The following is a 144179-nucleotide window of genomic DNA, read 5'->3' on the forward strand; positions in this document are numbered from 1 at the left end:
TTATAATTTTATATTTATAGAACCAAATATTGTCATACATATCTGTGACAGCATCACCTCCTCATATCTATATATATAATTGTCTAAGGGTTTTTCTGTCTGTCTGTCCTGGAAATCCCGCGTCTCTGATTGGTCGAGGCCGCCAGGCCTCGACCAATCAGCGACGGGCACAGCATGGCGACGATGATGTCATAAAGGTTGCCTCGACCAATCCGCGACGGGCACAGTCTGCCGCGAATTCGCCTCGACCAATCAGCGACGGGCACAGTATCGACGTAGATGTCATAATGGTTGCCATGGCGACGATGATGTCATAAAGGTTGCCTCGACCAATCAGCACAGTCTGTCGCGAATTCTGGAATCATCATTGTCCATATACTACGGGGACATGCATATTCTAGAATACCCGATGCGTTAGAATCGGGCCACAATCTAGTTTTCATATAATTCTCTATCATCAATACCAATAAGCAAATAAAAACAAAATGATCGCCATTTTTTTATATATATAGATATATATATTTATATATACACAGCCGGTCATATATTTTCATAGACGCAGGAAAATGAGTTACAAACTTTTGATGTTACCGCACAAGACCTTCCAAGAGCAGCAAACAGACACGTACAAAATGCTAGAAAAGAAGGGTCTCCCCTGCACAAAGCATGCGCCCACAGAGCCCACAGGGAGGAGGGTCCCCACAGTGTCACCGGAGCTCCACAAGTCCTTGTACAGTCCTGAGGCTGCACAAATGTCACAGAATCCATAACATACCCCATGTTCCTCACAATCTGGTTCCTGGATTCTGTGGTGCAGAGGGAACCCCAGATTTGCGAGCAGTTCCAGGAGATGACTGGGACAAGCCGTGCTGCCACTGTTCCTAACCCAGTTTCCACCACCAACACAAAATCAGGCTGGAGGTGGCATCAGTTGGAGGTGACATAAAATGGGGTGCAACACATGCAGACAACAGATTTAAGGCCCTCCACTGAATCAGCACGGTGCCCAAGGGCAAGAATCATGCAAAATAGACCAAACAGGCAATTAATTGTGTGTATGTAAATAAAATAACATGAAAAAAGGAAATTCCCCCCAAAAATGGTGAAAAGAATAAAAGTTACTGAAAAGAGAAATCAAGATGTCTGGAAATAATAATCCAAAATGATTGAATTAAGCATATGGAAGAGAGATGTAATGCTTTCATGAGTAATGCCCTTTTGTTAGTCCATGATTCTCTGAAAGTTATACCATAATTCAGAATAAAGGAGAGACTGGAAAAGTGAGAGAGTGGCAGTTTGATTTTAAGTCAGGGTTGGTCCTCTTCATCTTCATCTAGTGACACCACACCAGAAGACACCACATCAGAGCCCTTCCTACGCAAAGCGAGCACACCAGACCCTCCACCCAGTGTAGGGAAAGAAATAAGCTCATCTTCACTTGGACTTAAACAGGACTCGGAGAAGGACATGGAATATGAAGAGTCCTCACATTCCAGATCTTGGAGACGATCATATGGACCTAGACCTGATTGTGGTTTTGTGAGTAAAGACTCTTCAACCATCAGAGTTGGAGATCCCAAAAGCAGCTGTTCCTCATCTAAGCTGCAGAGACTGGAACAAAGAGTTTGAGGAGACAGGGTGCGCGAGGAGTCACTGTCACAGCAACACACACGAGAAGACACCAAATCCTTCTGCACTGGGCTCAGAAAATCTACACAAATAGAAAAAGAAAAACGAATTACATTTAGGGCTTGCTCACACCACAGTATTAATCGAACAAGTGATGTCTGATTATTTATTGGATAGCACTTGTACCAATGATAGTCAATGAGGCAGTGCTGATGGATGTTTTTTTTTACTGTCAGAATCTGTCTGTGAAAGAACTGTAGAATAATGTGATTTCAGTCCAAAAATGGGTGGGTGCGAGAAAAAAAAAAAAAATTGGATGCCATTCAGAGTCACAGTACGCCATCCGATTTTTACAGATACATCACGATTCTGGATGAATAGGAAACTGTAAATGGTCCTGTAAAAAATTAATAGCTGCTGAATAAAAAACGGATTGCATATAGACAGCACAAGGATGACAAATGAGAGAAAAATTGTAATACTTTTCTGGATGAAAATAGTACTGATTTTTCATACTGTCATGTGACCCTAGCCCTAACAACGTTTAGGCATTCTAGATTAAAGATGATCTGACAACTGGACATTTTCCTTCACTGAAAACGCAACACACTTTTGAGGTGTAATGAAAAACATTTTTTACCCTTTTAAAGGGAATCTGTCACCAGGTTTTTGCCACCTAATTTGAGAGCAACATGAGACTCTGATTCCAGCGATGTGTCACTTACTGGGCTGCTTGCTGTAATTTTGATAAAATCTAATAAACCTGCTGCCATGTTGTCCTCAATATTTATAAGCTCTTAATAACCCCACCCCCCAATAGATTGGCAGCTTTCTGTTTATACACAGTGTAAACAGGAAGCAGCGAATCAGTGGTGTGGGCGGGGATATAAAGAGCTCAGCAACCAGAGAAATGGGAGATCTGCAGCAGATAAAATAGTGATTTTATCAAAACTGCAGCAAGCAGCCTAGTAAGCGACCCAGTGATGGATTTAGAATTTTTTACCAGGACATGCCCATTTGACCAAGACCATCGATAGGATTCTCCTGGAAATGCCAATCAGTGAGTGAAGTGTGACACATTTCTCTAGTTGCATTTCAACCTCCAGTAGAAGTGGCTACTTTTAAGGCCCCCATACACATTAGATAAATGTTGGCAGAAACTCCCAATATCGACAGGTTCGGCTGATGGCCTAATGTTACACAAGTCTAACTTTGGACTGCTGAACATATTGATCTCACTGAGATAAGTCTCTGGCCGACATGTCAGTTGGAGGCTTTCCAGAGCAAAGTACTGCAGTGCGCAGGTGCCGGGCCTCTCTGCCCTTTCCCGGTGCCTGCGCACTGCAGTACTTTGCTCTGCCCTCAACAGGGCAAACAAAGTACGCCTGCGCTGGAGCCGCAGCGTGAAGACCAGAAGAGGACGTCATCTGATGAAGATGGGAGGCGAGGGACCTGGACCAACAGCGGGAATGCCCCTGGGTGAGTATAATCCAACATCTTTTTCTCATCTTTTAGGATACATCGGGGGCTTATCTACAGCATTACAGAGTGCTGTAGATAAGCCCCTGATGCCGGTGGGCTTAGCTCACCCGCGATTTTGGGGGTGACAGGTTCCCTTTAAGCCACATTTCTTTCCACTAAGCAATTCCCTTGAAAAGTAAATTCCAAAAAATGACTAAGGTCTCATTCACACATTCAAGTTTCAATTGTACGTGAAAAAACGGTAGCTATGTCATCAGTGTTGTGCATTAGTGTGTCCATTTTTACCATCTGTGTGTCATCAGTGTTTTTCACGGATGGATAAATAAATTACAAAGTATCTTGTATCCTCTGCAATACTAAACACGGACAGCAAACAGATGTGTTTTTCACTGACCCATAGGCCACGTTCCCACATTCAGTATTTGGTCAGTATTTGAAAGCCAAAACCTGGAGAGGGAGTAAAATAAATAAGTGGTGATGTGTTTCTATTCTACTTTTGTTCACTCAGTGACTTTTTCTCACGGTGATGAGGTCACCACAGTTCAGCCCGGCTGGCAACGCAGCCTCAGTGACCTGCGGTAACCTTGATGAGGTCACTGCAGCTCACTGATGTGGCGCTCGCAGCAGCTCATTCATCAATGGTTCTCAGCCTAGACGGTCGCATCTTGACACTGTCCAGGTTAAAAAACATGGATTTCTGTGTGGGACAGAATGTTGGACACGTGAGGGATATTGTGTTATTTTTATTTTTGCTTTATAACAGGAGATGTCGGCTTCAATGGAATGGATGTTACGTGAGTATAACGGTGTTTGTCATTTTTAAATAAAAATGTGAAAGTATGTTTTGTTTTGATTTCAAATAAAGGACTTTAGGCCATGTTCACACAGTGCGTTTTTTACCGCGGAACCGCGGCGGTTTTGCCGCTGCGGTTCCGCAGCTGTTTTCCATGCAGGGTACAGTACACTGTACCCTATGGAAAACAGGACACACTGTGCACATGGTCCGGAAATTGTTAAAAAAAAGACGCGCTGAATAGCTCCCGGAAAAAAGAAGGAGCATGTCAATTCTTTTTCCGGAGCCGCAGCGGTTCTGCACCCATAGACCTCCATTGTGAGGTCCAAACCGCAGTAAAACCCGCAGATCAAAAATATATCTGCGGGTTTTACTGCGATTTGATGTGCAGAACCGCTGCAGCAGGAAGTGCGGGGAGCGGGCGGAAGTGCGTGGGCGGAGTGTGGCTGCCCCCCCCGTGTTCCGATCCCGCCCCCCCGTGCTCCGATGCCCCCCCCAGTGCTCCGATGCCCCCCCCCAGTGCTCCGATGCCCCCCCCGTGCCCTAATCTCCCCCCCTTATACTCACCCGGCGTCCCGGTGTCCGTCCGGCCGTCTTCTCCCTGGGCGCCGCCATCTTGCAAAATGGCGGGCGCATGCGCAGTGCGCCCGCCGAATCTGCCGGCCGGCAGATTCGTTCCAAAGTGCATTTTGATCACTGAGATATAACCTATCTCAGTGATCAAAATAAAAAAATAGTAAATGACACCCCCCCCCCTTTGTCACCCCCATAGGTAGGGACAATAAAAAAAATAAAGAATTTTTTTTTTTTTTTTTTCACTAAGGTTAGAATAGGGGTAGGGGTAGGGTTAGGGGTAGGGTTAGGGTTAGGGGTAGGGTTAGGGGTAGGGTTAGGGTTAGGGTTAGGGGTAGGGTTAGGGTTAGGGTTAGGGGTAGGGTTAGGGGTAGGGTTAGGGGTAGGGGTAGGGTTAGGGTATTTTCAGCCATTTTAACCCTAAAAAAATTCCTAGAAAACACACAGACTCTGGCTAGAAAACTGCATCAAAAAAACGCATCAAAAAACGCATCAAAAAACGCATCAAAAACGGACCAAAAAAGGACCAAAAAAAGGACCTGCGTTTTCTGCCAAGAGCTGCAGTTTTTTAAAAAACAGTCAGGAAAAAAAAAGGATGGAAATCCTGAACGTGTGAACATACCCTTATTCTGGCTGTGTGTTTATTTACAATACAACTATAGGATTAGTAATGGATAGGTGTCTTATAGATGCCTCTCCATTACTAAGCCGTGGGCTTGATGTCACCAGACAATACAAAGGTGACATAAACCCCACAAATATGAACTCCACTTGCCACCGCTACAGGGCAAGAGGGAAGAGTCGGGCAAAGCGTCATCAATGGTGTATCTAATTGATGTGCCTTTTCTAGGTGGCTGCGGGCTGCTATGCGGGCTGCTATTTTTAGGCTAGGGTGGAGGGTCAATATCCATAGCCTCTTACAAGCCTGAATACCAGCCCCCAGCTATCTGTTTTAACAATGCTGGTTGTAAAAAATGGGGGGACATTGTATGTGAATAAATATTAAATTATTTATTTAAATAATTTTAAAAAAACAGAGTGGGGACCCCTCTCGTCTTGATAACCAGCCTTGCTAAAGCTGACAGCTGAGGGTTACAGCCCGCAGTTGTCAGTTTTGCCTTGCTGGTTATCAAAAATACAGGGAAACTTATTTATTTATAGCGCAAGTGGTGGGTGATGAATACTTCCATCAGCTGCCACCTGCTCTCACTGTTATCAGTTGAATATAACTCAACATTCTCCCCTGCTCATGCTGATCACCGGCAGAGCAAGGGAAAAATGATGAGAGCGGTCTTCAGCACCCGGCGCTGGGGAACAGTGCTAACTGTAACGCGCTGCTTCACACAAATCTCCGGTACTGGTTTTTCTGGTACCGGAAATATAAGGACGTGTGAAAAAGGCCTAACTTGAAGGAGTTGGAGAAGTTTTGCTATGAGGATTTGGTAAAAATCTCAGTGCAAAAATGTGGAAAGCTCAGAGAGACTTATCCAAAGCAACTTGCAGCTGTAATTGCAGCAAAAGGAGGCTCTACAAAGTACTGACTTTAGAGGGGTGAATAGTTATGTGTACTGAAGTTTTCCATTATTTTGTCCTATTTGTTGTTTGCTTCATAATAAAAAGAAAACAAATGTTCACAGTTATAGGCATGTTCTTTACATGAACTGATGCAAACCCTCAACAAAAAAACACTGAAGCTCCAGGTTGTGAGGTAGCAAAACATGAAAAATGCCAAAGGGTGAATACTTTTCCAAGTCACTGTATGCTTAAATGCAGAAACAGTGAAAAATTAAGCACACCCTACCACAGGAATTAATAAGAAAAGTAGCAGCCAGGTGCTGTCAATCAATGAATTCATTGTTCAACAATTAATTTGATCTTGATGGTGCAATGGATGCTTAGTTACCTTTATATCATTATATATGTTTGTTATTTAATACATAATTAATTCTACTTTTGTTCTCACTTTTCTTTTGCTGGAGACCTTTAGCTCTATTGATCTTTATTGATTAGGAGTTTTCTTGAACTGTACCAATGAAAATTTATAAAAAGTCACAATTTGAACAATAAAATGTGGCATTGTTTGACACATTGCATTGAAGTTTGACACATTGGTCTCAGGCTCTTATACCACATTGCAAAGTCTACTACCAAGCTAAAGTGTGGCATTTGATAAGTATGGAGTGGTGAAGTTTAAGTGAGTACGTGTATGAAAAAATATGCTACAAATTTCACCATTTTTGGTCAAAGTGATTCATTGTATATGAAGAAAAAAAAATAGTTTCCTAATCAACTAAGTAAGGAACTGCCAAAAGGAAACTTAGTCATAACTTGTCAATCAGCATTGAGATTTGTAATTAGTAGCCCAGTACCTCTGATCTACTTCATACATAGCCTCTTTCAACCAAATAATTCTGAAAAGAATTTTGTTTAGGATCTCCATTATTCCTAATATGTGCACATAAAAGCCCAGACTGACCTGCAGGCTGAGAATGTTCCATAGAAGGAGGCAGATCCTCATCATAGGAATCATCTGTGGAATCTTCACCATCAACTGATGACCACGCTCGGAGTTTGGCTTCTGCTATAGCAAACTGCTCAGCTACTCCTGGTAGTTTTTGGAAAAATAGAGGAATAATAATAATAATAATAATAATAGTAATAAGAAGGAAGAAGGAAGAGGAAGAAGGGAAACCAGAAGAGCAAAGAGAACAAGCATAGGACAGTATAGACAGCAGCGGAACATGGTTCAAAAAGACAGTATCAAGACAGCAGAATTCAAACGCAAAGCATGAAGGAGCAGAAGGAAAATTGCATGGCCGAAAGTGTAAAAAAAGGGACATAAAATTAATGTTGTATTCAGGCCGTAAAAAAAGAAGAAAGGATATTGAGAGAGTGAAAGAAGAATGAGATAAGAGCAGCAAAAGGGAAGAAAATTTAGGAGCGGGAAAAGGCAACACAAAAAACAATGGCAAGCCAGGAAAGAAAGCACAGGGATGGAAAGGAGAGTGAGTGAGTAATCCTTCATACAGTATTCTATTAATTGCTGTAGAATCTCTCTCACCTGCAGCAAACCTTGCCTCCTGTTCTCCCTCACTTAGATGTGAGTAAGAGTTAAAGTGAGTCTCCAGAGCGGCAGGATTGTCACTGGGTTTGCTCCAGCCCTTCCACTCAATTAGATGCGCCACACGTCCCTGAGCCATGGCGGTAGGCTTGGTCACATGATCCTTCACCACCTGTGAGATTCCTGGTACATGGAGAAAAGGTACAGGTGTCTCAGTGTAATAATAGGAGTATATATCCCAATGATTGTTTACCGCCATTTATACTCATGTGTACTTACATCTATGTAATTGGGTGCCCTTCCATGTACCTATCTAATTCAGCCAAAACATGTGAATTACCCTGGCAACAGTTACACTACCTCTACTATTACATGTTTAGGCTTTCATGGTCTTGGTAAAGACCCACCAGATCTAGTAGCTACATATTGGGAGTTAAAACTTTTTGGAATTTGTCTTCAGCAACCAAAATCAACAGGAGGAGAGCTTAACTAAATTAAATGGAGAAGAATTCTGGCAAATTTATCAATACGGAGCTATTCCTCATGCAGTACAACCTAAGACTAGATAATCTAAAAATGAGACAGATTTGCAATAGTCATTCATGCCATTGGATAAATATGAAGTATTTTAAGCCTGTCTAGCATAAGTTTACACCACCTTTTAGTTGGGTTACTCTGCTCCAGAAATGTGTGCCACCATACTAATGTCGGTTTTTTGTGCATGGTGTTACACTTTATGCCACAACCCTGTTCTGAGAAGTCATACCCATTTTAGCTAGGTAAAGCCCCCTTAACAGACAATGTGATAAAAAAAAGTCTAAAAACACATCATGAATTTGGTGCAAGTCAAAAAAAGACAAAGTTTTGTGAAAATTGCAGCAGAATTCTGGTGCCTGACTCCTACAAAGCTGTGTAATGAAAAAAAATATATCTTAAAGTTGCAATCAAGGGCAGGGAATGCTGGTGATATGGGAATGCAGGGGATTCAAGTTTCTTGTTCTGGAATCCATGAAAAACTGGGGTTTCTGGGGGTATGCTTCCTGGTACATAGTCTACTGGATCTGGTAAGAGAGTAAATTTCCACTAAGTACAGCAGAATTTTGCACAGACTTCTAATATTTTGTGCTAGAAAGTTTATTTTAAAAACTTCCAAAAGTCCCCACCATCCAACATTCGGATATATCCCTACTGATATAAAAATATGCAGCTTGCGGAACTCACGACTTATGGCTTAACGCTCAAACAGCTAACCTTCACTTCCAGATTAGGGCAATTAATCTTTGATGTATGAAGATGTCTGCAGAATGAACAAATGCATTTTCTAGGCAGACAGAGATTCCAAAACATACAATGTCAACTATTTTTGTATTTTTGTTAGATACACAATTCATTGACCAGTTCAGCGAATGCCTCTCTATATAAAGTATTGTGCTTTCTCATATATATTATATACACTTGTAAATGTGTTCTACCTGTACTGTGAATGTCACAGCTTTGTTGTAATCTTACCGCAATGTTATAACTTTCAAAAGCAAAAATAAAAAACATTAAAAAAAGGATTCTGGCGCATTTAACTTGATAAATCTGCTCCCTCGGTGTAGATGCCTTGCACCACAATTATTAATAGTTTTTGGTACTTTTTTGTCCCTTATGAGTCAAAACTATGTAAACATTTTGGAACAAAATTATTGGCCCAAAAAGTCAACCAATAGGTGGTGTAAAGATGGGAGAAACTGATCATCAGACATGATCCACTACGATAAATTTGGCCATTTTAATACAGTTTAGTCTAAGTTTATGTAGGCTATAAATTAGATGGGATAAGTAAATCTATGCCACTGATTTTCTATTTTTCATTCCCTCCCAGGTACATAACTAACATAGTAATCCAAGACTGAGATCAAGTTTGGTAATGAGGGAGTTGTGTCAATAAACTGACTTTTCTGCAGTTATGTTCCAAGCTCTTCAGCTCACAATGTCTGATCACTGACTGGACACAAAATATAACCACTTCAAAGGAAACTAAGTATTTCACCCTAAGAAATGACATTTGATTTAGTCTTTTTCTCCATTGTACTTAAATAGCATAATGAAGAACAATCTGAAGGGGAGAAAAAGCAAAAAAATAAAGTCAGGAAACTGTGGGAGTAAGACCATACAGTCAAGGAACTGGGCCAATTGTCCAACTATTGAATCATGCCCTTAGCAAAAATCAAACATTGAAAAATGGGGTAAGACATGCATCATTATACATAAAAAATAACAAAAATCACAGACCTGCAAGAAAATAAACTGTTAATGAACTCACCGTGCAGAGAGGAGCGAGCAAGGGCTGTGATTTCGTGAATAGTGAGGGCTCGTCGAGACTTGGGTAACATTTCACCAGTGTCTTCAACATGTAACTATCACAAAAGAAACATGTTATATAGTAACTGACATCCAGCTTGTATCCTGCCCTAAACAAGAGACAATACGACTATCCAGCTGCTTAACACAAAAGTCCTACACAACCAGGCACTAATAGTGATGTGCGCAGCATTGCGGTCATTGCTTACAGGTAGTGCATGACTTTCCAGGTTCACTGCCATAGCGATATAATAGAGTGAATGGGTAACACTAGGGCATTCGTGATGCAACAGAAGAGAATTGTTATTTCTCCACTTCGCCCAGTCACAAGGGCAGAGATTCCTGAAGTCTGTGCACTTCTACATGGAAAAACACAGCATCCAAGTTCTGCCATGTGACACATCCTTAACAAATGCAGCTTTTAAAAAATAAAAAGCGCTTACAGCTGAAAGGCGGACACTTTGTTCAGGCTGCGAGCATTGTTTCTAGGGAAGTCATAATAAAGTGCATAAGACTACAGTCTCTATTCATTAGTGCTCGATTATGTGTCACATTTAAAGTGCAAAAAAACAATACAGCAATCAATCTGTTGCCTCGTAAGCAAAGCAAGCAAGAGCATAACGGCATTTCGTCAGCTTATCTGAAATTCTGGGAAATAAAAAAGTTTCATGTTCTAAAACTATTTTAGGGTAAAAATGTTATTTTCCACATATACTGTAGAATAAAGAATATATCAGTAACAAAGGTCTAATTTAGAAATGTAATGCACAACAGTGTCTACACAGGTCGGTTTATAACGTAGCAGATGTGGCAGCACTTCTCATTCTGCGCAGGTGGATGAATGAAGGATGATCGAATATAAGACACTTTAGCTTGTCCATAATGGTGCTGAAACCAACTGCTCAAACATATCTTTAAAGGGGTATTTACATCTCAAACGTTTATGTCATATCCAACGGGACCTCCATCTATCCCCGATAATTTGTTAGCGTTATATAAAAATAAAGATTATTATTATTATTATTATTATTATAGTCAATGAAGAAGTGGTTGGAATTCCTATTAATGTGTATGGGAATTTCAGCCAGATCTCCACCAACAGCCGTACACAAGAGGGCCTGGTCTCGAGATACATGAGAGTCTCATTGCCGGAACACACATCTACTATACATTTGTGGACTATACATTCTGTGTATAGGCTATAAAAGTATGAGATGGGAAGCCCCCAGATATAGGTCTTGAAAATAAAAGACCATTTTAGAATTCCAATTAAACCACAGTGGAAAGTACAAAAGTAGAATGTAATAGATGCACAGCTAATAAACTAATATTGCAGGGGAAAGAGTCTATTCCTGAGTACTAGTGTCTATGTTCAATGACCATCTAATGTGTATTAAGGAGTTGCAAATGTTCCCCTATAACAGATTCTAGAGAAAGAACAATGAGGTTACCATCCGAGGGAAGCAAACCGATCTTTTCCTATGGTGTAATCCTACTTACATTCTAGTTTCTTCCACTTTTATTATTTTCATCCTTTGATTCTTAGTAATGGATCAGTTAAAAACAGATGAAGTCTGAAGTACTGTAGTCTGTCTCCTACTCATTTTATACAAATGCCCACAGACTTTCATGACAGACAAAACGGATGAGAATAGGACTCACACTGAGGACCCACTCTGAGTGTCATGACATGGATCTGTTTTTAACACTATTGGTTATCTTACTAAAAACACAATTATTTTCAACTTATTACAACAGCCTCTGTCTATCCACAACATATAGGATGTGCACATGTACCGTATGCTATTGACACTAATGAGCCGAAAGGAGTGCTGCTACCTAACTTAGAGTGTCTGTGAGGGTGCAGTCAGATTGCTGTATAATTCGGAACGAGATCGGAACGCAGTGCATATGTTGGTAGATGGCTCTCCTGACCCGAGCGTGAACGCTTCATTTATTTCTATGCAGCAGATCCTCAGGCTCCTTATCACAAGACTGGCTTTATTTGTAAAACACGTTGTCTTCATCAGACAACTTTAACCCCTTTACCCCCAAGGGTGGTTTGCACGTTAATGACCAGGCCAATTTTTACAATTCTGACCACTGTCCCTTTATGAGGTTATAACTCCGAAACGCTTCAACGGATCCTGGTGATTCTGACATTGTTTTCTCGTGACATATTGTACTTCATGATAGTGGTAAAATTTCTTTGATAGTACCTGCGTTTATTTGTGAAAAAAACGGAAATTTGGCGAAAATTTTGAAAATTTCGCAATTTTCAAACTTTGAATTTTTATGCAATTAAATCACAGAGATATGTCACACAAAATACTTAATAAGTAACATTTCCCACATGTCTCCTTTACATCAGCATAATTTTGGAACCAATTTTTTTTTTTGTTAGGGAGTTATAAGGGTTAAAAGTTGACCAGCAATTTCTCATTTTTACAAAACCATTTTTTTTTAGGGACCACGTCTCATTTGAAGTCATTTTGAGGGGTCTATATGATAGAAAATGCCCAAGTGTGACACCATTCTAAAAACTGCACCCCTCAAGGTGCTCAAAACCACATTCAAGAAGTTTATTAACCCTTCAGGTGTTTAATAGGAATTTTTGGAATGTTTAAATAAAAATGAACATTTAACTTTTTTACACAAAAAATTTACTTCAGCTCCAATTTGTTTTATTTTACCAAGGGTAACAGGAGAAATTGGACCCAAAAAGTTGTTGTCCAATTTGTCCTGAGTACGCTGATACCCCATATGTGGCAGTAAACCACTGTTTGGGCGCATGGGAGAGCTCGGAAGGGAAGGAGCGCTATTTGACTTTTCAATGCAAAATTGACAGGAATTGAGATGGGACGCCATGTTGCGTTTGGAGAGCCACTGATGTGCCTAAACATTGAAACCCCCCACAAGTGACACCATTTTGGCAAGTAGACCCCCTAAGGAACTTATCTGGATGTGTGGTGAGCACTTTGACCCACCAAGTGCTTCACAGAAGTTTATAATGCAGAACCGTAAAAATAAAAAATCATATTTTTTCACAAAAATTATATTTTTGCCCCCAATTTTTTATTTTTCCAAGGGTAAGAGAAGAAATTGGACCTCAAAAGTTGTTGTCCAATTTGTCCTGAGTACGCTGATACCCCATATGTGGCAGTAAACCACTGTTTGGGCGCATGGGAGAGCTCGGAAGGGAAGGAGCGCAGTTTGACTTTTCAATGCAAAATTGACAGGAATTGAGATGGGACGCCATGTTGCGTTTGGAGAGCCACTGATGTGCCTAAACATTGAAACCCCCCACAAGTGACACCATTTTGGAAAGTAGACCCCCTAAGGAACTTATCTGGATGTGTGGTGAGCACTTTGACCCACCAAGGGCTTCACAGAAGTTTATAATGCAGAGCCATAAAAATAAAACAAAATTTTTTTCCCACAAAAATTATTTTTTAGCCCCCAGTTTTGTATTTTCCCTAGGGTAACAGGAGAAATTGGACCCCAAAAGTTGTTGTCCAATTTGTCCTGAGTACGCTGATACCCCATATGTGGGGGGGAACCACCGTTTGGGCGCATGGGAGGGTTCGGAAGGGAAGGAGCGCCATTTGGAATGCAGACTTAGATGGAATGGTCTGCAGGCGTCACATTGCGTTTGCAGAGCCCCTAATGTACCTAAACAGTAGAAACCCCCCACAAGTGACACCATTTTGGAAAGTAGACCCCCTAAGGAACTCATCTTGATGTGTTGTGAGAGCTTTGAACCCCCAAGTATTTCACTACAGTTTATAACGCAGAGCCATGCAAATAAAAAATATTTTTTTTTCCACAAAAATTATATTTTAGCCCCCAGTTTAGTATTTTTCCAAGGTTAGCAGGAGAAATTGGACCCTAAATGTTGTTGTCCAATTTGTCCTGAGTACGCTGATACCCGATATGTGGGGGGGAACCACCGTTTGGGCGCATGGGAGGGCTCGGAAGGGAAGGAGCATCATTTGGAATGCAGACTTAGATGGATTGGTCTGCAGGCGTCACATTGCGTTTGCAGAGCCCCTAATGTACCTAAATAGTAGAAACCCCCCACAAGTGACCCCATATTGGAAACTAGACCCCTCAATGAACTTATCTAGATGTGTTGTGAGAACTTTGAACCCCCAAGTGTTTCACTACAGTTTATAACGCAGAGCCGTGAAAATAAAAAATCTTTTTGTTTTCCCACAAAAATTATTTTTTAGCCCCCAGTTTTGTATTTTCCCAAGGGTAACAGGAGAAATTGGTCCACAAAAGTTGTTGTCCAATTTGTCCTGAGTACGCTGATACCCCATATGTTGGGGTAAACCCCTGTTTGGGCACACAGGAGAGCTCGGAAGGGAAGGAGCACTGTTTTACTTTTTCAACGCAGAATTGGCTGGAATTGAGATCGGACGCCATGTCGTGTTTGGAGAGCCCCTGATGTGCCGAAACAGTGGAAACCCCCCAATTATAACTGAAACCCTAATCTAAACACACCCCTAACCCTAATTCCAACGGTAACCCTAACCACACCTCTAACCCTGACACACCCCTAACCCTAATCCCAACCCTATTCCCAACTGTAAATGTAATCTAAACCCTAACCCTAACTTTAGCCCCAACCCTAACCCTAACCCTAGCCCTAACCCTAGCCCTAACCCTAACCCTAGCCCTAACCCTAGCCCTAACCCTAACCCTAGCCCTAACCCTAGCCCTAGCCCTAACCCTAACCCTAGCCCTAGCCCTAACCCTAGCCCTAACCCTAGCCCTAACCCTAGCCCTAACCCTAGCCCTAATGGGAAAATGGAAATAAATACATTTTTTTTTATTTTTCCCTAACTAAGGGGGTGATGAAGGGGGGTTTGATTTACTTTTATAGCGAGTTTTTTAGCGGATACTTATGATTGGCAGCCGTCACACACTGAAAGACCCTTTTTATTGCAAAAAATATTTTTTGCAATACCACATTTTGAGAGCTATAATTTTTCCATATTTTGGTCCACAGAGTCATGTGAGGTCTTGTTTTTTGCGGGACGAGTTGACGTTTTTATTGAAAACATTTTTGGGCACGTGACTTTTTTTATCGCTTTTTATTCCGATTTTTGTGAGGAAGAATGACCAAAAGCCAGCTATTCATGAATTTCTATTGGGGGAGGCGTTTATACCGTTCCGCGTTTGGTAAAATTGATAAATCAGTTTTATTCTTCGGGTCAGTACGATTACAGCGATACCTCATTTATATCTTTTTTTATGGTTTGGTGCTTTTATACGATAAAAACTATTTTACAGAAAAAATAATTATTTTTGCATCGCTTTATTCTCAGGACTATAACTTTTTATTTTTTTGCTGATGATGCTGTATGGCGGCTCTTTTTTTGCGGGACAATATGACGCTTTCAGCGGTACCATGGTTATTTATATCTGTCCTTTTGATCGCGTGTTATTCCACTTTTTGTTCGGCGGTATGATAATAAAGCGTTGTTTTTTGCCTCGTTTTTTTTTTTTTTTTCTTACGGTGTTTACTGAAGGGGTTAACTAGTGGGACAGTTTTATAGGTCGGGTCGTTACGGACGCGGCGATACTAAATATGTGTACTTTTATTGGTTTTTTTTTTTTTTTTAGATGAAGAAATGTATTTATGGGAATAATATATTTTTTTTTTTTTCATTATTTTGGAATATTTTTTTTAATTTTTTTTACACATTTGGAAAATTTTTTTTTTACTTTTTTACTTTGTCCCAGGGGGGGACATCACAGATCAGTGATCTGACAGTTTGCACAGCACTCTGTCAGATCACTGATCTGACATGCAGCGCTGCAGCCTTCACAGTGCCTGCTCTAAGCAGGCTCTGTGAAGCCACCTCCCTCCCTGCAGGACCCGGATCCGCGGCCATCTTGGATCCGGGGCTCGAGCAGGGAGGGAGGTGAGGAGACCCTCGCAGCAACGCGATCACATCGCGTTGCTGCGGGGGGCTCAGGGAAGCCCGCAGGGAGCCCCCTCCCTGCGCGGTGCTTCCCTGCACCGCCGGCACATCGCGATCATCTTTGATCGCGGTGTGCCAGGGGTTAATGTGCCGGGGGCGGTCCATGACCGCTCCTGGCACATAGTGCCGGATGTCAGCTGCGATAAGCAGCTGACACCCGGCCGCGATCGGCCGCGCTCCCCCCGTGAGCGCGGCCGATCGGCTATGACGTACTATCCCGTCCAGGGTCAGATAAGCCCAGGGCACCTCGACGGGATAGTACGTCTAAGGTCACAGAGGGGTTAAGAGTTTTCAGTTGATCTTATAAAAATATAGTTTGTGTCAAAAGTCATTGCTATAGACTACTGCTTGATATGGGCTCAGACAGACTGACAGGTGCATCCATCAGGCAGGAGCATCCATCAGACAGGTATATACATCCGACAGGTGCATCCGTCAGACAGGTGCATCCATCAGACAGGTGCATCCATCAGACAGGTGCATCCATCAGACAGGTGCATCCATCAGACAGGGGTATCCATCAGATGCATCAATCAGACAGGTATATCCATCAGACAGGTGTATCCATCAGACAGGTGTATCCATCAGACAGGTGCATCCATCAGACAGGTGCATCCATCAGACAGGTGCATCCATCAGACAGGTGCATCCATCAGACAGGTGCATCCATCAGACAGGTGCATCCATCAGACAGGTATATCCATCAGACAGGTGTATCCATCAGACAGGTGTATCCATCAGACAGGTGTATCCATCAGACAGGTGCATCCATCAGACATGAGCATCCATCAGACATGAGCATCCATCAGACAGATATACAGTGCCTACAAGTAGTATTCAACCTTCTGCAGATTTAGCACGTTTACACATTTGGAATTAACTTGGCATTGTGACATTTGGACTGTAGATCAGCCTGGAAGTGTGAAATGCACTGCAGCAAAAAATAATGTTATTTCTTTGTTTATTTTTTTTTTTAAATTGTGAAAAGTCTTTTCAGAGGGTCATTTATTATTCAACCCCTCAACCCACCAGAATTCTGTTTGGTTCCCCTAAAGTATTAAGAAGTAGTTCAGGCACAAAGAACAATGAGCTTCACATGTTTGGATTAATTATCTCTTTTTCCAGCCTTTTCTGACTATTTAAGACCCTCCCCAAACTTGTGAACAGCACTCATACATGGTCAACATGGGAAAGACAAAGGAGCATTCCAAGGCCATCAGAGACAAGATCGTGGAGGGTCACAAGGCTGGCAAGGGGTACAAAACCCTTTCCAAGGAGTTGGGCCTACCTGTCTCCACTGTTGGGAGCATCATCCGGAAGTGGAAGGCTTATGGAACTACTGTTAGCCTTCCACGGCCTGGACAGCCTTTGAAAGTTTCCTCCCGTGCCGAGGCCAGGCTTGTCCGAAGAGTCAAGGCTAACCCAAGGACAACAAGGAAGGAGTTCCGGGAAGATCTCATGGCAGTGGGGACATTGGTTTCAGTCAATACCATAAGTAACGTACTCCACCGCAATGGTCTCCGTTCCAGACGAGCCCGTAAGGTTCATTTACTTTCAAAGCGTCATGTCAAGGCTCGTCTACAGTTTGCTCATGATCACTTGGAGGACTCTGAGACTGACTGGTTCAAGGTTCTCTGGTCTGATGAGACCAAGATCGAGATCTTTGGTGCCAACCACACACGTGACGTTTGGAGACTGGATGGCACTGCATACGACCCCAAGAATACCATCACTACAGTCAAGCATGGTGGTGGCAGCATCATGCTGTGGGGCTGTTTCTCAGTCAAGGGGCCTGGCCATCTGGTCCGCATCCATGGGAAGATGGATAGCACGGCCTACCTGGAGATTTTGGGCAAGAACCTCCGCTCCTCCATCAAGGATCTTAAGATGGGTCGTCATTTCATCTTCCAACAAGACAACGACCCAAAGCACACAGCCAAGAAAACCAAGGCCTGGTTCAAGAGGCAAACAATTAAGGTGTTGCAGTGGCCTAGTCAGTCTCCTGACCTTAACCCAATTGAAAACTTGTGGAAGGAGCTCAAGATTAAAGTCCACATGAGACACCCAAAGAACCTAGATAACTTGGAGAAGATCTGCATGGATGAGTGGGCCAAGATAACTCCAGAGACCTGTGCCGGCCTGATCAGGTCTTATAAAAGACGATTATTAGCTGTAATTGCAAACAAAGGTTATTCCACAAAATATTAAACCTAGGGGTTGAATAATAATTGACCCACACTTTTATGTTTAAAATTTATAAAAATTTAACTGAGCAACAAAACTGTTTGGTTTGTAAGATTTATGCATCTGTTAATAAATCCTGCTCTTGTTTGAAGGCTCTAACTTATTTGCATCTTATTAAACCTGCTAAATCTGCAGGGGGTTGAATACTACTTGTAGGCATTGTATACATCAACAGGAATATCCATCAGACAGGTGCATCCATCAGACAGGTGCATCCATCAGACAGGTGCATCCTTCAGACAGGTATATCCATCAGACAGGTGCATCCATCAGACAGGTGCATCCATCAGACAGGTGTATCCATCAAACAGGTGTATCCATGAGACAGGTGCATCCATCAGACAGGTGCATCCTGCTAGGGCTGGCGGAACGCAGCGAGTATATTTAGATATAATTATTGGTGCGTTCGCAGCCCGGGGTCCACCGTGCAGGAGACCAACCTGCTGCTAGCAAACGGCAGCACAATATGACGGTATAAGCGAACTCTGTTACTTCTCAGAGTCGCACAGAAGGGAAAACGCTGTGCCCTGTTAGCGTCACAGGGGAACTCAGCTGCCTAACAGAGCAAAAGCAATCAGTGGTCAGGGAGTAGCAAGCACACAAACACCTCCTCTCCGGTGGATCCGGAATTATAATGGCTTTACGCCAGACCTGAGTTCACCATACAAAACTCCTCACCGGAGGTGCCGGTATTCTAGTGGCTTATTTCAGCCGGACCCTGACCACAAGCAGACAAGACCACTGAATAGCAAAACCTCATGACATAAGCTGATCCTAGCGCATGGCCGTGCGACCATGCAAACCTTTTATAGCTGCAGCAACTTCAGGACCTTCCTAGAGGACCAATGGGAGCTGCCACAGTACCTGAGCAACTTCAGGACCTTCCTAGAGGACCAATGGGAGCTGCTGCAGTACCCGAGCATGTGACCCCTGTCCTCCAATGAGAGGTCTTACCTTGGGCATGCTCAGAAGAGGAAAATCAGGACTTAGTCCCAGAGATGTCTGCTCGCCGCTGACCAGTACTGGCTACAATGGCTGAGCCTGGAAAGGCAGCAGTAACCATGCACATAGTATCAGGCTGAGACCGACGTCTCTGCTGAGCAGGCTCCACTGCGGCTGGAGAAGAATGGGAGACCGCAGCGAAGATGGTTTGATGGAGACGTTTATTCTCAGCGAGGAAAGGCAAGTGTATGACCTGGTGTAAGAGAGATGCCGTAAAGTGGCTACCAGGTATACATAAAATTGGCCATTTTTATGCGCTAGATGCTCTCATTTTTCATATTTCTAGTGCAGTAATGCAGTTCAATTTTCGTGTTTCATGTTTGCATGTTTTAGCGCTGCAGTGTGCTGCCTTATTTACTTGACTATATACGAGTTGGTGACTCTAGGTTCAGCACCTGTTCACACTTAGTCTATGTTTGGATGTGACGGTCAGTTTTTTAAAATGTATTCTTTAGCCTTCTGATCGAGCACTCCGCCTCCTAGCCACAGGTGTTTTAATTACAGCAGGTCCAATACCCCTCCACAGAGAGAGAATTTTAGTCTAAGAAGAGGTTTCACAGGTACCCATTCAGATGGAGACATTTATTATCAGCAAGGAAAGGCAAGTGTAGGACCTGGTATAAGAGAGATGCCGTAAAGTGGCTACCAGGTACACATAAAATTGGCCATTTTTATGCGCTGAACACTCATTTTTCATATTTCTAGTGCAGTAATGCAGTTCAATTTTCGTGTTTCATGTTTGCATGTTTTAGCGCTGCAGTGTGCTGCCTTATTTACTTGACTATATACGAGTTGGTGACTCTAGGTTCAGCACCTGTTCACACTTAGTCTATGTTTGGATGTGACGGTCAGTTTTTTAAAATGTATTCTTTAGCCTTCTGATCGAGCACTCCGCCTCCTAGCCACAGGTGTTTTAATTACAGCAGGTCCAATACCCCTCCACAGAGAGAGAATTTTAGTCTAAGAAGAGGTTTCACAGGTACCCATTCAGATGGAGACATTTATTATCAGCAAGGAAAGGCAAGTGTAGGACCTGGTATAAGAGAGATGCCGTAAAGTGGCTACCAGGTACACATAAAATTGGCCATTTTTATGCGCTGAACACTCATTTTTCATATTTCTAGTGCAGTAAAGCAGTTCAATTTTCGTGTTTCATGTTTGCATGTTTTAGCGCTGCAGTGTGCTGCCTTATTTACTTGACTATATACCAGCAGGCTCCCAAGACCTGTCTTCGTGGGCCATAACCCTTCCAGTCCACCAATAAAATTTCTTGACACGTACCACCTTGCACCCCAAAATAACGTTCACCCCGTAATCGTCCGTAGACGAACCCGATGTCCCGGCAGATGACTCGGAAAACCGAGACATGTAAACGGGTTCAAGAGGGACACATGAAAGGTGTCAGTGATACCTAGGTGTGGAGGAAGGGCCAGACGATAGACCACAGGGTTAACCTGTTCGAGGACCTTGAAGGGTCCGAAGTAGCGAGGTGCAAACTTAGTGGACTCAACTCGCAGCCTGATGTTACGGGTGGAGTGCCACACTAAGTCACCAGGAGAAAAGGTCAGAGCAGGGCGCCGATGTGTATTGGCGGAGGACCTCATTCTCTCCTTGGAGGCCCGGATGGCATCCTGAGTGTGGTTCCAAATGTCCCGTGCCTCCACAGCCCAGTCTGCCACCCTGGAGTCGGCGGAAGACACGGGCATAGGCACAGGAACCCGCGGATGCTGACTGTAGTTATGAAGGAATGGAGTCTGCCCAGTGGAGTCGGTTACGGTGTTGTTCAGCGCAAACACCGCCCATGGTAGCAAAGATGCCCAGTCATCCTGCCTGGCTGAAACAAAATGTCGCAGATATGTGACCAAGGTCTGGTTGGCCCTCTCCACCAACCCATTCGTCTCGGGATGGTATGCTGAAGAGAGATTCAACTCGATGCTGAGTAGATGACAAAGCTCTCTCCAGAACCGAGACGCAAACTGAGGACCCAGGTCACTGACAATTTTGTCCGGCATGCCGTGTAGGCGGAAAATGTGTATTATATACAACGCTGCCAAGGTCCGAGCAGAAGGTAGCCATGGAAGTGGCACCAAGTGCACCATTGTAGAAAAATGGTCGGTGATTACCCAAATGATGGTGCAGCCACAGGACTTGGGTAAGCCCACCACAAAGTCCATCCCAACCATCTCCCAGGGCCTGTCTGCCACCGGCAGGGGATAAAATAACCCAGCTGGCGGTTGTCGAGGAGACTTATTTTTGGCGCAGGAGACACACGCCCGAATATAGTCTCCGACGTCACAGGCCATATGCGGCCACCAGTACGTCCTCGCCAGAAGATCAGATGTCATTTGGATCCCAAAGTGTCCACCCACCCTGGACAAGTAAGCCCAAGAGAGAACCTCTGGTCGCAAATTTGATGGCACGAAGGTCTTGCCTGGGGGCACAGACTCTAGCAAAACTGGAGCCACGGTCCTCATGCTCTCAGAAGGGACAATAAGCCGAGGTTCCTCCTCTGCTGATGACACTACGGAGCGGGAGAGAGCGTCGGCACGAATGTCCTTCTCCCCGGAGAGAAAATGGAGGGTGGAATGGAACCGGGAGAAGAACAGGGACCATCTGGCCTGGCGAGAATTTAGCCGCTGGGCAGTCTGAATATAGACCAAGTTCTTGAGGTCGGTGTAAACTTGGAAGGGAAAGCGAACCCCTCCAGGGAGGTGTCTCCACTCCAAGAAGGCCAACTTCATAGCTAGCAACTCCCTGTCCCCGATGGAATAATTCCTCTCCGCCGGTGTGAAGGTCTTGAGAGAAAAAGCAGCAAGGATGCTTCTGACCTTGAGCATCCTTTTGGAATAGGACAGCTCCAGCACTGACAGATGAGGCATCCACCTCCATTATGAATTGTTTGTTTATCTACATCGGGGCGATGTAGAATGGGAGCGCTAGCAAAGTGGGACTTAATAGAGAGGAAGGCCTTGGAGACCTCCTCCGACCACAATTTGGGATTTGCTCCCTTTTTGGTGAGGGCAACCAAAGGAGCTACCAAATTTGAGAAGTGGGGAATGAACTGGCGATAGTAATTAATGAACCCCATAAAGCGCTGCACCGCTTTGAGAGAATGGGTTCCTGCCAGTCCATCACAGCCTGTAGCTTGACGGGATCCATAGCCAATCCTTGGGCCGAGATATAGCCCAGGAAAGGCAAAGACTCCTGCTCAAACACACACTTCTCCAACTTGGCATAGAGGGAATTTGCCCGTAGGAGGTCGAAGACTTTGCAAACATCTCTCCGGAGGGAGTCTATATCTGGAGAGTAGATGAGAATATCATCCAGGTAGACTACAGCCGAGGTGGAGAGCATATCCAGGAAGATATCTTTCACAAAGTCTTGGAAAACAGCTGGGGCATTACAGAGCCCAAAGGGCATCACCAGATATTCATAGTGCCCATCCCTGGTGTTAAAAGCCATCTTCCATTCGTCCCCCTCACGGATGCAAATCAGGTTGTAAGCACCCCGCAGCTCTAGTTTAGTAAACACCCATGCTCCCTGAAGTCTATCAAAAAGCTCAGATATCAGGGGCAATGGGTACTTGTTCTTAACGGTGATGGCGTTAAGACCCCTGTAATCTATGCATGGATGTAATTCTCCGTTCTTCATCTGCACGAAGAAGAACCCAGCCCCTGCAGGTGACACTGACTTCCTAATGAATCCCCTTGCTAGATTCTCCTGGATGTACTAAGACATTGCCTCCATCTCTGGGAGAGACAACGGGCAGACTCGAACCCGGGGAGGCTCAACACCAGGCAAGAGGTCAATAGGACAGTCATAGGGGCGGTGAGGCGGAAGGGTCTCTGCAGCCCTTTTGGAGAACACGTCCACATAGGGCCAAGGAGAGATCTGCGGGTACCTCAGTAGTAGCAACCAGAACGCATTCCCTCTGACATCTACCCCCACAAGATTCACTCCATCCCAAAATCCTGCCTGTGGACCACTCAATATGAGGAGAGTGGTACCGTAGCCAAGGTATCCCTAACAGGACCTCATCAATTCCCTCAGGAATGATGAGCAGAGGTATTATCTCCTGATGAGATGGCGACATGGATAGAGTAAATGGGATGGTCTGGTGTGTAATCTGTGAGGGCAGTGTCGACCCATTCACCACTCGTACGGTCACTGGTTGGGTGAGCATCACCAGGGGTATTGCGTGTCGTTGGGCGAAGGCAGAAGACATAAAATTGCCCTCCGCCCCGGGATCCACGCAAAGCTCTACCGAATGAGTGGATGGGCCAATGGTAATTGTCCCCTTAAAAGGACAATTTAGAGGCAAAAGTCGCCGTGTCTAGTGTACCTCCACCTACTACCACTAGACACTGACGTTTCCCCGACCGCTTGGGACATCTGGTGGCAAGTTGTCCTGACTGCCGTCAAACATGACAGACCCTAAGTGCAAGAGCGGTCCGAGACCCGCTCGTGACACCTCCAAGGCCTCATGTGACTCGGGCGCCTGGACCGGAGATTCCAAAGGTTTGGCGAAGGTGGGAGCCAGACGAAACCTCTGCCTACACTGGGCTCGCTCTAACCTCCGCTCATTAAAACGGAGGTCAATACGAGTAGACACAGCTAATAGCTCCTCGTGTGGCGGGAATCTCCCTAGTGGCCAGAGCGTCCTTAACATGGTCAGCCAGCCCTCTCCAAAATATAGGAATGAGGGCTTTATCCGACCACTCCAGCTCACATGCTAAGGTGCGGAAGTGGACGGCAAAATGGCTGACCAAGGACGAGCCCTGAGTCAATGCCAACAGTTGGAGCTCCATATCAAGGGTGACTCGAGGTCCTAAGAAGACCTGTTTCAGAGTGCTCAGAAACAGCGGAGCACTCTGCACCACATGATCGCCATGCTCCCACAGCGGCGTAGCCCACTCCAACGCCCTGTCCGACAGGAGAGGCACAATGAATCCCACCTTTGCCCGCTCTGTAGGGAAACGTGCAGCCAGGAGCTCGAGGTGTATAGAGCACTGGCTCACGAAACCCACACAAGTTTTGCCATCAACAGAAAATTTTTCTGGCAGCGGGAGGCGAGATAGAGTCGGAGTAGGGTTGGCAGTGGACAAAGTTGCTGCTGCCACGCTAGCAGCCTGAACAGCTACTGCGGTAATATCCACAGCTGAGCTTGTGCGCTCGAGAGCCGCCAACCTGCCCTCCAGCTGCTGGATGTACCGCAAAGATAGCTGTTTGTCCGCCATTGCTAGCCAGACCTTGGCACTAAGATTATGTTAGGACTGGCGGAAAGCACCGAGTATATTTAGATATAATTATTGGTGCGTTCGCAGCCCGGGGTCCACCGTGCAGGAGACGAACCTGCTGCTAGCAAATGGCTGCACAATATGGTGGTATAAGCGAACTCTGTTACTTCTCAAAGTCGCACAGAAGGGAAAACGCTGTGCCCCGTTAACGTCACAGGGGAACACAGCTGCCTAACAGAGCAAAAGCAATCAGTGGTCAGGAAGTAGCAAGCACACAAACATCTCCTCTCCGGTGGAGCCGGAATTCTAATGGCTTTACGCCAGCCCTGAATTCACCATACAAAACTCCTCACCGGAGGTGCCGGTATTCTAGTGGCTTATTTCAGCCGGACCCTGACCACAAGCAGAGAAGACCACTGAATAGCAAAAGCTAATGACATAAGCTGATCCTAGTGCATGGCCGTGCGGCCATGCAAACCTTTTATAGCTGCAGCAACTTCAGGACCTTCCTAGAGGACCAATGGGAGCTGCCACAGTACCTGAGCAACTTCAGGACCTTCCTAGAGGACCAATAGGAGCTGCTGCAGTACTTGAGCATGTGACCCCTGACCTTCAATGAGAGGTCTTACCTTGGGCATGCTCAGAAGGGGAAAATCAGGACTTAGTCCCAGAGACGTCTGCTCACCGCTGACCAGTACTGGCTACAATGGCTGAGCCTGGAAAAGCAGCAGTAACCAGCCACACAGTATCAGGCTGAGCCAGACGCTGAGACCGACGTCTCTGCTGAGCAGGCTCCACTGCGGCTGGAGAAGAATGGGAGACCTCAGCGGAGATGGTTCGAGACTCTCCCTGTGCAGAGACGGGAACTCGACCCCTAACACATCCATCAGACAGGTGTATCCATCAGACAGGTATACATACTCATCCAGTTATTGATATATTCGTAATGCATGCTCAGTAACACCTCTACACAGCACACTAGCAGGAATATTGACTTTACCCATTGACTGCTGCTGTCCTTACATACAATAAACAATCCTTGTTGTGTCCTCTGAGTTACCAATGATGTTTTTACCTCTACAATTCGTCTGAAATGCTTTGTGTTTTTGTTGGTAGTTCGCTACAGTGAATTATACATTTATTGTAAGAAAATATAATGATCAGCCATATTAGCAAAAACTCCAGTTTAATAGAGTGAAATTCCCTCCTTAAGCCAACAAAACGTGGATGACCCCTTAAGTCATGGACTTCTCTAGGTGGTACACCTTCAAATTGTTTGTCACTTTCATAAAACTTTTGCGGAATGATGTTTGCCATTGTAGTTGTAGGGGTTTACTTGGTCCGCAACAATATTTAGGTGGATAGTTGTAATGTCCACATAAATGCTATGATCCCAAATTGTCAAGCATAAGAATGCCCACACTGCCTATGGCAGATATCCTTATTTGCATAATTCTTACTGGCACCATCTCTTACGCAAAGAACTTGCACCCGGATAACCACATGATGACCAGGTCATCTTTTTCCATTGCTCCAGTCCAGATTTGATATCCACCTGCCCACTGTAAGTGGTTTTTGTGGTGGAGAGGTGTAGACAGGTCTACGCATTCCATGAATAGACCAAGACTGGAAGCCTATGGTCTGTACAGGTATAAATCACCTTGAGCGCCCATGACCTGTCATTGTTTCTCCATTTGCACTTTCTGAACTACCTTTGGTCAGTAGAAACAACAAGACCTTCTGTTTTAGAGATGATCTGTCCCGCTTGTTTAGCCACCACAATTTTGCTCTTGTCAAGGTTGGATGATCCTTGCCCATTATCCTGCTTCCATCTCGTCAACTTCACTTGCTGCCAAATATATGCCAACCCTTGACTGCTGCCAGTGTCACTTGTCAGTGATTTTAATGATATGGCAAATTAGTGTATATACGGTAGGTACTTATTTATTACTTAGGGAAACGCAGAAGGATAAATAAATGTAATTAGTAGGAAGAACACATTATATACAGACAATTGCATTGTTTTCATCCTTACCCTGAAACACTGCAGGCATAGACTGAATGTCTCCATTACAAGACAAGTCCGTTTACTACATAACAATGCAGAATTTAGTAAATCTTAGCTACTATTAAATCTAATGGACATGTAATGTAATAAGAAAATGCAAATATCCCTCATGATTTCAGTTTATAACATATAAACTATTTACGTACATCACTTCTAAACAAAAGAGGCATCATAGAAACTAGTCACTGTGGTGGGATGGAGGGGGGGGGGGGGGAAGACAAAAACAATGGCACAGACATAGAAAAAAGCACGTCAAATACTGGTTATGGAGCCCAGTGCACATACCACTACCCCAGAATTGCCCAAACTTTTGGCTGTTCCTTCGCTCTGCTGCAGATCTTCCCAACTCAACACACAGGCGTTGCTCTGTTAGGGAGAGAGAGGAATGCATATAGTGCTCTGCAATGCAATGTGCCAGGGAGACAATTCATGCAGTGCAAAAAGGGGGAGCACAACATGCGCTGCACTTTCCATCACATACAGTCTCAGAACAGGTGGTGCTTACTCCAATCTCCCCCTCCTGCCACCTACTCATTGAGCGCCAACATCAACAAGGTGAATTTCTATGGAAACCTCAGCATGGAGAGAATCTCCCAGGATACAAAGAACACGTCAGGTGGGGGGGTGAGAGAAAAATAAGGGGGAGATCAAGCAAAGAGAGGAGGAGGAGGAGATTGAAAGAGCAGATAGACTTGTCCCAAATCAACAGGTGCGTTGTACCAGAAATTATATTCTTTACTAAAACACAAACAGCCAAAAAGTAGGCAACAAGCAACGAAAAACAGCGTCCATGGGCGACCGGCCTCCGTCACAAAGAACACTTCATGGTCCCCACGAAGCACGCTAGAAGGCCGTCACCCACAGGACAGCTAGCAGATGTGCCAGTCATTCTTCAATTGAGAGCTTGCAGTTACTTTGGAAGTCAACATCCCATTTTCTTTATTGTCTGATAAGCCTTATGGCAGCAGGACACAAGGCCGCGCACCAAAGTCCGACAGAGATGCATCGGAATCTCTCAGTACCTCATCATAGAACTACTACTCCCAATATACTCTGTAAACGCATGCCCAAACACAGAGGGAAATTTAGGTTTGAAAAAACTCCAGTTCTATGTGACTACATGCAATGCCATAGAGGTGTAGCAACAAAACATCAGGTCGCACTTGGACCAATGTTCGTCTATGAGGTAGATTCGCCTCGGCCTGAGGGTAAAAAAAAACCCCTGCATGTCAGAGTTTGATCAGATTATTGGGATTGCATTCGGACATGCAAGTCAATGAGTTAGTGGAAAACATCGGACTGCACTCTGATGACATCTGAGTGCAGTATGATGTTCATGGATGACAGAATGGAGAAGATGGGAGAAATTTCTTTCTCCATCTTCTCCTCATCCGAGAGAATTGGATCACACTCTGGCCCTGTAGCTTAGTCTACACAACTTATGGTACTGGTAACTACTAAGGAGATTAGATACTTAGAGCGTTTCCAGTATTTGACACTGCAGCAGCATTATGAACTCGAGCCTGGGAACTTTTCAGAATATTTTCCCAGGCTTGAGTTCATATGAGGACATCCAGCAGAGGGTGCATCATCGCGACTGAAGGTAAATACAGGTCATTGACCTACATTCCATTCATTCCCCATGGGTTTACAGGCAGGAGCACAGCTGCATTAGCAGAGCTTCTGCTTGTAAAATTAGTTAACCCCTTCAGATGGATTTACAGCGTGGGACGAGACTGATCATCGGAAGGCATGGAATATGGTTGTTTGTTTTTTTTACATGTATGTAAACCATGTCTCATATCATGTCGGGTTTGGGAAGGAGATAGCAAAAGCCGGCAATTGAATTACCGGCTTTAAAGCTATCTAGCGCTGTATGAAATAATATATATACATATATGTGTCTCACTGACACATATATACAGTATATACCCCTATACTATGTGTAGACATTTATTATAGCTATTCTATTCTAACCTGTCAGTGTGATTTTACTGTACACCGCACTGAATTGCCGGCTTTTCGCTAGAACACCGATGCGTATTTCTCGCAAGTCACACAGTTGGTCCATGTGTAATCCGTATTTTTCTGGCCCCCATAGACTTTCATTTGCATATTTTTTGCGCAATAAGGTGACAAACGCAGCATGCTGCGATTTTCTACGGCCGTAGACCGTATAATACGGATCAGTAAAATACGGCTGATAGGAGCTGGGGCATAGAGAAGCATTGTACCGTATGCAATCCGTATTTTCAGCACCTCTCTTACGTCCGTAAAACACGCTAGTGTGAGGCCGGCCTTAGGATCACCTTTGATTGCTTCCTTTACTCCTAGTTGTCATTTCACAATTGCCATACAGTATGTAGTGTTCCCTCTCTGGAAATGAAGTTGTTAACACAAAAATACTACTGAGGATCTCCATGGCTAATAACAACTGTAAGGGCAAAGACAAACGTAGTCGGAGTGCAGCACTTTTTTGTAAGGTATCTTATATCCCCAGAAGCGTTTCCTGAAGCAGTTTTCAAGGCCTTTTCCTACGCTATTTTGCAGCTTTTGACTTCACAGTGTCAAGTATGTAGCGGATGCCATGAGGAAGACGCTTAAAGGAACTGACTTGGCACTTCTTCTTCAAGACAAGGTTTAAAAAAAAAAAAATCTTAAAAAAACTTGTAAAAAAACAGCAACAGAGTGGGAAGAGTATTCAAGGAGCATTTGAAGCTGTTTTGGGGACAATGTTTCAGGGGATCTGTTAAAAAAAAACTGTGTGTGTACCGAGCATTTCTTCTTCATGTGAAAGAAACCTACTGAAAGCTGAAAAAAGTTCACAAAATACTGCAGGCAGAATGACACATGCATGCTGAACCCCAGAATTATAATGCATGGTAACCAAAGAAAAGCTGCGCAATCCTGCAAACCCATGCAAATTTCCATTCCATTCCCATATTTGCGTACTTTTTTAGGTTCAAGAAAAAAAAATAGGCTACTGACCCAATAATGTTTGTAGTAGGCAGGTTAGAATTTCTACTAAGGTCACCAGGTTCCTGAGGAATGATTCACATATTGACCAATCTAACTAGATTTGGCTAGAATGACATAGTTGGAATTAACTAATCGTCGATATATTATCTCATTTTTAACATTTACGTAATAACAAAGCATTTCACAAGTTCAAGGGGCAGGGAGAACCTGTGCTCGATAGTTTTGTGTTTGCTTTCTGTTGGTGCCGATGATGGCACTTACTGCCAGGAAAATATGAATTCATCTGGCTCCTGAAATGAGCTCATAGCTCTTAATGTGGCCATAATTTTGTCCATCTCTGTTGCGATCCTTCTTCTACCCAACCAGGTCTCTCTCTAGCCTCCGAGCTTTAGCCGCATGACTTCAAGCCCAATTATACTGAACACATTAGCGGTTTTTGCGCCTGTCGAATGCTTGTCATAGCCATTACTTACGTACGTAGACAGGAACCAAATGATCATGTTTGACTGTCACAAAGTAAGTAGGCCTTCACATGAGGACCGCGGCTCAAGGGAACACTATTTGTAGGCCCCTATCTAGATCGTGATGCTAATAAGGTGAGTTAAACATGTCACTGCTGCTACAAAGCATTGCAGCATTAGCAGTGATAACGTGAATCATGGAGGCGACATTGTCACTTGTAACATGGCAGTAACCCCTACATGACTTAAACATGCTTGCTCATGCAGAAAATTGCTGGGATTACAGGTGCAGGAATCGTCAGTGCATTGTAACAGTGTGCAGAGGGCATGTGTCACAGCAAGGCAAACCATGTGTCACCTCTAGGAACTCCTGGCTCTCCGATGGGACTTGGAGCTTAAACCTTCGCACAAGGTACGGTCTTTTCTGATGATAAAAAGCAGTACTGCACCTCCCCTCACGCCACTCCACTTGCAGAGCCTCCACTGGATGGGAACACGCAGGAATTAGTGAGGACAAGCACATATAACAACAACCATGGGGCAGGGAGAAGCCCCCCAACCACAGAACCTGGTGCTGGTGGTACTGGCATGCAGGCGGTTAGGTGTGCAGTGAATGGCGGGTACACTATTGACCGGTAGCAAAGCAGGGTCTTTTTCAGAAGAGAGATATTAAATAGAACAGATAGAAGGGTTAAAGGACATACAGGCACCGGTTGTGTCAGACATGTATACAGTCATTCTAGAAAAATTCATCAACTGGCGGTTCCTTGGGAATGATCGTAAGGAATGTCCAGTGGAGTGATACACGTGATAATCTCCAAGCCGGTTCTTGGGTAGTCAGACAGAAGGGTATAGTTGTAATCCAGCAGGAACAAAGTTAAAAACATTAATTACAACCTCATTACCAGAGGTAGAAAGTAAGTCACTGGAAACATGTCCTGCGCGTTTCAAATCTGCCAGGGTTCTTAGTCATAACCAACCATGATTAAGGACCCCGATAGCTTCAAAACGCGCAGCACATGATTCCAGTGACTGCGGCTTCCTACCTATGCTTTAATGAAGCTGTGATAAAGCAGAGTTACATCGTTTTCCCTGTGGGTTCTGGATCACATTTGTTCTCCTGTGTCCGACTCTGACTTATGTAGCTAGAGAGCCTGGCGAAATATACAGCAAGAGATGGATGACTGAGATGCCTCCTTGTCTCTAATGCCACTGTTACCGAACTCCTCAATGGGGTTCATAGTGAATATTTGGATTTGACAAGATGCAACTTTTGAAAAATGTGATTAATATGAAATGAAGACAGAGAAATGAAATTGCAGATGCACAAAGTTAAAGGGATATTCCCATCTTCAAAGATCCTATCCCAATATGTAGTAGGTTTAATAATAATAATAATGTTAGCAAATACCTACAATTAGAAATGTAGTATAGTTCTGATTCGCTATGTCGCTTACCTCAAGCAGGACATTGCAGTAGCCTAGGTATCTATGGATATGACCACTAGTAACTCACTGTCACTATATGAGTGGTTGTAACCATGGTTACCTTAGCTATTGCAATGCCCTGCACATGAGGTAAGTGACATAGCTAATCATGAGAACTATAGTACATTTCTAATTGGAGGTTTTTGCTAATATTATTATTACACCTAGTACATATTGGGAAAGGATCTTGGAGATGGGAATACCCTAATTCAATATAAACTCTTGGCAGCAACTGTAAAGTGCAATTGAGTACCATTAGACAACAGCGTAAGATGTGCTTGTAATATCAACTACTTTAAGTACTGTAAAACTTATAACCATAACACAAAGCGAGTAATGGGGCAATCAGTACAGCCTCTTCTTGGCTGAAGGAGAAAAAAATAAGAACTACTGCAAAAGAAAATCAACCAAACTAAATCCCTTCAATTTTCTCTAAAATGAGGTTTACAAAGACCCTTCCTAACTGTACACATGAGAATTATCTTCACAATTTTTTGTGTTATTATTCTCTTTAAATACTTGAAAATAAGCCAAGTAACACGCCAATGAATCATTTTCTGAACAGTAAATTGCTATTTTGTTGGCCACACTGTCTACTTCTAATAGAAATGTGCTGACATGGCAATATTTGATGTCTGCTGACTAGATAAGATGGCAATGAACAAATACTCAACTCTGCAATGTCCTATGCAAAGTCAACACCAAAACTACAGAGGACGGCGTGTGCATGAAGAAGGAAAAGAGGTTGTAAAAATAAAAGGGCAAAACCTATAAATGTATATAAAGGGTGCAAAACAAAACAGTGTCCAGTACTAAATGACCCAATCCCACAATCTCTAGGTGCCAAACAATAGACAGCTGCATGAAACCAAGCCCTTGTCTCTCGAAAAACCTGGTGATGCGGCCAGTCCATGTCATAAATGAACCCTTTTCTACTTCTGATGCCAGTCAGCCAACGCTATCAGTACTATCATGTCGCTCGGAGCAGGTCGGCTTACCTTCTGGCAGGATTACATGGTCCGGTAGGTGGGTATATTACACCAGACCAGTCTCGATACATTTGAAGACACACATTTTCTGCATTAATTTGCTACACTGCTTTTTTTTTCCTGTTATAAAGTAAATTTTTCTCTTGCTCCGATTTCTTGAAGCTCACTTTCACATCACTCCAATAATTAAAAATAAAAAACAAAATACACATTTCCCCAGGTACTTCTTCAGTTTTGAGCTTTTCTACTGCTAAATAAACAACTTTTCAGATTTGGATCAAGGTTTGGAGAAAATCATTACCTGACTGTAAAACGTCTTTGCCTAGCTTCTTCCATAATGCCACCCAGCCAGGGCCAGCTCCAGGTTTTTGAGGGCCCCGGGTGAAAGAGTCTCAGTGGGCCCCCCTTTAACACATACCACGATTCATGTTTGCATATAACACAGCCATGTAGTATATAACACAGCCCACGTAGTATATAACACAGCCCACATAGCATATAACACAGCCATGTAGTATATGACACAGCAACGTAGTATATAGCACAGCCCACGTAGCATATAACAGCCCATATAGCATATAGCATAGCCATATATTATATAACACAGCCCACATAGTATATAACACAGCCCACGTAGTATATAGAACAGCCATGAAGTATATAGCACAGCCCACGTAGCATATAACAGCCCACGTAATGTATAACACGGCCCCGATAGTACATAGAACAGCCATATAACAGCCCATATAGTATATAGCACAGCCACATAGTATATAGCACAGCCCACGCAGTATATAGAACAGCCATGTAGTATATAGCACAGCCCACGTAGTATAGAACACAGACATGTAGTATACAGCACAGCCCCCCTCCCCCAAGAATGGCCCCATAGTCCAGTACTCACTGTTATAGTTAAAAAAAAACAAAAAAAAAAAAAAACACTGCTCACCTCTCAACGTGCCCACGCTGCTCCCTGCTCCGGTCTCGGCGGCTGCCACTGCACTGCCTGACACACAGCGAGTGCGCGATGACGTCATCGCGCACCTGCAGCGGCAGTGTCAGAGGCAGAGTGGGGAATGATGGAAGAGGGAGCGTCAGGTGACGCTCTCTCCACCATCATTTGCTTTGAACTTTACCTGCAGACGCCGGTATAGTTCAATGCGGCGGCGGGACCCCCTGCCTCACAGAGGCCCCATATCAGCTGCGTGATGTGCCACTAGCTGAGGGCCCATGGGGGAGCGGGGGCCCTAGGCAGCTGCCTGCCCCTAACGCCAGCCCTGAATGGGCCCCCCTGTCTTGCCAGGGCCTCGGCACTTGCCCGGGTACGCTGGGTGCTGACGCCGGCCCTGCACCCAGCCTTACATGAGTGCATGTTTTATGCTGTGTTACTTTAAGGTGCTGGTATTTTATCTCATTTTTATCAGATTTTTCTCTATGATGCCGTCAGGTCTTTTCAGGGGAAATTGTAAGCTTGGATTTCAGGTCAAGGACTGCTCAGGTATGTCCCTAAACCTTTCACAAAACAGGTTGCTATGCCTCGCACAATGAGGCATAAATGCACACCTTACACTACGGCACAGCGGGAGATAACTATAGCAGCTGCTGCAGAACCACACCATTTATAAAACAGTCACCATGATGTGGTTTCCATAGAAGCAGTTCCAAGAGCATAATTAATTGATCTACAGTCTCAGCTACTATTGTTTACCGCGACTGCCAACCTTTATAGAAGCCATTAAATGATATAATTGTTTTAAAGCGGATTTGTCAGCTCAGTAGGCTGCCCCTTACATAGGGCAGCATGTCCTGCTGACAGATCTGCTTTAACAGCCTGACAATATACAGCTAAGAAATGAGTTATCATTTCATGATGATAATTAAAAGCTATCATTTTCCATATTTTATACCAGGGTGGATTTGATTTAAATCTAACTGATTTAAATCACGATTTAAATCACGATTTAAATCACTAGTCAGTAAGGCTTGATTTAAATCAGTGATTTAAATCAAAGTTTCTACCTAACTGAATTTGACTCTGCAGAGGTCCCAGCCTCTTCTTCATGGCAAAAATGTTACAACATGAACAGAGTTGAGAAAAAGACCTTAATCCTATTGTTCTACAAACCTATGAATACAGAATCAACCCCTTCAGTGCCAAGTCCAAGAAGTTAGACAATATGTTTGATTGTTTGGAGTGGAATAGATCTGCACAACACAAGAAGAATGTGAATCTAAGTGTGAGGAGGAGGAAGGGCAAGCAGACAAGAAAATGAAAGTGAAACTTTGAGCACAATACTGCAGCATAGCCACAGACAGACAAGTCTGGATCTGTTTGTGTGTACAATCTGAGGTTTATTACATTCTTTCCTTATAATGGCAGCAGGCCGTAAAAGAGACCCAGTTTGGGAATATTTTAATGAAGCTCCTTCGCCTATCGGTAAGGCAGGCATGCGTGCAAAATGCAAACGATGCAACAAAGAGATGCAAGGCCTGGTGGCGCGAATGAGGCAACATCATGAGAAATGCGGTGATGAAGATGAGTCCTCTTCATCACCGCACTTCTCATGATGTAGAACATCTCATGATGTAGAACATCTCATGATGTAGGTTTGTAGAACAATAGGATTAAGGTCTTTTTCTCAACTCTGTTCATGTTGTAACATTTTTGCCGTGAAGAAGAGGCTAGGACCTCTGCGGAGTCAAATTCAGTTTTGAGAACTGTGTAAGTAAAGCGAGCGTCTGTGATAATATAGGAGAGAAACTGCCCACTAATCCTACAGAAACCTCTGGAAGAGCATGGCATTGTGAATGTTACACATATACAGCCTTTATTCTACTGAGTTAAACAACTCAGCTTTATCTCATGATGGAAGAACCTTTGGATGGTAAAATATTTTCCTCAAAAAGCAGTTTATTGAAAAAAATCCGATTTAAATAAAAAAATCCGATTTAAATAAAAAAAATCCGATTTAAATCAAAAAAATCCGATTTAAAATTAAAAAAAAAAAAAAACATTGATTTTTATCCACCCTGTTTTATACCCATCTGAACAACTAGGACAAATAAGTCTAAGATCACTAAGCATGGCCTCTAGCATTCATATCCAGGTTTAGAAAACAAAAATGAACTTTTTATCCTATTATTTAGTGTTAAAGTGAATCTGCCAGTAGGGTCAAGCTGTCTATATGGGCCTGTATGTCATAGGAAGCTGAATAAAATTATATATTGATATTTACAATCCGATGGGCCTGACATTGATCTGCACGAGAATCTGCGTCCAGAGATTATGTTACATGAAGGGGGGAGTTACCACTGTGAGACGTGTATGTAACACAAAACAGTAGAACTGAATTTTATCTCCTTACAAACATTCTTTGCAGCGCTCTGAGCTCTGCTGTACTGTAACAATATTCCAACCCGGTCTGCCTGTGAGATGGAAGCTGACCGGAACCTGCAGATGTGTCAGGTATAGTCACACGCAGCTCTGCAGTGAGATCAGGAGAGCAGGGAGCGGCCATTACTCATCACACTGGTAACCAGTACACATCACACTGGTAACTGTGTTGTGAATTCTGTGGCAGAGCTCCCTCCTGTGGTCACAAGTGGTACTTCGGCTTATTCTCTCTGTGAGCTTCTGTTGGTGGAGGGAAGTGGTACTGCGGCTTCTGAGTTTCCTCCCTCAGGTGATCTGGTGAGGTCGTTAGGTGCTTCTCTACTTAACTCCACCTAATGCTTTGATCCTGGCTTCCTGTCAATGTTCCAGTGTTGGACTTGCTTTTCCCTGGATCATTCCTGTGGCCTGCTGCTCTGCATAGCTAAGTTCTTCTTTGCTATTTGTTTGCTATTTTTTCTGTCCAGCTTGTCTAATTTGTTGCTGGAAGCTCTGGGACGCAAAGGGTGTACCTCCGTGCCGTTAGTTCGGTACGGAGGGTCTTTTTGCCCCCTTTGCGTGGTTTTCTTTAGGGTTTTGTGTAGACCGCAAAGTTACCTTTTCTATCCTCGATCTGTTAAGAAAGTCGGGCCTCACTTTGCTGAATCTATTTCATCTCTACGTTCGTCTTTTCTTCTTAACCCACAGTCATTATATGTGGGGGGCTGCCTTTTCCTTTGGGGTATTTCTCTGAGGCAAGGTAGGCTTATTTTCTATCTTCAGGCTAGTTAGTTTCTCAGGCTGTGCCGAGTTGCATAGGCAGAGTTAGGCGCAATCCACGGCTGCCTCTAGTGTTGTTTGGAGAGGATTAGGGATTGCGGTCTGCAGAGTTCCCACGTCTCAGAGCTCGTTCTATGATTTTGGGTTATTGTCAGATCACTGTATGTGCTCTGACCGCTATGTCCATTGTAGTACTGAATTGCCTTTCATAACATAACTGCCCTTCATGTAAAATAAGCTCTGGAGGCAGAATCTTATGCAGATCAGGGTCCTGAACAGCTCAATTACATAATAAAAAACATGGATTTCTCTAGAATAAGACTTTGAATTGCAGATATAAAGATATAATTTCATTCAGCTTCCTATGGCCTACATGCCCATATAGATGGCTTAGGAAGGTTGATTCTACTGACAGATTTCCTTTATTCAATGTTTCGTGTACATTTATTGTGAAACGGAGTTGTTCAAAAGTTGAGTTTTACTTAAAGAGTATCTATTACCAGATTTCACACTATAAATGCCATACATTATTTAATAGATCTATCTACTTAATGAAACTGATGTACTTGATTTGAAAATTCATGTCAGTATAGTTTTTTAAAAACCCTCCATTTTTATATGACCGTGGACTCCTAAAATGCTCATTTTAACATCAGGATTACACAGTCGTTGTAACATGGATCTTCAAATTACGTACACCAACATCAGGTTTAAGAATTTTTTAGTAAGGTATGTACTTTGTATTGTGAAATCTGGACAAATCTGCTTTAAAATATTTTGGACCATCAACAAGATTTATCACCTATTCATAGTGATACCACCACTGTGATGCACAGTGATCAAAAGAACTTGAGTCTTGTGCTGTAACCATGTGAATGTAGCAGTGGTCACACACGCATAATAATAATAATCTTTATTTTTATATAGGGCTAACATATTCCGCAGCTCTTTACAGTTTGCACACATCATCGCTGTCCCTGATGGGGCTCACAATCCAAATTCCTTATCAGTATGTGTTTGAAATGTGGGAGGAAACCAGAGAACCCGGAGGAAACCCACGCAAGGCTGCAGTGCTAACCACTGAGCCACCGTGCTGCCCTACTACTGCTCCATTTACTGTCAATGGTATTAATAAAGAATGCTATACTAGTGAAGAATTTTATGTGACCTTAATTAGGCACATACACAGCCCCATCCTGAAATATATTACTCCTATATATTACTTCTCCCAGCCTTCCAAATACAGCCTCATCCTACACTATATCACTCCTCTCAGCCCTCTATACACATCACCATCCTGCAATATATCACTCCTCTCAGCCCTCTATACACATCTACATCCTGCAATATATCACTCCTCTCAGCCCTCTATACACAGCCCATTCTGAAGTATATCTCTGCATTTAGCGTCTGTAAACAGAGACAGCTACTTGCAGTAGGTTGCTTCCTTTGGTTACCAACACAAGGGCACATCACTGCTTCCTGGGATGAGCTCCACCCCTTTCCATGACATCATCTCTTACAGGAGCAGATCAGCTCCCAACGTGTCACAGAGCACAGAAGATATGCTTTTTTGCCGTCAGTCACAATCCGTTGGCTCAACGAATCGACGGATCCGTTGCAGATTGTGAAAAACTGATGAGACAGATTCGTTTTTCGACGGATCCGACTAGCGGATCTGGCTAATTTGATCGCAGCATGCTCAGTTAAAATAAACAGAATCCGTCGCCGGATTCCATCATTTTGTCAGATCCGGCGCCATAGGCTTCCATTCTAGCAAACAGCGTACGGCGATGGATCCGTGACTGTCTGTTTTTTTTCAACGTAGATAAAAAACGTTACTATGTCAGTCATCTCCAGCCACCAGACAATTTTCAGCGGATCCGGAAAACGACGGATGAAACGCGAGTCCATCCGTCGCAAATACAAGTCTATGAGAAAAAAATGGATCCGGCGGCATCAGTGTACAACGAGTGTACATTATTACAAGACTACATTGTGATTTTGGGAATAACCCATTAAAGGAGTTATGCCATATTGGCACGTGACCATTGCAGCCAATCAGTAGCCTCAATGTTCATGTGCTATACTAAAAGCATCCCTACTTAGCCAGTGTTTGGCTGCAACATTGATACTAACAATGATTGTTTTGATTTTTATATAACATATATTTTTAACTTTTTATTTAATATGTGTATATTAGCACATTTTTTTCACCTTTTTTTCTGGTCCCACTAGGGTACTTGAGCTTGTGATGTATTTGCCCTACATAATCTTCTTAAAGAAGTTGATTAGAAAAATTCTAATATATCAAAAAAGTCATATTAATCTTAAAGGGTTATACGGTAAAAAAAAAAAGTTACCACCTAACAATGTTGATCGTGGGGGTGCAACCAATTTTCAGAATTGAGAACGGTTATCCCTATTAGAATGCAGTGGCAGTGTACATGCTTGAAGACTGCTCCTTTTATCCCCTATGAGTCTGCTGAGCACTACATTTGGCTTCTTTTCACAGAACCATGGAGAATAAATGAAGTGAAGTTTGGGTGTCCAACCTGGTGTGCCATTTTGTAAATGTTATTAAAGTTCCCCTTTGGGACCTTTGGACACCCACCGAGCAGAAACCTATCTATCCAGTGGATAGACTTGTTTTTACTGGACCACTGCTTTGAGGATCCCATGCTGCTTGGCTTCTGATGCTTCTTGGTCCTCCTGCTTGTTTCTGAACTTACTCCTCAAGGGATGAACTGCTGGATCCAAAACCAACCTTTACGGTAGTAGCCTGACTGTATTTTAAAGCTCTCTCATAGAGCGAGCTTAGCTCCTATTTATTCTTGCAGGCACCCTCTGCTGTAAATAAATGGTGCCTAGGGGTTATTCACATAAAGTATATGCTGTAAGTTAATGCACACAGACACTATATCCTTATCCATGCTTTGCATCACTATACAGGACATCTTCCGGATCCCATATTCTCCTAAAACTGGATGTATACTGCGAAGATGTAAACTATAAAGCATATACATTCACGTACCAGCAGCCTGCATTAGTCGCACTACCTGGCCCCAGCTCCTCCTGTTGTGTTTCATACCAGCAGGAGGGAGCATGCTGTCACCTACTAGCCACAAAAAAATTGTATCCTCCAAAAAAGACAATATATTTATTTTTTAGCAGTGGGCCTCCCTGACCTTCCCGGCCACTGTGCAGCCATCATAGAAATACACCTGTCAAAAAAATTCTAAAAGTTTACTTGAACCTCTGGAATTTAATGAGCCAATAGTTTTGAATATATGTGATTAACGACTAATCTAACATGACTAATTCAAGGGTATATTTCCAATAATCCTAAATGCGCAAATAAGGGATGCCGAGAGATCTAAGCTGTTAAGTCTATATTTTTTTAATGTAGCTCTGGATTTTAAAGGGAATCTGTCAGTAGGATCACCCATCTATATGTCTATATGGGCACATAGAACATCGAAAATTGAATGAAATGACATTTTGATATCTCCAATCCAATGTATTATTCCAAAGAAATCAGTGTTTTCCTTAATAGTGTTGTCAGTCACTTTCATTTAACATTAGCTCTGGAGGCAGATTCTCGGGGGGCATCTACGTCCTGCCCAAAGCGCATTTATATATTAAGAAAAACCTGGATTTCTTTGGAATAAGACATCAGATCACAGATATCAATATATCATTTTATTCAACTTTCTATGACCTGCATGTCCACATAGACAGCTTAGGAGGGCTGGTCACAGTCACAGATTTCTATAAGTAAAGGCTGTAAACTAGGACTAGTTCAGTATAAATAAAGCAAAGTTACTTATTATTATTTATTTTATTTATTTAGTACTAGATGGTGGCCCGATTCAAACGCATCAGGTATTCTAGAATATGCATGTCCACGTAGTATATTGCCCAGTCACGTACTATATTGCCCAGCTACGTAGTATATTGCCCAGTGACGTAGTATATTGCCCAGCCACGTAGTATATTGCCCAGCCACGTAGTATATTGCCCAGCCACATAGTATATTGCCCAGTTACGTAGTATATTGCCCAGCAACGTAGTATATTGCCCAGCCAAGTAGTATATTGCCCAGCCAAGTAGTATATTGCCCAGCCACGTAGTATATTGCCCAGCCACATAGTATATTGCCCAGCCACATAGTATATTGCCAAGCCAAGTAGTATATTGCCCAGCCACATAGTATATTGCCCAGCCACGTAGTATATTGCCTAGTCACGTAGTATATTGCCCAGCCACGTAGTATATTGCCCAGTTATGTAGTATATTGCCCAGTGACGTAGTATACAGCACAGAGCCACATAGTATATTGCCCAGCCACGTAGTATATTGGCCAGTCACTTAGTTTATTGCCCACCTATGTAGTATATTGCCCAGCTACATATGTCACAGGTTAAAAAATAAACATATACTCACCTTCCGAGGGAGCCCTTGTAGTCATGTCGCCTGTGTGCGGTGCACTCGGCAGCTTCCGGTCCCAGGGTTGGTAGCGCAGGACCCGTGATGACGTCGCGGTCACATGACCGTGACGTCATGGCAGGTCCTTCTCGCGCAGGACCTGTGATGAGGTCACGGACACATGACCGTGACGTCATGGCAGGTCCTTGTCGCATATCATCCTTGCCCCCGGAACGTGCCGCCTGCATGGAGTGGTTACCGGAGCGTCGCGAGGAGCGGGAAAGGCGGCGGAAGGTGAGTATATAATCATTTTTTATTTTTTTTATTACTTTTAACATTAGATCCTTTTACTATTGACGCTGCATAGGCAGCATCAATAGTAAAAACTTGGTCACACAGGGTTAATAGCGGCGGTAACGGAGTGAGTTACCCGCAGCATAAGGTGGTCCGTTACCGCTGGCATTAACCCTGTGTGAGCGGTGACTGCGGGGAGTATGGAGCGGGCGCCGGACACTGACTGCAGGGGAGTAGGGAGGGACTAATCGGACTGTGGCTGTCGCTGATTGGTCGCGGCAGCCATGACATGCAGCTGGCGAGACCAATCAGCGACTTGGATTCCATGACAGACAGAGGCCGCAACCAATGAATAAGGCCATGTTCACACAGTGCGTTTTTTACTGCGGAACCGCCACGATTTTGCCGCTGCGGCTCCGCAGCTGTTTTCCATGCAGGGTACAGTACACTGTACCCTATGGAAAACAGGAACCACTGTGCACATGATGCGGGAATCGGGAAAAAAAGCCGCGCTGAATAGCCGCGGTAAAAAAGAAGTACCATGTCACTTCTTTTTGCAAAACTGCAGCGGTTCTGCACCCATTGACCTCCATTGTGAGGTCAAACCCGCAGTAAAACCCACAGATGAAAAATATATCTGCGGGTTTTACTGCGGCTTGTGGTGCAGAACCGCTGCAGTGTGGCTGCCCCCCGTGCCCCAATCCCACCCCCCCATGCTCCGATGCCACCCCCCCGTGCTCCGACGCCCCCCCGTGCCCTCATCTCCCCCCCTTATACTTACCCGGCCTCCCGGTGTCCGTCCGGCCATCTTCTCCCTGGGCGCCGCCATCTTGCAAAATGGCGGGCGCATGCGCAGTGCGCCCGCCGAATCTGCCGGACGGCAGATTCGTTCCAAAGTGCATTTTGATCACTGAGATATAACCTCAGTGATCAAAATAAAAAAAATAGTAAATGACACCCCCCCCCCCCCCTTTGTCACCCCCATAGGTAGGGACAATAAAAAAATTAAGAATTTTTTTTTTTTCCACTAAGGTTAGAATAGGGTTAGGGTTAGGGGTAGGGTTAGGGGTAGGGGTAGGGTTAGGGGTAGGGTATTTTCAGCCATTTTAACCCTAAAAAACGTCCTAGAAAACACACAGACTCTGCATAGAAAACTGCATAAAAAAACGCACCAAAAAAGCATCAAAAAAAGGACCTGCGTTTTCTGCCAAGAGCTGCGGTTTTTAGTCCTGAAAAAAAAAGGAGGGAAATCAGGAACGTGTGAACATACCCTATCTGTGACAGAAAGAAGGACAGACAGGGAGAAAGAAGGAAGTGACCCTTCCGCAATCATCTCATTGTGCAAACTGTATACAAACAAACCATAATTCTTTGTCTGCATACATGTTGCATATTCTTGGGAAGCACATTTTGGGGATGTGCTGTTGACCAAAGATGATTTTTAAAAACCTGTATTAGAGATACAATCAGCCAACACAGCAGCGTCTATTTAATCACTGGCAAACTTACACAGAGCAAAGATCGAGAATACATGTTCATCACCCTGTGTAAAAAGGACAAATATACTGCCAGAGTATTGCAGATTAAGGTGTCTATAAACACTTGTAAACATAAAAATACTATCCAAGCCTGCTAAATTGCCCATGATAAGCAGATGGCCCATGTGTATGGAGACTTCCCAAAACAGTTTTTTCCCCTCTTCACATCAACATTTGGCTGGTAGATCTTTTACGGTGGAGTAGACCAACAGTAATTCAATAACTATCCTGATTTATTGAAGCCATTTTAAGAGTTTCTTACCACAATGTGCATAGGAATACAATAATGAACATATTTTATCTTTGGCATCAGCACTAAGTCACAAACATATGAAAAGTTATTAATAATAATAACAACAGAATATCGAATAATTAAGCTGGAACTTATCTGGACCTTCTGATGTTGGAATAAAGGAATTTTACTGAACTTACTTTATCAAGTACAGCCATGCTTGGGAATTACTGTACAAAATAATTAACAAAAGTATGCTTACTCAGCCTGTGGGGAATTGTAATCCTTCATGGTATGGCTCAGCAACAAAGCCAAATAATATTAATCTTCATTGAAGAAAGCATTGTACACATACACCTCTTAGATATGCCTGTAAACTATTAAGAGAAATACAGTCTTTGAAACTATTCAATAAATTATTACATTGCTCATAAATTTACAGATCAGTTGACAGCCAACTACGACTCTTATTCTGTGGAGAAACTATAACTTTCAGCATGCCGTAAAAAAAAAAAAAAAACTCACAATGCTAAAAGAGTGCCAGGCAACATTACACCTGTTAACACACTTAGTATTCTGACATATTAAATTGATGGTCTACCCTACCCTCCAGTAACCCCACCAATCATCAGAACCAAGGCGCTAACTTTACACTAGTATCGGACTCCGCGATGTCCATGTTACGCTATGTTCACATTTGCGTTGTTGGGCGCAGCGTCGTTGACGTATACCGACGCATGCGTCATGCGCCCCTATCTTTAACATGGGGGTCGCATGGGAATGCGCCGGTATGCACTGTATAGCGTTATCTGACGCATGCGTCATTTGGGCGCAACAGTCAGGGTGCAGCCGACGCTACATGATGCAGTTTTTCGGCGTCATATTTCAGGTAAAAGTTGAACGCATGCGTCACAAAACGCTGCGTTGTGTATGCGTTTTGCGCTGCGTCGACGACGCTGCGCCCAACAACGCAAATGTGAACATAGCATTACTTGACTGTACTTGGTACTGCAGCCCAGAGAATGGCTGAGTTACAGTACTAAACACAAAAAATGTAGAAAATATGTATCCGTCACTCATCCCGAGGTTCAATAAAAAGTTGCCATTTATTAGATTCATTAAAAATCAACAGTGCAAAAATATATTTAAAAAAACACTCATGTAGACTAACATGCTTCAAACCCAGGTCCATGGGTTGTTAATCACAAGTCTTAACGTTCTGTAGTGTTGATTTTTAATGAAACTAATAAATGGTAATTTTTGATTGAACCTTGGAATGAATGCTGGATACACCTTTTCTATATTCCTTGGGACCGGCGGCCTGCGTCACTCCGTGCATCACCTGGCTCATTAGACCATGGACTTTGCCTTGTAGAGGAGATAGCTGAAAATGCTTCTTTTCCCTATGTTTACAGGACTAGAAATAATGACTACTCCAGTCACTGCAGTGAAAGGGTCGTATTACTACTGCTTTTTCGTTCTATTGATAGGTATAATGATTGGGTTGTCAGCTAGTGAGTCCATCACAGATCATATATTATTGGCTATTGTAAGGATAGACTTGTAATGTAGTATACAGAAAAAGACCTTTAATCATTTGTGCGTAGGTAGTGTGCGTAGGATAAGGAATGCTAAATTGACACAACCTTATTGGATAGCTCCTACTGGACCTGTCTTGCAGCATCTCTGGACAAGGAGGTATAAATTTGTTAGGAATCTATGAACAATTTTTACAGGGAAATTAAAGCCACTTAGACAACAGCTGTAGTCAGGTTACCAGTGCTGCAGTCACATTAGCAGCGGTGCAGGGTCTGTCTTCCCAGCTGCAGTCACAGTAGCAGTGGTGCAGGGTCTGTCTTCCCAGCTGCAGTCACATTAGCAGTGGTGCAGGGTCTGTCTCCCCAGCTGCAGTCACAGTAGCAGCGGTGCAGAGTCTGTCTTCCCAGCTGCAGTCACAGTACCAGTGGTGCAGGGTCTGTCTTCCCAGCTGCAGTCACAGTAGCAGTGGTGCAGGGTCTGTCTTCCCAGCTGCAGTCACAGTAGCAGTGGTGCAGGGTCTGTCTTCCCAGCTGCAGTCACAGTAGCAGTGGTGCAGGGTCTGTCTTCCCAGCTGCAGTCACAGTAGCAGTGGTGCAGAGTCTGTCTTCCCAGCTGCAGTCACAGTAGCAGTGGTGCAGGGTCTGTCTTCCCAGCTGCAGTCACAGTAGCAGTGGTGCAGGGTCTGCCTTCCCAGCTGCAGTCACAGTAGCAGTGGTGCAGGGTCTGTCTTCCCAGCTGCAGTCACAGTAGCAGTGGTGCAGGGTCTGTCTTCCCAGCTGCAGTCACAATAGCAGTGGTGCAGGGTCTGTCTTCCCAGCTGCAGTCACAGTAGTGCAGGGTCTGTCTTCCCAGCGGCAGTCACAGTAGCAGTGGTGCAGGGTCTGTCTTCCCAGCTGCAGTCACAGTAGCAGTGGTGCAGGGTCTGTCTTCCCAGCTGCAGTCACAGTAGCAGTGGTGCAGGGTCTGTCTTCCCAGCTGCAGTCACAGTAGCAGTGGTGCAAGGTCTGTCTTCCCAGCTGCAGTCACAGTAGCAGTGGTGCAGGGTCTGTCTTCCCAGCTGCAGTCACAATAGTAGTGGTGCAGTGTCTGTCTTCCCAGCTGCAGTCACAGTAGCAGTGGTGCAGGGTCTGTCTTCCCAGCGGCAGTCACAGTAGTAGTGCTGCAGGGTCTGCCTTCCCAGCTGCAGTCACAATAGTAGTGGTGCAGTGTCTGTCTTCCCCGCTGCAGTCACATTAGCAGTGGTGCAGGGTCCTTCTCCCAAGCTGCAGTCACATTAGCAGTGGTGCAGGGTCCTTCTCCCAAGCTGCAGTCACATTAGCAGTGGTGCACGGTATTTCTCAGCAGGTGCAGTCACATTAGCAGTAGTGTAGGGTCCATGTCCCCAACCGCAATCACATTAGCTGCAGTCAAAAGTCTCACTCCCAGCTGTAGTCACATTAACAGTGGTACAGGGTCCATCTCCCCAACTGCAGTCACATTAGCAGTGGTGCAGGGTCTGTCTCCCCAGTTGCTGTCACATTAGCTGTGGTGCAGGGTCCACCTCCCAAGCTGCAGTCACATTAGCAGTGGTGCAGGGTCTGTCTCAGTAGCTGTAGTCACGTTAGCAGTGGTGCAGGGTCTGTCTCCCCAGCTGCAGTCACATTAGGTGCGGTGCGGGGTCTGTCTTCCCAGCTGCAGTCACAGTAGCAGTGGTGCAGGGTCTGTCTCAGCAGCTGCAGTCACATTACCAGTGGTGCAGGGACTGTCTCAGCAGCTTCAGTCACATTAGCAGTGGTGCAGGGTCTGTCTCCGTAGCTTCAGTCACATTAGCAGTGGTGCAGGGACTGTCTCAGTAGCTTCAGTAACATTAGCAGTGGTGCAGGGACTGTCTCAGCAGCTTCAGTCACAGTAGCAGTGGTGCAGGGTCTGTCTCAGCAGCTGCAGTCACATTAGCAGTGGTGCAGGGTCTGTCTCAGCAGCTGCAGTCACATTACCAGTGGTGCAGGGACTGTCTCAGCAGCTTCAGTCACATTAGCAGTGGTGCAGGGTCTGTCTCCGTAGCTTCAGTCACATTAGCAGTGGTGCAGGGACTGTCTCAGCAGCTTCAGTCACATTAGCAGTGGTGCAGGGACTGTCTCAGCAGCTTCAGTCACAGTAGCAGTGGTGCAGGGTCTGTCTCAGCAGCTGCAGTCACATTAGCAGTGGTACAGGGTCTGTCTCAGCAGCTGCAGTCACATTACCAGTGGTGCAGGGACTGTCTCAGCAGCTTCAGTCACATTAGCAGTGGTGCAGGGTCTGTCTCCGTAGCTTCAGTCACATTAGCAGTGGTGCAGGGACTGTCTCAGCAGCTTCAGTCACATTAGCAGTGGTGCAGGGTCTGTCTCCGTAGCTTCAGTCACATTAGCAGTGGTGCAGGGACTGTCTCAGTAGCTTCAGTCACATTAGCAGTGGTGCAGGGTCTGTCTCCGTAGCTTCAGTCACATTAGCAGTGGTGCAGGGTCTGTCTCCGTAGCTTCAGTCACATTAGCAGTGATGCAGGGTCTCTCTCCCCAGCTGCAGTCAAATTAGGTGCGGTGCGGGGTCTGTCTTCCCAGCTGCAGTCACATTAGCTGTGGTGCAGGGTCCACCTCCCAAGCTGCAGTCATGTTAGCAGTGGTGCAGGTTACATCTCCCCAGCTGCAATCATATTAGCAGTGATGCAGGGTCCATCTCCCCAGCTGTAGTCACATTAGCAGCAGTGCAGGGTCTGTCTCCACAGCTGTAGTCACATTAGCAGTGTTGCAGGGTCTGTCTCAGCAGCTGAAATCATATTAGCTGAGGTGCAGGGTCTTTCTCAGCAGCTGCAGTCCACCTAAGGTTAGTCAGGTTGGACGCTGTACAAGTATGCAGCATCAGACGCGCAGCATTTACTTATCGTGTGCACCTACCCTTAGCCCTGCTCTGATGAAGACATCACGAAAGGACAAGCCCTGCCCCAATCAGGGCATCAGCTGCTGAGGAGCTCTGCCTCAATCAAGGCAATCAGCTGCTGGGAAGCTCTGCCTCAATTAGGGCATCAGCTGCTGAGAAGACCCCCCTCAATCAGAGCATCAGCGGAAGAGAAGTTCTGCCCCAATCAGAGCTTCAGCCACTGCGAAGCTCGACCCCAACCAGGGCATCAGCCGCTAAAAAGGCCCACCCCAATCAGGGCATCAGCGGATGATAAGCTCTGCCCCAATCAGGGCATCAGCCACTGAGAAGCTCCACCCCACCCAGGGCATCAGTCACTGAGAAGCTCCGCCTCAACCAGGGCATCAGCCGCTAAAAAGCTCAGCCCCAACCAGAGCATCAGCTGATAAGAAGACCCACCCCAATCAGGGCATCAGCGGATGAGAAGCTCTGCCTTAACCCCTTCATGACCAAGCCTATTTTGACCTTAATGACCTGGCCGTTTTTTGCGATTCTGACCAGTGTCCCTTTATGAGGTAATAACTCAGGAAAGCTTCAACGGATCCTAGCGGTTCTGAGACTGTTTTTTCGTGACATATTGGGCTTCATGTTAGTGGTAAATTTAGGTCAATAAATTCTGCGTTTATTTGTGATAAAAATGGAAATTTGGCGAAAATTTTGAAAATTTTGCAATTTTCATTCTGTTAAACCAGAGAGTTATGTGACACAAAATAGTTAATAAATAACATTTCCCACATGTCTACTTTACATCAGCACAATTTTGGAAACCAAATTTTTTTTTTTGCTAGGAAGTTATAAGGGTTAAAATTTGACCAGCGATTTCTCATTTTTACAACAAAATTTACAAAACCATTTTTTTTGAGGGACCACCTCACATTTGAAGTCAGTTTGAGGGGTCTATATGGCTGAAAATACCCAAAAGTGACACCATTCTAAAAACTGCACCCCTCAAGCTGCACAAAACCACATTCAAGAAGTTTATTAACCCTTCAGGTGCTTCACAGCAGCAGAAGCAACATGGAAGGAAAAAATGAACATTTAACTTTTTAGTCACAAAAATGATCTTTTAGCAACATTTTTTTTATTTTCCCAATGGTAAAAGGAGAAACTGAACAACGAAAGTTGTTGTCCAATTTGTCCTGAGTACGCTGATACCTCATATGTGGGGGTAAACCACTGTTTTGGCGCATGGCAGGGTTTGGAAGGGAAGGAGCGCCATTTGACTTTTTGAATGAAAAATTGGCTCCACTCTTTAGCGGACACCATGTCACATTTGGAGAGCCCCCGTGTGCCTAAAAATTGTAGCTCCCCCACAAGTGACCCCATTTTGGAAACTAGACGCCCTAAGGAACTTATCTAGATGCATAGTGAGCACTTTAAACCCCCAGGTGCTTCACAAATTGATCCGTAAAAATGAAAAAGTACTTTTTTTTCACAAAAAAATTCTTTTAGCCTCAATTTTTTCATTTTCACATGGGCAACAGGATAAAATCGATCCTAAAATTTGTTGGGCAATTTCTCCTGAGTACACCGATACCTCACATGTGGGCGTAAACCACTGTTTGGACACATGGTAAGGCTCGGAAAGGAAGGAGCGCCATTTGACTTTTTGAATGAAAAATTATCTCCATCGTTAGCGTACACCATGTGGCGTTTGGAGAGCCCCTGTGTGCCTAAACATTGGAGCTCCCCCACAAGTGACCCCATTTTGGAAACTAGACCCCTCATGGAACTTATCTACATGCATATTGAGCACTTTAAACCCCCAGGTGCTTCACAGAAGTTTATAACGCAGAGCCATGAAAATAAAAAATAATTTTTCTTTCCTCAAAAATGATTTTTTAGCCTGGAATTTCCTATTTTGCCAAGGGTAATAGGAGGAATTGGACCCCAAATGTTGTTGTCCAGTTTGTCTTGAGTACGCTGATACCCCATATGTGGGGGTAAACCACTGTTTGGGCGCACGGCAGTGCTCGGAAGGGAAGGCACGCCATTTGGCTTTTCAAATGGAAAATTAGCTCCAATCATTAGCGGACACCATGTCACGTTTGGAGAGCCCCTGTGTGCCTAAACATTGGAGATACCCCACAAATGACCCCATTTTGGAAACTAGACCCCCAAAGGAACTAATCTAGATGTGTGGTGAGCACTTTGAACCCCCAAGTGCTTCACAGAAGTTTATAACGCAGAGCCATGAAAATAAAAAAAAAAATTATTTTCTCAAAAGTAATTTTTTAGCCCAGAATTTTTTATTTTCCAAAATGCTACAGGAGAAATTGGACCCCAAAAGTTGTTGTCCAGTTTCTCCTGAGTACACTGATACCCCATGTGTGGGGGTAAACCACTGTTTGGGCACACGTCGGGGCTCAGAAGGGAAGTAGTGACTTTTGAAATGCAGACTTTGATGGAATGGTCTGCGGGCGTCACGTTGCGTTTGCAAAGCCCCTGGTGTGCCTAAACAGTAGAAACCCCCCACAAGTGACCCCATTTTGGAAACTAGACCCCCCAAGGAAATTATCTAGATATGTGGTGAGCGTTTTGAACCCCCAAGTGCTTCACAGACGTTTACAACGCAGAGCCGTGAAAATAAAAAATCATTTTTCTTTCCTCAAAAATGATGTTTTAGCAAGCATTTTTTTATTTTCACAAGGGTAACAGGAGAAATTTGACCCCAAAAGTTGTTGTCCAGTTTCTTCTGAGTACGATGATACCCCATATGTGGCGGTAAACCACTGTTTGGGCACACGTCAGGGCTCGGAAGTGAGGGAGCACCATTTGACTTTTTGAATACAAGATTGGCTGGAATCAATGGTGGCGCCATGTTGCGTTTGGAGACCCCTGATGTGCCTAAACAGTGGAAACCCCTCAATTCTACCTCCAACACTAACCCCAACACACCCCTAACCCTAATCCCAGCTGTAGCCATAACCCTAATCACAACCCTAACCCCAACACACCCCTAACCACAACCCTAACCCCAACACACCCCTAACCACAACCCTAATTCCAACCCTAACCCGAAGGCTATGTGCCCACGTTGCGGATTCGTGTGAGATTTTTCAGCACCATTTTTGAAAAATCCGCGGGTAAAAGGCACTGCGTTTTACCTGAGGATTTACCGCGGATTTCCAGTGTTTTTTGTGCGGATTTCACCTGCGGATTCCTATTGAGGAACAGGTGTAAAACGCTGCGGAATCCGCACAAAGAATTGACATGCTGCAGAAAATACAACGCAGCGTTTCTGCGCGGTATTTTCCACACCATGGGCACAGCGGATTTGGTTTTCCATAGGTTTTCATGGTAAACCTGATGGAACACTGCTGCGAATCCGCAGCGGCCAATCCGCTGCGAATCCGCAGCCAAATTCGCACCGTGTGCACATAGCCTAATTTTAAAGGTATGTGCACACGCTGCGGAAAACGCTGCGGATCCGCAGCAGTTTCCCATGAGTTTACAGTTCAATGTAAACCTATGGGAAACAAAAATCGCTGTACTCATGCTGCAGAAAAACTGCACGGAAACGCAGCGGTTTACATTCCGTAGCATGTCACTTCTTTCTGCGAATTCCGCAGCGGTTTTACAACTGCTCCAATAGAAAATCGCAGTTGTAAAACCGCAGTGAAATGCGCAGAAAAACCGCGGTAAATCCGGTTTAGCACTGCAGATTTATCAAATCCGCTGCGGAAAAATCCGCAGAGGACCAGAATAAGTGTGCACATACCCTAACCCTAAAAAAAAAAAAAAAAAAAAAAAGTCATTATTTTATTATTGTCCCTACCTATGGGGGTGATAAAGGGGAGGGGTTCATTTACTTTTTTTTTATTTTGATCACTGTGATAAAACCTATCACAGTGATCAAAATGCACATTGGAACGAATCTGCCTGCCGGCAGATTCGGCAGGTGCACTGCGCATGCCCCCGCCATTTTGGAAGATGGCGGCACCCATGGAGAAGATGGACGGACCCCGGGAGGCTCGGTAAGTATGATGGGGTGGGGGGGAGCACGGGGGGGTGGATCGGAGCATGGGGGGGTGGATCAGAGCATGGGGGGTGGATCAGAGCATGGGGGGGTGGATCGGAGCGCGGGGGTGGATCGGAGCATGGGGGGTGGATCAGAGCATGGGGGGATGGATCGGAGTGCAGGGGGGTTGGATTGGAGCACGGGGGGTGGGATTGGATCAAGGGGGGAGCGGACAAGAGCACGGGGGGAGCGGCAGGAGGAAGGAGGGGAGCGGAGCAGTGTACCATTATAAATGTAGCAAAGTAGGAAATGTACATGATAAATATCTAGCAATGCAAGAAACTGTGCATGTACTGTACAAGGAACAACCGGAAAGTCAGTCTGAGCTTAACATCACCTAATTGATGGTAACAAATGAAAAGCTCACGTAAGAGGGAGCTAATGGAAAAAAAAAATCTTACAAATCATAAATAACACATTTTCTAGAAAGCAAAGCAAGATTATTTTATGGTGACAAATTCCTTGGTTGACAAATATAACAAAGGCAGAAATGACAAAACATGGGATGGCATAGATCTCAGCTACAATTTACGCCAGCGTTCTGTCAAACATTATAGAAAATTTGTCATTCGCTGGCCCTTTTTTAGATGGTGACTGTTGACGCAAAAACAGTTTCAAAATTGCAGCATAAGAACCCTTTCACCAAATTGCACAGGTGTGCTAGAGGGAATGCTAAATGTCATCGATTGAGTAACCGCTGCACACTGAACTGTCATTGTGCCTACTCATCTGGCCATCAGCAAAAAGGTTTTTTTAGCTGCAGTCAATTCAAACATTGTTTTTGGTCACATCACGAGAATACTCTTGACATAAATGCAGCTGCAAGGTGTGAACTTATTGTAACAAGAAGCTCTTCCATTACGATATTTGTAGCACTACTATGTGTAATTGTACCTAGTGGAACAGCCCTAACAGTGAACTAATTGCCAACCTCACAAGATAAATTATTATGTGTCTCTTTATCTAATAAATGATATAGCAATGGAAAAAAATTGTACAAAACACTACACAAATTATAAAGTGACTAGTAAACACTAAATTACCGTATATATATATAAACACTAAGGGGAGACAAAGGACCCAATTCATTATTACCTATTTTGTCCAAGAAATTAATGTCCCTTACGCTCTGAGGTATCTCGGGACACCAGAGCATGATGACATCAGATGTAAAGAACAAATAAAGAATTTATACTTACCGTTTACCTGTCAAGCTCCCATACTGCTCGTTGTCTGTTATCAGGTCCGCAGAGCTGCCTCTTCTTTCCACCATTACAAGCCCCATTTTCTGGCCGGTTTATTCAAGGTTTGGACTTCCAACCACAATCAGGCCTTGGGGGTCTCTGCACACTGTACGTTGTAACCAGGGTTGCACTGGCCCACCAGAAATCTGTAGAATCCTCCGGTGGACCTTGCCTTCTCCTTCAGGTGAGTTCATAGTGCAAAACTTGCAGCTACTATGGGGCTCTTGAATGAGGGAGAAAGATGGGCCCTCAGAATCAAATTCTCTGGTGGGCCCAATGTTCTTCAGTCTGACACTAGTTGTAACGTCATGAACATGAGCTGTACAGTGACCTCCGAGGCCTGGTAGTGACTGGAAGTCTTGGCCTAGAGTGAACAGGCCACAACTATGATGGCAAAAGGAAGGAACCCAGAGGACAGGCACAAGCGCAGGCCAACAAGCAGTGCTACCTGCCATCTGATCCTTTTTTTTTAAGCCAATCCATCTTCAACTTGTTTACTCTAAGTTGAGATTTCTTGGTGCTACCAGGCCTCAGAGGTCATTGTGCATGGCATGTCCTTGACAACATGATGTACAATGCGTAGTTACCTCTGAGGCCCGGTTGTGCCCAGAAGTTCAAGCCCTGAGTGAACCAACCAGGAGATGTGGATCGCGAAAGGAGAAAGGCAGATCTGACTATGAGACAGCAGGCAGTGATCATCAGAGGGGCCAAACAAGTTAGCAGTTAGGTTAGTATAAGTTTTTTTTGTATTCTCATAAATGCAGACTTTTTGTATATTCCAGTAGAATTCAATGCTCTATAATGATGTACAATAACAAATTATATTGCGGTACCGTGTTAGCCAGAGAAATCGATGTGAATACTTTTCTGCCCAATGATGACAGAAGTATTCTAGGAGTGATACCTTTATTGGCTAACCAGAAAATAATATGTTTGCAAGCTTTCAGAGCACAGTGGCTCCTTCTTCAGGCAAGCTTGCCTGAGCCTGAGCTGCAATCAGATCCCTGCCCTGCCAGGAACTCCAGCAGAATGCGGCCACTTTCGGCCTGAGCTCTGTTGGAGGTGGCGCATGCAGCAGATGTCGGATGGCACAATACAGTGACGTCATCGCACCATCCAAAATACACTGCTGTACAGGAAGATAGAGGGCAGCCGCGGTGTACAGGAAGCCTGGGTTAGGTGAGTATAAGCCTTATTTTTGTACATTTTGCCAATGAATGTGGGACATATGTGGGACCAGCTATTGGGGGGACTTGAGAAGGGCTGGCTGTGGGGGGACAAAACACGGGCTGACTGTGAGGGCATACGAGGGTCTGGCTTTGAGACCTATCACAAGAGGGGCTGTGGGGGACATCATATAATATTAGAGACTGTGAGGAACATTATACTGGGAGGTGTGGGAATATTATACTATACAGGATATGTGAGGGGGGCTGTGGGGAGAATCATAGTGTATAGGGGGCTGTGGTGAACATCATAGTGTATATCGTGGGGACATTGTGGATATCACACTGTATGGACAGCTGTGGTCGGCATCATACAGTTTAGGAGAACAATGTGGGGGGATATAGTTTGGAGAGGACAATGTAGTGGGCAGTAGGAAGGCATAGTGTGAATAGCGGCACAGATATGGAGAGGGGCAGCATGAAATGGTATTGAGGCAAGCAGTTGATAAGGAAGGATGGTGTGGCTCATTAAGGCGGACAGTGTGGAGGTCATATACCAAATGAGGCATATTTAGGGCATAATAAGGACAGATATTTTTATGCAGGAGATATTTTAATAACACTTATTTTTTAAAGGGCACTGTGTGGGGATGTGCTGCAGAAGACTGGAGAAGAGGGAATCTGGAGAGACAAGCTGTGGATGTTAAAAGTCATCATGGCGTCTGGACAAGATGGAGACGAAAACTAAAGGTACTGTCACACTAGACGATATCGCTAGCGATCCGTGACGTTGCAGCGTCCTCGCTAGCGATATCGTCCAGTGTGACAGGCAGCAGCGATCAGGCCCCTGCTGGGAGATCGCTGGTCGGGGAAGAAAGTCCAGAACTTTATTTCGTCGCTGGACTCCCCGTAGACATCGCTGAATCGGCGTGTGTGACACCGATTCAGCGATGTCTTCACTGGTAACCAGGGTAAACATCGGGTAACTAAGCGCAGGGCCGCGCTTAGTAACCCGATGTTTACCCTGGTTACCAGCGTAAAAAAACAAACAGTACATACTTACATTCAGCTGTCTGTCCCTTGCCGTCTGGTTCCTGCACTGACTGCTGGCCGTAAAGTGAAAGCAGAGCACAGCCACAGCGGTGAGTCACCGCTGTGTGACTCACCGCTGTGCTGTGCTTTCACTTTCACTTTACGGCCAGCAGTCAGTGCAGGAACCAGACGGCAAGGGACAGACAGCTGAATGTAAGTATGTACTGTTTGTTTTTTTACGCTGGTAACCAGGGTAAACATCGGGTTACTAAGCGCGGCCCTGCGCTTAGTTACCCGATGTTTACCCTGGTTACCGGGGACCTCGGGATCGTTGGTCGCTGGAGAGCTGTCTGTGTGACAGCTCTCCAGCGACCAAACAGCGACGCTGCAGCGATCCGGATCGTTGTCGGTATCGCTGCAGCGTCGCTTAGTGTGACGGTACCTTAAGAAAAGACTCAATCAGATAAGAGGTCACCCATAATGTACCTGGATATACATGTTAACTTGTTGATACTGACGGTCTCGTCAGTACTGTGATTCCTGTATGGTCCATAGTCTAGCAATGAATGGTCACAACAACTCCCAGTATCTTTTTACCATTGTAAAGGACATACTGGGAGTTGTAGGTTCATGAGATACAAATGTATATGGACCAGACTTAGTAGGATTTAGCTAGTCTGTTTTTAATCATGTGATATCATAAACTCAATTGAACATGAAAGAATTAACTGAGCAGGCAAAATGAGCAATCATAAGTACACAGTGCCATAAAATATCATGATTGCAATATATTAAGAGAATAAAAATGTTGATAGGTGGAGTAGTGCTTCTTTAAAAACAATCCTGTGTATCTATATCCCTTTATCTATCTGCCAAATAATGGACATTTTAACTTGAAACCAAACGGCTCCACTCTCTGTTGAGCCTCATCCCTAAAGTACATTATTTTATTTTTACTTTTGAGGGCATTTTTGGGGTGAAAAACAGGAGGTACTTTAAGGTCCTTTTACCTTAGCCTCTGACTCGTTCCTTTACTTGGGTGCTGAGGATTCATTGGGGAGGGGGGTGGTGTCAGCTTCATCTGCCTAGCACACCAAAATACCTTGTCCCGGCCCTGTACACTACATACTAGAGTTTGGAAATAGGGCATTTACCCCGACCTTCATTTTGACTAGTGATGTGCGATCTTGCTCAGACAACATGTAATATGTTTGAGTCCACACGGCTGCATGATTCGCGGCTGTTAGACAGGCAATCCCCACGTTTTGCAGTTGTCTAACAGCCGCAAATTATGCGGCCACGGGGACTCGAACATAATATTCGAGCAAACGAAGACACTTGGCTAACACCCGAGCATCATCGGATAACACGTTATCCAAACACATTCGCTCATCACTAATCCTGACATCTGTGCTTAATAAGTATACTACAAATATAAGTACACAAGGCCTGTGAACATATCTCAGAATAGAAACAAACTAGAGGAAAAAAGTTATTTTAAACCATCCTCAGTTTTACATATAAATCCAGGCTGACCAGTGCACCACAAAATGAATGACTTTAAGCAAGCTGTGAAACCGTAATGCCACATTGACATCAAGATTAGCACTTAGCCTGTTCTGCTCATTGACTCTACAAATTATGATAAAAATAACCGCACTTTAACAATACCACCTACCTATTACATTTACATGGGGTTTTCCACGTTAAACTGTGGCATACTTGAACTCCCCTGAACTGTATGTGTGTTGAATATTAGGTTATTACAAGTTGCATTTTAATATTAAAGGGGTTTTCCCAAGAAGAAAGTGAATTCTAATCAACATTTAATCACTATATATTTCAGTAAGAATGAGTTCCACAATTGGATGTTTAAAAAAAAAATGTTCCTGTGCCGAGATAATCTTATAAATGTGCCCCTGCTGTGTACTGTGTAATGGCTGTGTCTCACCGTGCAGGACATGGTCTGATCATACCACAGCTCCTGGGCGGGGGAGGACGCAAAAGAGATTATACAGATATTACAGCATGGGATTGCAGCTTTCTTTGATATAAAACATTGCTTAAAAACAGGCAGTGAAGTGTTTTGCCTCACAAAAAGAATCATTTGTGATCCCATGCAGTAATGTCAGTATAGTCTTTAACATCCCCCCTGTCCAGGAGATGTGGTATGATCAGACCATGTCCCTGTACGGTCAGACACGGCCATTACACAGTACACAGCAGGGGCACATTTGTAAGATTATCTCAGCACAGGAACATTTTTTTTAACACATCTAATTGTGAAACTTATTATTATTCCAAGATCTATTAATTAATATGAACTTTTTTTTGTGGGGAAACCCCTTTAAGTATTTGCCTACAATAAACTTGCCTTGGCGGAGCCTCTGAGCATAGATACTGATAGCACCGTTGACTGACATCAACACTACTGACAAAAACAGACACTGGGATCAGCGGCAGAGACTCAGTGTTGGATCCGTGGAAGATGAGTAAAGCGCAACTATTAGGGAAGGCAGTTTACTACTAACAGAAGTTTTAGGAAAAACTCTTCTGAAAGAGAATAACCCCTTTAACCCCTTTTCGATATTGGGTGTAAACGTACGCCGATGTCGGACTCCCTCCCTATCAATATAAAAAATGAACTAACCAGAGCGCTAAACGGCGTAACGAGAAAAAAAGTAAAAATGCCAGAATTATGTTTTTTGGTTGTCGCAACATTGCATTAAAATGCAATAACGGGTGATCGAAATGACGTGTCTGCACCAAAATGGTATCCTTAAAATCGTCAGCTCGGCACGCAAAAAATAAATCCTCACCCAACCCAAGATCATGAAAATTGGAGATGCTACGGGTATCAGAAAATGGCGACATTTAAAAAAAAAAAAAAAACTTTGGAATTTTTTTTACCACTTAAATAAAAAAAGAACATAGACATGTTTGGTGTCTATGAACTTGTAATGACCTGGAGAATCATAATGGCAGGTCAGTTGTTTCATGATTTAGTGACCATGGTGAAAAAATAAAAAGCAAGTGTGGGATTGCGCTTTTTTTGCAATTTCACAGCACTTGGAATTTTGTTTCCTCTTTCTTTTGAGTACACAACATGGTAAAACCAATGGTGTCGTTCAAAAGTACAACTTGTCCCGCAAAAACCAAGTACTCACATGGCCATATTGATGGAAAAACAAAAAAGTTATAGCTCTGGGAAGAAGGGGAGCAAAAAATTAAAATGCAAAACCAAAAATACCTCTGTTCGTTAAGGGGTTAAGCTAACAACACATGACATTTGGTCCCCTTGTTTCATAAAGTTTTATGTTACATAAGTTTTTCTAAAAAATATATATATGGCAAACAGGAAATGTGTTCTTGAGTATTGTGCACAATATTTTACATTTAATACATCACACGCTACAATTATTTTTCAAATAGAGCAGAAATATACGCAGTTTCTGTTACTATAGCAATACAGAATGTTTCTGCACAGACCCAAGAAGGACAAATTTGGATACAGTAACACATTTCTTACATTTTCTAAACTCATGGAACATTTGTATCTAATAAACCAACTACAAACCTGTACTAATCCCAAAGTCCTGAGGATCAGAAGTACGGAATGTACAAAGTTCAGCAGTGGAATGAAGGACTTATATGATATTAAGCCATACTGCCGCACGGTTTATGATTAGAGATACTTACATTAGGGGGTTTCCCCTTTATATATATTACATTTCCCTGTTAGATGATATAAAATATCATTTTTAAAGGGAACCTGTCACCAGACAAATGCTGTCCAATCTGCTGGCAGCATGTTATAGAGCGGGGGAGCAGAGCAGATTGACATACAGATTTGTGAGAGAGATTCATTATAAGGTTGCAGTCTGCTCTCCTGACCTGAGCGTGACAGCATGTATTTCCTTGCAGCTGTCACTCAGGTGAGGATAGCCGGCAGCCAGTCTGAGGATTGCGATGCGAACCTCACACGGAAAATACGTCCGTCTGACTGCACACTACCTTGCATTTTCATTTTCACCATTGAAATTTTACTATTTCTGGGAATTTTGGGTCCAGTGGGCGGTCCTATCAGTGACTGACAGCTATCCCTGTGTGCATTCTTATGCAAAGGAAGCTGTCAGTCACTGATAGGACCGCCCACTGGACCCAAAATCCTAAAAAGAGCAGAGGATTAAATGATGAAAATACAGGTTAGGCCATGTTCATGTTGTATTTGGTCAGTAGTTTACATCAGTATTTGTAATCCAAACCTCGGGAGTGGGTGATAAATACAGAATTGGTGCACGGGTTTCTACTGTACTGAACCTGTGAACATGGTGTTGTGCTGAATATTTTCTCACTAAACTATATATCAGTCTGCTCAGCTCCCCCTGCTCTATAACAAAATATCTTCTGATTAGACTCCATTTTCATGGTGTCAGGTTCCTTTAAAATTGGGATCTTCCGTATAATTGTCTAAGGGTCACTTCCGTCTGTCTGTCCTTCTGTCTGTCATGGATATTCATTGGTCGCAGCCTCTGTCATGGAATCCAAGTCGCTGATTGATCTCTCCAGCTGCCTGTCATGGCTGCCGCGACCAATCAGCGACGGGCACAGTCCGATTAGTCCCTCCCTACTCCCCGCAGTTAGTGCCCGCTCCACACTCCCTGCACTCACCGCTCACACAGGGTAAATGCCAGCGGTGACGGACTGCGTTATGCCGCAGGTTACGCATTCCGTTACCGCTGCTATTAACCCTGTGTGTCCCCAACGTTTTACTATTGATGCTGCCTACGCAGCGTCAATAGTAAAAAAATCTAATGTTAAAAATAATAATAATAAAAAAAAACCTGCTATTCTCACCCTCCGTAGTCCGAGGATGCGCTCGTGCCTTCCGACAGCTTCCGGTCCCAGAGATGCATTGCGAAATTACCCAGAAGACTTAGCGGTCTCGCGAGACCGCTAAGTCTTCTGGGTAATTTCGCAATGCATCCTGGGAACGGAAGATGGCGGCAGCCGCATGCCCATCGCCACAGCGCCGTTGGATCCCAGGGGTGAGTATGTAACTATTTTTTATTTTAATTCTTTTTTTTTTTTTTTAACAGGGATATGTGCCCACACCCCTAAATACTGCGTTGGCTACATGGCTGCTATATACTATGTGGGCAGTACTATATACTACATGGCTGCTGTATACTACGTGGGCAGTACTATATACTACATGGCTGCTATATACTACGTGGACAGTACTATATACTACATGGCTGCTATATACTACGTGGGCAGTACTATATACTACATGGCTGCTATATACTACGTGGACAGTACTATATACTACATGGCTGCTATATACTACGTGGGCAGTACTATATACTACATGGCTGCTATATACTACGTGGGCAGTGTTATATACTACATGGCTGTTGTATACTACGTGGACAGTACTATATACTACATGGCTGCTATATACTACGTGGGCAGTACTATATGCTACATGGCTGCTATATACTACGTGGGCAGTACTATATACTACATGGCTGCTATATACTACGTGGGCAGTACTATATACTACATGGCTGCTATATACTACGTGGGCAGTACTATATACTACATGGCTGCTATATACTACGTGGGCAGTGTTATATACTACATGGCTGTTGTATACTACGTGGACAGTACTATATACTACATGGCTGCTATATACTACGTGGGCAGTACTATATGCTACATGGCTGCTATATACTACGTGGGCAGTACTATATACTACATGGCTGCTATATACTACGTGGGCAGTACTATATACTACATGGCTGCTATATACTACGTGGGCAGTACTATATACTGCATGGCTGCTATATACTACGTGGGCAGTGTTATATACTACATGGCTGCTGTATACTACGTGGACAGTACTATATACTACATGGCTGCTATATACTACGTGGGCAGTACTATATGCTACATGGCTGCTATATACTACGTGGGCAGTACTATATACTACATGGCTGCTATATACTACGTGGGCAGTACTATATACTACATGGCTGCTATATACTACGTGGGCAGTACTATATACTACATGGCTGCTATATACTACGTGGGCAGTGTTATATACTACATGGCTGCTGTATACTACGCGGCCTGTGTTAGATACTGCGTGGGCTGCGTTATATACAACGCATAGGGTATTCTACAATATGTATGTATGTATATAGCAGCCACATACTATATAGCACAGGCCATGTACTATTTGTATGCAATATACTACATGGCTCCTATATACTACGTGGCCTGTGCTATATAGTATGTGGCTGCTATATATATACATATTCTAGAATACCCGATGCAATCGAATCGGGCCACCATCTAGTCATATTGTAACCATGTTCCCATGGCTAGTTAGTGCATTTACAAACCACTATTTTTGGGGGTTACTTCACAGAATATCCACTTAATGGGGTCAGTGCTGGTGAGAGACTGTATATCACACATGATACCATAGCAGCCTGTGTACAGGAGGACCATGGTGGTGGGATCATGTGTACCTACTAACCCTGGACACACTATGGACTGTTCACATCTTGTTTTTTATCCAGATCTAGGGTCTATGCTAAGAAAGCTCCTGATGTGCATGCTTAATATGACTATCAACTTTTATTGCCAGACAAGGACCCAAAGAGTGTCCTGTTGACTCTGACAAGTTGATTTATATCTGAATATGGCAAATAAGGTATAGAACAGTATACTAAACTAAGTTATTCCATTCCACGGGGTTCAGTAACCCAGTACCATTTACCTGCAGATTGCCCCTATATAAGCAGGTATATAGCATTTCTGGATGTGACAGGGTTGCCACTAATCTATTGATTCAGACTTCTAGTATAATGTCTAGTCTGTGTGACATTAGTGCGTTAGAACAACATTAGAATTTTTTGCAGAAAATCCTTTAAAAAAAGATTACCAATTTCAATGGAAATGAAATACATGGCTTTATAAATGAAGTATCCAATCACAGCTGTACCCCTGCGGCTTTACACTTCTTGCGGAAAATACTATACAACACGTCTTTGTCAAAAATGAGAGTACAAAATATCTTCTGCTGTCTATCCAAGGGGCTGGAATCGTGGAGCTTATTGTTAAATATAGTGTTCCTCGTTTCTTTTACCAGGAAGTCCATTTTAAGGATTATTTGTAAAATGTAATACTATGACGTCTTACCACTCTGCCTGTGACTGTCTATAAGCTGCGTTACTGACAGCACATAACTAGAAGTAATCACTTTGGGAACCGTATGATTCTTTATGCCACTTCTCTGACAGTATAAATGGATCAACCCAAGACAAAGTCTGAGACATCATTGAAGAAGCACATACAGTATTCTGTTTCATCTGTTACTTCCCATTCATGCCCTTGGAGGCCCTTTGTAGTGGATATACTCTCCTAAGACACAAAGCCCCAGACTCCATGGTGGAACGCTGCCAACTTCACTGGTTTGTTGTGTTGACAACCACTTAATCAGCACTAAGAGTGGATGTCCTTAGCTGTAAGTGGAAGTCCATCAATAAAGTGTCATAAAAGTATGTCAAACGGTAGAGGCTGTCTATCAGAACATGGAAAACACACTGAGGTCAGTGCGCGTGACAGGATACGATCATTCAGTAATCGCAAGGATAAAGTTGTGTCTTCTCCACTATCCCTGCACATTCTATCCGTCCTCGGACTGATCCACCACTGACTGATGTCACTACGCAAATCCTGACAATCCACATAGAAACCATAGTTTAACACACAGGAACCCCTGGCTTATAACATGAACAATATCATACAGAAAGGTCACCAAAGATTATATTACTAGGGGTATAGGACACCCCTTGACGTGTGTGCGATGCAGTCCAACACTCGTTCTGCAATTCTTCACAGTGCTTAGGTAATATAGACGTCAATCATACCTCTGTAATGAGTGACAAGGGCTTTCTATAATTTGCAGCTATAGATTATTATCCTAGTGTATCCTCACCCATCCCCTGTAGACTGTGAGCCCTCGCGGGCAGGGTCCTCTCTCCTCGAGTACTTGTGTGAGCAAGGGGCGTAACAACTGCGGTCGCAGGGGTCGCAACTGCGACGGGGCCCACAGTGTTTTCAGGGCCCGCCCAATCCAGCAAACAAGTAGCAGGGAAAGGAGACAAGTCACGCACGCATCCTGCTGGCCACGCCCACAGCTTCCCCAGACTTTCAGCAGTGTGCGGCGAGTGGGCGTGTCCGTGAAGGACATGTGACCTAGCAGAAGGGCTGTGCGTGTCACTGACTGAAGCTGGAGAGATGGCAGGCATTAGCTGGTGAGTGATGTGCTGCTTACACCTGACACACACACACACCTACCTGTTCTATGCGCACAGGACCTGTGATGAGGTCACAGGAGGGGAGGAGTCAGGGGTCACATAATCAGTGGCCTCAGTGTGTGCAGGACTCTGCTGTGCTTGATTGTCATGGTGCTGAATGAGGGGAAGTTTATGTAACAGAGCCGTGTGTGTACAAGGTGTAAAGAGCGGAGCCGTGTATGTGCGTAGTGGAGCAAGGTGTACGGAGCGGAGTCAGGTGTGTACGAGGTGTATGGAGCGGAGCCGCGTGTGTAAGAGGTGTATGGAGCGGAGCCGCGTGTGTACGAGGTGTATGGAGCGGAGCCGCGTGTGTACAAGGTGTACGGAGTTCTCGGAGCGAAGCCGTGTGTTCAAGGTGTAGGGATCGGAGCCGCGTGTGTACAAGGTGTATGGAGCGGAGCCGCGTGTGTACAAGGCGTACGGAGCAGAGCCACGTGTGTACAAGGTGTACGGAGTGGAGCCGCGTGTGTACAAGGTGTACGGAGCGGAGCCGTGTGTGTACAAGGTGTACGGAGCAGAGCCACGTGTGTACGAGGTGTACGGAGCGGAGCCGCGTGTGTACAAGGTGTACGGAGCGGAGCCGTGTGTGTACGGGTTCTCGGAGCGAAGCCGTGTGTGTACGGGCTGTACACGGCTGTGGGCAGAGCCCAGCATGTGCACTGTGGGGGAGTATTGCGTGTACTTGCCAGTGTCAGAATGTGCAGTGCGCATGCTCCGGAGCCAACCAGTACACCCAATACACCCCCACACTGCACAGGTCTGGAAATGACGCACATATTACTATAGGGACATGTTAGTTATAAAATCATTTTTCTCAGCGAGTACAGGGCAGTAGTAGGTCAGACTACACAACATTGCAACACAACTATAGTGTGCGAAATGAATAGGGAAAATGTGAATTTCGGTGGGAAATATTTTGGCGCGGGGGGGGGGGGGGGGGCATTTGAAAGTTCGCATCGGGGCCCCTCACTTTGTAGTTACGCCACTGTGTGTGTGCCTTGTATTGCTCATGTTTATTGTGCTTGTCTATAATTGCCCCTTCCACCTGTAAAGCGCCATGGAATAAATGGCACTATAAAAATGAATACTAATAATAATATCAGGATACCTCTGCATGGTGAAAGGTCTGTGACTGTATGCCGGAGTGAGCAGACATAGGGATAGGGAGGAGAAAGCTGACAAATACATACAGTTATCTGACGGAGACACAAGTTAAAGGTAGTCTTCTAGCTAAAGATACCTGCGCATCGATCAATTCGATGTCACAGGTCCAGGAAACTCTTGCTCGCCACAAGTACTACCTACTGGCCATTGAATTCAATGGCCAACCACGTCATGGTGCCAAAGCCTTGCAGTTCATAATGACAGGGATTCTTTATTATACAACCCCTTTGTTAAAGAGAACCTGGATTTGTTAAACTGGACAATGTTTGCTCCTATTTTATTCCCCTTAATCCTCTGAACATGAGTATTTTTCTTCTTTTAAGTTTGTCATTTGGTTTCAGAAAATATGGCCTATTTTATTTAGTGTGACTTTTTATGGCCTTTATATAGGCCACTTTTGAGTTGGTGACAGGTCGTTAAAGGGAACCTGTCACCCCGTTTTTTCAGATTGAGCTATAAATACTGTTAAATAGGGCCTGCGCTGTGCGTTACTATAGTGTATGTAGTGTACCCTGATTCCCCATGTATGCTGAGAAATACATTACCAAAGTCGCCGTTTTCGCCTGTCAATCAGGCTGGTCTGGTCAGGTGGGCGTGTTCACAGCGCTCTTTTCTTCTCCAGCTTTCCGTTGGTGGCGTAGTGGTGTGCGCATGTCCAAGGTCCGAATTCCCTGCGCCCACGTGAAGACACAGCGCGCGATCTGCGCTGTAATCCCTTGCATCGGTGGGGGCGGCCATCTTCCTGGGGCCGCACGTGCGCAGATGGAGTGCTCTGCTGCACGGGGCTTCAGGAAAATGGCCGCGGGATGCCGCGCGTGCGCATTAGAGATCGCGGCGGCCATTTTTCCAAAGCCGAGTTTGCATCTCGGCTTTGGAAAAATGGCCGCCGCGATCTCTAACGCGCACGCGCGGCATCCCGCGGCCATTTTCCTGAAGCCCCGTGCAGCAGAGCACTCCATCTGCGCACGCGCGGCCCCAGGAAGATGGCCGCCCCCACCGATGCAAGGGATTACAGCGCAGATCGCGCGCTGTGTCTTCACGTGGGCGCAGGGAATTCGGAAATTGGACATGCGCACACCACTACGCCACCAACGGAAAGCTGGAGAAGAAAAGAGCGCTGTGAACACGCCCACCTGACCAGACCAGCCTGATTGACAGGCGAAAACGGCGACTTTGGTAATGTATTTCTCAGCATACATGGGGAATCAGGGTACACTACATACACTATAGTAACGCACAGCGCAGGCCCTATTTAACAGTATTTATAGCTCAATCTGAAAAAACGGGGTGACAGGTTCCCTTTAAGGCTAATGTGAAATTATGAAATTGAGAAGAAGAGTCTAGACAAAAAAAATCTATTACTACTAGAGAAAGACTAAATGTAATTGCTGAACATAAGGGTATAAGAGTAAAGTCAAGTTTAAACAAGTCACCGGTCATGTGATTCATGCCGCCGGGGCTACAGGCAGCATTTCACAGGGACAGACACCCTCATCACAATCATTTTATTGAGCCTTTCTAGGCAACTCTGACAGAAATTTACAACACTGGAACTTAGACATTAGGACCGAGAGCCATATGCTTATGGCACTGGGACCAGCAGTTGCACCTGTGTGATTACCCACATTCAGTACAGCCTAACAGCTGCCTGTGCATTATATACATATAATATTCATTTATTTTATATTTATATATACATATATGTATACACACACAAATATATACACACAAACTTTGCAATAGAACCAAACTCAATTCAAAGAGCTAGAAAGATCATTTTGCCAGTGAGAAAAAAAATATATACCGTATATATACAGTCTGCACTAGCAAACCATGCAATAATTTGGGTGCCAAAAGCCTTCCAGGCATAGACGAATCCTCCAACCTCAAAATATAACTAAAAAACCTGACTTGAAAAAGGTTCTCAGTTGAACCAAAACATTGCTGAGCCCCTATGGGTTATTAATCCACAATTTCTATTTTTATTAACAAAAAAAGTGACCAAACAGGTCCAGGGGGCACTTTTAAAATACTAAGTAAACCCTGTCATAGGGTTTTCTTTCCATCTTTATTAAATGGTGTGCTTCATTCATTCATAAATACATGGTGAAGAGAAGTGAGAAAAATATAGGAATGAATACAATTCATGGGATCAAATAACTAAACATTGGCATGTGCATATGCATTCACCCCTTTTGCTATGGAGCCCCTAAGAATTTCTGGTGCAATAAATTACCTTAGTCAGTCACATGCGTAGTGATAAGAAGTCCACCTGGGTGCAATCTAAGTGTCACATGGTCTGTCAGTATATACACACCTTTTTTGAAAGGCCACATAGGCTGCAACACCATTAAGCAAGAGACACCACTAACCAAACACCATGAAGACCAAGCAGATCTCCAAACAAGGCAGGGACAAAGCTGTGGAGAAGTACAAGTCAGGGTTGTGTTATAAAAAAAAAATCCCCATCTCTGATAATCCCCTTGGGCACCATCAAATCCATAATCATCAAATGAAAAGAAGATGGTACCATAACAAATCTGCCAAGAGAAGGCTGCTGACCAAAACTCTCAGCCTGGGCAAAAAGGGAATTAATCAGAGAGACGTCACAGGGACCAAAGGTAACCCTGAAGAAGCTGCAGAGTTCCCAAGCAGAGACTGGAGTATCAGTACCGGTACATACAACCACAATAAGCCATACACTCCATAAAGGTGGCCTTTATGGAAGAGTGGGCAAAAAAAAAGTATTTATTTACACACAAAAATTACAAGGCTCGTTTTAAGTTTGCCAAAAGACATGTGGGAGACTCCCCAAATGTATGGAGGAAGGTGCTGTGGTCAGATGAGACCAAAATTGAACTTTTTGGTCACCAAAGTAAATACTATGTTTGGCGCCAAACAAACACAGCTCATCACCCCAAGAATACCATCCCTACAGCGAAACATGGTGATAGCAGCATCATGCTGTGCGGATGTTTGTCGGCAGAAGGAACAGGGAATATGGTCTGAGTTGAGGGGAAGATGGATGGTGCGAAATAGAGAGATATTCTTGAGCAAAATCTGTTTGTCTGTCATTTGAAACTGGGATGGAGATTCACCTTCCAACAAGACAATGACCCAAAGCATACTGTTAAATCAACACTCGAGTGGTTTAAGGGGAAACATGTAAATGTTGTGGAGTGGCCTAGTCAAAGCCCAAACCTTAATCCAAAGGGGAATTTGTAGTCAGATTTGAAGATTGCCGTTTACCAGAGGAAACCATCTAACTTTATGGAGCAGGAGCAGTTTTGCCTTGGGGAATGAGCAAAAATTCCAGCAGCAAGATGTGGAACGCTCATAGGGACTTACCCAAAGTGATTTGCAGCTGTAATTGTAGCAAAAGGAGGATGTACAAGGTACTGGATAGTTATGCACACTGAAGTTTTCTGTTATTTTGTCCTATTTGTTGTTTGCTTCACAATAAAAAGAAAACCAAATGTTCACAGTTCTAGGCATGTTCTTTACATGAACGAATGCTATCCCTCAAAAAACGAACAAAAAAAACAGTTAAATCCCAGGTTGTGAGGTAACAAAACATGAAAAATGCCAAAGAAGGTGGATACTTTTGCAAGCCACTGTATATATGTATATATTTAATTTAAAGAAATGCATATGTCTTATATATGGGCTAAGTGGAGTATTATCTAAGCTCTCAAAATACAATGCACACATGTAGTAAATTTACCTTTAAAGGGATTGCCCGTCAAAAATTATAAGTCTGCAGTGACTCTGTGTGCCTGAAGACTTATGAATTCCTCAAGCGCACGCACTGTGCTGCAGGGATTCGCCGGTTATGGGTTGTATGAGTTTTATATACCCCGGTCAGTGGGTGAGGTCATACCCTGTTATGGAGCGAGGCCACGCCCATTCGCCAGGTATATAAACCTCATACATACCTTTCATTCCCGGGTCTGAAACTGGCAAATCCCTGCGGTAGACAGTGTGTGCGCTGGAGGAATTTATAAGTCTGCAGTCACACAGACCCCTTTAACAACAATGCCCCCTAGCCAAATGTACCTGATAATCACCGTCATCAAATATTACCACTGGCACACAAGAACCTGAGTGTCCCCACACAGCGAGGCCTCCCAACACGTCACTGCAGTCAACCAGATAGTGTGCAAACTCAGATGGACAAAATCATAAGAAAGAACCAGAAAAATGTAAAGTTATAGAAGAATGAGACATTTGGCTGAAATATGATGATTTAATTTTGCAAAGTGTTAATTTTTAATCTTTTTCCCCCCACACAAGTTAATTTTATATGTATAATCTGGTTATGTAACGACTGTATGTACAATCCATGTGACTTTAGTTTTGCATCAATAGAAGAATATTGCTATTTTTTAATTGTATTTATGTTTGGTTTTTACAATAAAAATTGCCCCGTCCCAAGAACAAGTCACTGCTCTATCCGTCATCATTGGTTGTCAAAATAATGCTGTGTTCCTCATTCAATAATCACAGCAATTATTATGGAATCACTTCTAGTAATAACAGACAGAAGACTCTCCCACTTGTCACAGCAGACCCGCAGTAGTTGGTAAATTTCACCCTAACGACCCTCCCCTTCAACCTGAAGGCTGAAAGACCCACCTCCCTAATAGTCATATTAGTGCTCCCCACTGGTACCAGCAGCAGCCAGCCGACCTCCCACAAGTGACAGCAGTGCAGGCAGGACCTACGTGAGAGCAGCCTATTACCCTTTACTGCCTGTTCAATATTGCTTAATGTCCCTGCATCAATCAATTAAGAGATGGCAATGTAGCTGTCATCAGATTGGTGCTGTCAGTGAAAGTCCAGCTGCTTCTTTCTGCAGGGGATGTAAGAAATGGTTTCCAAAATCATTTCCTTTTTATCACGGCAAATAAATAAAAAAACTGACTTTTTTTTGCACATTACAAAAAAAGATGCAAATTACTCTTCAGCCTGCAAAACGTACATCTCCTAAAAGAACATCTTGTTCATACGTTGTCAAGTAATTGATCTACTATATAATTGTCTAAGGGTCACTTCCATCTTTCTGTCCTTCTGTCTGTCACAGATATTCATTGGTCGCGGCCTCTGTCTGTCATGGAATCCAAGTCGCTGATTGGTCTCTCCAGCTACCCGTCATGGCTGCCATGACCAATCAGCGACGGCCACAGTCCGATTAGTCCCTCCCTACTCCCCTGCAGTCAGCGCCCGCTCCATACTCCCCGCAGTCACCGCTCGCACAGGGTTAATGCCAGCGGTAACGGATCGCGTTATGCCGCGGGTAACTCACTCCGTTACCTCCGCTATTAACCCTGTGTGACCAAGTTTTTACTATTGATGCTGCCTACGCAGCGTCCATAGTAAAAACATCTAATGTTAAAAATAATTTAAAAAATAACAAATCATTATATACTCACCTTTCGCGACGCTCCGGTGACCTCCGGCAGGTTCCGGTGCCAAGAATGGTATGCGAGAAAGACCTGCCATGACGTCACGGTCATGTGACCACGACATCATCACAGGGCCTGCGCACCTACGCGAGAACCTGCCGTGACGTCACGGTCATGTGACCGCGACGTCGTCACAGGTCTTGCGTGCCTGCGCGAGAAAGACCTGCCATGACGTCACGGTCATGTGACCTCGACGTCATTACAGGTCCTGCGCGCCTGCGCGAGAAGGACCTGCCATGACGTCACGGTCATGTGACCGAACTACAATGGGCCCTCGAAAGGTGAGTATATGTTAATTTTTTATTTTTTAACCTGTGACATACGTGGCTGGGCAATATACTACGTAGCTGGGCAATATACTACGTGACTGGCCAATATACTATGTGGGTGGGCAATATACTACGTGGCTCTGTGCTGTATACTACGTCACTGTGCAATATACTACGTGGCTCTGTGCTGTATACTATGTCACTGGGCAATATACTACGTAACTGGGCAATATACTATGTGACTGGGCAATATACTACGTGGATGTGCTGTATACTATGTGGCTGGGCAATATACTATGTCACTTTGCAATAAACTACGTGGCTGGGCAATGTACTATGTGGCTGTGCACTATACTACATGACTGGGCAATATACTACGTAGCTGGGCAATATACTACGTGGGCTGCGCAATATACTACATGGACATACATATTCTAGAATACCCAATGCGTTAGAATCGGGCCACCATCTAGTATGATATCAGCAGCCTATTGTTGCAAAGCAACCGCATAACTGCTTAAATTGTCACCAGGTAGGCAAAGCTTACAAGGAGAACAATAAGGCTATGTGCACACGTATGTTGGTCCACTGCGGATTTTTCCGCAGTGGATTTGATAAATCTGCAGGGCAAAAACGCTGCGTTTTTGCTGCAGATTTATCGCAGATTTACCGCGGTTTTTCTACGGATTTCACTGCGGTTTTACAACTGCGGTTTTCTATAGGAGCAGCTGTAAAACCGCTGCGGAATACGCAGAAAGAAGTGACATGCTGCGGAATGTAAACCACTGAGTTTCCGCGCGTTTTTTTCTGCAGCATGGGCACAGCGTTTTTTGTTTCCCATAAGTTTACATTGTAATGTTAACTCATGGGAAACTGCTGCGGACCCGCAGCTGTGGAAACGCTGCGGATCCGCAGCGTTTTCCGCATTGTGTGCACATACCCTAAAGTGTCATTTTTACATCATTACAGCCATGAAATTGGTTGAAAATTAAGGTTTATTGGGAGAAAACTTACCGTACACATCAAAATCATTTCCTTCTTACTGTATTTCAAGAATATCATGAGATAGATACCTCTTTGACAAGTTCTTAAAAAGAAAGTCACTGAGGAGTTTACCCAATGCCTGCAAATGACCAGAAGCCAGATAGCTGATGTACAGATTTGCTACCAGTATTTAGGGCTCTGCATATATTGATGAAGATATTTGTAGCCAAGTGATAACGAAATGAATGTAGATTCTTGATTACTTGATTAGTTTTTTGAACCCTTTCCATTCTTGATACCTTTGTGGGTGTCTAGCGTGCCCATGGACCTGGGGTGGGTTGTGTGATCAACCTGATCTACTTTTGGATGAAAACTTCAACAAAGATCTCTCCTTTAGGCCGGTTTCACACGTCCAGATAATTCCAGTACCAGAAAAAAAATCGGTACCGGAATTATCCATGTCCATGTGCCCCTACGTTTCTGTGGCACATCAGTGTGGCACACGTGCGGCACACATGTGCCCACTGGGTACCACACGCACCGTGCTGGGTACCACACGTACCAGCATCTGGTGCTGAAGCCCCGATTCATATCTTCCCTGCAGCAGCGTTTGCTGCAGAGAAGATATGAATAATAGTGTTTAAAATAAAGATCTATGTGCCCCCCGCCCTCCCACCCCCTGTGCGCCCCCCCCCCCCCCGCTGTTCTGAAAATACTCACCCGGCTCCCTCGTTGGCTGTCGCTGCTTCCTGTTCTGGCCGCATTTTCTCCTGTATGCGGTCACGTGGGGCCACGGATTACAGTAATGAATATGCGGCTCCACCCCTATGGGAGGTGGAGCCGCATATTCATGACTGTAATCGGCGGCACCACGTGACCGCTGATACAGTAGAAGATGTGGCCAGAACAGGAAGCAGCGAGGGAGCTGGTTGAGTATTTTCAGAACAGTGGGGGGGCGCACAGGGGGTGGGAGGGCGGGGGGGCACATAGATCTTTATTTTAAACACTATTAGGGTATGTGCACACGATGCAGATTTAGTGCAGAATTGGTGCAGAACTGCAGCAGATTTTTCTGCTGCAGAAACGCTGCAGAACTGCACTGTGATTTACAGTACAATGTAAATCAATGTGAAAAGAAAAAAGCTGTGCACATGGTGCAGAAAAATCTGCGCAGAAACGCTGCAGATTTCAAAGAAGTGCATGTCACTTCTTTTGTGCAGTTCTGCAGCAGATTTTTCTGCACCATGTGTTATGAAAGGCAATTCAGAATCACATTGGACATGGAGGTCAGAGCACATACAGTGATCTGACAATAACCCAAAATAATAGAACGAGCTCTGAGACGTGGGAACTCTGCAGACCGCAATCCCTGATCCTATCAAACCACACTAAAGGTAGCCGTGGAGCGATCCTGACCAGAACCTAGGCGCCTCGTCACAGCCTGAGAAACTAGCTAGTCCTGAAGATAGAAAATTAAGCCTACCTTGCCTCAGAGAAATTCCCCAAAGGAAAAGGCAGCCCCCCACATATAATGACTGTGAGTAAGATGAAAACACAAACATAGAGATGAAACAGATTTAGCAAAGTGAGGCCCGACTAGCTGAACAGAACGAGGATAGGGAAGATAACTTTGCGGTCAGCACAAAAACCTATAAATAACCACGCAGAGGGGACAAAAAGACCCTCCGCACCGACTAACGGTATGGAGGTGGTCCCTCTGCGTCTCAGAGCTTCCAGCAGGCGAGAAAAACCAATAAAGCAAGCTGGACTGAAAAATAGCAACAAAATAACAAAAGCAAAACTTAGCTTTGCAGAGCAGCAGGCCACAGGAATGATCCAGGGAAAAAACAAATCCTACACTGGAACATTGACAGGAAGCATGGATCAAAGCATCAGGTGGAGTTAAGTAGAGAAGAAGCTAACGAGCTCACCAGATCACCTGAGGGAGGAAACTCAGAAGCTGCAGTACCACTTTCCTCCACAAACGGAAGATCCCAGAGAGAATCAGCCGAAGTACCACTTGTGACCACAGGAGTGAACTCTGCCACAGAATTCACAACAGTACCCCCCCTTGAGGAGGGGTCACCGAACCCTCACCAGAGCCCCCAGGCCGACCAGGATGAGCCACATCAAAGGCACGAACAAGATCGGGAGCATGGACATCAGAGGCAAAAACCCAGGAATTATCTTCCTGAGCATAACCCTTCCATTTAACCAGATACTGGAGTTTCCGTCTTGAAACACGAGAATCCAAAATCTTCTCCACAATATACTCCAATTCCCCCTCCACCAAAACCGGGGCAGGAGGCTCAACAGATGGAACCATAGGTGCCACGTATCTCCGCAACAATGACCTATGGAATACGTTATGTATGGAAAAAGAATCTGGAAGGGTCAGACGAAAAGACACAGGATTAAGAACCTCAGAAATCCTATACGGACCAATAAAACGAGGTTTAAACTTAGGAGAGGAAACCTTCATAGGAATATGACGAGAAGATAACCAAACCAGATTCCCAACACGAAGTCGGGGACCCACACGGCGTCTGCGATTAGCGAAACGTTGAGCCTTCTCCTGGGACAAGGTCAAATTGTCCACTACCTGAGTCCAAATCTGCTGCAACCTGTCCACCACAGTATCCACACCAGGGCAGTCCGAAGACTCAACCTGTCCAGAAGAGAAACGAGGATGGAACCCAGAATTGCAGAAAAACGGTGAAACCAAGGTAGCCGAGCTGGCCCGATTATTAAGGGCGAACTCAGCCAAAGGCAAAAAGGACACCCAATCATCCTGATCAGCAGAAACAAAGCACCTCAGATATGTTTCCAAGGTCTGATTGGTTCGCTCGGTCTGGCCATTAGTCTGAGGATGGAAAGCCGAGGAAAAAGACAAGTCAATGCCCATCCTACCACAAAAGGCTCGCCAAAACCTCGAAACAAACTGGGAACCTCTGTCAGAAACAATATTCTCTGGAATGCCATGCAAACGAACCACATGCTGGAAGAACAAAGGCACCAAATCAGAGGAGGAAGGCAATTTAGACAAGGGTACCAGATGGACCATCTTAGAAAAGCGATCACAGACCACCCAAATGACTGACATCTTTTGAGAAACGGGAAGGTCAGAAATAAAATCCATAGAGATATGTGTCCAAGGCCTCTTCGGGACCGGCAAGGGCAAAAGCAACCCACTGGCACGAGAACAGCAGGGCTTAGCCCGAGCACAAATCCCACAGGACTGCACAAAAGTACGCACATCCCGCGACAGAGAGGGCCACCAAAAGGATCTAGCCACTAACTCTCTGGTACCAAAGATTCCAGGATGACCAGCCAACACCGAACAATGAAGTTCAGAGATAAATCTATTCGTCCACCTATCAGGGACAAACAGTTTCTCCGCTGGGCAACGATCAGGTTTATTAGCCTGAAATTTTTGCAGCACCCGCTGCAAATCAGGGGAGATGGCAGACACAATTACTCCTTCCTTGAGGATACCCGCCGGCTCAGATAAACCCGGAGAGTCGGGTACAAAACTCCTAGACAGAGCATCCGCCTTCACATTTTTAGAGCCCGGAAGGTACGAAATCACAAAGTCAAAACGGGCAAAAAACAACGACCAACAAGCTTGTCTAGGATTCAAGCGCTTGGCAGACTCGAGATAAGTCAAGTTCTTATGATCAGTCAATACCACCACGCGATGCTTAGCTCCTTCAAGCCAATGACGCCACTCCTCGAATGCCCACTTCATGGCTAGCAACTCTCGGTTGCCCACATCATAATTTCGCTCAGCAGGCGAAAACTTCCTGGAAAAGAAAGCGCATGGTTTCATCACTGAGCAACCAAAACCTCTCTGTGACAAAACAGCCCCTGCTCCAATCTCAGAAGCATCAACCTCGACCTGGAACGGAAGAGAAACATCTGGTTGACACAACACAGGGGCAGAAGAATAACGACGCTTCAACTCATGAAAAGCTTCCACAGCAGCAGAAGACCAATTGACCACATCAGCACCCTTCTTGGTTACAAAAAAGAACCCTGCTCCTAATGGCGACGATGACGGACGAATATGCCCCTTCTCCAGGGATTCCTTCACATAACTGCGCATAGCGGTGTGCTCAGGCACGGACAAATTAAACAATCGACCTTTTGGGAATTTACTACCAGGAATCAAATTGATAGCACAATCACAATCCCTATGCGGAGGTAGGGTATTGGACTTGGGCTCATCAAATACATCCCGGTAATCAGACAAGAACTCTGGGACCTCAGAAGGGGTGGATGACGAAATTGACAGAAATGGAACATCACCATGTACCCCCTGACAACCCCAGCTGGACACCGACATGGATTTCCAATCTAATACTGGATTATGGGCTTGTAGCCATGGCAACCCCAACACGACTACATCATGCAGATTATGCAACACCAGAAAGCGAATAACCTCCTGATGTGCAGGAGCCATGCACATGGTCAGCTGGGTCCAGTATTGAGGCTTATTCTTGGCCAAAGGCGTAGCATCAATTCCTCTCAATGGAATAGGACACTGCAAGGGCTCCAAGAAAAACCCACAACGCTTAGCATATTCCAAATCCATCAAATTCAGGGCAGCGCCTGAATCCACAAATGCCATGACAGAATACGATGACAAAGAGCAGATCAAGGTAACGGACAGAAGAAATTTTGACTGTACAGTACCAATGGTGGCAGACCTAGCGAACCGCTTAGTGCGCTTAGGACAATCAGAGATAGCATGAGTGGAATCACCACAGTAGAAACACAGACCATTCAGACGTCTATGTTCTTGCCGTTCAACTCTGGTCAAGGTCCTATCACACTGCATAGGCTCAGGTTTAAGCTCAGGTAATACCGCCAAAGGGTGCACAGATTTACGCTCACGCAAGCGTCGACCGATCTGAATGGCCAAAGACATAGACTCATTCAAACCAGCAGGCATAGGAAATCCCACCATGACATCCTTAAGGGCTTCAGAGAGACCCTTTCTGAATATTGCTGCCAGCGCAGATTCATTCCATTGAGTGAGCACTGACCACTTTCTAAATTTCTGACAATATACCTCTATCTCATCCTGAGCCTGACAAAGAGCCAGCAAATTTTTTTCTGCCTGATCCACTGAATTAGGCTCATCGTACAGCAACCCAAGCGCCAGGAAAAACGCATCGATATTACTCAATGCAGGATCTCCTGACGCAAGAGAAAACGCCCAGTCCTGAGGGTCGCCGCGCAAAAAAGAAATGACGATCCTAACCTGTTGAATTGGGTCACCAGAAGAGCGAGGTTTCAAAGCCAGAAATAGTTTACAATTATTTTTGAAACTCAGAAATTTAGTTCTATCTCCAAAAAACAAATCTGGAATAGGAATTCTCGGTTCTAGCAAAGAATTCTGAACCACAAAATCTTGAATATTTTGAACTCTTGCCGTGAGCTGATCCACACATGAAGACAGACCTTTAATGTCCATTGCTACACCTGTGTCCTGAACCACCCAAATGTCTAGGGGAAAAAAAAGACAAAACACAGTGCAAAGAAAAAAAAATGGTCTCAGAACTTCTTTTTTCCCTCTATTGAGAATCATTAGCACTTTTGGCTTCCTGTACTGTTATGAAAGGCAATTCAGAATCACAATGGACATGGAGGTCAGAGCACATACAGTGATCTGACAATAACCCAAAATAATAGAACGAGCTCTGAGACGTGGGAACTCTGCAGACCGCAATCCCTGATCCTATCAAACCACACTAAAGGTAGCCGTGGAGCGCTCCTGACCAGAACCTAGGCGCCTCGTCACAGCCTGAGAAACTAGCTAGTCCTGAAGATAGAAAATTAAGCCTACCTTGCCTCAGAGAAATTCCCCAAAGGAAAAGGCAGCCCCCCACATATAATGACTGTGAGTAAGATGAAAACACAAACATAGAGATGAAACAGATTTAGCAAAGTGAGGCCCGACTAGCTGAACAGAACGAGGATAGGGAAGATAACTTTGCGGTCAGCACAAAAACCTATAAATAACCACGCAGAGGGGACAAAAAGACCCTCCGCACCGACTAACGGTACGGAGGTAGTCCCTCTGCGTCTCAGAGCTTCCAGCAGGCGAGAAAAACCAATAAAGCAAGCTGGACTGAAAAATAGCAACAAAATAACAAAAGCAAAACTTAGCTTTGCAGAGCAGCAGGCCACAGGAATGATCCAGGGAAAAAACAAATCCTACACTGGAACATTGACAGGAAGCATGGATCAAAGCATCAGGTGGAGTTAAGTAGAGAAGAAGCTAACGAGCTCACCAGATCACCTGAGGGAGGAAACTCAGAAGCTGCAGTACCACTTTCCTCCACAAACGGAAGATCCCAGAGAGAATCAGCCGAAGTACCACTTGTGACCACAGGAGTGAACTCTGCCACAGAATTCACAACAACCATGTGCACAGCTTTTTTCTTTTCACATTGATTTACATTTACATTGTACTGCACAGAAACTGCATAGAAACTGCACAGAAACTGCACAGAAACTGCACAGAAACTGCATCAAATCTGCAGATGCAGTTTTAGTGCAGAAAATTCTGCACCACATTTCCTACGTGTGCACATAGCCTTATTCATATCTTCTCTGCAGCAAGCGCTGCTGCAGGGAAGATATAAGGCTATGTTCACACTTTGCGGATTCCACTGCGGATTTTTCCGCAGCAGAATTCCAAAATCCGCAGTGAAAACTCGTCGCGGATTTTACTGCGGATTTATCGCGGTTTTTACTGCAGTTTCTTCTGCGGATTTTCATCTGCAGTTTCCTATTGGAGTAGGTGAAAATCCGCAGAAAAGAAGTGACATGCTGCGGAATGTAATCCGCAGCGTTTCCGAGCGGATTTTTCTGCAGCATGTGCACAGTGTTTTTTGTTTCCCATAGGTTTACATTGTAATGTAAACTCATGGGAAACTGCTGCGGATCCACAGCGGTCAAATCCGCTGCGGATCCGCAGCAAAATCCGCAAAGTGTGAACATAGCCTGAATGGCGGATTCAGCACCAGTGGGGGGGGACAGCGCTTAATGTAGTGCTGTCTCCTGCACGGCACACGGACTGCACACGGACAACGTCTGTGTGCGGTACGTGTTTTACACGGACCCATTGACTTTAATGGGTCCGTGTAATACGTGCGCTCCCACGAACACTGACATGTCTCCGTGTTTGGCACACGGAGACACGGTCCGCAAAAAATAAATGACATCTGCACAGATGCATTGATTTTTATGTGTGTACGTGTGTCAGTGTCTCCAGTACGTGAGGAAACTGTCACCTCATGTACCGGAGCCACTGACGTGTGAAACTGGCCTTAGGATAATTTTCTATACTATTTTAGAGATATATTTGGACATGAAAATAGTAAAAGAGGACCCAAAATCTAGTAGTATTTCAAAGAGTTCCTACATATACTGTAAAATCCTACATATACAAAGGCAATCCTAAAAGTCAAAATCGACCCCTTAATGAGCCTTGCCACATTACTTAAGATAAGAAGAAATAGATATATTTGCTAAATATTTTATTTAATCCGGAGCTCGGAGTTGGAGACTTAGGCTGCCGTCACACTGTCAGTATTTGGTCAGTATCTTACATCAGTATTTGTAAGCCAAAACCAGGAGAGGGTGATAAATACAGAAGTGGTGCATATGTTTCTATTAATCTTTTCCTCTATTTGTTCCACTCCTGGTTTTGGCTTACAAATACTGATGTAAAATACTGACCAAATACTGCTGGTGTGACGGCAGCCTTAGGGATGCTACTTAAAATGTGGCAGTGGAAGGTGAATGTGCATCTCCGCTGTGTAAACTAGATGTTGCGTATCAGCCTGCAGTCACACGCCTTTTTTAGGCAGTCTGAGTATGGAACGACTAACAATAGCATGTATGAGGCTGTCAAGTTCGGGTCAGAAGATCTGTAGTCGGCCCATGAATCAAGAAACATGGCTTCATTCAGATGTCTTTGATTTTTCACATATGCAAAAAATGATCCCCGTTTTATCACTATTTTTCATCATTTTCGCCTGCGGCTGGTCATTGTGTCAGTTTTCAGCAGTGACTTTCATATATTGAAGAATAAATAGAACAGGAAAGATTTTCTATTCCTTATAATATCAGTCATCGCATTGGATTGTGCACTGATGCCATCCGTGTGCTGTGTGTGATTTTCACTGACCCGTAGACTGGTATGGGTAATTTTGAGCACAGAACAAAACTGGATCATGTGTCATACATTTTTGCAGACACACGGACCGCAAAAAAAAACATGGACTTGTGAATAGCGCCATAGACTATAACGGCCACCTAATCTATCCACATAAACCACAAATCGAACACGTACCTGGAAAATGACATCTGAGTGAGGACCAACTGATGATCATCTATGGGCTATTTTTACCAGCAGTGTCATTACGCAATTTTGGCCATGTAGTCCTAGCCCAAGGGCAGGTTTACAACACATGACTTTCGAAGTTAAACGACCGCCATTCTGATCGGCAGTCATTAAATAGCCTGTTTAGATCGGCAGAACTCATTTCCTATGCAGGTGGAACGGTAAGTCATAGATCATTCCTTTTCATTCCTGTTTACTCAGGACAATGTGCTGCCGAAAAGGATGATTTTTAAGCCTGTTTAAAAATCATTTCACTGGACAAATGGGTATTTTGCTCATTTGTAGGGTGATTGGCAGCCTGTTTACCCTGCATGATTCGCGGCAAACAAGTGTTCCTAGGAACGCACATTCACGACAATTGCCCAGATAGTAGATTGACTTTGTAAAGGGGTGAAAACATTGCTCACCAGAATAAGAAACTAGAAACACACTGACTATTCGATATTTCATGAAGACGTCCCATAATATCAGAGTGGTTGTTTGGAAAGGCAGTTGGTTATTGACAAGGATCAAGTTAGAGACAGAATTAAAAGCCTGTATACATTATCGGTAATGGGAAGGAATGTAACATTGAGAATAAAAAAAAAAAAGTAATTCAAAGCAGTAAGGGAACGAACAGTGATGACTGCATTCTCGTGGCACAGACCTTCAATAATAATAATGACAGTCAGGTCGTCTTGCTCATGCCTGTAGCCATTAATTGACCAGCTGCTCTCAACGCTCTTCCATAGCCACAGAGGTCTATGTGACAGGAAGTGACAGTGCCAAGTAATGTAGGATGGAAAGATGGATAAAAATAATATGGGCAGGCCACGCTGTAACTGCTGCGAACAAATGTATTTGCATCACAGGCTGCAGAGCCCATTTCTCATCACGGGAAGAAATGTAAAGAGTTTAAATAATGCAAATGGTCTCCTGTGCATTGTGTTTACACATTAACGTGCAAGTATTACAGCATGCTAAAAACGGCTGCAGGGTAGACATCGAAATTGCAGGGTGAGCAGTCTTGTTCAGGTGTTTTGCACGTTTGTCTGTATTCTTGTGTTGTATTTCATTTTAAATATATTGATAAAAAAATTGGATTTAACACCGATATTTGCCTTGCACTTCTTTCTTGTGCCGTATTATGGTTTTATAGACACACTAGATGGTGGCCCGATTCTAACGCATCGGGTATTCTAGAATATGCATGTTCACGTAGTATATAGCACAGCCCACGTAGTATATTGCCCAACCACGTAGTATATTGCCCAGCCACGTAGTATACAGCACAGCCACGTAGTATATTGCCCAGCCACGTAGTATATTGCCCAGTCACGCAGTATACAGCACAGCCCACGTAGTATACAGCACAGAGCCACGCAGTATACAGCACAGCCCACGTAGTATATTGCCCAATCATGTAGTATATTGCCCCGCCACGTAGTATATTGTCCAGCCACGTAGTATATTGCCCAGCCACGTAGTATATTGTCCAGCCACGTAGTATACAGCACAGACACGTAGTATATTGCTCAGTCACGTAGTATACTGCCCAGTCACATAGTATATTGGCCAGTCACGTAGTATATTGCCCAGCCACGTAGAATACAGAACAGAGCCACGTAGTATACAGCACAGACACGTAGTATACTGCCCAGCCACGTAGTATATTGTCCAGCCACGTAGTATATTGCCCAGCCACGTAGTATATTGCCCAGCCACGTAGTATATTGCCCAGCCACGTAGTATATTGCCCAGCCACGTAGTATATTGCCCAGCCACGTAGTATATTGCCCAGCCACGTAGTATATTGCCCAGCCACATAGTATATTGCCCAGCCACATAGTATATTGCCCAGCCACATAGTATATTGCCCAGCCACATAGTATATTGCCCAGCCACATAGTATATTGCCCAGCCACGTAGTAGTATATAATACAGCCCATGTAGTATATTGCACAGCCCACGCAGTATATAGCAATGTGGGCACCATATCCCTGTTAAAAAAAAAAAAAGAATTAAAATAAAAAATAGTTATATACTCACCCTCCGTTGGCCCCTGGATCGAAGCGGTTACCGACGCTCCTCGCATGCTCCGGTCTGAAGAGTGCATTGCGGTCTCGCGAGACCGCACGTCATCATCTCGCGAGACCGCAATGCATGGAGCGGTCACCGGGGCATTGTGAGGAGTGGGAAAGGCCTGTTCCTGAACCGACGGACGGTGAGTATATAACTATTTTTATTTTTTTTATTATTTTTAACATTAGATCTTTTTACTATTGATGTGGCATAGGCAGCATGAATAGTAAAAAGTTGGTCACACAGGGTTAATAGCAGCGTTAACTATGTGTGTGTTACACCGCGGTCAATGCTACCATTAACCCTGTGTGAGGGCTGACTGGAGGGGAGTACGGAGTGGGCACTGACTGCGGGGAGGAAGGACGGGCCATTTTTCCGCCGGACTGTGCCTGTCGCTGATTGGTCGTGGCTGTTTTGCCGCGACCAATCAGCGACTTGGATTTCCAAGACAGACAGAGGCCGCGACCATGGATATCCGTGACAGACAGACAGAAAGACAGACAGACGGAAGTGACCCTTAGACAATTATATAGTAGATGGGTACCTGGGGTATTATTTAAAAAAAAAAAATGATTCAAATCATTGATAGGCTTTTGAGAAAAAAAAAAAAAAAAAAATCAAGAAATACTTTTTGGAGAAAACAGAAGAAATCAGAGTTTCATTATGAGTGAATGAGATCAATCTTAAGTCATAGCTGCTATGGCTCTTGTAAGAGTGGAAGCGACGGCAGTAGTGTGATCAGAGGCATCTTACATGGGAGCAAGTTACAGAAACTCCTCTCATATTTACAATATGAACTTAATACGACTTAAAGGAAGCCAATAAGGATGATCTTACTATTAAACCTAGTGGTACGGCTGTATAAGTGATAGTGCAACAATAAAAATCCAGTTGTAATCCAATGTGACATTGCTGAAGTAGTAAGCTTGGAAGACACCTACAAATGAGCCTGGAAGTGCATTGGAGGCTTGTCGATGCCCTCTGATTGCCCCCAGTGCACTTCCAGACTAATTTTCAAGTGGCTTTATTTCTTTGTGCTGGTACACTGGATTACTACAATATTTTTATTCTTGTACTAGGATCTAGTTTCAGTAGTAAAGTCTTCCTGACAGATGATTCCCTGTGAAGCATTATATCTACTCAAAGCAAGAATATGAGTCATTATCAGACCAGTCTCAGTCAAATTTAAGAACCCATCGAAGGGTTTGTGAGGTCATAACATATTGATTACTATCTTTAGGATCGGTGGAGTCTTGATACCCAGTACCCCAGTTTATCAGCTGTTATTTGTTCTGGCAGCTGCGGGATTTAAACAGGTGGAACAAAGCTGCAAAGCGAATCTCCATTCAATTTATTGTGGCTGCTGGGTATTGCAGAAAAGAATAGGAGCTGTTCTGCAGCACCTGGCAGCGGCTGCTGCGTACTGAATGGAGCGGTGCCTTGCAGCTCCATACAATGGGTATATATCTGGCCACCACTTGAGCAAATAACTGCTGATTGGTGGGGTGCCACATGTTGGCCCCCACTGATATACTATTGATGACGTATCTTATGGATAGATATCAACGTTTTATAACCTTGACAGCAGCCATGCTTACTATTGCCTGGTAAATGCATAAGAGGTACATTCTGAGCACATTGCTGTCCTTGTTTGCCCTAAGTGTTGAGCGGCTCTGGTATTCTCATATAATGTTACACCAATGTATATGCATATGAGGCTGTAACAGTGAATTCTCATTAATACAATTACTATTTCCTCTCCAGAAAGAACAGCTTTGAGAGAAGGCTTGGTCTTGGTGTTCATGCCCACCAGGATATTTGGCATCTGCATGGGTTGTATGGTCCTGAATGTGCGGCTTAAAGTTAGCCTATACAACATTTTTGCGTATTCATATAAAACCAAAATGACATTTTACTCTGCATGCCATATGTAAATGTATTGCCGTAAAATTCAATATAGTCAGGAAACTAATGATTAGTAAATATGGATCCATAGAAAACATCTGTTGGGCCTAAACAACGCATTAGGACGTTGGTACGGAGAGCTGTAATGGTACTGTTTGTCCTTCGCAGGGGGTCGCTCATATCTCTTGGTCCATTTACTACTACAGTCTGGGACCAAAGCCAGATGCCATTCAGTGATACAAGTAATAAAGGTGCCACAGAGACAATCTCCCCTGGCAGTTTATTGTATGGCAGCACTAATGATGCTCAGTGTACATTACGGGTACAGTCACATAGGCAAATAAGGAAATAAAAAAGGGGGTGAGACTTTCTAGAAATTGGATATATGTTTTTAAGCTAAACAGGATCACTGGGCATTAATGTAAAGAATGCGTCATCTGCAAAACCCTGCAGATATCATGCAGAGTGACCCGATACACCACGCTGGGACTCTACGAGAAATACATTAAAATACACAGTACAAACAACTGCAGAGAAAGCCTTGTAACCTGCACTGATCCAGGGCTATAGACGCACTGCACACCACTCAGATGCATCATTTACTGGTCTCTTTCATCATTCACAAAGACTACACAAATAAAGTAAGCCCATGTAGAGGTGCCAACATGAAAACCATACTAAAAAATACATCATAGCTTCCAATATTGCACCACACACAAACCTTCCATGGAGGAGGACATCGGACTATCTGGAGGAATCTGCCTGATCTAATCCAGTAAATCCAGGTAGTCGCCCTGCAAACCTTACAACGCCATGATCTGCAGAGTTTCCCGGCAGACTCTGGACTCGTACCCTTATAAATCATATAATCTAATGGTACTCAATGACACAATTTTCTCAAATATGTAAGAGCTGGCAGTGAATATGCACTTTCAATCGAAAAAAAAAAATGGGGCATTTAAAAACGATCCGTGGAAATGATTTAACGTCTGGATGTAAATGAATTTCTAGAGGCGGTTGCCGGTGACAGAAGTTACCGTACTCATTCGCATAACACTTTCTGGTGTGGCATCTGATTTTGAAATAACTATTCACCAAAATAAATAAATAAAGTAGAAATAAAATAAATAAAACATCCGCAGCAGCATGAGGTCCCTTATGGGTGTGATTGTAACACGGTTGTGAAATCAGCAGCAGGAAAAGAATGCGGTTTTATTAAATATTTGCAACAATTGCATCATATATGGCCGGCGTTGCTAGTTTCCTAATTATAATACTTGGGTATAAAGTAACAGTAGCTTCAATATGTCCTCTGCAGGGAGCAGGGCTCCTACTCACACTGGTCCATGTGCTTGCTGCAGTATTAATGTGTCTGTGAGCAAACATGCACTGCTACATGTCATAGAATACAGTCATCCTCTACTGTAGTGCAGACAAAGGAGGTCCAGGCGTCAACTGATTAAGGGCAATAAGGGACCTGGACCCCAGAGATCAGTGCAGGAGGAGGGAGATGGGGTCACTGAACCCCAAAATTCCACATCATAAGACAATACATAATGAAGAGAAGAAATCGTGACCCCCCCTGTAAAAACGTATAAGGCCACCCAATGTGAGACGTGCTGGAGTCAGAGGCGTAAGGACACAGGAGAGCAAGGAGGAACATAACAGACCGGGCAAGAAAGAGAGAAAAGACCCTGCTGGTATTGCCACAATCAATATGTCATTTTTTTTTCCACAGGTGTATAATGCAATGTATCACTGTTTAGGTGACACATCGTCTCAAAAAGTATTAACCATCTCCTGCCTGTACCGACACAGCACCGTTATGCCCACTTCAGCTAGCACTGCATTAACCCCTCAAGTGCATTGCCAAAGCCTGCCAAGCATTAAGCACATCCTCTTTTGGCAGCACACTGAGCCTAAAAAGCACAATCCTCAGCCAGAGCGGTTACTACATACGGACAAAGCCTGCAGAATATTGTTCCCGTTATCCAGCACTGCCAGGGTTAACCACATGCAGCAAGATCGACCATGAAATCATTTTGTGCCAGGCCTTTATGCAGCTCAAGATTCAGTAGTAGCCATGTCTACACAAATTTCTTGAGAAAAGCTGTGGACACTTACAAGACACCTTCACACGAAGAGTTGTTAGGGTTCGCTAGCACTGCTTACATGTTACTCACCTGTACTCTGTATACCAGGTATACATTGCACATCTTATGGCAATTATTGCCCATGCCAGGTCCAGAGATGCCCAGCACTGACCTCAATGATACTAGGCACGGTTAGTCACAACCAACTCTCGCCTTATCTCTTCCTTGCCCCATGGTTTTGATATAAAAGCCAATCAGACAGACTATTCAGGTCTCCATCTTCACACCCCATTACTGGAAATATGCCTGGCCAAGATGGGCTGTGTAGGAGGGCATTCTATAGGCACAGTCATTACTGTACGCTAAGAATGGGACAACACTTCATTTTTCTACCCTAAGGTTTAAGTCTTCCCTTTATCAGAGAATATTTAGTTTTTCTGGTCAATAGCTGTAACAACATATGGATAATATTACCCTTGTTCTATGAGCATGGTGACCATTCCAGGGGTATTGTACAAAAGTTATCTTCATGGTCTGAAGGGTCATAATACACAGAAGTCATGCTTGGCCATAGTGCGGGGCAGGGCATCACCCATAGTATGGGGCAGAGCTTCGCCTACAGTGCGGGGCATAGCATGGGCTATAGTATGGGGCAGGGCATCGCCCACGGTGCGGGGCATAGCATGGACCATAGTACGGGGCAGAGGTTCGCCTACAGTGCGGGGCAGGGCATTGACTATAGTACGGGGCAGGGCATCGCCCACAATGCGGGGCATAGCATGGACTATAGTATGGGGCAGGGCATCGCCCACGGTGCGGGGCATAGCATGGACCATAGTACGGGGCAGGGCATCGCCCACAGTGTGGGGCATGGCATCGACTATACTGCGGGGCAGAGCATCGCCCACAGTGCGGGGCAGGGCATTGCCCACGGTGCAGGGCATGGCATCAACTATAGTGTGGGACAAGGTATCGACTATAATGCAGGGAAAGCCATCGACTATACTGCTTGCAGTGCATCAACTAGTAGGGTAGAAAGGGCATTGCCCTCAGTCACACTGTGGCCTAGTAGTGCAGACAGAGTGCAACTTGTAGTGCGGGCAGAGCATTGTATAGTAGTGCGGGCAGAGCATTTCATAGTGGTGCGGGCAGAGCATTGCTTAGTAGTGCGGGCAGAGCATTGCATAGTAGTGCGGGCAGAGCATTTCATAGTGGTGCGGGCAGAGCATTGGATAGTAGTGCGGGCAGAGCATTGCATAGTAGTGCGGGCAGAGCATTGCATAGTAGTGCGGGCAGAGCATTGCATAGTAGTGCGGGCAGAGCATTGCATAGTAGTGCGGGCAGAGCATTGCATAGTAGTGCGGGCAGAGCATTGCATAGTAGTGCGGGCAGAGCATTGCATAGTAGTGCGGGCAGAGCATTGCATAGTAGTGCGGGCAGAGCATTGCATAGTAGTGCGGGCAGAGCATTGCATAGTAGTGCGGGCAGAGCATTGCATAGTAGTGCGGGCAGAGCATTGCTTAGTAGTGCGGGCAGAGCATTGCTTAGTAGTGCGGGCAGAGCATTGCTTAGTAGTGCGGGCAGAGGATTGCTTAGTAGTGCGGGCAGAGCATTGCATAGTAGTGCGGGCAGAGCATTTCATAGTAGTGCGGGCAGAGCATTGCATAGTAGTGCGGGCAGAGCATTGCTTAGTAGTGCGGGCAGAGCATTGCTTAGTAGTGCGGGCAGAGCATTGCATAGTAGTGCGAGCAGAGCATTGCTTAGTAGTGCGGGCAGAGCATTGCTTAGTAGTGCGGGCAGAGCATTGCTTAGTAGTGCGGGCAGAGCATTGCTTAGTAGTGCGGGCAGAGCATTGCTTAGTAGTGCGGGCAGAGGATTGCTTAGTAGTGCGGGCAGAGCATTGCATAGTAGTGCGGGCAGAGCATTGCATAGTAGTGCGGGCAGAGCATTGCATAGTAGTGCGGGCAGAGCATTGCTTAGTAGTGCGGGCAGAGCATTGCTTAGTAGTGCGGGCAGAGCATTGCTTAGTAGTGCGGGCAGAGCATTGCTTAGTAGTGCGGGCAGAGCATTGCTTAGTAGTGCGGGCAGAGCATTGCTTAGTAGTGCGGGCAGAGGATTGCTTAGTAGTGCGGGCAGAGCATTGCATAGTAGTGCGGGCAGAGCATTTCATAGTGGTGCGGGCAGAGCATTGGATAGTAGTGCGGGCAGAGGATTGCTTAGTAATGCGGGCAGAGCATTGCATAGTAGTGCGGGCAGAGCATTTCATAGTGGTGCGGGCAGAGCATTGGATAGTAGTGCGGGCAGAGCATTGCATAGTGGTGCGGGCAGAGCATTGCATAGTGGTGCGGGCAGAGCATTGCATAGTAGTGCGGGCAGAGCATTGCATAGTAGTGCGGGCAGAGCATTGCATAGTAGTGCGGGCAGAGCATTGCATAGTAGTGCGGGCAGAGGATTGCTTAGTAGTGCGGGCAGAGCATTGCATAGTAGTGCGGGCAGAGGATTGCTTAGTAGTGCGGGCAGAGCATTGCATAGTAGTGCGGGCAGAGCATTGCATAGTAGTGCGGGCAGAGCATTGCTTAGTAGTGCGGGCAGAGCATTGCTTAGTAGTGCGGGCAGAGCATTGCTTAGTAGTGCGGGCAGAGGATTGCTTAGTAGTGCGGGCAGAGCATTGCATAGTAGTGCGGGCAGAGCATTTCATAGTAGTGCGGGCAGAGCATTGCATAGTAGTGCGGGCAGAGCATTGCTTAGTAGTGCGGGCAGAGCATTGCTTAGTAGTGCGGGCAGAGCATTGCATAGTAGTGCGAGCAGAGCATTGCTTAGTAGTGCGGGCAGAGCATTGCTTAGTAGTGCGGGCAGAGCATTGCTTAGTAGTGCGGGCAGAGGATTGCTTAGTAGTGCGGGCAGAGCATTGCATAGTAGTGCGGGCAGAGCATTGCATAGTAGTGCGGGCAGAGCATTGCATAGTAGTGCGGGCAGAGCATTGCTTAGTAGTGCGGGCAGAGCATTGCTTAGTAGTGCGGGCAGAGCATTGCTTAGTAGTGCGGGCAGAGCATTGCTTAGTAGTGCGGGCAGAGCATTGCTTAGTAGTGCGGGCAGAGGATTGCTTAGTAGTGCGGGCAGAGCATTGCATAGTAGTGCGGGCAGAGCATTTCATAGTGGTGCGGGCAGAGCATTGGATAGTAGTGCGGGCAGAGGATTGCTTAGTAGTGCGGGCAGAGCATTGCATAGTAGTGCGGGCAGAGCATTTCATAGTGGTGCGGGCAGAGCATTGGATAGTAGTGCGGGCAGAGCATTGCATAGTGGTGCGGGCAGAGCATTGCATAGTGGTGCGGGCAGAGCATTGCATAGTAGTGCGGGCAGAGCATTGCATAGTAGTGCGGGCAGAGCATTGCATAGTAGTGCGGGCAGAGGATTGCTTAGTAGTGCGGGCAGAGCATTGCATAGTAGTGCGGGCAGAGGATTGCTTAGTAGTGCGGGCAGAGCATTGCATAGTAGTGCGGGCAGAGCATTGCATAGTAGTGCGGGCAGAGCATTGCTTAGTAGTGCGGGCAGAGCATTGCTTAGTAGTGCGAGCAGAGCATTGCTTAGTAGTGCGGGCAGAGCATTGCATAGTGGTGCGGGCAGAGCATTGCATAGTAGTGCGGGCAGAGCATTGCATAGTAGTGCGGGCAGAGCATTGCATAGTAGTGCGGGCAGAGGATTGCTTAGTAGTGCGGGCAGAGCATTGCATAGTAGTGCGGGCAGAGGATTGCTTAGTAGTGCGGGCAGAGCATTGCATAGTAGTGCGGGCAGAGCATTGCATAGTAGTGCGGGCAGAGCATTGCTTAGTAGTGCGGGCAGAGCATTGCATAGTAGTGCGGGCAGAGCATTGCATAGTGGTGCGGGCAGAGCATTGCTTAGTAGTGTGAGCAGAGCATTGCATAGTAGTGCGGGCAGAGCATTGCTTAGTAGTGCGGGCAGAGCATTGCTTAGTAGTGCGGGCAGAGCATTGCATAGTAGTGCGGGCAGAGCATTGCTTAGTAGTGCGGGCAGAGCATTGCTTAGTACTGCGGGCAGAGCATTGCTTAGTAGTGCGGGCAGAGCATTGCTTAGTAGTGCGGGCAGAGCATTGCTTAGTAGTGCGGGCAGAGCATTGCTTAGTAGTGCGGGCAGAGCATTGCTTAGTAGTGCGGGCAGAGCATTGCTTAGTAGTGCGGGCAGAGGATTGCATAGTAGTGCGGGCAGAGCATTGCTTAGTAGTGCGGGCAGAGGATTGCTTAGTAGTGCGGGCAGAGCATTGCATAGTAGTGCGGGCAGAGCATTTCATAGTGGTGCGGGCAGAGCATTGGATAGTAGTGCGGGCAGAGGATTGCTTAGTAATGCGGGCAGAGCATTGCATAGTGGTGCGGGCAGAGCATTTCATAGTGGTGCGGGCAGAGCATTGCATAGTGGTGCGGGCAGAGCATTGCATAGTAGTGCGGGCAGAGCATTGCATAGTAGTGCGGGCAGAGCATTGCATAGTAGTGCGGGCAGAGCATTGCTTAGTAGTGCGGGCAGAGCATTGCATAGTAGTGCGGGCAGAGCATTGCATAGTAGTGCGGGCAGAGCATTGCTTAGTAGTGCGGGCAGAGCATTGCATAGTAGTGCGGGCAGAGCATTGCATAGTGGTGCGGGCAGAGCATTGCTTAGTAGTGCGGGCAGAGCATTGCTTAGTAGTGCGAGCAGAGCATTGCTTAGTAGTGCGGGCAGAGCATTGCTTAGTAGTGCGGGCAGAGCATTGCATAGTAGTGCGGGCAGAGCATTGCTTAGTAGTGCGGGCAGAGCATTGCTTAGTACTGCGGGCAGAGCATTGCTTAGTAGTGCGGGCAGAGCATTGCTTAGTAGTGCGGGCAGAGCATTGCTTAGTAGTGCGGGCAGAGCATTGCATAGTAGTGCGGGCAGAGCATTGCTTAGTAGTGCGGGCAGAGCATTGCTTAGTACTGCGGGCAGAGCATTGCTTAGTAGTGCGGGCAGAGCATTGCTTAGTAGTGCGGGCAGAGCATTGCTTAGTACTGCGGGCAGAGCATTGCTTAGTAGTGCGGGCAGAGCATTGCTTAGTAGTGCGGGCAGAGCATTGCTTAGTAGTGCGGGCAGAGCATTGCTTAGTAGTGCGGGCAGAGCATTGCTTAGTAGTGCGGGCAGAGCATTGCTTAGTAGTGCGGGCAGAGCATTGCTTAGTAGTGCGGGCAGAGCATTGCTTAGTAGTGCGGGCAGAGCATTGCTTAGTAGTGCGGGCAGAGCATTGCTTAGTAGTGCGGGCAGAGCATTGCTTAGTAGTGCGGGCAGAGCATTAACCCAGTGGCAAAACAGACTAAGGCTATGTGCACACGTTCAGGATTTATCGCAGAAAATTCCTGAGAAAAACCCGGACATTTTCTGCAAGAAATCTGCAAGAAAACCACATGCGTTTTTTTCCGGACACTTCCCAATGCATTTTGTAGTGGGAAATCCGCAAAAAACCCGCAAAATTAATGAACATGCTGCAGTTTTTACCGCGATGTGTTTTTTTCACGGAAAAAAACGCATCATGTGCACAAAACATGCAGAATTCATTCTATATGATGGGATGCTTATTGTATGCGTATTTTTTGCGGTTTTATAGCGTTTTTATCGGGAAAAACCATGAAAAAACCGCAACGTGTGCACACAGCCTAAGGTTGCCGTCACACTAGCAGTATTTGGTCAGTATTTTACCTCAGTATTTGTAAGCCAAAACCAGGAGTGGGTGATAAATACAGAAGTGGTGCATATGTTTCTATTATACTTTTCCTCTGATTGTTCCACTCCTGGTTTTGGCTTACAAATACTGAGGTAAAATACTGACCAAATACTGATGTAAAATACTGCTAATGTGACGGCAGCCTAAAGAGGGCCCCTGTGCAAGTATATGGACCCCTCCTTGTGTCTTTGACAGGACCTGCTTGCAGATTTGAAGGTGAACATGGACCCCTTACTTCTTTGGCCCTTTTTGGCACCAATGATATGTCCGCCCCTGCATTAGCCTCTGTCAGAGTATCACACAGTAGGGCAGGCAGAGCATAGCAGAGCCCTCATAGAGTTGACTAGTAATGCAGGCACAGCATAGCCCTCAGTGAGCGCATCGCCTAGTAGGGCAGGCAGAGCATAGCAGAGCCCTCAGTCATAGCGTCGACTAGTAGTGCAGGCAGAGCATAGCCCTTAATCATAGCGTCGACTAGTAGTGCAGGCAGAGCATAGCCCTTAATCATAGCGTCGACTAGTAGTGCAGACAGAGCACAGTCCTCAGTTATTGCTTGCACTACTAGTCGATGCTGAACATAGCAGTCAGTGAGAACATTGCATAGCAGTGAAGACAGAAGACAGAGCATAGCCCTCAGTCATTGTTTGCACTACTAGTCGATGCGGAGCATAGCCCTCAGTGAGCGCATTGCCTTGTAGTGCAGGCAGAGCATCGCCCTCAGTCATTGCTTGCACTACTAGTCGATGCGGAGCATAGCCGTCAGTGAGAACATCGCGTAGCAGTGAAGATAAAGTCTAGCCCTCAGTCATTGCTTGCACTAGTAGTTCATGCTGAGCATAGCCATCAGTGAGAACATTGCGTACAGTGAAGACAGAGCATAGCCCTTAGTCATAGCGTCGACGAGTAGAGCAGGCAGAGCATAACTCTCAGTCTTAGTGTCGACTAGTAGGGCAGGCAGAGCATAGCCCTCAGTGAGAACATCGCTTAGTAGTGCAGGCAAAGCATAGCCCTCAGTCAGAGCATCGCCTAGTAGTGCAGGCAGAGCATAGCCCTCAGTCATATTGTCGACTAGTAGTGCAGACAGAGCATAGTCCTCAGTCATTGTTTGCACTACTAGTTGATGCTGAGCATAGCCCTCAGTGAGCGCATTGCCTAGTAGTGCAGGCCGAGCATCGCCTAGTAGTGCGGGTAGAGCATCGCACAGTAATAGTGCAGGCACGGCATCGCCTAGTAGTAGTGCAGGCAGAGCATCGCCTAGTAGTGCAGGCAGAGCATCCCCTAGTAGTGCAGGCAGGGCATAGCCCTCAGGCAGAGCATCCCCTAGGAGTGCAGGCAGAGCATAGCCCTCAGGCAGAGCATCCCCTAGGAGTGCAGGCAGGGCATAGCCCTCACCTCAGGCAGAGCATACCCTAGGAATGCAGGCAAGGCATAGCCCTCAGGCAGAGCATCCCCTAGGAGTGTAGGCAGGGCATAGCCCTCAGGCAGAGCATCCCCTAGGAGTGCAGGCAGAGCATCCCCTAGGAGTGCAGGCAAAGCATAGCCCTCAGGCAGACCATCCCCTAGTAGTGCAGGCAGAGCATAGCCCTCAGGCAGAGCATCCCCTAGTAGTGCAGGCAGAGCATAGCCCTCAGGCAGAGCATCCCCTAGTAGTGCAGGCAGAGCATAGCCCTCAGGCAGAGCATCCCCTAGTAGTGCAGGTAGAGCATAGCCCTCAGGCAGAGCATCCCCTAGGAGTGCAGGCAGAGCATCCCCTAGTAGTGCAGACAGAGCATAGCCCTCAGGCAGAGCATCCCCTAGTAGTGCAGGCAGGGCAAAGCCCTCAGGCAGAGCATCCCCTAGTAGTGCAGGCAGAGCATAGCCCTCAGGCAGAGCATCCCCTAGTAGTGCAGGTAGAGCATAGCCCTCAGGCAGAGCATCCCCTAGTAGTGCAGGTAGAGCATAGCCCTCAGGCAGAGCATCCCCTAGTAGTGCAGGCAGAGCATCCCCTAGTAGTGCAGGCAGAGCATAGCCCTCAGGCAGAGCATCCCCTAGTAGTGCAGGCAGGGCATAGCCCTCAGGCAGAGCATCCCCTAGTAGTGCAGGCAGAGCATAGCCCTCAGGCAGAGCATCCCCTAGTAGTGCAGGCAGGGCATAGCCCTCAGGCAGAGCATCCCCGAGGAGTGCAGGCAGAGCATAGCCTAGTAGTGCAGGCAGGGCATAGCCCTCAGGCAGAGCATAGCCTAGTAGTGCAGGCAGGGCATAGCCCTCAGGCAGACCATAGCCTAGTAGTGCAGGCAGGGCATAGCCCTCAGGCAGAGCATAGCCTAGTAGTGCAGGCAGGGCATAGCCCTCAGGCAGAGCATCCCCTAGTAGTGCAGGCAGGGCATAGCCCTCAGGCAGAGCATCCCCTAGTAGTGCAGGCAGAGCATAGCCCTCAGGCAGAGCATCCCCTAGTAGTGCAGGCAGGGCATAGCCCTCAGGCAGAGCATCCCCTAGTAGTGCAGGCAGAGCATAGCCCTCAGGCAGAGCATCCCCGAGGAGTGCAGGCAGAGCATAGCCTAGTAGTGCAGGCAGGGCATAGCCCTCAGGCAGAGCATAGCCTAGTAGTGCAGGCAGGGCATAGCCCTCAGGCAGAGCATAGCCTAGTAGTGCAGGCAGGGCATAGCCCTCAGGCAGAGCATAGCCTAGTAGTGCAGGCAGGGCATAGCCCTCAGGCAGAGCATAGCCTAGTAGTGCAGGCAGGGCATAGCCCTCAGGCAGAGCATAGCCTAGTAGTGCAGGCAGGGCACAGCAGAGGAGAGCTTTGCGTGCACTGCAGTGGGAGGCTGTGGTACGTTCTGCTCATCAGGTGTATCATCATCACAGAACAGACAGGCACAGACCCGGCAGCACCGCTCCATGTCTCCACAGAACACACACATTGCCCCCTCCTCTCACCGGTCCCGCTGCTCCGGCTCCCGATACAGCCCATAGTCATCCTCAGCAGTCCGGGCACATCCCGACAGTGCACAGGACCCGGGCACACGCGTTTCTGGGTGACTGAGGAGCCCGGCTGTGCTGAAGAACCGCTCCCCAGTGTAAGGACGAGGGGCCGCCGCTGAGAACGGGGAGACTGCCGCGTCCCTGCTCCCGTTATGTTCCCCGGAGCTGCAGCTGCTGATGAGCGGAGACCGTGACGTCACAGCCCCTCCGCGACTACAGCATCCACAGCAACACCCTGTGCCGCCTTATTGTAGGGGCGGGAGAGAGGGGCCGGGACAGATTGGGGGAATGAGGAGAAGCAATGGCTGGTCACACACCGGGGAGCTGCCCACACGGAAGAAATGGCGGTGCTGGAGGAGAGAGTGCTGAGCTGTCCCTTGGGAAGTGCACCCTGATAATAGGGGATGAGGGGAGCCTCTCAGCCTGGCTGATAATTATGGGGCCAATTACATGGGCGCTGGTCAGTCAGGAATTACGATAAAGCCCCCTAGCTGCTGTTTTTCCACTACACCTAGTGGATCAGGGCAGCCCACCACCTGATTTACCCAGTAGGAGTAGTGGGCATGAGAGACCCCCAGATTCTTGTGTGCATTGGGCGGGGTGTATTATTGCAAACTTAGTAAACAGCCCTGTCTACAGCTCTTGTGCATACCAATGTGTCTCCATGGTAACAGACAAACCAAATGCTCCCTCAGTCTATGTTACCTTCTTGTGTTCCTCCCTGTGAACAGTGGCTGGCTGCATTTGGAGAATGAGACAGAAATAATAAAGTGACGCTATTTCTAACCATTTTGGTTCCCGTCACCTCTCCTGACTGGTTTACAAATGTTTGTATTCTCCATACAATAGCAGCTGTGAAGCACCACACCTAACTGGCAACACCCAGATAGTATAGATATCAATGTATGCCTTTACTTACAGGAGGAATGACGGCAGGGGCATAAATAGGAGAGCCAGAGCCCCCCACATACATACACCCCGTCCATGAGACGTCCTAGCCCGCCGCTGACATATACCGCATTTTCAGATTGTAAGGCATATCCCAGGTTTACATATGAGAAAATAGTTTAAGCCTGTTTCCTGCTAATTAGAACTTCCGCGGTGGTGTAAATAAGTGGCGGGGTTAATATCATTATTGTCCTACTCTAAATTAGAATAAGGAGATAATTCTTGGATGTGTCACGAATAAAGTACATTCAATAGATCTTGGAATAATAACTTCCACAATTGGATGTGTTAAATAAAATGTTCCTGTGCTGAGATAATCTTATAAATGTGCCCCTGCTGTGTACTGTGTAATGGCCGTGTCTGACCGTGGAGAGACGGGGTCTGATCATACCACATCTCCTGGGCAGGGGGGACACAAAAGAGTATACTGACATGGCAGCACAGGATCACAGCTGACTTTCTGTGAAGTAAAACATTTCCCTGCTGGTGCAGTTGGAGCGCCCCCAGACACAGGGCCACGAGTTCTCGGTACCGGGCCTCTCTGGTTCGGTTCTGAGGCTGTCACGGTGGCTAGACCCGGTCCGTGACCCTGCTAAGGGGCGTCCAGTAAAGGGATTTGTACAGTCTGTCAATGGTTCGTGACGCCACCTGTGGTGTTCGGTCAGGGTGACCGACGCTGCTGTGGGGTCCACTGGGGTGATGGAATGGCAGCTAGATGGTATACCTTCCCACAGGTGAAGTATGTCCCCAGGGATTCCCAGTAAGGTGGATGGTGATGGTGTAAGGCGCAATCAATAACGAGGACACAAGGTTGCAGTCTCTTTACCTCTTTACTGAAGGCTTCAGGATCCTCAATCCAGAGTACGTTCAACAGGGCTCTCTGAGACCGGCCGGTCCGATGGGCACATCCAGAGTTTCCCTCGCAGATGGAAATCGTTGCCTACCAATAGCGCCTGTGTGTTGTAGTCCTACCCTGCTGAGCATTCAGAATAGTCCTCACAACTGCTGTTCTTCTTCGTTCGTTCTCTACAGCTCTCTCTCTCTCTCGTTCTTTGGTTCCAGATGTTGCTAGTTTCTAACGTCCCCCAGATAGGTTATGGCTAGGACGCCACCCGTTTGACGGGAAGGCTTGGAGGTCTTCCGGGACCCTAGAGACGCCCCTCTCCCAATGTTGCCCCCTATGTCTTCGTAGGTGTGAAAGGTAGACAGCCAACCTATAATCAACTGTCCAGCGGAATTTGAAGTAAGGCCTGAAGTCAGTTACTCCTACGGTGATCCGGCCACCGACTTCGCGCCTCAGTAAGATGTTGCCTTCCTCTCTCGGCACGACTCTTACTGGCTCTCCTTTGTGCTGATCTCGTTTACACTGTTCCACAATATTCTTCCCCTCTTGTCTCTCTCTTAGGATACCGCCGCAAGGTGTGCAGGCGCGGTTCCGTTACGTTCTGTTCTGTTGCTAGGCACCTGCCAGGTTCCCACGCCTGACAGGGACCCCCCTGTGCCTTCTCCCTGCAACACCCCCTGCCACGGGATGTTGCCTGGTTCCAACCCAGTCAGCTTCTGACTAACTTCCTCCCCAGCCCCTAGTTTTACCAGTGTGAGGAGTGGCCCAATAAATAAAGCCTTTTGCTCCCCCTAGTGGCCGGAGTGTGAAGTGCAATGGGTTCTGGTGATACCTGGTCAGGATAACTCTTTAGTGCCATCAGACGTACCGCTGCTCCCCTTAGTGGCAGAGCGCTATACTGCAACGACCAGGTCTCTGGGGCGCTGCACTCCCCCCCCGGTTAAATCCAGTAGTCCTGGACTGGGAAGAAGAACAACAATATAATGCAGTGAAAGACATACAAAATTTTGAATGCTAAGAACAAGTAAATAGAAAAGGTGCTTCCCTTTATGGGAGGTAAGGACACTTGAACGTTACAAACAAAAATAACAGTTAAATATTTTTAAATAACATTATGACTATAAATAACTCTCAGTACCCAGCCGGGTATTCTACTAAGTGCAAACTTTGGTTAACTTTTCCTTTAAGGGCGTATACGCTGAACCCACTAAAGGCCTACTATCAAGTACTACAACAACTCAACTTTCTTTTCCGTTCTCACTTCACCAATGCAGGACCGCATAGCTCCTTGGCTGGGCCTACTGTCATTGTATCGACCATCTTTCTACAGTTCTCAGGAGGACTCTCTCTCTAACCCCTACGTCATGTCCAGCAGCATTATCTTCGCAAAGTCTTCTTTCACTTGTAAAACCAGTAGGGAGCACCTTTAAGAAGGTGCAAACTATATACAAAACAGTTCTGAATCATTCACCGTCCATGATCCGGCAGTCTTTAAACAATGATGAACTTGTACAAAAATAGAAAAAGGAATGGAAGACAATAAGGATCCCGGGTAAACAAAGGAATCCCTAAGAGTTAACCCTGAACGGGTTTAAAGCAGCAGCAACATCAGGAAACAGTTAACTATTTACACTTTTCAGGTTTTCGAGGTTTAGTGCTGTAATAGGTGACACGACATCAGCCGGTGGTGACCACGTCCCGGCCGGGGAAGGTCTGGCCCTGTGTTACAGTCCCGTACCATTGTCGTCGGATCAGCAGCGGTCTGGGTACGAGCGGTGATGCTGGTGGCAGACTCCGCAAGCAGGACACCACGCGCCAAGGTGGCAGTGCTGTGTCCTGTGGGGTCAGGGGTCAGTGGAGTCCCGCCACCAGTTTCAGTCGTGATCGTAGATGGTGCGACCACTAGCGCACAGCGTTTGACTCTCTTGGCATACCTGTTATGATCTGGTGATTAAGGAGCAACATGCGTCTAGCTCTGAGCAGGTGGCAACTATACTGACCGCAGTCCCTAAGCTCAACGCAACACTAGAAGTAGCTGTGGAATGCTCCTAACTCTCCCTAGGCATCTCGTCACAGCCTAAGAGCTAACTACCCCTAAAGACAGAAGCAGGAAAACTATCTTGCCTCAGAGAAAATCCCCAAAGTATAGATTAGCCCCCCACAAATAATGACTGTGAGAGGAGAAGGAAATGACATACGTAGTATGAAACAAGATTTAGCACAGGAGGCCACTTCTAGCTAGATAGAAAATAGTACAGGACAGAACGCTGTGCGGTCAGTAATAAAAACTAGAAAAAGTCCACCCCAGAGAAATGCAAAAATCTCCACACCTGACTAATGGTGTGGAGGGCAAACTCTGCTGCCCAGAGCTTCCAGCTTAGCTGAATAGATCCATACTGAAAAGCTGGACAAATGAACAAAAACAAAGAAAGTGCTGAATAACAAAGTCCACAACAAGAGAACCGCAAAAGGACAAGCAAGGACTTAGCTTTGATGAACTGGTCAGAGTGTCAGGAAAGTCCTAAGAGCAATGACTCCAGGCAGGAACAATTGACAACTGGAATTGAATGAGGGATAAGGCCAGACTAATATAGCCGAGCCAGAAAGACGATCAGTGAAAACAGCTGCTGAAGCTAAATCCAAGAAGCAGCCATACCACTCAAAACCACAGGAGGGAGCCAAAGAGCAGAACTCACAAAAATGCTACTTACAACCACAGGAGGGAGCCCAAGAGCGGAATTCACAACACATTCCACCCTCGCTCACTCCAGTGGCGGGTGTAGGTTACATGGTCCCCTCTGTACAAGTTTCGGAGTGGAGGTACACTGCGGGATGGGGGTTCCACGTTGCAACTAGTCACATAGACCTCAGTCAGCAGCCCTGGCTCTAATATGAAGCCACAACCCCTCCCCCGGTGGAAGGCCAGCACAATCCCCTGTTTTATCAAACTCTCAGGGCAGCAATTGACGAGGGGCACTCGTTCCTCGGGTCGGACAGTCTGTTCCATTCGCTCCCGATCTTCCCATTGTGAGATCAGGCTTCGCCTATACTGATCCCAGGTGAGCCTGATGACGTAGGAGCCCTCCTGTCGGGACCCGTCTGGCTGAAACCGGGGAGCATTCCACTCAAAGACCACTCCCCGGGGGCTGATGTTGATCGGTATACCCAGAGGTGTCGGTAGTGAGGGCAGGAACCCCTTCATGGCGTAAAGGGCCGCCACCACGATCTCAGTAGCGGGACACCAGTCATCAATGGGCTGGGGAGCGGTCACCGGAGCCGGAACGGTCGGTAGGGCAGGGGTGCTGTTGGTACCTGCGTCTGATGTGGTTCCACCGATGTCGGTCGGCTCCGCTGATGAGGACGCTGGAATCCGCTGCTGCCCTGACCGCGGCTCCCCCTGGGCGGCCTTCCAGCACAGCTCCAACTTCCATTTCCTCGCCATCGCCGACCCCTCGTCTGGAGTCGGATGGTCCGGGGCCTCCTCCGGCAACTCCAGGGGATCCGGTTTCCCCTGTGACGGCAAGCCCTGGGCCGGCTCCGCTGTGCTGCGGTGCTCCCGGGTCCCTTCGTCGTCGTTCCGGTACCCGCTGGTTGCCAGCTCCGCTCCTGGGTCTGCAGCAGCACACACACGAGGCTCCATCATCTTCTGGGGTTCCAGCTCCTCCATTCCTGAGCTCGTCCTCCTGCAGCCGTAGTCGGAGTGGGCGGGTTCTGCTGTTCGCGCCGTTTTCTCGATCTCCTCCCATGACACGCCCTCCTTCTTCTTCTGCGCTCCTCGTGGCGTGGCAATGGCGGCGGTTTTGGCGGGAATCATGCGTCAATAGCAATTCACAGTCTTTGTAATAAATCACAGTCCAACACGTTTCAATCACAGTTTCAAGGCACACATGACCCAATTCTTCAGGCTTAAGTACGATCCTGTTCGTGACGCCAAGTTGGAGCGCCCCCAGACACAGGGCCACGAGTTCTCGGTACTGGGCCTCTCTGGTTCGGTTCTGAGGCTGCCACGGTGGCTAGACCCGGTCCGTGACCCTGCTAAGGGGCGTCCAGTAAAGGGATTTGTACAGTCTGTCAATGGTTTGTGACGCCACCTGTGGTGTTCGGTCAGGGTGACCGACGCTGCTGTGGGGTCCACTGGGGTGATGGAATGGCAGCTGGATGGTATAACTTCCCACAGGTGAAGTATGTCCTCAGGGCTTTTCAGTAAGGAGGATGGTGATGGTGTAAGGCGCAATCAATAACGAGGACACAAGGTTGCAGTCTCTTTACCTCTTTACTGAAGGCTTCAGGATCCTCAATCCAGAGTACGTTCAACAGGGCTCTCTGAGACCGGCCGGTCCGATGGGCACATCCAGAGTTTCCCTCGCAGATGGAAATCGTTGCCTACCAATAGCGCCTGTGTGTTGTAGTCCTACCCTGCTGAGCATTCGGAATAGTCCTCACAACTGCTGTTCTTCTTCGTTCGTTCTCCACAGCTCTCTCTCTCTTGTTCTTTGGTTCCAGATGTTGCTAGTTTCTAACGTCCCCCAGATAGGTTATGGCTAGGACGCCACCCGTTTGACGGGAAGGCTTGGAGGTCTTCCGGGACCCTAGAGACGCCCCTCTCCCAATGTTGCCCCCTATGTCTTCGTAGGTGTGAAAGGTAGACAGCCAACCTATAATCAACTGTCCAGCGGAATTTGAAGTAAGGCCTGAAGTCAGTTACTCCTACGGTGATCCGGCCACCGACTACGCGCCTCAGTAAGATGTTGCCTTCCTCTCTCGGCACGACTCTTACTGGCTCTCCTTTGTGCTGATCTCGTTTACACTGTTCCACAATATTCTTCCCCTCTTGTCTCTCTCTTAGGATACCGCCGCAAGGTGTGCAGGCGCGGTTCCGTTACGTTCTGTTCTGTCGCTAGGCACCTGCCAGGTTCCCACGCCTGACAGGGACCCCCCTGTGCCTTCTCCCTGCAACACCCCCTGCCACGGGATGTTGCCTGGTTCCAACCCAGTCAGCTTCTGACTAACTTCCTCCCCAGCCCCTAGTTTTACCAGTGTGAGGAGTGGCCCAACAAATAAAGCCTTTTGCTCCCCCTAGTGGCCGGAGTTTGAAGTGCAATGTGTTCTGGTGATACCTGGTCAGGATAACTCTTTAGTGCCATCAGACGTACCGCTGCTCCCCTTAGTGGCAGAGCGCTATACTGCAACGACCAGGTCTCTGGGGCGCTGCACGTTCACATCAGTTAACTAAAGAACGTAAAAGTGAAACTGGGGTGAGTGTTTCGGGGTACACTGCAAGGGAATGGTGTGTATGGGTGTCATCCAAAAAGGAAGCCAATCCTAAAGCCTATACACAAAAAAGCCCACCTACAATTTGCCAAGTCCCAAGCTAAAAAAAAATTTGAAGACTACTGGAACTCTAGAGTGAGGAAACCAAGATAAATGTTTTTGGAACTGATTGGTTCAAAACTGTATGGTGTCGGAAAGCTGAGGCATGCAATGAAATATACTTAGTGCCTACAGTGAGACATGGTGGTGGCAGTGTCCTTATATTGGGCTGAATTACTGCTGCTGGTGTTGGGAAGCTACATTTCATTGATGGTATCATGAAGTCACAGATGTCGTTCTTGATTGAAAGAGAAGATGCTGCTATCACTCCATGCCCTTGGCAGATGTGCACTTTTCCAATATGACAATGATCCAAAACATCAAAGGCCACTGTTGCATTTCTGAAGAACAGGGTGAAAGTGATTCAGTGGCCAAATAAGTCTCTGGATCTGAACCCAATCGAACACCTACGGGGAATTCTCAAGAGACAAGTTTAGCTTCACTATCCATCCACCACCCAAGTCTCTAAAAGAGGTCATTCTTGAAGAATGGAAAAAGATATGGATCGCCCCCATAGGGCAAAGGGTACTCGGTACTGGGTCCTTCGGTTCACAGGGGGATGTCACGGTGGCTGACCCGGTCCGTGGCCCTCGGGAGGTCCGTGTAAAAGGGGAAAGGTCTTTAGAGGGGAAATGTTCGTGACGCCACCTGTGGTATTCGGTCAGGGTGACCGACGCTGCTTAGGGGTCCGCTGGGGTGATGTTATGGCAGCTAGATGGTATGCCTTCCCACAGGTGAAGTGTGTCCCCAGGGCTTGCCAGTGTGTAAGATGGTGGATGGTGAGAGGCGCAGTGAAGAACGAGGACACAAGGTTGCAGTCTCTTTACCTTTTGACTGAAGACTTCAGCATCCACAGTCCAGAGCACCAGATCACAGGGCAAGCAGAGTCCAGCCGGTTTGGAGGAAAATCCAGAGTCCCCTTATCCTCTAGCGCCTGGGTGTTGTAGAACCTTATTGCTGAGCCTCTCATAAGGTCCTCACAACTGTTGTAGATGTTATGTCTCTCTCTGTCCCCCAGATGGATAGGACAAACCTGTATGACTGGTGGCCTGAGGCTTTTTACAGGGACTCTAGCACGCCCCGGCCTCTCGTGGGTGCCAGCTTGCCTCCTGGGTATGGGCCGGATCAGTAACTTGCAATTAGCTGTCCTGCCGGTCTCTGGAGCAAGGCATAAAGGACTTTTGCTCCCTCGGTGTTCCGGCTACCGGATCCTGCGCCTCAGAAGGAGGCAGCCTGTGCAGGGCAGGACTCCTTCTGGTTTCCACTCCTTTTGCTATGATTTCTTCTCACTCTCTACAATACAGTTCTCTGTTCGTGTCCTTTCTAAGGAACTGCCGCACGTGGGGCAGGCGCAGCTCCGTGACCTTCCGTCTAGGCCTCTGACAGGCTCCCACCCCTGTCAGGGACCAACTACCTGAGCGAAGCTCAGCTAGCAACTGCCTGAGCCGAAGCCCAGCTAGTATCTCCCTCACTTCCTATTCAGACCTCCAATTTTACCTAATTGTGAAGAGTGCCCTAATTAGGAGCATAGCTCTCCCTGGTGGACTGGAGTATAAAATGTGTTGTATGTTTGTGTTACCTGGTAAAGAGATCTCCTTTATTGCCTCAAAACGTAAGATCACTCCCCCCTTGAGGAGAATGACATTACTGCAATGACCAGGACCCTGGGGCGCTGCAGATACATGTTGCAATATGCCACCAACTTGTTCATTCCATGCCTAGAAGACTTAGTGCTGTCCTTAAAATTCATGGAGATCATACAAAATACCAGTTGTAGTTTTTGATGTGGAGTTATACTTTGTGGAGAAACCTTTACAGGCAATGACTGCTGGAAGTCATGGATGTCACCAAACGCTGGGTTTCCACCTATGTGATGGTCTGTCAAGCCTTTACTGCAGCTGACTTCAGTTGTTGCTTTCTTGTGAATCTTTCTGCATTAAGTTTTGTCTTAAAGGGAACTGACAGGTCCCCCATGTCCTCCAACCTACTAACATTAGACTATCTGTTGCTAAATACCCTTTCTAACCAGCCCTCTATAGTATCGAACAACAGACCAGGTGGAGGCGTTGGTCTGCTCCTAGCAACCAAATGTGTCTTTCAGGTTTCCCCCAAGTACCCTCACTTCTCTTCTTTTGAGGTACACGCAGTCAGACTCCCCTTCTCCCTGCGAGTGGCGATTGTGTATCGTCCTCTGGGCCCCTCCCATCAGTTCCTGGATCACTTTGTCACCTGGCTTTCACATTTTCTATCCTGTGACATCTTCACCCTCTTCATGGAAGACTTTAACATCCCCATTTGTTTTCCCCTCTCCCCATCTGCCACTCACCTTTTATCTCTAACTTCCTCCTTTGGCCTTTCACAGCTTACTAAGGCTAGTTTCACATTTGCAGTCAGGAGGGCTGTGGATGGCAGCGTACTTCCTCTCTTCTTCCTCCCTGAAGCCCCGCCTACGCTCCGCCTACTTCTCTATGCGTCCTGCGTACCTATCTTTAACATTGGGTACACAGGGACGTGCGTTGTATGCAGATGCATCCGCATGCGGCGATTTGACATGTGCAGCAACTGCACGGAAACGCAAAATTGCTAAAGATAGGTACGCAGAGCAATGCAGGCCGCATGGAGAAGTAGGCGAAGCGTATGCGGGGCTTCAAGGAGGAAGTACGCTGCCATCCACAGCCCTCCCGACCGCAAATGTGAAACTAGCCTAACTCTCCTACGCATGAAGATGTAAATTCCCTGGACCTGGTTTTCTCCTGGCTCTGCTCAGTGCATGATTTTACCAACTTCTCTCTCCCACGCGCTGACCACAACCTTCTTTAATTCTCTGTCAATAACTGTCACCATGTTCATGACATCCCTCCTTTCTACCCTTATAGAAATATAAATTTATTAATACCCAGAAACTTATGAAGAATTTGCAGTCATCGTTGTCCCCAATCTCCTTCCTCTCATGTCCTGACTCTGCACTGAAGCATTATAATGAAACATTGCAAAGTGCCCTGGATGAAGCTGCACCTCCTATACATAGAACAACTCGGCACAGACAGCGACAACCCTGGCACACGCTGCAAACACATTTCCTACAACGGTGCTCCAGGTGTGCCAAACGTCTGTGGAGAAAATACAATCTGGATGCCCGGGCATAGTAATTAAATGTGGTTAGCTATAGCACCTCATTTCTCTCATTTTCCATCACGCTTCTCATTTTCCCCCTTACACCTCTCATCCCCCCCCCCCCGCACCTCTCATTTTCCCCCTCACACCTCTTATTTTCCCCCCTAACACTTGTCATTCTGACCTCACTTCTGTCATTTTCCGATCACTTACTATTTTTTCCTCACTCCTCTCATTTTTCACTCACATTTTTTCATTTTCACCTCACACCTCTCATTTTCCAGTCAGTATATACCTGTATGTAATCTCCTCCTGTACATAGTATATACCTGTATGTCATCTCCCCTGTATATAGTATATACCTGTACGTCATCTTCCCTGTATATAGTATATACTTGTATGTCATCTCCTCCTGTATCTACTATATAATTGTCTAAGGGTCACTTCCGTCTTTCTGTCTGTCTGTCTGTCCTTCTGTCACGGATATTCATTGGTCGCGGCCTCTGTCTGTCATGGAATCCAAGTCGCTGGCAAAACAGCCACGACCATTGCCACGACCAATCAGCGACGGCCACAGTCCGGCGGCAATATGGCCACTCTCTCCTCCCCGCAGTCAGTGCCCGCACACAGGGTTAATACTAGCGTTACCGGAGCGCGGTGTAACGCACTCCGGTTACGCAGCTATTAACCCTGTGTGACCAACTCTTTACTATTGATGCTGTGTATGCCGCATCAATAGTAAAAAGATCTAATGTTACAAATAATAATAATTAGAAAAATATGTTATTCTCACCCTCCGACGTGTCGTCCTGTCGTCGGCAGTGCAAGCGGCAGGTTCCGGTGCTGAGGATGGTATGCGAGAAGGACTTGCCATGACGTCACGGTCATGTGACCGCGACGTCATCACAGGTCCTGCGCTCATACCAACCCTGGGACTGTAAGCTGCAGTGCACCCAGTCCTCATCTCTCTCTCCAGCCTGCAGCTATGGCATTTCCAGGAGGAGGCTACTATCCAGCCCCGGGGGTGAGTGCTGCGCCGTGGCCTCTGTGCGCTCACTGACTGCCTGTGGTTAGTGATGAGCAGAAGGGGGGGCTAGGTATAATCGCATGTGTAGTCTGCACGGGGAGCTCACAGGGCGGTGTGCAGGGATGCACAGGGTGTGGTCCCTCACTTGGTCCCTGGAGGAGAAGTAACTTTTAGGGCAGTTCCCACATTTTGGAAATTGGACAATAGTCCTGTATAGGAGGTAATAATGCAAAAAAGGAAGTTCTAGGAGCCACGTAATACTACGTGACTGGGCAATATACTATGTGGCTGGGCAATATACTACGTAGCTGGGCAATATAGTACGTGACTGGGCAATATACTACGTGGCTGGGCAATATACTACGTGGCTGGCCAATATACTACGTGACTGGGCAATATACTGCGTGGCTGGGCAATATACTACGTCACTGGGCAATATACTACGTCGCTGGGCAATATAGTACATGACTGGGCAATATACTACGTGGCTGGGCAATATACTATGTGGCTGGGCAATATACTACGTGGCTAGGCAATATACTACGTGACTGGGCAATATACTACGTGACTGGGCAATATACTATGTGGCTGGGCAATATACTACGTCACTGGGCAATATACTACGTTGTTGGCAATATACTACGTGGCTGGGCAATATACTACATGGCTGGGCAATACACTATGTGGCTGGGCAATATACTACGTGACTGGGCAATATACTATGTGGCTGGGCAATATACTACGTGGCTGGACAATATACTACGTGGCTGGGCAATATACTACGTGGTTGGGCAATATACTACGTGGTTGGGCAATATACTACGTGACTGAGCAATATACTACATGGGCTGTGCAATATACTACGTGGACATGCATATTCTAGAATACCCGATACCTGATTAGAATCGGGCCACCATCTAGTATAGTATACATCTGTATGTAAAACACGTACGGCACACGGAAGTCCTGTATAGGAGGTAATAATGCAAAAAAGGAAGTTCTAGGAGCCACGTAATACTACGTGACTGGGCAATATACTATGTGGCTGGGTAATATACTACGTAGCTGGGCAATATAGTACGTGACTGGGCAATATACTACGTGGCTGGGCAATATACTACGTGGCTGGCCAATATACTACGTGACTGGGCAATATACTGCGTTGTTGGCTGGGCAATATAGTACATGACTGGGCAATATACTACGTCACTGGGCAATATACTACGTTGTTGGCAATATACTACGTGGCTGGGCAATATACTACATGGCTGGGCAATACACTATGTGGCTGGGCAATATACTACGTGACTGGGCAATATACTATGTGGCTGGGCAATATACTACGTGGCTGGACAATATACTACGTGGCTGGGCAATATACTACATGGTTGGGCAATATACTACGTGACTGGGCAATATACTACATGGGCTGTGCAATATACTACGTGGACATGCATATTCTAGAATACCCGATACCCGATTAGAATCGGGCCACCATCTAGAATAGTATATATCTGTATATAAAACACGTACCGCACACGGATGCTGTCCGTGTGCAGTCCGTGTGCCGTGCAGGAGACAGCGCAACTCTATAATTGTCTAAGGGTCACTTCCGTCTTTCTGTCTGTCTGTCTGTCTGTCCTTCTGTCACGGATATTCATTGGTCGCGGCCTCTGTCTGTCATGGAATCCAAGTCGCTGGCAAAACAGCCACGACCATTGCCACGACCAATCAGCGACGGCCACAGTCCGGCGGCAATATGGCCACTCTCTCCTCCCCGCAGTCAGTGCCCGCACACAGGGTTAATACTAGCGTTACCGGAGCGCGGTGTAACGCACTCCGGTTACGCAGCTATTAACCCTGTGTGACCAACTCTTTACTATTGATGCTGTGTATGCCGCATCAATAGTAAAAAGATCTAATGTTACAAATAATAATAATTAGAAAAATATGTTATTCTCACCCTCCGACGTGTCGTCCTGTCGTCGGCAGTGCAAGCGGCAGGTTCCGGTGCTGAGGATGGTATGCGAGAAGGACTTGCCATGACGTCACGGTCATGTGACCGCGACGTCATCACAGGTCCTGCGCTCATACCAACCCTGGGACTGTAAGCTGCAGTGCACCCAGTCCTCATCTCTCTCTCCAGCCTGCAGCTATGGCATTTCCAGGAGGAGGCTACTATCCAGCCCCGGGGGTGAGTGCTGCGCCGTGGCCTCTGTGCGCTCACTGACTGCCTGTGGTTAGTGATGAGCAGAAGGGGGGGCTAGGTATAATCGCATGTGTAGTCTGCACGGGGAGCTCACAGGGCGGTGTGCAGGGATGCACAGGGTGTGGTCCCTCACTTGGTCCCTGGAGGAGAAGTAACTTTTAGGGCAGTTCCCACATTTTGGAAATTGGACAATAGTCCTGTATAGGAGGTAATAATGCAAAAAAGGAAGTTCTAGGAGCCACGTAATACTACGTGACTGGGCAATATACTATGTGGCTGGGCAATATACTACGTATCTGGGCAATATAGTACGTGACTGGGCAATATACTACGTGGCTGGGCAATATACTACGTGGCTGGCCAATATACTACGTGACTGGGCAATATACTGCGTGGCTGGGCAATATACTACGTCACTGGGCAATATACTACGTCGCTGGGCAATATAGTACATGACTGGGCAATATACTACGTGGCTGGGCAATATACTATGTGGCTGGGCAATATACTACGTGGCTAGGCAATATACTACGTGACTGGGCAATATACTACGTGACTGGGCAATATAGTACATGACTGGGCAATATACTACGTCACTGGGCAATATACTACGTTGTTGGCAATATACTACGTGGCTGGGCAATATACTACATGGCTGGGCAATACACTATGTGGCTGGGCAATATACTACGTGACTGGGCAATATACTATGTGGCTGGGCAATATACTACGTGGCTGGACAATATACTACGTGGCTGGGCAATATACTACATGGTTGGGCAATATACTACGTGACTGGGCAATATACTACATGGGCTGTGCAATATACTACGTGGACATGCATATTCTAGAATACCCGATACCCGATTAGAATCGGGCCACCATCTAGAATAGTATATATCTGTATATAAAACACGTACCGCACACGGATGCTGTCCGTGTGCAGTCCGTGTGCCGTGCAGGAGACAGCGCAACTCTAAGCGCTGTCCCCCCGCGTGTGGTGCTGAAGCCGGTATTCATCCCTTCCACGTCGCCACCGATGCGCCTCTTGAGAAAGAGGCGAAATGCACGTCGGTGGCGGCGTGGACACTGATCCTGACACACTGTGATCATGGGTAAGCAACTAATTTAGTTTGGGACCCAGTCTTTGGAATGGTATAGCTTTTCAGTTTTTGAATTTCAACAAAATTGTTAAATAACCAATAAATTTTGTTCAACTTCACAATTGTGTTTCACTTGTTGTTGATTCTTCACCAAAAAGTTATATTTGGTATCTTTATGTTTGAAGCATGATATGTGGGAAAATGTTGAAAAGTTCCAGGGAGCCGAATACTTTCGCAAGGCACTGTATACCTGTATGTCATCTCCTCCTGTATATAGAATGTACCTGTATGTCATCTCCTCCTGTATATATATATACCTGTATGTCATCTCTTACTGTATATACAGTAGTATGTACCTGTGTGTCATCTCTCCCTGTATTAGACCTCATTACCATGTTATTTGGTCAGTATTTTTACCTCAGTATTTGAAAGCTAAAACTTGGAGTAAAACAATCAGAGGAAAAGTTTATTAGAAACACGTCACCACTTCTGTATTTTTTTGCCCACTCATGGTTTTGGCTTATAAATAATGAGGTAAAATACTGACCAAATACTGAACATGTGAATGTTGCCTTATACACAGCCTCCACCTGCAGCACTTCACTCTTTATACATAGCCTCATACTGCAGCTACACCGCACTTCTCTCATTTTCCGCCTGACATCTCTCATTTTGCCACTCACATCAGTAGCACAGCTACCGGAGGGGGGGGGGGGGGGGCAGAGGGTGTGAGCGCCCCGGGCCCGGAGCTCAGAGGGGGCCCACCCTGAGCTACGCTACTGTAAGGCTACGTTCACATTAGCGTTGTGTGCCGCTGCGTCGGCGACGCACAACGCACGCAAAAACGCACCAAAACGCACGCAAAAACGCTGCATTTTGCGATGCATGCGTCGTTTTTTGCTGAAATTTGGACGCAAGAAAAATGCAACTTGTTGCATTTTCTTGGTCCGACGCTTGCGGCAAAAAAGACGCATGCGTCGCACAACGCAACAAACAAAAACGCATGCGTCCCCCATGTTAAATATAGGGGCGCATGACGCATGCGTCGCCGCTGCGTCGCCCGACGCAAACCCGACGCAACCTAGCATAATGCTAATGTGAACGTAGCCTAACTGTATCGGCGCACGCAGCGCGTCGATACAGTTACATTCTGCAGCAGATCAGGGAGAATTGGTCTCCCTGCTCTGCCGCTATGGGGCCCCTGAGCAGGTGGGGGGGCCCAGTGCCAGCATTGGGCCCCGCCCGTCACCGCAAGGTCAGCTGTGTCGGCATTTAGTTGATACAGCTGACGGCGTTGATGAAGGAAGGAGCTTGCAGCACTTCTTCTCCCATCACCCCCCTGTTAGCATCTGACGCCGACACGGACAGTGGGCGCGGTGACGTCACCACCCGGCGCCCGCTGTCAGGAGATGAACGGGAGCTCGGAGCACCACTGGAACAAGGAGGAAGAGAGGTGAGTATTTATTGTTTTTTTATGGGGGCTGCCTTATACTACATGGTCTGCCTGTGGGGGTGCTGCCTTATACTACAGGATCTGCCAATGGGGATGCTGCCTTATAGTACAGGGTCTGCCTATAGGGGTACTGCCTTATAATACAGGGTCTGCCTATGGGGGTGCTGCCTTTTGCTACAGGATCTGCCTATGGGGGTGCTGCCTTATACTATAGGATCTGCCTATGGGGGTGCTGCTTATATTACAGGGTCTGCCTATGGGGTGCTGCCTTATACTAGAGGGTCTTCCTATGGGATGCTGCCTTATACTACAGGGTCTGCCTATGGGGTGCTGTCTTATAATACAGGGTCTGCCTATGGGGGTGCTGCCTTATGCTACAGGATCTGCCTATGGGGTGCTGCCTTATACTACAGGGTCTGCCTATGGGTTGCTGTCTTATGCTGCAGGGTCTGTCTATGGGGTGCTGTCTTATACTACAGAGTCTGCCTATGGGGTGCTGCCTTGTGCTATAGAGTCTGCCTATGGGTGCTGCCTTGTGCTATAGAGTCTGCCTATGGGGAGTGCATTATACTATATTGAGGACTATCTGGTGCATTAGACTATATGGAGGCCATCTAGTGAGCTATCGTACAGTGTGGGGATTACAGTGAAGGGGCCATCATACAGTGCTGGAGCCATCAAACAGTTTGGGGGCTACTAAGGGGTCAGTATACTGTGTGGGGGTGTATTACAGTGAGGAGGCATCATGGTATGTATAAGAGAGCATCATACTGTGTATAGAGAAGCTGTACAGGGGGGCAGACTCGGGATATTATTCAATGTGAAGTGGGCACTTATTGTTATAGGGGAACTGAAGTTACTGTGACTATTAAAGGGGCACATAGGGCAATATTACTTTCTAGGGGGCAAAATATGGGCACTGTTTTCTAGGGCACTTGCACCCGGCATTACTATATTATAGAGAGGTGCTTTTGAATTTAGAGGGCACAGAGAATCACACAGCAGGTGCAGTAATAGGGACACATATGGCAGCAGCGGCTCAGTATTGGGGTATAAGGTGCAGTAATAGGGACACATACAGCGCCAGCGGCTCAGTATTGGGGTACCAGGTGCAGTAGTAGGGACACATACGACAGCAGCGGCTCAGTATTGGGGTATCAGGTGCAGTAGTAGGGACACATACGGCAGCAGTGGCTCAGTATTGGGGTATCAGGTTGCAGTAGCAGGGACACATACGGCAGCAGCGGCTCAGTATTGGGATATCAGCAGGATGAGGAGTTTGTGCAGGTTGGGAATAGATGGTGATGGGGCTGGAATATGAGATGTGAAATGTGTCTTTGTTGTATTCATACACTACATACTTACATTCCAGTGTCTGGTCACGTCCCTCGCCTTCAGCTTCCCGCACTGACTGTGACTTGGGATTGTATTGGACAGGTGATGAGCAGTGCCTGTTTTCTCCACACACACTGCTTAGAATTACTACCAAAAAGGTCTATACTGGCTTTCATATGTCTTGCACTGAGGAGAGGCTTCCGTCAGGCCACTCTGCCATAAAGGCCCAACTGGTGGAGGGCTGCAGTAATAGTTGACTTTGTGGAACTTTCTCCCATCTTCCTACTGCATCTCTGGGGTTCAGCCACAGTGATCTTGGCGTTCTTCTTTACCTCTCTCACCATGGCTCTTCTCTCACGATTGCTCAGTTTGGCTGGATGGCCAGGTCTAGGGAGACTTCTGGTAGTCCCAAACTTCTTCCATTTAAAGATTATGGAGGCCACTGTGCTCTTAGGAACCTCCAGTACTGCAGAAATTCTGTTTTAACCATGGCCAGATCTATGCTTTGCCACAATTCTGTCTCTGAGCTCCTTGGCCAGTTCCTTTGACCTCATGATTCTCATTTGATCTGACATGCACTGTGAGCTGTGAGGTCGTATATAGACAGGTGTGTGCCTTTCCAAATCAAGTCCTATCAGTTTAATTAAACACAGCTGGCCTCCAATGAAGTAGTAGAACAATCTCATGGAGGATCACAAGGAAATGGACAGAGTGTGACTTAAATATGAGTGTCTGAGCAAAGGGTATGAATACTTATGACCATGTGATATTTCAATTTTTCTTTTTTAATAAATTTGCAAAAGTTTCTACATTTCTAATTTTTTTTCAGTCAAGATGGGGTGCGGACTGCCGAGTGTACGTTAATGGGGAAAAAAATAATAACTTTTTTGAATTTACCAAATGGCATGAAACAAAGAGTGAAAAATTTAAAGGGGTCTGAATACTTTCCATACCCACTGTAGAATCATAAAATCCTAGAATGTTAGAGTTGGAAGGGACCTCCAGGACCATTGTGTCCAACCCCTGCTCAATGCAGCAATGCAGGATTCACTAATCCCTGTCAGACAGATGTCTGTCCAGCCTCTGCTTGAGGACATCCCTGAAGGAGACCTCCCACTAGTGATGAGCTAGAGTACTCGTTGCTCGGGCTTTCCCGAGCACGCTCGGGTGACCTCCGAGTATTTGTTATTGCTTGGAGATATAGTTTTCATCACCTCAGTTGCATGATTTACGGCTTCCAGATATGCTGAATACATGTGAGGAATGCCTATTTGTTAGGGAATTCCCACATGTATTCAGCTTATCTGGAAGCCATAAATCATGCAACTGAGGAGATGAAAACTATATCTCCGAGCAATAACAAATACTCGGAGGTCACCCGAGCAACGAGTATACTCGCTTATCACTAGTCACCACCTCTCGTGGCAGACTGTTCCACTCATTGATCACCCTCACCGTTAAAACGTTTTTTTTCTAATACCTAATGTGTATCTTCTCCCTTTCAGTTTCATTCCATTGCTTCTTGTGTTTCCATGTGTTTCCCAACCTGCACAAACTCCTCATCCCGCTGATACCCCCAATACTGAGCCACTGCTGCCGTATGTGCCCCCTATTACTGCACCTACTGTGTGGTACAAAAAAAAGAGCTCCTCTTAGTGCCCCAAATAGTAATGCCACCACTGTGCCCCTTGCATCATAATAATGCCTCCTTTGTGCTTACTAGATGGTAAAATTGCCCCCTAGAAAATATTAATTTATTGCGAATGTGCCCTCCAAATTTTGTCACTAGAAAGTAATGTGCAACTTTGATGGTCACAATACTGAGAGCCCCTGTAGCAATAATGTTTAAGTGCCCACTTAACATTTAATAATGTTCCCTGCGTTCCCCATGTATAAGTCCTCTATATACAGTATGGTGGGTCTAAAGCTCCCCTATACACAGTATGATGGGTCCACAGCTCTCTTATACACAGTATGATGTCCCCCAGAGTTCCCCTATACATATAATGATGTCCCTACTGCTCCTAGAATACACAGTATAAGGCCGGGGTCACACTTGCGAGTGCAATGCGAGAAACTCGCATGAGTCTGTCGCATCAATACCGGCACTGCTGCCGGCACTCGGGACCGGAGCGTTCAGCTGCACTGAAATACATGCAGCTGCACACTCTGGTCCCGAGTGCCGGGTATTGATGCGAGAGACTCGTGCGAGTTTCTCGCATTGCACTCGCAAGTGTGACTCGGGCCTCATAGTTTATAGCATTCTGACACCGTGTGGCGCCTGCACCGAGAGCCCCTCTGCTGAGAGGAAATTAACTTTATTCCTCCCGGCAGCCTTGCTCTATAGAGAGTGGCGGCTGTAACCTCACCCCAGCACTGACTAACGGCTACGTCAGTACCATCTGCCATCCAGTAGTTACCCTGGTGCCCCTATATATAATAATGCTACTTAAGTGCCCACTTAATATTTAACTGACTCCCCCTATGTACAGTAATAGTGACCCCAGCATTGCTGATGTGAGCAGGGGGTCGTGTGACGACTCTTTCGGCTTCTCCCAATTATATTCTATTGTGTGAAGTCAAACTTATCTAGTCGACACGAGAAAATAGCAAACGTGGTCATATGACCACCTGATCCTGATCGCACGACCACCTGATCGCACCGGTGGTATTGGGGTCTCATGACGGCAGGCGCACCCCATCATGATTTTGCAGTCTGTAGTCTCAGAGTGACTACAGACAATTATCCCAACCCTCTAATAACTTTACAATAATAATAAATTGCTTATTATGAAATTATTAAATAGAATGCAGCTGGTGGTTACTGTATTGTTAGGGGGCAGACAGATGGACGTATTTCTCGTGCCAGCATCGCATCGCAATCCTCAGACTGACCGTCGTCTCTCCTGACCTAAGTGTGACAGCTGCATAGTAATTAGTGATGAGCGAATATACTCGGTACTCGAGATTTCCCGAGCACGTTCGGGTGTCCTCAGAGTATTTGCAAGTACTCGGAGAATTAGTTTTAGTGCCGCAGCTGAATGAATCCCCACATGTACTTATGCTGGCTAACTGATGTAAATCATACAGCTGAGGCACTGAAAACTAATTCTCCGAGTACTTACAAATACTTGGAGGACACCTGAGCGTGCTCGGGAAATCTCGAGTACCGAGTATACTCGCTCATCACTAATAGTAATCCATTACGCTCATGTCAGGAGCGGTACCGGCCAGTCCGAGGATTGCAATGCGATCTTTGCATGAGTTATACGGCCGTCTGTCTGCGTCCTTTTTGCTAATATTTATCCTTGTTATACTAATACTTAAATATTAACCGATTATTAAAATATTAACACTAGTAACCTGTATTGTTATGCTCGTTATACTAATACTTATAAAAGACTCAGCTTGCAAGTATAAAAAGTCCCCTAGCTTCCCATCTCCAGCCCCCTAAGACAGCAACTATTGCATATGATGGAGTGCATAAAATCTCATAACAAAACAGTATAATAATCAGCCCCCCAGTGCCCTGCCCCTCTCCCATACCCCAACAGCACATCCTCTCACATTCACCCCCAGTGCTGTCCCCTCTCCCTCACAATACTCCCATCCTCTCACATTCACCCCCCACTGCTCTGTCCCCCCTGCCTCACAATACCCGCATCCTCTTACATTCACCCCCAGTGCTCTGTCCCACCTCCCCACAATACCACATCCTCTCACATTCACCCCCCCCCCCGTGCCCTGTCCCCCCTGCTTCATAGCATCCCCATCCTCTCACATTCACCCCGTGCCGTCCCCCGCCTCACAATACCCCCATTTTCTCACATTCACCCCCGTTGCCCTGTCCCCCCCACCTCACAATACCCCATCCTCTCACATTCACCCCCGTGCCATGTTCCCTCTCCCCCACAATTATTATTATTATTTATTATTATAGCGCCAATTATTCCATGGCGCTTTACATGTGAGCAGGGGTATACATAATAAAACCAAGAACAGTAATCTTAAACAATGCAAGTCACAATGGTACAGGAGGAGAGAGGACCCTGCCCGCGAGGGCTCACATTCTACAAGGAATTGGTGAGGATACAATAGGCGAGGGTAGAGCTGGTCGTGCTTAGCCGACTGGTGGTTACTGCAGGCTGTAGGCTTGTCGGAAGCGGTAGGTCTTCAGGTTCTTTTTGAAGATTTCCATGGTAGGCGAAAGTCTGAATGTTGTGCTACAGAGTTCTAGAGTAGGGGTGATGTGCGGGAGAAAGAGGAGATAAGAGGGAAGTAGAGAAGGAGATCTTGTGAGGATCGGAGGTTGCGTACTGGTAGGTACCAGGAGACGAGGTTGCAGATGCAACCCATCCTCTCACATTCACCCTCCATGCTATGTCCCCCCCTCCCCCACAATACCCCATCCTCTCACATTCATCCCCAGTGCCCTGTCCATCCTCCCTCACAATGCCCCCATCCTCTGACATTCACCCCCAGTGATCTTTCCCCTTCCCCCACAATACACACATCCTCTCACATTCACCCCAGTGCCCTGTCCCTCCCTCCACCACAATACCTCCATCCTCTCACATTCACCCCTCGTGCACTGTCGCCCCCACAATACTCTCATGCTCTCACATTCACCCCCATGCCCTGTCCCTCCGCTACCTCACAATACCCTCATCCTCTCACATTCACCCCCCATGCCCTCTTCCCCCGCCTCACAATGCCCCCATCCTCTCACATTTACCCCACAGTGACCATGACATGCCAAACCTGAATGAATTTAATCAATTCTATCCCCACTTACTGACTAAGTTTGCAGGCAAAGAGGCAGGACCGGGAAGTGTCCAGTTTAATGCACAGAGGGCACTAGGACCCAGTGTGCCTGAGCCAGAGCCTGCAGAAAGTAACTGCAGCTGCTGCCAGCCCCAGTTAGAGAGCACCACACACTGCACAGACTGAGGCTCTGCAACCGGCCACTGTTCAGAGTCTATCAGACAGGGGAGCCAGCAATTTGCTGCTCTCTCCCTGACACCTCAGATGCAGCCAAATGACAAAAGTGGCCATGTCTCCCAGTGAGCCCCAGCATGTGATGGGGCCCGGGGCAACGGCCCCTTCTGCTTCCCCGCAGTAGCTATGCTACTCATTCCAGATCTTTTACCAGATTAATTTATGATAGATTAAGACCGGCGTCACACTAGGCGTATGAAAATACGGTCCGTTTTTTTTATGGCCGTAATACCCAGAAATAATCCAGAAATAGTGTTCCGTAGGTAATCCATTGTCAAGGTGTGGCCGCGTATTTTGCGCATGTAATGTTGCGTATGTAATCCGTATGACATCCGTACTGCATTTTTTCCACGTAGCCTGACAAAATGGACATTTAACGGTTTTGTAGGCTGAAATTAATTTAAATCAGCATCAGCAACCCTATTTAATGCCTCTACAACAGGTGGCACCCTCCCATATGGCCATTTTGTGGTTGTGCATCTGTTGGTGTGTTGTGGTAACATTTGCACCATGTCTGACCTACTGCACTTCACCCCAACTCAGCGGGTCTTATTTAACTGGGTCTTGTCGCTTCGGTTTGGCCAACCATACCCTGTGATTGTTGATCCGCGAAGGAGGAGAAGAAGATTGTGGGTGCATCCTCTTTTGACCCAATGCCTCACTAAAGGTCATTTTTAGAGGCTCTATACAGCTCTGCGGGCACATCCTGATAAGTTTTACCTATACTGTCGAATGACAATACCAACATTTGATATCTTGTTGGAGAGGATACGTCCAGGACTCACGTATCAGGACACCAGGATGCGAAAAAGCATATCCGCAGAGGAACGTCTTCTCCTTACCTTACGGTATGTATTCAACATCTTCCCATACTGTATGTTGATGATGTTTTTTTCTAAGGGTTGTTTGCTAGCAGCTATTTTTAAAAATATGTGTAAATTAGGGCAAAAGCACATTCAAAATATGTACAGTATTTGTAATGTTCTACTTATGTACCCTAGGTAAATCTAATTTTTTTTATTGATATTCCTGTGTTTTTGAATCTACAACATACTTGTGCTTTTTCATGTTTTGTGTAAACTATTGTTACCTACCTAATATTATTTTTTCAGTCCTTTCAGCTTTCTGTCAACTGGATTGTCTTATGCGGGACTACACCTGGAGTTTCTCATTGGTCGTTCCACGATTTCTGGCATTGTGCGCTCAACTTGTAGTCAAATATGGGCTAAACTACAGGAACTTGTCATGCCTGAGCCAAAAATGGATGATTGGCTCAAAATAGCCTGTGGGTTCAATGACACTTGTGACTTCCCTCACTGCATTGGAGCCCTGGATGGGAAACATATTAGGGTACGTAAGCCGCCGAATTCTGGCTCCCAATTCTACAATTATAAGCAGTTCTTCTCCGTAGTTCTGTTAGCTGTAGTTGACAGTAACTACAGGTTTATAATTGTAGACATTGGGGCCTATGGGCGAACAGGGGACTCAAGGGTGTTCAATTCGTCCATTATGGGTCGGCGGCTACGTGACAACCAGTTAGACCTCCCACCACCACAACAACTCCCAGGCTCCAATGCTGAAGCAGTGCCATATGTTCTTGTGGGAGATGAGGCCTTCCAATTGACAAGGCATGTCATGAGGCCTTATCCCAGGCGCAACCTGGACCACCGGCGGCGTGTATTTAATTTGAGGCTTTCCAGGGCGCGTAGACTGGTGGAGTGCGCCTTTGGGATTCTGTGTGCCAAATAGCGTGTCCTCCAATCTGCCATTCAGCTGAGTGAGGCTACTATTAGGCTAGTTCACACTGCGTTAGCAGCAGCCTGTTCAGCAGATACGCTAACGGGCTGCTGCTAGCGCAAGTGCCGGCGTTACATCGCGCTAGCACAGATAGAGCATCTGCTAGCTCTATCTGCGCTAGTGGTGGTGAACCCGGAAACGCTGCAGCCCGCGTCTCAGGGTCCGTCACTCAATGACGGCACATCACCAGCGCATGCCCATTGTGGGCGTGCGCTAGCGATGCGTCCGACATTGCTTTCAATGGCGGCGTTAACGGACTACGTTACACCGCGTTATGCCACGATGTAACGTAGTCTGTTTAACGGACCACCATAAAGCAGTGTGAACCTAGCCTTAATGAAGTAATTAAAGTGTGTGCTGTTTTGCACAATTTTACTAGACTTCATGATTGCCCCTCATCTGCTATTGGTGAAGAAATGTTGCCCAATGTGAGTAGGCCTATACCACATGGCCCTCCTCCGTGCCGTCCCCTTTCTGGACTAAAAGTGAGAGATATTTTCACAAATTATTTTGTTTCTCCTCAGGGTGCTACTCCCTGGCAAGATTATGCTGTTTCTCAGCTGTGATTTCTTAAATCTCAAACTACCGTAAGTTATCTGCAAAAAAAATAATTTTTGTTTAACCCCTTAGCGACCGCCGATACGCCTTTTAACGGCGACCGCTAAGGGTACTTAAACCACAGCGCCGTTAATTAACGGCGCTGTGGAAAAAGTAAATAGCGCCCCCCAGAGGCCGATTTTCTCCGGGGTCTCGGCTGCCGGGGGTAGCCGAGACCCCAGAGAACATGATTCGGGGGGTTTTTAACCCACCCCGCATTTGCGATCGCCGGTAATTAACCGTTTACTGGCGATCGCAAAAAAAAAAAAAAAAGAAAAAAAAAACGCGATCTCTTTTTAATTTCTCTGTCCTCCGATGTGATCGCACATCGGAGGACAGAGAAAAGGGGTCCCAGGTGGCCCCCCAATACTCACCTAGCTCCCCCGATGCTCCTCGTGTCTCCCAGTGGGCGCCGCCATCTTCAAAATGGCGGGCGCATGCGCAGTGCGCCCGCCGGCCGGCACCGGGAGAATCTTTGGGGTCTCGGCTGCCGGGGGTAGCCGAGACCCCAAAGAGCATGATCGGGGTCGGTTTTACCGACCCCTGTTTTGCGATCGCCGGTAATTAACTGTTTACCGGCGACCGCAAAAAAAAAGTAAAGTGTAATTTTCTGTCCTCTGATGTGATCGCACATCAGAGGACAGAGAAATAGGGGGATTCGGGGACCCTACAATACTCACCTGTGTCCCTGGATCCTCTTGCTGCTCCTCCTGGCCGCCGGCAGAAGAAAATGGCGGGCGCATGCCCAGTGCGCCCGCCATCTGTCTCCATCTGCCGGCCGGCAGGAGAACAGCAGTTGGGGCTAAAATTAGGGTTAGGGTTAGGGGTAGGGTTAGGGGTAGGGTTAGGGGTAGGGGTAGGGTTAGGGGTAGGGGTAGGGTTAGGGGTAGGGTTAGGGTTAGGGGTAGGGTTAGGGTTAGGGGTAGGGTTAGGGGTAGGGTTAGGTTAGGGGTAGGGGTAGGGTTAGGGGTAGGGTTAGGACTAGGGTTAGGGCTAGGGTTAGGGCTAGGGTTGGGGCTAAATTTAGGGTTAGGGTTGGGGCTAAATTTAGGGTTAGGGTTGGGGCTAAATTTAGGGTTAGGCTTCTTTCACACTTACGTCGGTACGGGGCCGTCGCAATGCGTCGGCCCGACATACTGACGCACGTTGTGAAAATTGTGCACAACGTGGGCAGCAGCTGTAGTTTTTCAACGCATCCGCTGCCCAATCTATGTCCTGGGGAGGAGGGGGCGGAGTTACGGCCACGCATGCGCGGTCAGAAATGGCGAATGCGACGTACAAAAAAACGTTTCATTGAACGTTTTTTTGTGCCGACGCTCCGCCAAAACACAACTGATCCAGTGCACGACGGACGCGACGTGTGGCCATCCGTCACGATCCGTCGGCAATACAAGTCTATGGGCAAAAAACGCATCCTGCGGGCACATTTGCAGGATCCGTTTCTTGTCCAAAACGACGGATTGCGACGGAATGCCAAACGACGCAAGTGTGAAAGTAGCCTTAGGGCTAGGGTTAGGGTTGGGGCTAAAGTTAGGGCTAGGGTTGGGGCTAAAGTTAGGGTTAGAGCTGGGATTAGGGTTAGGGTTTGGATTAGGGTTGGTATTAGGGTTAGGGTTGGCATTAGGGTTACGCTTGGGATTAGGGTTAGGTTTGGGATTAGGGTTAAGGTTAGGGTTGTGATTAGGGGTGTATTGGGATTAGGGTTAGGTTTGAGGTTAGGGTTGAGATTAGGATTAGGGGTGTGTTGGATTTAGGGTTTTGATTAAGGTTATGGTTAGGGTTGACATTAGGGTTGTTTTGGGGTAAGGGTTGTGATTATGGTTAGGGTTAGTGATTAGGATTATGGATCAGGTTGGGATTAGGGTTAGGGGTGTGTTGGGGTTAGGGTTGGAGCTAGAATTGGGGGGTTTCCACTGTTTAGGTACATCAGGGGGTCTCCATACACGACAGCCAATTTTGCGCTCAAAAAGTCAAATGGTGCTCCCTCCCTTCTGAGCTCTGCCGTGCGCCCAAACAGTGGGTTACCCCCACATATGGGGCATCAGCGTACTCGGGATAAATTGGACAACAACTTCTGGGGTCCAATTTCTCTTGTTACCCTTGTGAAAATAAAAACTTGGGGGCTACAATATCTTTTTTGTGAAAAAAAAAATATTTTTTATTTTCACGACTCTGCATTCTAAACTTCTGTGAAGCACTTGGGCATTCAAAGTTCTCACCACACATATAGATAAGTTCCTTGGGGGGTCTAGTTTCCAAAATGGGGTCACTTGTGGGGGTTACTACAGTTTAGGTATATCAGGGGCTCTGCAATCGCAACATAATGCCCACAGACCATTCTGTCAAAGTCTGCATTCCAAAAAGGCGCTCCTTCCCTTCCGAGCTCTGCCGTGCGCCCAAATAGTGGTTTACCCCCACATATCGCGCATCAGCGTACTCGGAATAAATTGGACAACAACTATTGCAGTCCAATTTCTCCTGTTACCCTTGTGAAAATAAAAACTTGGGGGCTACAATATCTTTTTTGTGGAAAAAAAAAAAATTTTTTATTTTCACGACTCTGCATTCTAAACTTCTGTGAAGCACTTGGGCATTCAAAGTTCTCACCACACATCTAGATACGTTCCTTGGGGGGTCTAGTTTCCAAAATGGGGTCACTTGTGGAGGGTTTCTACTGGTTAGGTACATCAGGGGCTCTGCAAACGCAACATAATACCCGCAGACCATTCTATCAAAGTCTGCATTCCAAAACGGCGCTCCTTCCTTCCGAGCTCTGCCGTGCGCCCAAACAGTGGTTTACCCCCATATATGGGGTACCAGCATACTCAGGACAAATTGGACAACAACTTTTGGGGTCCAATTTCTCGTTACCCTTGTGAAAATAAAAACTTGGGGGCTAAAAAATCTTTTTTTGTGGAAAAAAAAAATATTTTTTATTTTCATGGCTCTGCATTATAAACTTCTGTGAAGCACTTGGGCATTCAAGGTTCTCACCACACATCTAGATAAGTTCCATGGGGGGTCTAGTTTCCAAAATGGGGTCACTTGTGGGGGATTTCTACTGTTTAGGCACATCAGGGGCTCTCCAAACGCGATATGGCGTCCGATCTCAATTCCAGCCAATTCTACATTGAAAAAGTAAAACGGCACTCTTTCTCTTCCAAGCTCTGCGGTGCGCCCAAACAGTGGTTTACCCCCACATATTGGGTATCAACGTACTCAGGAGAAATTGCACAACAACTATTGTGGTCTAATTTCTCCTATTACCCTTGTGAAAATAAAAATTTGTGGGCAAAAAGATCATTTTTGTAGAAAAAATGCAATTTTTTTTTTTCACGGCTCTACGTTATAAACTTCTGTGAAGCACATAGGGGTTCAAAGTGCTCGCCACACATCTAGATAAGTTCCTTAAGGGGTCTAGTTTCCAAAATGGTGTCACTTGTGGGGGGTTTCCACTGTTTAGGCACATCAGGGGCTCTCCAAACGCGACATGGCGTCCAATCTCAATTCCAGCCAATTCTACATTGAAAAAGTAAAACGGCACTCCTTCTCTTCCAAGCTCTGCGGTGCGCCCTAACAGTGGTTTACCCCCACATATTGGGTATCAGCGTACTCAGGAGAAATTGCACAACAACTTTTGTGGTCTAATTTCTCCTGTTACCCTTGTGAAAATAAAAATTTGTGGGCGAAAAAATCATTTTTGTAGAAAAAATGTGATTTTTTTTTTTCGCGGCTCTACATTATAAACGTCTGTGAAGCACATGGGGGTTCAAAGTGCTCACCACACATCTAGATATGTTCCTTAAGGGGTCTAGTTTCCAAAATGGGGTCACTTGTGGGGGGTTTCCACTGTTTAGGCACATCAGAGGCTCTCAAAACGCGACATGGCGTCCAATCTCAATTCCAGCCAATTCTACATTGAAAAAGTAAAACGGCGCTCCTTCACTTCCAAGCTCTGCGGTGCGCCCAAACAGTGGTTTACCCTCACATATGGGGTATCGACGTATTCAGGAGAAATCGCACAACAACTTTTGTGGTCTAATTTCTCCTGTTACCCTTGTGAAAATAAGAATTTGTGGGCGAAAAGATCATTTTTGTGTAAACAAAAGCGATTTTTTATTTTCACGGCTCTACGTTATAAACTTCTGTGAAGCACTTGGGGGTTCAAAGTGCTCACCACACATCTAGATAAGTTCCTTAAGGGGTCTAGTTTCCAAAATGGTGTAACTTGTGGGGAGTTTCCACTGTTTAGGCACATCAGGGGCTCTCTAAACGTGACATGGTGTCCGATCTCAATTGCAGCAAATTCTACATTGAAAAAGTCAAACGGCGCTCCTTCACTTCTAAGTTCTGCGGTGCGCCCAAAAAGTGGTTTACCCCCACATATGGGGTATTGGCGTATTCAGGAGAAATTGCATAACAAAATTTATGGTTACATTTCTGTTTTTACACTTGTGAAAATAAAAAAAATGGTTCTGAATTAAGATGTTTGCAAAAAAAAGTTAAATGTTCATTTTTTCCTTCCACATTGTTTCAGTTCCTGTGAAGCACGTAAAGGGTTAATAAACTTCTTGAATGTGGTTTTGAGAACCTTGAGGGGTGTAGTTTTTAGAATGGTGTCACACTTCATTATTTTCTATCATATAGACCCCTCAAAATGACTTCAAATGTGATGTGGTCCCTAAAAAAAAATGGTGTTGTAAAAATGAGAAATTGCTGGTCATTTTAACCCTTATAACTCCCTAACAAAAAAAAAATTTGTTTCCAAAATTGTGCTGATGTAAAGTAGACATGTGGGAAATGTTATTTATTAACTATTTTTCGTGACATATCTCTCTGATTTAAGGGCATAAAAATACAAAGTTTGAAAATTGCAAAATTTTAAAAATTTTCTCCATATTTCCGTTTTTTTCATAAATAATCGCAAGTCATATCGAAGAAATGTTACCACTAACATGAAGTACAATATGTCACGAAAAAACAATCTCAGAATCAGCGGGATCTGTTGAAGCGTTCCAGAGTTATAACCTCATAAAGTGACAGTGGTCAGAATTGCAAAAATTGGCCTGGTCATTAAGTACCAAATTGGCTCTGTCACTAAGGGGTTAAATAAGGTACTCTGTGTGTTGTATTTACTTAATTACCAGATGGTTATGAAAAGAGCATATGTGTGTGATGTAAGAATGATTGTCCTACAAATGTCAATTGGCTTTTGACTATATATTTTAATTATAGCAAAAGCCTTTTGTTGTTAACGTAGAACCATATTTTTATCATATGGCTTTGTATACCTTTTTTTTGGTGTTTTTATGATCAACATAACAAAGTGCTATTACAGCACAAACAAAACCAAAACATGGTTAGGCGGCAACAAGCCAAGCACAATAAAATATTTTGTAGAGATTTCTGTACGTTGGTGGAGGTGATGGCGGAAGCTCAGGGTCCTGCTCAGGTGGCCTTTCTTGGGCCAATTGTCCTTCACCCTGTGTGGACGCTGTGTGGGGCGGATCCAAATACAGGCCTTGATCAGATTGGCTAGTTGTGTATTGACCATAATGTCTTTGACTCTGGCCCTCATGCTGCAGGAAATGTGGCGTGGTCTCATAGCCAACCCCAATATGGCCATGTCGTCCAAACCCAGGTTGGGACCAGCCTACAGCACTGGGTCTGGACAAGTGGCCATATTGTGAAGGTTGGTTGTAGGCTGGCATATGGTACGGTGCTGGCCTTGGTGGGTTTTGGGTGGGAAGGGGTTGAGGTGTAGGCACACGTGGAGGAGGTGCTTCAAATCCTGATTGACCATGCACCTGTTGAGTTCGTGGAAGGCGCAGTAGGTTATGTGGTGACAGCTGCCGTCTCTCAATAAATTCAAGCACCTCATAGGGGTCATTTGGGAAGGTGCATAAATCAATCAGGATTTGAATACACCCTCTCACACGTAGCCTCACTTCACGGCGAAGAGGACGTAGGTACCAGGCCAGGCTGCGAGCAAAGGCTTCCTCACCATCATCCGTGGCTGCCCTTGACAAATAATTAAGGACACCAGCGTCCATATTCCTCCTATTCGCTTGCAGCTCTCTCCTTCTGCAGCCTCTAAAGGCCCAGCAGCCTGTGGGGAGGACACCAGTGGGACAGTAGGGCTGCTGCTGTGTCCATGTTCTTCCTGGCTTACAGGATCTGGTGCTGCTGTTGGTGGTGGTTCTGCATCTTGGCCACTTGTTGCTGGATCTTGGGATGTGCAAGTAGCTGGTCCAGGAAGGATGGAGCTCGAAGAGGCCAAAGAAGGGCCTGCCACCTCTTTTTCTACACCAACCGGATCAATGACAACCTCCGAGTCTGACCCAGTCTCCCTCTCAGTGAGGTTGGACTGTGTTCTGTTAGTAAATTATGAAAATTAATACCCATAATTAAGAATTTAGACAATTGCTAATGCAGCGCCCCAGAGACCTGGTCGTTGCAGTAACGTTGCTCTGCCACTAAGGGGAGTGATGGTACGTCTGATGGCACTAAAGGAGTTCTTCTGACCAGGTATCACCAGCACACAGTACACTTCACACTTAGGCCACTAGGGGGAGCAAAAGGTTTTATTTATTAGGCCACTCCTCACACTGGTAAAACTAGGGGTTGGATAGGAAGTTAGTCAGAAGCTGACTGGGTTGGATTCAGGCAACATCCCGTGGCAGGGGGTGTTGCAGGGGGAAGATTCAGGAGGGTCCCTGTCAGGCGTGGGAACCTGGCAGGTACCTAGCGACAAGAACAGAACGTTACGGAACCGCGCCTGCACTACCCGCGGCAGTATCCTAAGAAAGACATGAAGCGAAGGATATTGTGGACAGTGAGAAACGAGATCAAGCACAAAGGAGAGCCAGTAGGAGTCGTGCCCGGAGAACGGCAACATCCTACTGAGGCGTGTAGCCGGTGCCCGGAACACCAAGTTATTGACTGACTTTATGCCTTACTTCAAATAGTAATTATAGGTTGGCTGTCTACCTTACATCACCTAAGCAGACATAGGGGGCAACGCGTGGAGAGGGGTGTCTCTAGGGTCCTGGAAGAGCTCCGAGCCTACCCGTCAAACGGGTGCGTCCTAGCCATAACATACTAGGGGACGGAGAACTAGAAAGAACTGGAACAAATTAGAACGAACGAGAATAGAAGTTGTGAGGACTATCCCGAATGCTCAGCAGGGAAGCACTACAACACACAGGCGCTAGTGGTAGGCAACAATTTCCACCTGCAAAGGGAACTCTGGATGTGCCTTCGGACCGGCCGGTCTCTGATAGCCCTGTTAACTGTGCTCTGGTTTGCGGATCCTGAAGTCTTCAGTAAAGAGGTAAAGAGACTTCAACCCTGTGTCCTCGTTATTGTCTGCACCTCACACCATCACCATCCACCTTACTGGGAAGCCCTGGGGACATACTTCACCTGTGGGAAGGTTTACCATCTAGCTGCCATCACATCACCCCAGTGGACCCCAAGCAGCGTCGGTCACCCTGACCGAATACCACAGGTGGCGTCACAAACCCTTGACAGATTCGTATTACCTTTCATTGGGCGCCCCTTAGCAGGGTCACGGACTGAGTCCAGCCACCGTGACATCCCCAGAACTGAGCCAGCAGAGGACCGGTACCAAGTAACCTGCAGCCCTGCGTCTGGGGGCGCTCCACTAACATATGTGTATTATGTTGTGAGGTTTTTACTTACGGACTTAGATCCATACTGGGATCCAAAAAGGAGAGGCGATCATAATATATATATTTGCGTTTTTTGCTAGAAGCTGATGACCCACTCCTGGCCTGCTACTGCCTTTCCCTCCGATATTGATCCCTGATGCTGCGCCATCGTCTCATAACATCTTCCACTGCAATGACATAAAATAAAATATTCTATAAGGTCATTCTGCACATTGCTTAAAACAGTTGGCAATGATTGATCATATTTTAACAAGGATCAAAAATACATAAAAAAAAGACTAAGTCCCCCAAAAATCTGCATTAACCCCTTTACCTCCAAAGGTGGTTTGCACATTATGGACCGGGTCAATTTTTACAATTCTGACCACTGTCCCTTTATGAGGTTATAACTCTGGAACGCTTCAACGGATCCCGGTGATTCTGACATGTTTTCTCGTGACATATTGTACTTCATGATATTGCTAACATTTCTTTGATATTACCTGAGTTTATTTGTGAAAAAAATGGAAATTTGGCGAAAATTTTGAAAATTTCCGCAATTTTCCAACTTTGAATTTTTATGCAATTAAATCACAGAGATATGTCACACAAAATAGTTAATAAGTAACATTTTCCACATGTCTCCTTTACATCAGCACAATTTTGGAACCAAAATTTTTTCTTGTTAGGGAGTTATAAGGGTTAAAATGACCAGCAATTTCTCATTTTTACAACACCATTTATTTTTTAGGGACCACATCTCATTTGAAGTCATTTTGAGGGGTCTATATGATAGAAAATACCCAAGTGTGACACCATTTTAAAAACTGCACCCCTCAAGGTGCCTAAAACCACATTCAAGAAGTTTATTAACCCTTTAGGTGTTTCACAGGAATTTTTCGAATGTTTAAATAAAAATGAACATTTAACTTTTTTTCACAAAAAATTTAATTCAGCTCCAATTTGTTTTATTTTACCAAGGGTAATAGGAGAAAATGGACCCCAAACTTTGTTGTACAATTTGTCCTGAGTGCGCTGATACCCCAAATGTGGGGGGGGGGAAAGGAAAGAAGCGCCATTTGGAATGCAGACTTAGATGGAATGGTCTGCAGGCGTCACATTTGTACAATTATGTGGGGGTAAACCACTGTTTGGGCACATGGGAGAGCTCGGAAGGGAAGGAGCACCGTTTGACATTTCAATGCAAAATTGACAGGAATTGAGATGGGACGCCATGTTGCGTTTGGAGAGCCACTGATGTGCCTAAACATTGAAACCCCCCACAAGTGACACCATTTTGGAAAGTAGACCCCCTAAGGAACTTACCTAGATGTGTGGTGAGCACTTTGACCCACCAAGGGCTTCACTACAGTTTATAATGCAGAGCCGTAAAAATAAAACAAATTTTTTTTCCCACAAAAATTATTTTTTAGCCCCCAGTTTTGTATTTTCCCGAGGGTAACAGGAGAAATTGGACCACAAAAGTTGTTGTCCAATTTGTCCTGAGTGCGCTGATACCCCAAATGTGGGGGGGGAAGGGAAGGAGCGCCATTTAGAATGCAGACTTAGATGGAATGGTCTGCAGGCGTCACATTGCGTTTGCAGAGCTCCTAATGTACCTAAACAGTAGAAACCCCCACAAGTGACCCCATATTGGAAACTAGACCCCACAAGGAACTTATCTAGATATGTTGTGAGAACTTTGAACCCCCAAGTGTTTCACTACAGTTTATAACACAGAGCCGTGAAAATAAAAAATCCTTTTTTTCCCACAAAAATTATTTTTTAGCCCCCAGTTTTCCCAAGGGTAACAGGAGAAATTGGACCCCAAAAGTTGTTGTCCAATTTGTCCTGAGTACGCTGATACCCCATATGTTGTGGTAAACCTCTGTTTGGGCACACGGGAGAGCTCAGGAGGGAAGGAGCACTGTTTTACTTTTTCAACGCAGAATTGGCTGGAATTGAGATCGGACGCCATGTCGCGTTTGGAGAGCCCCTGATGTGCCTAAACAGTGGAAACCCCCCAATTATAACTGAAACCCTAATCCAAACACACCCCTAACCCTAATCCCAACGGTAACCCTAACCACACCTCTAACCCAGACACACCCCTAACCCTAATCCCAACCCTATTCCCAACCGTAAATGTAATCCAAACTCTAACCCTAACTTTAGCCCCAACCCTAACTGTAGCCTTAACCCTAACCCTAGCCCCAACCCTAACCCTAGCCCCAACCCTAACCCTAACCCTAGCCCTAACCCTATCCCTAACCCTAGCCCTAACCCTAGCCCTAGCTCTAACCCTAGCGGGAAAATGGAAATACATTTTTTTAGTTTTTCCCTAACTAAGGGGGTGATGAAGGGGGGTTTGATTTACTTTTTTAGCGGGTTTTTTAGTGGATTTTTATGATTGGCAGCCGTCACACACTGAAAGACGCTTTTTATTGCAAAAAATATTTTTTGTGTTACCACATTTTGAGAGCTATAATTTTTCCATATTTGAGTCCATAGAGTCATGTGAGGTCTTGTTTTTTGCGGGACGAGTTCACGTTTTTATTGATAACATTTTTGGGCACGTGACATTTTTTGATCACTTTTTATTCCAATTTTTGTGAGGCAGAATGACCAAAAACCAGCTATTCATGAATTTCTTTTGGGGGAGGCGTTTATACCGTTCCGCGTTTGGTAAAATTGATAAAGCAGTTTTATTCTTCGGGTCAGTACAATTACAGCGATACCTCATTTATATCATTTTTTATGTTTTGGCGCTTTTATACGATGAAAACTATTTTATAGAAAAAATAATTATTTTTGCATCAGGGGCGTGGCCTGAACGTTCATGTGAGCGGACGCGTGACAGAGCGCTCCCGCTGCCAAAGTTAATATTATCCTTATAAGCCGCAGCTGAGCGGCGATTCACAGCGCTTACCGGCTGCAGGAGAGTCCCGGGAGTGCGGCGGTGAATAGCGGCGGCCCCGAGGTCGGTGAACATGACCAGGAGGAGACAAAGAGACGCCGGAGCCGGCGAGGCAGGGACCGGCCAAGATGGCGCCGACGCCAGGGAGAAGGCGGAGAAGGACAACGCGGCATGCCAGAAGAGAATGTCGGCGGCGGCAAAGCTCCAGCAGTTTGCTAGAGTGGAAGCCGCAGGGAACACAGGAAAAGCAGAGGAGGACGACGGAGTGGACACAGACACAGAAGGAGAGGAGGAAAGCCCAGCAGAGGAGCAGGAGGTACAACAGGGGAGCAGGGATGGTGACATGGCGGTGGTAGTAGGGGGACCTGAAGATAAGGAGTCAGGAGCAGAGCCCACCCTTAGAGATGTCTTTGCACTGGTATCATCCTGCAAACAATCCCTGACCCAGCAGATACAGGAGGTTAAAGGGGATACAGCCCAGATAAATGCAGCCCTGCAGAAGATTGACAAACGTGTGGGGGCTGTGGAGGAAAGAGTGAGCACGGCAGAAGACCATATAGTGCAGCTGCAGAAAGCGGAGAGGAAGTTTGCTCAAACAATATCGGAGCTAGCTGCAAAAAATGAGGATCTGGAGAATAGGTCCAGAAGAAATAACATTCGCATAGTGGGTGTCCCTGAAAAAACTGAGGGGAGGAATCCCACGGAGTATATTGAAAGCTGGCTCCTTGAGACTTTTGGTGATGCAGCACTGACAAAAGTATTTGCGGTAGAGAGAGCCCACAGGGTCCCACCGAAACCACCTGTCCCTGGAGCAAGTCCCCGTACCATGCTTGCCAAAATCCTAAACTACAGAGACAGAGACATTATCCTGAGGAAGGCTAGAGACATGACGGATCTGACAATTGGAGGTCAAAGAATTGCTATTTACCCTGACTATTCCGCCCTGGTACAGAAACAACGGATGATGTTCACGGGTATCAAGAGACGGCTGAGAGAACTGGGAGTGCAATACTCCATGATGTTTCCGGCACGACTGAGAGTGGTAGCGATGGATAAGATTCACTTTTTCCAGACGCCGGAGGACGCTACCCAGTGGATAGATCTTAACGCTAAAAAACTTAAAGGGAAAGGAGATTGAAAATGTGGGGCGGGTTGGTCGGGAGGTATCTTAATTCTTTCAAAAAGGGGAAAAAAAGAGATTGACTGATAGTACACTGGTAATTGAAATGTGAAGGTTGAAGGGTGGAGTTGGGTATTACTCAGGGAACGCACTGGGAGGGCTGGTGCGGCGGTGAAATATGAGGGAGGAAGGGTGTGCAGCGTACTAAAAAGTTTATTTAGTTTCTTGCAGTTGTAATATAATACAGGTTTAATTATACTGTTCTTCTAAGAATTGCGCCGAATTCTGTTATAAACGGTAGCGGGAGGCGGAAAGAGAAGGTTTAGCAAGAGTGTTTGCAACGGGTGATGGTGCCCCACTCTTGATAAGAGGCAGAATGTATAATATTGGGGAGTGTGGGGGAGGGGGGGGAGGGGTGAGGGTGGGGAGGGAAGTTAGACAGCTCAGAACCGGGAGTATTGACATAACTAAGGATGATGAGTCACATAATAGGGGACCGCTTTAAGATATTGAGCTGGAATGTGAGAGGCCTGGCGGATAAGTCTAGGAGAGCTGCGAGCTTGCAGTATGCGAAGGATCAACGGGCTTCTATGATATGCTTGCTAGAGACGCACTTGATACAGGAGAAAGTGGACGTACTAAATAGACGTTGGATACAGAAAGGGTATCACTCTACCTTCTCGACGTACTCAAGAGGTGTGTCAGTGTTGGTGCCGGTGGGAGTGCAGTATGAAGAGGTGAAAGTATGCGTGGATGCTGAGGGTCAGTATGTGGTGATACAATGTATATTGTATGGAGTGAGATTGTGTGTTGCGGCAATGTATATTCCACCTCCATATTCAAGTAAGAAGATCAGGGAGGTATTGGAGAGGGTGGAACGATGGGAACCACTGCCACTCTTAATTATTGGGGATTTGAACAATATATGCGATGACTTTTGGGATAAAAATAAGAACGCCCAGAATAGGTCGGAGGGGCACACTACAACATTTGGAACCTATGTGCGTGAATTAGGCATGATTGATCTATGGAGAGTCAGACATGTTGGGGAGAGAGGATACTCGTGCTATTCGCCGGCTCATGCTACGCTATCCAGAATTGATATGGCACTGGGTAACCGCCTGTTGGACACAATGGTGGGGGAGGTGCGTTATCTGCAGAGGGCCCTTTCGGATCATAGTCCAATTGAGGTGGAGGTTAGGTTGTTGGGGACACGGACTACAAGCGGGAGAGAATGGAAGATCCATCCTAACTGGTTACAGAGTATTGACTTGGACGGTATAGGGAAGGAGGTGACGGAATTCTTTGCGTTAAATGATGGGAGTACTGATGCTCTGACTGTTTGGGATGCAATTAAAGCGTACCTGAGAGGGCTACTTTTTAGAGACATTAGTAGGTGTAAGAGGAGGACAAGGGAAGCGGAGAGAGTGGCATTGGAAGAGTTGAAAGCCGCGGAGGACGAGATGGTAGTACTGGGGACCTCCGAGGCAGAGAAAAGGTTGAGAACAGCGCAAAATTGTATGGAAAAGATTCTGCTGGGAAAAGCTGAAAGGAAGCGGGAGTTTCAGAGGGTGGCTTATTTTCAGGAGGGAGAAACAGTGGGACACATGCTATCGGTGGTAGCCGCGGCTCAGCGTAGTACCTCATATGTACACTCGTTGGTTTCGGATGGGGGGAGCAGGGTATCTGAAACACCTGATATTATAAAGGTCTTTGCGGACTTTTACGCGGACTTATATTCCTCCAGGGTCAATGAGTCAGCCGGAGATACGGAGACTTTCCTTGAGAGTCTGGGTCTTCCGAAATTGAGTGAGGAGGATAGGGTGAGCCTCGATGCCCCTATCACCGAGGAGGAACTGAGTCGGGCGCTGAAGTCTATGGCCAATGGGAAGGCACCTGGGGTTGATGGGTTACCAGCCGAAATCTATAAAAGTTTGGAGGAAGTGCTGATTCCCAGATTAAAGTTAGTACTGGAGGAGGCTGGATGTAAAGGGTATCTCCCAGCATCTATGAGGGAGGCTATTATAGTGGTTATTCCGAAGGAGGATAAGGATCTGGGGAAGCCTGAGTCATATCGGCCAATCTCTCTGTTAACCATTGATGTCAAACTCTTGGCCAAGGTGTTAGCTACCCGTCTGTCTAGTGTCATTACTAACCTTGTGCATCCGGATCAGTCTGGTTTTATGCCTGACAGATCTACAGCGGTTAATCTGCGGAGGCTGCATATGAACCTGCAGCTGAAGTCTGACAATTGTGGCCGAAGGGTTATTGCATCCTTGGACGCCCATAAGGCGTTTGACAGTGTGGAGTGGGGATATCTCTGGCGGGTGTTGAAATGTATGGGTATTGGCCCGCAATTTGTGGCGTGGACTCAACTGTTATATTCACTACCAACAGCTAGAATTAGAGTGAATGGGGAACTTTCTCAGCCTATAAAGCTGGCCAGAGGTACGAGGCAGGGTTGCCCACTGTCGCCCCTTCTGTTTGCCTTAGCTGTGGAGCCATTGGCCGCCAAGATCCGACAGTCGGATGAAGTCCCTGGGTTCAGTTATGGGAGTGTTGAGGAGAAGATTGCGTTATATGCAGACGACATCCTACTGTTCCTAGCGGACCCGGATGAAGCCTTGAATGGGGCTATCGAGATCGTTGGGAAATTTGGAGACTTATCGGGATTGAGGATAAACTGGGATAAATCGGTCCTCTTTGAGGTGGATGGGGTGGAGGAGAGCAGAAGTGAGCCATTGGGAGAGGGGCGGCTTAGGGTAGTATCCCTTTTCAGATACCTGGGAATATGGATCTCGATGCCAGTTACAGAGTTTCTGTATAGGAATTTGACACCTCTCGTGGGCGCCCTTAAAGCAAAAGTGGATGCATGGAATAAATTGCACTTATCGGTGGTGGGGAGGGTTAATCTAATTAAAATGGTTCTGATGCCCAAATTACTCTACGTCCTACATAACGCGCCAGTTTGGATTCCACGTGGGAAATTCCGGCAGATTAATGCTCTATTTAGAAGTCTGATATGGGGGAGGCGGTACCCACGTATTCGCCTGGAGACGCTTCAGCGACCCAAGGAAGATGGAGGATTGGCTTTACCCAATCCTGAGTTATACTTTCTTGCAGCCCAGAGCCAACATTTGAAGGGCTGGGCACGGGAGGTGTCCTCCAGTGCGGTACAGCACTTGATGGAGAGGGTGACAGACCGACGACCGGTAGCGCAGTGTCTGGAGGATGGTTCCTTGGGAGTATTGGGGAAATTATACCCAACTATGTTTTTGATATATAAATTATGGACCAGACTGCGACAGATTCGGGGGGTTACGGGGATGACTAAATTTACACCGATATGGTTTAATAATAATTTGGTTGAGTTTGCGGCCCTTGGAGTGCTGACGGAGTGGAGGGCCAAAGGAATCCACTTGGTGGCTCAGATAGTTCAACAACGAGGATTAAAGTCCTTTTCGCAGCTGCAAGGGGAGTTTGGACTGAGACCGACTGGGGAGTATCAATATGCTCAGATGAAACATGCTTTTAAAGCTCAAAACAGGGGCGGTGGTGTTGAGATCCAAGAGGACATAGTTCTGGAATACGTGTGTGGGGAAGGGTCCACAAGGGGAGTCATTACCACCCTTTATAAGGACCTTCTACATGCATATTTGTTAGACTTCCCTTTAAAAGCGAGAGCGAAATGGGAAAGAGATTTAGGCCCAATGGAGGATGAAACCTGGGAGTCGGTGTTGGAGTCGGTTCCACGAGTGTCGCTGAGCGAGCCGTATAGACTATCGCAGCTGTACATCTTGCACAGAGTCTATAAATCACCGGAAGTGTTGTGCAGAGCGGGGTTGCGTGCTGACTCTGAATGCCCGAGATGTAAGACTGGGAATGCAGGAATATACCACATGATGTGGACATGTCCAAGACTGGTTGCTTTCTGGTTGGTGGTAATGAGCCGTGTGGAAGGGGCGTATAAATGCAGAGTGCCGAGAGATCCGATAGTGTGTATACTAGGATATGTAGAGGAAATTAGAGTGGATAACATCTGGAAGATAGCAATAGCTAGGCTATTATACATGGCAAGGAAGGTAATAGCAAGGAACTGGATCAAGGAGGAACCGCCTACGAGGGGTGAATTCCTGAATTATGTTAAACATGGTCTCAATCTGGAAAAGGGGGTCTATAAAAGACGTGGGAAAATAGAAACGTTTGACAAAATGTGGTCTCCGTGGCTCGAGCTGGGATGAGTAGTTATGGGAAATGGGAGAGTGAGAGCCTCTGAAAGGAAGAGAGTGCTAGAGGAACAAGCGAACATAAGTGAGTCAAATGGCTCAAGGAACCATCAATACTGGTAACAAAAGTATAACTGGGAAGGAGCTGTCAGGGGAGGGGGAGGTTTGGGTATGGTTGGGATTGTTGGGGGTTTGGAAAATGTTAAAATTTTTGTAAAATACTGGACAGTGCATAAATTGTATTGTGCATGTTTGCTTTCAATAAAAAAAAACTATTTAAACAAAAAATTATTTTTGCATCGCTTTATTCTGAAGACTATAACTTTTTTATTTTTTGCTGATGATGTTGTATGGCGGCTCGTTTTTTTGCGGGACAAGATGATGTTTTCAGCGTTACCATGGTTATTTATATCTGTCTTTTTGATCGCGTGTTATTCCACTTTTTGTTCGGCGGTATGATAATAAAGCGTTTTTTTGCCTCGTTTTTTTTTTTTTCTTACGGTGTTTACTGAAGGGGTTAACTTGTGGGCCAGTTTTATAGGTTGGGTCGTTATGGACGCGGCGATACTAGATATGTGTACTTTTATTGTTTAATTTTTTTTATTTAGATAAAGAAATGTATTTATGGGAATAATTTTTTTTTTTTTCATTATTTAGGAATTTTTTTTTTTTTTTTTACTCGTGTGGAAATTTTTTTTTTTACTTTGTCCCGGGGGAAGGGGGGGGGGGACATCACAGATCGGTGATCTGACATTTTGCACAGCACTCTGTCAGATCACCGATCTGTCTGAGAGCTATGCAGGCTTACCAAGCCCAGCTCTGAGCAGGCACTTGGTAAGCCACCTCCCTCCCTGCAGGACCCGGATGCTGCGGCCATCTTGGATCCGGGCCTGGAGCAGGGAGGGAGGTAAGGGGACCCCCTCCCTGCGCGATGCTTCCCTGTACCGCCGGCACACCGCGATCATGATTGATCGTGGTGTGCCGGGAGTTAATGTGCTGGGGGCGGTCCGTGACCGCTCCTGGCACATGGCGCCGGATGTCAGCTGCGATAGGCAGCTGACACCCGGCTGCGATTGGCCGCGCTCCCCCCGTGAGTGCGGCCGATCGCGCTGGACGTACTATTCCATCCTTGGGAAGTAGGGCCCACCCCACATGGACGGAATAGTACGCCCAGTGGCAGAAAGGGGTTAAATCATGTAGGGAAAGCATTTTTCAAGGTAAATTAATGTCAAAACATGAGTGTACTTACAAAGTTGTGTCTGCACCGCACGTGTGCGTTGTTCAAAATCTGGGAATAGGATTCCACAGATGGTCCTCCAAGCTGCCTCTTTCCTGGCCCAGTTTGAATAGTTGGGATCCCGCTGGTCCCATATTTCAGGCCTTTCTTGGAACAGGATGAGGAGCATATCCACATTAATTATGGATGTCATGCTGCTTGCAACTCCGTGGAGGCGAGCGCCAGACTTCCGGGATGTTTGTCTGGCTTTTTCAGCTAATTAGCATGTCTGAGCTTCCTGATTGAGGGCTCGGCACATTTTCTGGCACCTGGAGATGTCTGGCATATTTCTCGCAAGTCACACTGCTGGTCCGTGTGTAATCTGTATTTTCTCACTCTCATTGACTTTCATTGGCTTTTTTTGTGCAATACGCTGACAAACGCAGCATGCTGCGATTTTCTACGGCCGTACAATACCGTATAATACGGATGCGTAAAATACAGCAGATAGGAGCTGCCCCATAGAAAATCATTGGTCCGTGTGCAATGCATATTTTCTGCACCTCTCATACGTCTGTAAAACTCGCTAGTGTGACGCCGGCCTAACAAGGGCATAGCCCATCCAGACCATTAAAGTGCTTTTGAGATAACTGTCTCTACTCTCTGCTGCAGCACGTGCTGCCAATCCAAAGTGTCACTGTCATGATCCGTTCCAGGGTTATTAGTGTCTGCCCTTTTTTGGACGGATCATGTCAAAGGTTAACTTTGCTCTTCCTTATTCTGGGTTCAGGTTTGCTATTAGCTCCCATGAATCTTCTGGCAGTGTCAGTTATAGTTCTGTCTTCGGCTTGTGAACCTGACTCTGGAAACCCTTGGTTTGTCCTGCTGTGAACCCTGACTTGTCCTGTGTCTGTTATCCCCCTCTGTCTGCCCTTTCCCTGCGTTTTTCTGTTCTGCTTGATTCTCTGATTCTGACCTCCTGGCTTGGCTATTGACTCTGTCTTGATTTGTCCCAATTGTACCGTATTTTGCTTGCCCTGGTTTACTGATCTCTTGCTACGTCCTGACTATCCTTTCTGTTTTAATCCTTTTTGTACTGACTTGTTATCTTGTGCTCTGACTCGGCTTTTCTGATCACTCTCTTGCCAGTAGGTGGCATCTGTTCAGCTGCTCAGTGTGTGCAGTCTCGCGTCCCTGTAAAACTCCCCCTGTTGAAGGTTGCGATGTACTGCACTGCAGCTGCATGACAGTCACTACTTTATCTTTCACTACTGCAATCTACACTGCTTGACCAAAACATCCATATTTATGTTCTGGATTGCAGGCACTTAATAAATTGCATCAATATTGAGTTTTGAGTGCCAAGTTTTATCTAAGAGTACAATGAAAGCGACAGTGTAGTTTTCATTGTTATCATTCTGGTTTACATACAATGTTTTGATTCCTTTTTATTACATGTTTTGGCAAGCTATGGTGACTAAAAAATGGCAATTACGCTGTTTACTGGTGAAATAATCATACAGTACAGACCGAAAGTTTGGACACACCTTTTTTCTGTATTTTCATGACTATGAAAATTGTACATTCACACTAAAGGCATCAAAACTATGCATTAACACATGTGGAATTATATACTTAATAGTGATGAGCGAATATACTCGTTACTCGAGATTTCCCGAGCATGCTCGGGTGACCTCCAAGTATTTTTTAGTGCTCAGAGATTTAGTTTTTCTTGCTGCAGCTGAATGATTTACATCTGTTAGCCAGCAGAAGTACATGTGGGGGTTGCCTGGTTGCTAGGAAATCCCCACATGTAATCAAGCGGGCTAAGAGATGTAAATCATTCAGCTGAGAAGAGGAAAACTAAATCTCCGAGCACTAAAAAATACTCTGAGGACACCCGAGCATGCTCGGGAAATATCGAATAACGAGTATATTCGCTCATCACTAATACTTAAAAGAAACCTGTGACCACTTTTTTGCACATCATCTAAAAATATAATTTAATTGCTTGTCAGGTATGTATTCCACATCTACATTTGAAACCCCCCGACACCCCATGCATCGCCTATTAAAAACGTTTTTAATTTGTCCCGCGCTGTATGTTAATCCGGTCCGATGGGCATTGCCTCTGTTCTCTCACTCCACCCCTCCTCGGCTTGCTGTACGCATTCTTCGCCCTGAATCTCGCAGAGTGCGTACAGACTTTGCGCGTGCGCATTGCAATGTGACCTCGCGCGTGCGCAGTATGCTTGCCCAAAGGTGGGCAAAGCCGAAAAGAAGTACGGCGCAGTACTAGCACATGCGCCATACTGCTTTTCGGCTTTGCCCGCAATTAGGCAAAGCATGCTGCGCACGCGCTAAAAAAGTGGTGACAGGTTCCCTTTAACAAAAAAGTGTGAAACAACTGAAATTACGGTATGTCTTATATTCTAGGTTCTTCAAAGTAGCCACCTTTTGCTTTGATGACTGCCTTGCACACTCTTGGCATTCTGTTGATGAGCTTCAAGAGGTAGTCAAAGGGAATGGTTTTCACTTTACAGGTGTGCCCTGTCAGGTTTAATAAGTGGGATTTGTTATGATAACAAAGCAAAATCTGTGTAATAAATACAATAAATAATCCTATAAATAATCCCAATACAGCAAAAAGGACTAATAAAACGTAACTTTTAATACTCAAAAAGTAACCTAAAAAAAAAACACACAAATCACCCAAGTGAAAAATAAACCATAACAGGGGCTATGTCTCTACCATATAACGTGATGGTCCATAGAGACTAGTGAGCCCTCTATAGGATAAAACAGAACTCGACTACAATAGCAACAGCCAGAATCCTGATTGCTGAGGCAGTGAATATGACAAAGCTGTGCCACCAATGTTTATATGACCAGATCTGGTCTTATGTGACTGAGTGCAGTAGATTTGCTGTGTCCACATATAAACATTGGTGGCACAGCTTTGTCATATTCACTGCCTCAGCAATCAGAATTCTGGCTGTTGTTATTGCAGTCGAGTTCTGTTTTATCCTATAGAGGGCTCACTAGTCTCTATGGACCATCACGTTATATGGTAGAGACATAGCCCCTGTTATGGTTTATTTTTCACTTGGGTGATTTGTGTGTTTTTTTTTAGGTTAGGTTACTTTTTGAGTATTAAAAGTTGCATTTTATTAGTCCTTTTTGCTGTATTGGGAAGTGGGATTTGTTGCCTTATAAATGGGGTCACATGAGGACCGCCCCAGGAAAGGAAGACCAAGAGTCACCTCTGCTTCTGAGGATAAGTTTATCCGAGTCACCAGCCTCAGAAATCGCAGGTTAACAGCAGCTCAGATCCGAGACCAGGTCAATGCCACACAGAGTTCAAGCAGCAGACACATCTCTACAACAACTGTTAAGATGAGACTTTGTGCAGTAGGCCTTCATAGTAAAATAGCTGCTAGGAAACCACTGCTAAGGACAGGCAACAAGCAGAAGATACTTTTTTGGGCTAAAGAACACAAGGAATGGACATTATACCAGTGGAAATCAGTGCTTTGGTCTGATGTGTCCAAATTTGAGATCTTTGGTTCCAACCACCGTGTTTTTGTGCAATGCAGAAAAGGTGAACGGATGGACTCTACATGCCTGGTTCCCACCATGAAGCATGGAGGAGGAGGTGTGATGTTGTGGGGGTGCTTTGCTGGTGACACTGTAGGGCATTTATTCAAAATTGAAAGCATACTGAACCAGCATGGCTACCACAGCATCATGCAGCGGCATGCTATCCCATCCGGTTTCTGTTTAGTTGGACCATCATTTATTTTTCAACAGGACAATGACCCCAAACACACCTCCAGGCTGTGTAAGGGCTATTTGACCAAGAAGGAGAGTGATGGGGTGCAACGCCAGATGACCTGGCCTCCACAGTCACCAGACCTGAACACAATGGAGATGGTTTGGGGTGAGCTGGACCGCAGAGTGAAGGCAAAAGGGCCAACAAGTGCTAAGCATCTCTGGGAACTTCTTCAAGATTGTTGGAAGACCATTCCCGGTGACTACCTCTTGAAGCTCATCAAGAGAATGCCAAGAGTGTGCAAGGCAGTCATCAAAGCAAAAGGTGGCTACTTTAAAGAACCTAGAATATTAACAAATTATCCTTTCGCAAAATACAACCCACAGTGGAACTAGCCCTCTTGTCTCTGTGTGACATGTCGATATCTGGTTTTAAGAGGAGTCTTCTCAGACATTTTCTTACGGCTGCCAGGAATTTGATTCCTAGATACTGGAAGCAGGATCGTTACCCCTCAGGCTCCGATTTTGTTGCGGAGCTTAACGTCATTTACAGAATGGAACAATTGATAAGTGAATCCATGGGGGATTCGGCAAAATTTTTTAACACTTGGGCTTCATGGATTGTATTCAGGGAGACCCCGGAGTTGAACATATGGTTGTCCAGGTCCTAATTCATATCTGGAGCCGATATGGGAGCGTTCGCGTAATGGTTGTTGCCCCTATCCTCTGGCCTGCTGTCGTGACCTAAAGCCAATGTTGGTGACTCAATGTTCTTCTCTCCACTACATGGGGCCTGGGGCCGGCCCGGGAGGGGTGCCGCATTCCTCATACCTAGTGTACCCTCTTACCTTTACCCGCTTTCCTTTCCCCCCCTCCCCCCCCCCCTTTTTTTTTTTTTTCTTTCTTTTTCTCTTCTTTCTTTCCTCCTCTTTCCGTTTCTTTAATTCTTTCTACTTCTGCTTACTTCTTATATCTAGTGACATTCTATACTAATATAAACGATTAAATATATCTAGTAATGCTTGATTGCCTTTGATGCTGTTTATATGTTTCAACTATGAAAAGTATCATTGCTAACTTGAAAGTGTTATCGTTGGCAGTGGCAACTACATTTAATATGTGCTGAGACTTTCTCTTTTTGTACGATCTACGGGTTGTACCCCGTTGAGTTTAATAATTGTTTCAGCACTGTACCATTGTTTGTATTGTTTATTTGCTTCAATAAACCTGATTTATACAAAGAACCTAGAATATAAGACATATTTTCAGTTGTTTCACACTTTTTTGCTAAGTATATAATTCCACATGTGTTAATTCATAATCTTGATGCCTTCAGTGTGAATGTACAATTTTCATAGTCATGAAAATACAGAAAAATCTTTAACCCCTTAGTGACAGAGCCAATTTGGTACTTAATGACCGAGCCAATTTTTACAATTCTGACCACTGTCACTTTATGAGGTTATAACTCTGGAACGCTTTAACAGATCCCGTTGATTCAGAGATTGTTTTTTCATGACATATTGTACTTCATGTTAGTGGTAACATTTCTTCGATATTACTTGCGATTATTTATGAAAAAATCGGAAATATGGCGAAAATTTTTAAAATTTTGCAATTTTCAAACTATTTTTATGCCCTTAAATCAGATAGATATGTCACACAAAATAGTTAATGAATAAAATTTACCACATGTCTACTTTACATCAACACAATTTTGGAGACAAAATTTTTTTTATTTGGTAGTTATAAGGGTTAAAAGTTGACCAGCAATTTCTCATTTTTACAACACCATTTTTTTTTAGGGACCACATCACATTTGAAGTCATTTTGAGGGGTCTATATGATAGAAAATAACCAAGTGTGACACCATTCTAAAAACTGCACCCCTCAAGGTGCTCAAAACCACATTCAAGAAGTTTATTAACCCTTTACGTGCTTCACAGGAACTGAAACAATGTGGAAGGAAAAAATGAACATTTAACTTTTTTTTGCAAACATTTTACTTCAGAACCATTTTTTTTAATTTTCACAAGTGTAAAAACAGAAATTTAACCATAAGTTTTGTTGTGCAATTTCTCCTGAATACGGCGATACCCCATATGTTGGGGTAAACCACTGTTAGGGCGCACCGCAGAGCTTGGAAGAGAAGGAGTGCCGTTTTACTTTTTCAATGTAGAATTGGCTGGAATTGAGATCGGATGCCATGTTGCGTTTGGAGATCCCCTGATGTGCCTAAACAGTGGAAACCCCCCACAAGTGACACCATTTTGGAAACTAGACCCCTTAAGGAACTTATCTAGATGTGTGGTGAGCACTATAAACCACCAGGTGCTTCACAGACGTTTATAACGTAGAGCCATGAAAATAAAAAATCGCATTTTTTCTACAAAAATGATTTTTTTTGCCCCCAAATTTTTATTTTCACAAGGGTAACAGGAGAAATTAGACCACAAAAGTTGTTGTGCAATTTCTCCTGAGTACGTCGATACCCCATATGTGGGGGTAAGCCACTGTTTGGGCGCACCGCAGAGCTTGGAAGAGAAGGAGTGCCGTTTCACTTTTTCAATGTAGAATTGGCTGGAATTGAGATCGGACGCCATGTCGCGTTTGGAGAGCCCCTGATGTGCCTAAACAGTAGAAACCCCCACAAGTGACCCCATTTTGGAAACTAGACCCCCCCAATGAACTTATCTAGATGTGTGGTGAGAACTTTGAATGCCCAAGTGCTTCACAGAAGTTTATAATGCAGAGTCGTGAAAATAAAAAACATTTTTTTTCCACAAAAAAGATTTTTTAGCCCCCCAAGTTTTTATTTTTACAAGGGTAACAGGAGAAATTGGACCCCAAAAGTTGTCCAATTTATCCTGAGTATACTGATGCCCCATATGTTGGGGTAAACCACTGTTTGGGCGCACGGCAGAGCTCAGAAGGGAAGGAGCACCATTTGACTTTTTGAGAGCAAAATTGACTGTCGTGTTTGGAGACCCCCTGATGTACCTAACCAGTGGAAACCCCCCAATTCTAACTCCAACCCTAACACACCCCTAACCCTAATCCCAACCCGATCCATAATCCTAATCACAACCCTAACGATAATCACAACCCTAACCCCAAAACAACCCTGATCTCAACCCTAACCATAACCCTAATCAAAACCCTAAATCCAACACACCCCTAATCCTAATCTCAACCCTAAACTCAAACCTAACCCTAATCCCAATGCACCCCTAACCTTAACACTAATCCCAAACCTAACCCTAATCCCAAATGTAATCCTAATGCCAACCCTAACCCTAATACAAACCCTAATCCAAACCCTAACCCTAATCCCAACTCTAACCCTAACTTTAGCCGCAACTCTAGCCCTAACTTTAGCCCCAACCCTAGCTCTAACTTTAGCCCCAACCCTAACCCTAGTCCTAACCCTAACTTTAGCCCCAACCCTAACCCTAACTTTAGCCCTAACCCTAAATTTAGCCCCAACCCTAACCCTAAATTTAGCCCCATCCCTAACTCTAGCCCTAACTTCAGCCCCAACCCTAACCCTAGCCCTAAGGCTACTTTCACACTTGCGTCGTGTGGCATCCGTCGCAACCCGTCGTTTTGGACAAAAAATGGATCCTGCAAATGGATGCCTTTTTTGCCCATAGACTTGTATTGCCGACGGATGGCCACACGTCGCGTCCGTCGTGCACTGGATCTGTTGTGTTTTGGCGGACCGTCGTCACAAAAAAAAGTTCAATGTAACCTTTTTTTTGTACGTCACGTCCGCCATTTCCGACCGCGCATGTGTGGCCGTAAATCTGCCCCGTCCTCCCCAGGACATAGACTGGGCAGCGGATGCATTGAAAAACTGCATCCGCTGCCCACGTTGTGCACAATTTTCACAACGTGCGTCGGTACGTCGGGCCGACGCATTGCGACGGCCCCGTACTGACGCAAGTGTGAAAGAAGCCTAACCCTAACCCTAAATTTAGCCCCAACCCTAACCCTAAATTTAGCCCCAACCCTAACTTTAGCCCCAACTCCTCTAGCTGCCGACCGGCAGATCATGGTGGGCACACTGCGCATGCGCCCGCCATTTTCTTTCCCGATGAAGAAGCCGGTGGGCA

The 144179-nt window shown here is 45.8% G+C and overlaps 1 protein-coding gene across 6 annotated transcripts; it reads right to left on the reverse strand.

Annotated features, from left to right (window-relative positions):
- Nucleotides 1-482: 482 nt before the first annotated feature.
- Nucleotides 483-94539, reverse strand: FAM131A (family with sequence similarity 131 member A). 6 transcript variants are annotated; one of them, XM_069726939.1, is made up of 6 exons: nt 94302-94539; nt 30227-30351; nt 9847-9940; nt 7539-7721; nt 6954-7082; nt 483-1711 (listed from the first exon to the last, which is right to left on the reverse strand). In XM_069726939.1, the coding sequence occupies exons 1-6, from the start codon at nt 94339-94341 to the stop codon at nt 1308-1310; spliced, it is 975 nt and encodes a 324-aa protein (XP_069583040.1). In that variant the 5' UTR covers nt 94342-94539; the 3' UTR covers nt 483-1307. The 6 variants fall into 6 exon arrangements, with proteins under 6 accessions (XP_069583040.1, XP_069583041.1, XP_069583045.1 ...); XM_069726940.1 differs by lacking the exon at nt 30227-30351 and having other exon boundaries at nt 94302-94538; XM_069726944.1 differs by lacking the exons at nt 30227-30351; nt 94302-94539 and adding an exon at nt 58494-58519.
- Nucleotides 94540-144179: the final 49640 nt, after the last annotated feature.

Source organism: Ranitomeya imitator, chromosome 5, assembly GCF_032444005.1.
Source record: "Ranitomeya imitator isolate aRanImi1 chromosome 5, aRanImi1.pri, whole genome shotgun sequence".
In the NCBI taxonomy this organism is placed as follows: Eukaryota; Metazoa; Chordata; class Amphibia; order Anura; family Dendrobatidae; genus Ranitomeya; species Ranitomeya imitator.

Excerpts from the sequence above, each read along its gene's own strand:
- FAM131A (XM_069726939.1), bottom strand. The coding sequence starts at position 94,341 with ATGACTATGGGCTGTATCGGGAGCCGGAGCAGCGGGACCG. Across the intron at positions 30,352-94,301 it reads GAGCCGGAGCAGCGGGACCG|TGGAGGCTCTGCAAGTGGAG; the intron begins GTGAGAGGAGGG and ends GTTCCCATCCAG. Across the intron at positions 9,941-30,226 it reads AGAGCCAGGAGTTCCTAGAG|TTACATGTTGAAGACACTGG; the intron begins GTGACACATGGT and ends CTTTTGTGATAG.